General features: G+C 40.7%; 3 protein-coding genes across 5 annotated transcripts in view; 1 reads left to right on the top strand and 2 right to left on the bottom strand.

The window, feature by feature from the left end:
- Window positions 1-43,946, bottom strand: part of LOC139477682 (short transient receptor potential channel 7-like) — a 62,284-nt gene extending 18,338 nt beyond the window's left edge. The window contains exons 1-7 of the mRNA XM_071260060.1: window positions 43,724-43,946; window positions 34,349-35,402; window positions 9,617-9,775; window positions 6,617-6,781; window positions 6,330-6,501; window positions 3,522-3,701; window positions 2,193-2,436 (exon numbers count right to left, since the gene is read on the bottom strand). Coding sequence (XP_071116161.1) covers window positions 2,193-2,436; window positions 3,522-3,701; window positions 6,330-6,501; window positions 6,617-6,781; window positions 9,617-9,775; window positions 34,349-35,146 — 1,718 coding nt within the window. The 5' untranslated portion in view covers window positions 35,147-35,402; window positions 43,724-43,946. The remainder of the gene's footprint in view (window positions 1-2,192; window positions 2,437-3,521; window positions 3,702-6,329; window positions 6,502-6,616; window positions 6,782-9,616; window positions 9,776-34,348; window positions 35,403-43,723) is intronic.
- A 4,409-nt stretch (window positions 43,947-48,355) lies between these two features.
- LOC139477684 (porphobilinogen deaminase-like) lies at window positions 48,356-139,627 on the bottom strand. 3 transcript variants are annotated; one of them, XM_071260062.1, is made up of 13 exons: window positions 139,159-139,627; window positions 98,045-98,209; window positions 85,041-85,107; window positions 72,178-72,250; window positions 72,027-72,076; window positions 71,050-71,183; window positions 70,695-70,772; window positions 63,418-63,493; window positions 62,480-62,599; window positions 61,271-61,429; window positions 54,366-54,419; window positions 51,324-51,422; window positions 48,356-49,422 (listed from the first exon to the last, which is right to left on the bottom strand). In XM_071260062.1, the coding sequence occupies exons 1-13, from the start codon at window positions 139,164-139,166 to the stop codon at window positions 49,237-49,239; spliced, it is 1,269 nt and encodes a 422-aa protein (XP_071116163.1). In that variant the 5' UTR covers window positions 139,167-139,627; the 3' UTR covers window positions 48,356-49,236. The 3 variants fall into 3 exon arrangements, with proteins under 3 accessions (XP_071116163.1, XP_071116164.1, XP_071116165.1); XM_071260063.1 differs by lacking the exon at window positions 98,045-98,209 and having other exon boundaries at window positions 139,159-139,624; XM_071260064.1 differs by lacking the exon at window positions 98,045-98,209 and having other exon boundaries at window positions 139,469-139,622.
- On the top strand, window positions 127,531-143,710 carry LOC139477685 (cysteine and glycine-rich protein 1-like). The gene is made up of 6 exons (XM_071260065.1): window positions 127,531-127,632; window positions 136,970-137,099; window positions 137,436-137,610; window positions 137,904-138,009; window positions 142,052-142,145; window positions 143,046-143,710. The coding sequence occupies exons 2-6, from the start codon at window positions 136,985-136,987 to the stop codon at window positions 143,120-143,122; spliced, it is 567 nt and encodes a 188-aa protein (XP_071116166.1). The 5' UTR covers window positions 127,531-127,632; window positions 136,970-136,984; the 3' UTR covers window positions 143,123-143,710.
- The last annotated feature ends 469 nt before the right edge of the window (window positions 143,711-144,179 follow it).

The following is a 144,179-nucleotide window of genomic DNA, read 5'->3' as shown; positions in this document are numbered from 1 at the left end:
ACACAGATACATACACATATAGACACAAATACACACACATAGACACATATACACACACATACACACAGATACATACACACATAGACACAGATACATACACACATAGACACATATACACACACATAGACACAGATACATACACACATAGACACAGATACACACACATAGACACAGATACACACACATAGACACAGATACACATAGACACAGATACACACACATAGACACATATACACACACATAGACACAGATACATACACAAATAGACACATATACACACACATAGACACAGATACATACACACATAGACACAGATACACACACATAGACACATATACACACACATAGACACATATACACACACATAGACACAGATACATACACACATAGACACAGATACACACACATAGACACAGATACACACACATAGACACAGATACATACACACATAGACACAGATACACACACATAGACACATATACACACACATAGACACAGATACATACACAAAGACACAGATACACACACATAGACACAGATACATACACACAGAGACACAGATACATACACACATAGACACAGATACATACACATAGACACATATACACACACATAGACACAGATACATACACAAAGACACAGAACAACACACATAGACACAGATACACATAGACACAGATACACACACATAGACACATATACACACACATAGACACAGATACATACACAAATAGACACATATACACACACATAGACACAGATACATACACACATAGACACAGATACACACACATAGACACAGATACACACACATAGACACAGATACACACACATAGACACATATACATACACATAGACACATATACATACACAAAGACACAGATACATACACACATAGACACAGATACATACACACAAAGACACAGATACATACACACATAGACACAGATACACACACATAGACACACATACACATACATAGACACAGATACATACACATAGACACAGATACACCCACATAGACACAGAGACATACACACATAGTAACAGCGACATACACAAAGACACAGATACACACACAAAGAAACAGATACACACACACAGACACAGACACAGACACACACAGATACACACACATGGACACAGCGACACACACATAGACGCATAGTTACACACACAGACACAGACACAGACACAGAAACACACGTATAGACACAGAGACACACACATACAGACACAGATACACACACAAAGACACAGAGACACACACATACAGACACAGATACACACACAAAGACACAGAGACAAATACATAGACACAGAGACACACGCATATAAACTGATACACACAGAGTAACAGACATACACATAGACACAGAGACACACGCATAGAAACTGATACACACAGAGTAACAGACATACACATAGACACAGAGACACAAACAGACACAGACAAAGACACAGAGACACACACAGACACAGATACACACATAGACACAGATACACACACATAGACACAGATACAAATACAGACACAGATACACACACATAGACACAGATACACACAGAGACACACACATAGATAGACACAGAGACACACACATAGAAACACATACACACAGTAACAGAGATACACATAGACACAGAGACACACACAAATACACAGAGAAACACACACAGACACAGATAAACATACAAAGACACAGAGACACACAGACACAGACACACACAGATACACACACATAGACACAGAGACACACACATAGAGACAGATACACATATAGACACAAAGACACACTCATAGACACAGACACACACAAAGACACAGGGATACACACATAGACACAGGTACACACACAGACACAGCGACACACAAATAGACATAGATATACACACACACACACACACACACACACATAGACACAGAGAAACACACAAAGACACACACAAAAGACACAGAGACACACACAGACGCAAACGCACGCGCGCGAACAAACACAGGAACGCATACTCACACATACAAAAAGGGTACCGAAACTATCTCATTATATGAAGATTCATTTATGGAACAATCATACTTTGTGTCAAATTCATAAAAAAACAGCTCTTTATTACAAAGCTTCAATGTCACCCACATGATATATTGGACCCATTCTTCCCCGGCGCCTAATCTAAACAGAAGGGAATCTTACTTGGAAAAATGCTCGTTCTGGCTGAGACTGTAAAGGCTGGTTAGCCCGCAGATGAAGGCGATCATGACGGTGAAATAGATGAAGATGAACTTGCCCACATCCTGCAGCATTCTGCCATATGAGATCTGAAGCTGGCCAAACGTCTCGCTGGCCGGGAGGATATAGGCGATTCTGGCGAAGCTCAGTACATTGGCAACGGAAAAGAGGACCTTGGACAGTATCTGTGGGTTTGGGATGCTGTCATCTAAAACATAACGGACCTGATTAAAACAAGTTGTAATATAGCAACCGCAAACGCGTTCAGTTGTTGACTCTTGTATAAGGCTTAATGTCAGAAACCGACACAATCAGGTCGAACATGTTTCGTCCAAATGGAAACATACAATATTTACGCCAACCGCAGAGTGCAGGCTATTAGAGAGGATGAGATGAGCAGACTAACACCTGCACACTGTTATCGATATGCTCTATGCAGCTGCCGACTCCACCGGGCCTCACTAAACCCACTTCAGAAAGGTGCAATATTTCAACATAATAATATCATGTCACAAATAGATGGAGGGGAGAGAGAGACCTTTGAATATGGGGTTGAGGTTCAAGCAGCGAGGGTTTGTCGATGACAAGTACGGGACAGGTTGCCTAGTGAGTGTAGAAGTCGTCGGATGGACAGCAGAGTATGAGGGAAATAACGCTTAATTCAGAACTCGGGTGTACAGTGGATCCCTGTGGACACTGTGGACACAACCAGTTAGACGAGGGAGATGGGTGTACATAGTTTTCGCCACTTTTAGCATTAGATGCAGCTTGGGACACCAGGACTGAGAATCCAACATCGTACACATGTTCGGCGTGACGGGCGAACGCTTCAAAGAATGTACCTTCCCCACTTCTTCTGATCCATGGACTGATTTGGAAGCGTTTGATATACTTGAATTTGTAAAAGTATTATTTTTAAAAAAGTAAGTTAGGGCATTGGTATTGTGTCAGAATATTGTTTTAATGATGTGAAAAAACAACCGATTCTCTAGGTAATTGGCATAAGTTTGTTTGTTTGTCGCGCTCAGCAATATTCCATCTAGATCACGATGCTCTGTAAATAGTCGAGTCTGTTCGTCAATACGTCGCCTCTTACAATATAAAGATGGGTAGCCGAAAATCAATTCTAACGCGGATCTTATATAGCAACACTCGTCGATTATCGCCAAGGAGCTTTGCCACTGTTATCGACTTGAGTTGATATATTTGACACGGAAAGGCACGAGGTGAAATATTTACGTGTTCTAATAGAAAAGGGATTTTGTAAAAAGTTGATAACGTGTGCTCACCTACCCTCGCTTGATATTAGCCCGGTTGTGTGAATGTCTTTGGTCTTAGTGTAGATAACCCCCTCTACTGCATACGATGCTGTGTACAGAGCCAACATCATGATGTCCATGTAGTTCCAGATCTGGGAGAAGTATTCCCTCACACCCTCCTCCCAGAGCTGCTTACACTCCGCCCAGAACATGCCTTGGTGGACAGAAAATATGGTTATTATATCCAGATCTGGGAGAAGTATAATTATCGTATGTGTAAAATGATGGGTAAGGATGCTCCTGACTATTCCACAGTTTGCCGTTGGTCTCTGTAGTTTAAAAGGGGTAGGGAGTCCACAGACGATGACCCAAGGTCAGGCAGGCCTTCAGATGCCACCCAACCGTAAATCTGTAACCTGCTATAGAAAGAAGAATTTTGTCTGACCGACGAGTGAATGTATCTGAACTTTCTAGGGAATTCCAAATATCAGTTGGAACTGTTGGAACCATTATTCATGTCATGTCAAAGGTATCTGCAAGATGGGTACCTAGAAAGCTCAGAGCTCAAGATCGCCATCGGACAACTGAAAGTTGTCGAGACCTCCTGGATCTCTGTACTGCTGATGAAGTGACGGGTGATGAAACGGATTCAGCACTGGGACCCAGAAACTAAAGTGGAATCCATGCAATGGAAGAACCCCAATTCTCCGCCTCCGAAGAAGTTTCGCACTCAACCATCGGCTGACTATGTAATGACCACCATATTTTGGGATGCATAGTGCTGATTGATTATATGCCACCAAAATTACAATCAATGGACAGTATTATGCTAATGTAATGAAAGAATTGCGAAAATCTATTTCAGAAACGCCGTTTGAGGTTAAACACGTGGTATTCTACTTTTGCATGACAACGCTCCGGTTCACAAGTCGAGAATTGCACAGGCCGCCATATGTGATGTGGATCCGAACAGTTGAATCACCCACCCTACAGCCCAGACTTAGCCCCCAATGACTATTTCCTGTTCCGGCGAATGAAATCTGCCCTACGTGGAAGATGCTTCCAGTATGACGAGGACATAAAGGTTGCCACAGAGGCATGGTTAGAGGTCCAATCTGCGGATTTCTGTTTAAGTGGTATTAAAAGCTTGAAGGACAAATGGAATAAGTGTATTGAGGTGAATGGAGATTATATTTAAAAATAAAAGTGCAAAAGATATTCTCCGACTTGGTCTTATATTGAAGTTGCAAAACATATTGAACGCCCCTCGTATATCCAGATCTGAGTGAGTATGCCCTCACACCCTCCTACCAGAGCTGCTAACATTCCCCCCTGAACATGCCCGCAAAGATAATTGAGTCATTTCTGTGGAGTTCCATGATATATATACTAAGTCAAATTAAAAACTTCACATTTTAAAAAGTAATCCCATATATGATATACAAGGGACAAATGTATCAGAGAAGGTAATTTTTAATCATTAATGTCCAAAGAAGGATTTAATTAACGGTGTGCTGCCATAAAAGGCAGAAGTTCTGGTTCCAGTACCTTGTCGCGGTAAGCAGCAGCGTTGAGGTTGCCATGGATGACAAGAAGCCTGGAACGTGCATTGCCACAGAAAGCACCCCACACCATGACACTTCCGCCTCAAAATCTGTCAACTTCCTGAACACAACACTGGGCGTAACGTTCATGACGGCGCCTCCACACCCTCGCCCTACCATCAGCAAATCGAAGATTAAATCGGGATTCATCACTGAAGATGACTTGATTCCAATTCCTCTGAGTCCATCGTAAGTCTCGCTGTGCCCACAATTGACGTTGACGTCTGTGTTATTGAGTCAGAATCGGCCAGCAGTATGGCCGTCGTGCTTGAAGGTGAGCAGTTCTCAGACGGTTTCGAACTGTTTGCGCACTCAGTACACCCCTAAACAGTTCATTTCTGGTTGATGTAGCCGTCAAAAATCGGTTACGGAGGTGACGTAAGACAATCTGACGATCCTCAGCATGTGACGTCACACGTGGTCGACCTGGCCGAGGGCGATCAGCGGTGGTACCCGTTTGCTGTAGACGCGTCTGTAAATCATAAAGAGTCCGTCGACTACAACCCATCGTCCTTGCGACTTCAGCTACGGACGTTCCCGTCTGCAACATGCCGATGGCACGTTCACGTTGTACATTTGAAAGGCGTGGCATGACAAATGGCCGTAAAGACTTTTGTTTTCTTGTGTTTTTCTTTTTTTGTTAATAACTGCTAACAAGTATGTCTGAAAACACGTGCGGTATTATGGCCACGTGACCAGTTGCATGTGAAAAACCACTTTTGCCACTATAGTGCTGTGCACATGATTTTGATCGATTCACCTGCACAAAAACAGGTGTTATCTGAAGACAATACGTGGCCATTACTGTTTAAATACACAATAAGGGCCCACAGTGATAACTGGTGAAAATGTTAAAATTTTAGGATTGTGAAGTTTTTATTTTGGTTCAGTATACATTGACATCTTAGAAACTTTTAATAAAAAAGGGAATATATTCGGAATCTGTTCACCCTGAGGTTACCTTGGTAGGATGAGATGGCATTGCACTTTATGTGCAGCTTGAGTTAAACGCATACACATCCGTTAACTGAGGTAAAATTATATTATTAATCCTTCGCTGACGAGGGGCTTTATCAAGGAACCCAGCTGTTGTTATTGGTAGTAGTAGTAGTAGTTGTAGTAGTAGTAGTAGTAGTAGTGGTAATGACAGTGGAAATGGTAGTAGTAGTATCAGTATCAGTAAAAGTATAAGTAGTCCATGAAAGTAACAAAATTTTGAAGCTTGTGTGACACCGTACCTAATACATAGAACATGATGAGACTGTTGACGGTACCCTTTGTCCCCTCAAACAAGTCCGCATGGTTAGAAGATCCCAGTGTGGTGGCCACAAACAGCAGGACAAGGAACGCCGTGTAGGAACAAATGTAGTTCATGAACTTCATAAAAGGACTTCTCAATACCTCGCCAATCTGAAACACACTATCTAATATAATTTATCATTTTTGGGATCAAAACAGTTGAAGCTAGTAACAAGAGTAACAAGTTACAAGACTATCCTCTGACCAAGGCTGCTAAGCGGGGTACCTTAGAGTAGGGCAGGAATACGTAGACGATGGCCGTGACGGGTATGAACATTATTCCGAGCGGCGCAAGGAAAAGTTTCATCATGACCGGCTGATGTTGGAACCATGGCACGCCGGTGTACCACATGCTCATCAGATGCTCCTGAGAACTGGCGTGGGCAATGAACTACAAATACACAACACGAACAAAATTTACAGAAATCTATTCTGCTTAGATAGCATGTTACCTGTCATTGCAACCATAATGGATGTTTGGTCTGCTCCTCAACCTTTATTTTTGTTTTTAAGAATATTATATAAATTAAAACTGCGTCTTACACTGCAGTAGAACAGAATAGAAATTGTTATGATTCAAAACAGCTTAACTTCCATCGCATTTGTGACGCATGCATTTCCTGGAACCTGCAATACCTTATCGGTATAGCCTTCAATGACTGTCAATATTCTTCAATACAACCTTTGTATCGCTTTCTGTAAAACCTGTGGTGTCTTAAATGTAAGCCGAACACAAGTAGTTTTCGGTGACATCCGTGACCTTCAAACGCTAGTACTCGACCTAATGTTTAACGTGCTCCCTGGTATTGTACATGTGAACAATGTACAAGCAACCTTCAGTACACAACCGGTACCGTGCGTTTAAACTTGCGAACTGCCAATACGTCCATTGTAATTACCTAGTATGTAGTATGAAATACATACCTGCAGGTTTCAACGTAGGTATAGTCCAAGTTTCCCTTTATTATAGTAAATATCCTCCAAGCAGCCTTCAAAAGTAGCATTTAGTACCTTAGGCATACATTTCAACTCTTCATCGTTAACATAAGACCAAAGTCACTCCCTCCAACATCGTTGGCAAAAGTGCATCAATGTGGAAGAGGATTATGTAATAAAATATATACTGAGTCAAATTAAAAACTTCACATTTTAAAAAGTAATCCCATATATGATAAACAAGGGACATATGTATCAGAGAAGGTAATTTTTAATCATTAATGTCCAAAGAAGGATTTTATTAACGGTGTTAACCATAATGTGTTCCAAGCACCTACGGTATTCGGTAATAACATCAACAGTTAAAATCATAAGTCCCAAGCACGAGAATCTGATGGCACACAAGTTCAGTAGCGTGTATGGCCATCATGTGCGTTGAAAACTGCCACACAATGCCTCCGCATGGACCTTGTGATGCTTGTAAACACATGATTGGGAAGACGACGCCATTGTTGCTGCAAAATGGTGCCAAGATCTTGCAAATTCTGTGGTTGGTTCTGGAGAGTGCGCAGACTTCTGCCAAGAGCATCCAAGACGTGTTTGATGGGATTGAGGTCGGGAGACCTTGACGGCCAGTCAATGACGTTGACTCCCGCATTCTGAAGGACATTCCTTGTCAAAATTGCTGTGTGGGGTCTGGCATTGTCGTGTTGAAAAGATCAAACCGGGTCCATGTGCTGCCATAAAAGGCAGAAGTTCTGGTTCCAGTACCTTGTCGCGGTAAGCAGCAGCGTTGAGGTTGCCATGGATGACAAGAAGCCTGGAACGTGCATTGCCACAGAAAGCACCCCACACCATGACACTTCCGCCTCAAAATCTGTCAACTTCCTGTACACAACACTGGGCGTAACGTTCATGACGGCGCCTCCACACCCTCGCCCTACCATCAGCAAATCGAAGATTAAATCGGGATTCATCACTGAAGAGGACATGATTCCAATTCCTCTGAGTCCATCGTAAGTCTCGCTGTGCCCACAATTGACGTTGACGTCTGTGTTATTGAGTCAGAATCGGCCAGCAGTATGGCCGTCGTGCTTGAAGGTGAGCAGTTCTCAGACGGTTTCGAACTGTTTGCGCACTCAGTACACCCCTAAACAGTTCATTTCTGGTTGATGTAGCCGACAACAATCGGTTACGGAAGTGACGTATGACAATCTGGCGATCCTCAGCATGTGACGTCACACGTGGTCGACCTGGCCGAGGGCGATCAGCGGTGGTACCCGTTTGCTGTAGACGCGTCTGTAAATCATAAAGAGTCCGTCGACCCATCGTCCTTGCGACTTCAGCTACGGACGTTCCCGTCTGCAACATGCCGATGGCACGTTCACGTTGTACATTTGAAAGGCGTGGCATGACAAATGGCCGTAAAGACTTTTGTTTTCTTGTGTTTTTCTTTTTTTGTTAATAACTGCTAACAAGTATGTCTCAAAACACGTGCGGTATTATGGCCACGTGACCAGTTGCACGTGAAAAACCACTTTTGCCACTATAGTGCTGTGAACATGATTTTGATCGATTCACCTGCACAAAAACAGGTGTTATCTGAAGACAATACGTGGCCATTACTGTTCAAATACACAATAAGGGCCCACAGTGATAACTGGTGAAAATGTTAAAATTTTAGGATTGTGAAGTTTTTATTTTGGTTCAGTATATAATACCTCAAGTCTTCTCATGTGATGCCCAGAACATATCAATCACCGCTCGAAGTTCAAGTCCTGTAAAGTTATCTTTAGTTTCTGACCTCCTGGTTTCAGTATATCCCTTGTTGTCCTTAATGCAGGTCATACAACTCCCGGTTCTTTCCGTATAACCCCATTAACCTTAAGTAACGCATCCCTACGCAAAAACATTTGCTTTTTGAACCAACCCTATTTCAGAAGGATGCTTTTGACTAGCATGTTGTAATGATAAACTACCATGGCTCAAGGGAAGAATCCTCTGATGCTGGTGGTAGTGGTGATCCCTTCGCCTCAACGCATCAAACATAAAAGATGGGATGAAAAACCTAACTTCCTGACACAACATTAAATCATTGTATGTTTCAACATCTCGAGGTTATTTATGATCTCATATTGCACCCATTAATGGATTGGTTCTTCAGTGAGTAAAAGACTGCAGTATGTTAATGGAAGGCAAACTGCACTGGAAACTAACTACTAACCAGCTGTTGGCGAACTGCATTATAGGCGAAATACAGTCAGTAAGAGATTGTGCGAAATAAATCTACCTTTTTCTGTTCATATTTGATGGCGGTTTTTATCCTTGAGAGATCCCGCACGTTTGATCCCCCATAAAGGGCTGCCATGACCTCCTCATTAGACCTGCACAGATCCAGAAGCTCTACCGCATACCTCTTGCATTGTTCACTCAGTGCCTTGTACTCGTTCTGGGGAAAAAGGCATTGTTAATATTGAAAACGTGAGCGGGCTGTATGTACCACGTGCTCGAATGCATATTCTAGTCATGCTTGATTCTGATTAGTCTTGGAATGTTAAAATCAGATATCCAATATCATTCGATACCTCAAAGTAAAAATGGCCTTAAACACAAAAACCTTGTGTATGAAAACATCGATCTGTCGATTGACTACTCCGTATTCAGTCATACGTCAGACTCATTTCCATAAGTTGCTCATCATGTTAATGGCGAACATAATAAGAGATCAAGATTGTCCTCTGGATCACCCTGGAAAATTATTTTAACAACTAGTGAAGAGTAACGGAAGTAGGTCACGTTCAGCTATGTGTAATTTCGGTATGGAGAGATCGTTCTTCGGAATATGTTACTGGAAGGTTATTCCAAACCAACTGGTACATGAGAAAAATCCACCATTGTGGACAACAACTTCTAGTCTATTGCATATAGCGATGTTTTGGTGCAGATTCTAACGCCATTATCTAGAGTTTCTATATTTAAGGAAAATCCTTATACAGATACATATATCATAACAAAGCTATCCATTAAACATCAAACTTTCATTATTTGAAGCGAACTATATCAACGTGGAGAGTCATCACGTCGTGACGTCATTCGTCCCAAAATTCCATGTGGAGTGACACCCCTTTTACAAACGGCAGAAAATGTCGGCTACGGCAATGTAATTCACTTGAAATGAGCGTCCAGAAAAAGTTAGCGTTGGAAAGAAATCCAGACCCGGCTGATGCTGTAAATGGATTGATATTAACGTTCTGTTAACTTCGGGTGTGTGTTTGAGTCATACTACGTCTGCTGACGACGGGGATTACCGCTTGAGGCGGCGCGATTGGACTTCCCGATGCAATACACGACAGTGTGGAGCTCATATTTCTTTTGGCAAGTCGACCATTCTCTGTTTTAGCTTCGAATGGACGCTTCATTTCGGTGACCCGACATGTACATGATTTATCTGGCCTCAAAGCCTGCATCATTCATAGCCTGAATCCATGTCGTCAGTTTTCCCTAATGATTTTTAATGTTATTTTTAGACATTGGGGAATTCCCGTAAAGTAGTTCTGTATGTTTCCTCTCGTAACAACGTAATCACGTGACACGCTGACGTTCATCGGGAAATAAACTACTGTCAGCTTGGTAGTGTTCATCTAGGCGAGGTCACCCGCTACTGTCAATATTTACTCATTAACTTCAAGAATCCCAATACAACAGTTGACTGGTACATAAGTACAACTTCAAAATAACTAAAAGACTGTGATTTAATAAGTTATTTGAAAAATAAATGAGTTCAGCGTTTAGTGTCACTACTTCTATAATCTGTCCAAGCAGTGCAAAAATGAAAGAGGTTGCGATCAAAATAAATCTATGTCCGTTTCATCAAGTCTTTTTTTGAAAAACTCTCTTTTGTAACCATTATTTTGAACTAGTCAAGAAAAGAAGTGATTAATCTTGAACTTGAATATTATTTAAACGTTTAAACCCATAACTTGGAAGAACAACTGGGTTGTAAATTTACACCTGTAATCCCCACTGTAAACAGTCTTTCAATTACAACCACGATAACACTGGTACTGTTTAATGAGTCATCAGGAATTTCTCTCCAACAGTTGTCTGGGACAACCGAATAACGTGTGCAGTAGATTTTACATTGACTCCTCCTAAATATGCCACGTGTATCATTACATCTTTAAAGTTACTCGAAAACGATATGCAGTGCACAGCGACTACACGGCGAACATAAGAGATGTGCTAATACTTTTTTTCATTCAGTAGAAAGTCAATACAATTTAAACAAAATGCAATATAACAGTTCAATTCGGAGAAAGACCTGTCAGTCCTGACCTCACTTAATTTTATCAGTAAACTCTGATCACATTACCGGACATTTGAATGGCGAAATGAAAGTAATTCGTGAACTGACAAATTCAAAAGAATTTAGTTAACAAGATGCTTGCCAATCTGACATAATGTTGTGTCAATCCGGGAATCTAATGAAGGGAGGGTGGGAATTGCAATAACCCCTGAGGAATGAGTCAGTTTAGAAGGGACCGTTGAATAAAGAAATATGAGGAAATTGCTGGGTACAGCAGTTATATTAATCACTCAACGATGTTGGACTGGTTGAAGAACTAATTGTTACAAACCTTGGAGATTTCTTTAGCAATTTATTCCAGCTTCATTTGCTCACAAGATGTGTGTAGTAATATTAATCACGTGTCAACCCTGGCCTGGTGGAACAATTAATTGTGGAAACCTTGAAGATCCCTTGACCTATTTACGCCAACATATGTTCACAAGACACCCATCTACAAGCACTATGAAACCAAATCTTTCTGGAATATGGCCAGTCAGATGCCCATTCGCACAATTTGTCAGGCATTCTCCAAACAAAGCCATCTCGCAAACACCCTTACGTGAAGGAAGAGAGGAAAGTTAATCACTGAAAGACCACATGAGCAGCGCCCCACACGGTCTGATATTTCAACCATTACTTCCTATCTACACCCGCTGGAGGCATAGTCTGACAAACACACGCTATGGGACGTGATGACCTGCGTGTGGGTTTCTGTTTGAAGGACCGTGTCTTCCACGTAGTGTGGTTGGCACATACTAATGGCAATTATATGCAGTACATGCCACGTTTGTTGGGAATGTATTCTTTTAAAGCACTTAGCATGGTTGTTTCATTTCTCAACAATAACTTATCCTACTCAGACACTGCTTTTGTAATTAAATGGAGAAAGGACATCCCAAATAAGCATATTTTCGTGAGCGTTAATTCAACAGATAGCGGGTATGAATTAACCTTAAATGAAGTCATCAGAAATGTTTATATAAATAATGTTCAATGAACTCCACTCAGTATGGAATACTGTCAGACACATTCTCGCATTCTCGCAATCTCGCGACCTTTGGAAAGAAACCTTTAGTAGCATAATATGCCAAACTGAGAGAAAGCGAAAATACGCGATTTTGGTAAGTCTCGCGTTCTCGCGACATCGTATCTTCGAGGTTTTTTTTACATAGCATTTCTGCAAAAGGCAGAGAATGCGAGAATGCGACATTTAGGCATGATGTAAATCTTGACTTGTGAAATCAAGCCACAAAAAAAACCCACAAAATTGCGAGAGCGCGAGAATGCTGCATTTCATTTTCACGCGTTTTAGTTTTATTTGTCCAGTGGACATACGTCTGTCAAGGTCTTCATGTTCCTGCAAGTAATTATCAAAGTGATGACTTAGCTTGAACATACTATGAAATTTATACCACAAATAGAACCAGCTATTACCTTTCTGTTGTTAGTCTTTGTTATGTAATGAAAAAAATTCCTCTCCAGCTGTAACATTTCGTTAGTAGGTTAAATGTAAACAGGCTCAACATAATTTAACAAATACATTCATGTCCAAAGATAATGTAAGCATTAAGGTGTTCATAATCCTGAGAAACAACCGTCAGTTCAGACATTAAATTGTCAGGAGATATTCACATGGTTTGTAGATATTATACAGAAGTTAACGAGAAGAAATACTATACTATTAATTCACATCACGAAATTGTCTCACTTTGTAAGAGGTTATAAACATTGTGATAACTTCGCATTAGCCCAAAATAGTAGGTATGTGACCTTATTATACGAATATTTGTTTTAACTGAATACCACATGAACCATACATACTGTGCATTACGGCAAGTCCACTTATCATAAATCATCATATGGTATCATACGCTCAAGTTATTGATCAATCACAGGCCAGTGAGTTTCTCTATTTGGCAACATGAGCCACGGCTAGCATTGTCTTCGTTTGTCTGAAGCTAGTTTCTCCGATGTTTTATACGACAATATATTCGGTACTTTAGGCCTTAAAGAATTAATGACTACATTTCCATCCCCGCCCGCCTCACATCATTATAGTGTCTCAAAATACCTACAGACAAGAGATCGCACATATGTGTGTTCCTAATTGTTTTACTTGATGGAATACTCCACATACATTCGTAGCCTTACTGTACGTGCATGTTGCATGTGACTCGCACCGCTCGACAGTAACTGTGCACGTGAATTAAATAGTTATAGTTCATTAAATGTAAAAAATATATAATGCCCCTCCTTTAAACACATGAATGATACTCTAACAATTGACTTCTTGTGGACTTAACATCCACATGTTCCGCATGCTCCTACTCCAAATGTACTCCAATTCACAACCTTGGCAACGTGCATGACTCCCAGTAAGTGAGTGCGTTTTGCTTAACACCGATTTGATCAGCGTTCCAGTTGTATCAAGGCTTGTTGGATTGATGGAACCTGCCATCATATGTTTCTGGGACGCCTAAGGGACGCAACTCTACACAGCGAATTGCGGCTCCTCTGACGTCAGAGCTACCCGTGCCCGCGGGTCTTGATGAGGTCTAAAAAGACGAGAACGCGAGATCGATCAAAAATCGCGATCTCGCGTTCTCGAAATCACAACTCTTCTAATTAGTTAGAAATAGTTGTATGGGCAATAGGCAGAAACATAAGAGATCACGACAATGGTACCCAAGAGACGTTATCTCGCGTTCTCACGGTTTCTTTTGAATATTTACATAAGTGTATAGGCAATTGGCAGAAATATGAGAGAATGCGATATTGGTCTGCCAAATGCCCATACAGTTTTATGTAAATGTTGAAATATAAACGCGAGACACTCGATCAATGTCGCGATCTCAAGTTCTAGCTGGGTTTTTTAAAATATTTACGTGTAACTGTATAATCTATGAGTCGAAACAGCCTGCGTAAAGATCGGGACAGTGTTATACACATTGTTCCGAATACTGTGTAAAAAAGAGAAGTTAATTTTAGGACCATGTACAACCTTGTGCAATTTCTCCTTCCGTTTGAGTGAATGCGACAGGGGATGTTGACGAATAAGGTACCACACCGTTTAAAATGAAACAAAAAAACAAAAAAAAACGTTTGTTTGTTTGTTCACGTGTAGGCTCATTTGCATTGAGTAATAACTCTACTTGTTTCACCCAAACTAAATTTCACTTCAATATCCATGTTGATTATACGCGAAGTGTTGCTGCAAACATATTGACATTATTCACCAGTTGAGACAATGTATGTGTTCCTCTCTCAATATAAATAGTATGCTTATATTTTAGTTCATTTTTGATACTTACAAATTAATTGAATTTCATTCTTATACAAGAGTGGCTATCTGGATCTTTACTTTTCGCCTAAACAATGGATATGGCATTACTGAATAATGATAGTGTAATATTTTGAGTTTCGGTTTGTTTATTTCTGAACAGGCAATAGATCCATAGTACAATAGTTGCATCATGTCACGTCATGGGGTGAATCACAAGCTTTCTCGTTAATAACATATATGGGGTATACATAATTTTTTACCATCTCCATGAAAGGACAAATTCGTAACGAAATAAAAAAAGTATTTGAATTGCCAGTTCAAGCTAAGAAAAAGAACAAAACACAATTCCGATTCTAAACTGAGAATGTTATACTGAAAATCATCTTTGCATTGTCTTTTTTCTTTCTTAACTGTTTGATTGGCATTATAGAGCTTGTTGAATAAAGTGTATGAACCTTTCCGATTAAAAAAGGTCTTAATAAAATTTATATTTTTAACAGGCAAATCAAGTGAATTACTCTCAGGTAGTCATCGAAATAAATAAAAAAAAAACGTGCAACTTTATGGATAACAATTTCTGGTTTACTGCAAGTAGCGAGGTTTCGATGTTGATTCTTACTCCGTATCAAGCTGGAGAGCCCACAACTAGGTAATGAGAGGTAATAATGCATGATATGTTGATAAGCAACACAAAAAAGCACACAGATAATTGGTTGAAGCCAGACGCACAGTGAGAATAACATATGGTACACGGAGTAATGAATCCAGATATATACATAAATAAATTATTACATAAAGAAAACGAAACAATTGCACTTTTCTTTTATTTCAACATGTCATCATATCACAAACAATGTCAATTCAACTTAAGCAAATGTCCACCGGCCTCTAAAAATTGCATCACATTGTTTCTTCCGTCAGCTAATTGGGCCTTGAGTCTCTGAATCCGCACTTCCCGATCTCTGTCCACTCGAACTGTGTGTCGAGGCGCTGCACCATGATGTATCTGCTCCTTCTGTCTTTCGACTCGATCTGCTTTCGTTCAGTGATGAACTGGCATAAGCTCTCGGCATTCTCTTCTTAAATCCCAAATGAAAACCCTCCAAATGGTTGTTGGAGGGAGGTCCAGTGTTGTTGTACTGGTGGCAAAGACCATGTCGTTAAACTGTTCAATTTTCCTTCCATCTGGACCCTGGTCCATGACATCAAGCCATGCATCCTGCGCTTGGTTGATTGGTAGAAGAGGTGTAGTCTACAACTCTCCGGACGTGAGCATGGACATTCGGGTTAGTAGTTCTGAGGCAGTCCAATGTCCACCAATGACACCAAATCGACTGGTTAAAGTGGAATACACACTGATCACGGCAGATTCCTAATCAGTCTGGATCACACCAGGAGATAAGTCACTGCTGCACTTTCGTCTGACGGTGCTCTTCAGCAAAGTGATCAGTCTAACAAGGCGGATTTCTATGCCTTCCGAGAGTTTTCATTAAGTGAAGTCCTGATGTTTAGTCTAGAGGCCGTATGCTTTGGCATATTATTATTATTATTATTATTATTATTATTATTATTATTATTATGTACAGATGAAAAAAATTAAAAAATTCAGCAAAGAGGGTTTGGGTGATATGAGGCTGTTCATTATTATTATTACAGCGAGGCTGTTTATTATTATACTAAAAAAGCAGCAAAGAGGGTTTGGGTAACAGCACACTCAGGCTGGTTAGGCTCATCATCAGCTCAGTGCCCTTGCCCGCTCTGCACACAGCCCAAACAGCGAATGGGACTTCTCACAGGAAGCGCTGCGAGTCAAATCCACACAGAACTTTTCGGAGAATGTGAAGACTCCTCAACACTGCAGCCTTCTGCATTACCCAGATTGTCAGAAGGGCTGTATTCCTGCCAACAAACCCGGTACTCTCCCAATGCCAGTCAACAGATAGGGGGGTACCAAACCTAAGGCACCGATAACAATGGGGAGTCGGACAACTTGGTACTTGGGATGCAAGGGTGACATTTAGAAAGCGAGGTCTGCGTATTTGCCATTTTTTTCCTGAATCGTGGCAATTACATTAGTGTCAAAGGGGACAGAAAATTCAATAACATAAATGGTTTCATTGGATTTATCAAAAAGGACAAGATCATGTTTGTTGGCCATTGATAGGTATTCCAAATAATTTTGAATTTAACATTTTCCATAACGCCCTCTACATATTCCGGGTCGTACCTAGGATGGACCTCTGTGAATACCATGAGCAAGGCGAAGACTCCATCATGTCGCTTAATATACTGAGTGTGCCAAAGCCGGGCATCTACTGACTGACTCGACAGTCTAATTACATTCATTGCATTATTTACAATTCATATTTACATTGACGGTTCCGAGTGTGAAGTTACTGGTCCTGAGCATCAAACAGAAAGCCTTCTTTTTCACTTTTCAGCCAACCGACTCAGCATGGTTGCTGCCCTCAACACACTGCACATAAACTCGATGCAGTGGTCGTTCAGATAGCCTCTCCCTGAAAAAAAACTGAATATGGGCCGATTTGATATGGCACTTCGCTTGGTTGACACTCATTTCTGTACCGCCCAGCAGTACACGGATGCCTAAAGTAGATAATGTGTTCTTTAGAAAAGATCAAACTAACAAGTGTTTTCTGAACATTAAATAATTTTCTGAACTGACATGTTGGCGGGATGTGTATAGTTTCTCATTACCCAATCTAGGAAATCATGCATATGACCAATATATCATGATACCAATGCCATCCTAATTTATGACTTTACTGTTCAATATCACAATTTGTTCCAGAATTAACGGTTTCATATTATGTAAAGAATTATTATGTTTTTTAAAACACATAACGATTGTCCATGTAAAATATGTTGATACTAGCAACGAATTTGTATATAGTTGTTGTCGGTACAATCTATGTATAAAAAGAAAAAGAATAGAAAAAAGTAAACTGACTTTTCTGTAAACAAATACTAATGCTTCTTATGATAACGATGTTAACATTCGTTTGGGTTAACAATGAGTATCATTCAATACTATCTCCATACATATGGGATAAGGGGCGGCATTCATTGTATTTCCGTAGTTTCTGGGTTGATTATGAAATAGTTGCTGGGACACTGAGTCTTACCTTATATATATAGTTTCAATTATGCCAATTTTGTTTGCCCAAGGCAATAGTTGATTATGTTTTTGTTATTGGAAATTGCGCTCTGAAGAAACTTTGAACTGAATATAATATATGTAAGGATTGACATATTTTAAGAAATGGCTAAAGTGAAGAATGGTTTCATGTGTAAGACAATCGGTTCCATAGTATATTATAATCTAATGTTGTCGTTCCTCAGGCGTCACAGAAACCTATGGTCGTCCTGATTATGTTTCAAAGTGATCCAGCATCGTGCCCGTGCTCCTAAGCGAGTGAGTGAGGTGGGTTTAACGCCGCTTTCAACAGTATTCGAGTTATATCGAAACGTCGCTCCTAATAAAGAAGTTTTTCATTCATACTGTATATCTTATCCTTACTTTGCCATAGATTGCACAGTGTGAAATGGGGGCTTGGTGTAAAATCAACGTCAGATAGAATGTATAGCTCCAGACCACTACGTAGTACACTGTAAAATAATCCCGTATGCTTTAACTTTAAAAGTGCTGGCAGCTGGTTGCCAGGAAGGACCGTACATGGAAACGTCCATACCGTATCCATGGTACACCCGTGTCTACGAAAGGGACGTTTTATGTAGGATCTTTTAATGGCAACCAGCTGCCAGGACGTTTACCGTAGGTAAGAGTGATACAATTCTTTTTACCATACAAAACTATTAAAAGTGGATTACAAATAAACACCACATAATTGACCAAATAACAGACTGAGTTTTATTTAGAACTTTTACTAAAGTTGGTGACAATACACACAAACATTCATCGGAATTGAGGAAAATTCACACAATTAATTGTACAACTGACAGGGCCCAAGCATAAACATAATCTGAATATACACGTTATATCGGTCATTGTGAAAATATCGGTGTTTTGAAGGTTGAAAAGTTCTCAAAAGACCTGTTGCAGCTCTCATGACAACAAACAGTTAATGTATCCCCGTCAGTATGCAGTACCTATCAGTTCCGAGTTACCACACAACTATGAGCATCGAGCGTTGTACGAAAATGGCGCCGACTAAACTTGCTCGGATGATATCCCACAGTGTTCTGGTTTCACTACACCACATCGTAGCGCACCACACGATCGCGAGACTGTAAGTATGTTTCACTGGAAATATATCCCGGAAACAAACCGTCATAGTATCCGTAGTGACTGTATATGAGCTTTATGGTGGGTCTAGTTTTTTGTCAGGCAATTGTTTGCAGTGTACACATATATCAACATTCAAATTGTTTTCTGATTAGGTTTTTCGACATACATGTACATGGCCGTATTTACATTAAATTTAGATCCACATCCTCATCACACAAGTTCATATTTGCAGACATATTTACGAAAATGCCTTGGTTAAATATGTGTAACTTTCTAGGCGTTGTCAAACTGCAGATGTCAATGTAACAAACAAAAGTACAGAATGAGGTTCTACATGGAACGAACTAACATTAATCTGGCTATATTTCAATATGCGGTCCTACGTTGCAGTTACATATTTCTCAAAGCTGACTCACGAACTGTAGTGGGTATAAAACTGTGGCCAATTCTTGAACCTTCCTCGGAGCGGTCGTCCTAGGGTCACCACACCTCGACAAGATCGGCAGATTACCCGTCAACACCACCGACATCCGTTCCTAACTGCAAGTGAAAGTGCGCGAGAGACCATAGGAAAACATAATCGACACATTGGTCGGGACACAGTGATCCGACGTCTCCGTTCCAACAACCTCAGATGTCGCTGACCAGCACGTCGTCCTGTTATCCAACCACGGCATCGACAAGCACGACTTCAGTGGGCACAGGGTCATCACAATTGGCGTCATCGTGAGTGGAGGCGTGTCATCTTCTCTGATGAAAGTCGCCTTTGTGTCTCCCACGCAGACGGGAGAGTCAGAATTTGGCGGCGTCGAGGTTATCGTTTCGCTGACAGAAACGTTGTGGAAAGGGATCCATGGGGTGGACCTAGCGTCATGATAAAAATTATGGGCAGGGATTGGACTTAATGCGAGACTAGGATCCATGTGCTTCCTGAATGTTGGTCAAGGTCGGGGACATGGCGTCACTGCTCAGCGGTATATCGACCAAGTGATCAGACCCCGCACAGTTCCATTTTTTGCACATCATCAACAACACATTTTCCAGCAGGACAACGCTCGTCCCCATGTTGCCAGAGCTACCATGGCCTTTCTGCAACAACACGACATCCGTGTTCTACCGTGGCCAGCCCTCAGCCCTGACCTGAACCCCATCGAACACTGATGGGATGAGGTTCAAAGGCGACTGCACAATGTGAGCCCAGTCCCTACAACTGCCTATGAACTACGCACAGCTGCTCTGGATGTGTGCAGGAGGATCCCTAGGGCCTTCACAAATCGTCTGATCAATGTGTGGCAGTGATCAATGCTAATGGTGGTCACACCAGGTATTGACTGACATTTCGGGTATTGACCCGAAACTGTGTAAGCCCTTAACATTTGAAAAAAACAATTATGTCATCTGCCTTTTAATCCATTAAACTGTCTTCAGTCAAATGTTTGTCAATCTTGCCCTATTAGTATTTCTTGTCTTTACTGTTGAAAATAAATAACATGTATACTGCATACTCGACTTGCGTTTCTTTTGCGTCTGAGTCACTCATCTGGCTGTTTATCAGGATGTGGTCCTACAAGTCAGGGAAAGATCTCCAGTATCTGAGTCACTCATCTGGCTGTTTATCAGGATGTGGTCCTACAAGTCAGGGAAAGATCTCCAGTATCTGAGTCACTCATCTGGCTGTTTATCAGGATGTGGTCCTACAAGTCAGGGAAAGATCTCCAGTATCTGAGTCACTCATCTGGCTGGTTATCAGGATGTGGTCCTACAAGTCAGGGAAAGATCTCCAGTATCTGAGTCACTCATCTGGCTGGTTATCAGGATGTGGTCCTACAAGTCAGGGAAAGATCTCCAGTATCTGAATCACTCATCTGGCTGTTTATCAGGATGTGGTCCTACAAGTCAGGGAAAGATCTCCAGTATCTGAGTCACTCATCTGGCTGTTTATCAGGATGTGGTCCTACAAGTCAGGGAAAGATCTCCAGTATCTGAGTCACTCATCTGGCTGGTTATCAGGATGTGGTCCTACAAGTCAGGGAAAGATCTCCAGTATCTGAGTCACTCATCTGGCTGGTTATCAGGATGTGGTCCTACAAGTCAGGGAAAGATCTCCAGTATCTGAGTCACTCATCTGGCTGTTTATCAGGATGTGGTGCTACAAGTCAGGGAAAGATCTCCAGTATCTGAGTCACTCATCTGGCTGTTTATCAGGATGTGGTCCTACAAGTCAGGGAAAGATCTCCAGTATCTGAGTCACTCATCTGGCTGGTTATCAGGATGTGGTCCTACAAGTCAGGTAAAAATCTCTTGTTTCAGAGTCACTCATCTGGCTGGTTATCAGGATGTGGTCCTACAAGTCAGGTAAAAATCTCCTGTTTCAGAGTCACTCATCTGGCTATCATTTAGCCTTTGGTCTTACATGGTAGGTGACAACCTGCTACACTCATCTATCATTCAGCATGTGGTCCAACATGGTAGGTGACAACACACATCGGTATATGTATATGCAAACATCTGAATGAAATTAGCTTAAGTCACCGCAAAGCTGTGACATACTCCTGGTATTGTGGCTGATAATACAATGCCAATTTAACTCCCTTATATTTCATTGACAAAACACAATAAGAGTGGACAAAAGTGATCCCATGACGAGATCCTCTCCTTATTGAGATATCATGACATTGACACCAATGAATTTACACATGTCTGGCTCCATAACAGAACTAACATTGAAAAATTTGTTAGCTAGAATACTGATAATTTAGTTAAAGGCGTGACAATCTCATGTATTCTAGAATAAATATATAGATACATTATCTGTTGAAAAATCATAATAAACATATCAGTGAAAGCAGAACCATGTGGGTTCAACTGTGCAATTACATTATTTGGTGGCTATATTTCATTTTTAACAGACAAAAACTCTTAATGGTGGTATCATATGATGATATAAATTATTTTTCAGATTTGGAAAAGAAATCCTGGTTGGTTTCAACTTTACTTTCACTTAGTAACCAAGATGTTTCCATGGCCAGGAACATAAAGCGTTCATAATAAGCGTTCATGTTTTTATGACGCAAATTATAGTTGGTAACATTGGAAATTTTGGGAGGAAATAAGTCAGAAATACATGATACATACATTGATTGTGGACAATTTTATGTATCAATCGAGGAGGTTTAATTTTATAAGTTTTTGCCATATTAGTTACCATATACCATATTGGTTCAACTTATGTAATAAATCACTTACAATACTCTGTCGAAGGCTTTTGTCACGTACAAAAAAAGCAAGCAAAAATCTTGATCGCCAAACGATTTACACATTTTGATATATATGTAATTTCATGCTTATATGCAACGAACTCTCCTATTTCATTTTTACTGCGCTTATGAAATCGTAGGAGAGACGCCCTTTAGGTGTCTACGTTGGAAACTGGGAAAAGTAATCATTTTTAATCATTCTTGTCCTTCAATATATCTCGGAACCACAATTATGTTGCAAATCTGTAACGCCAAGGTGCCTCAGAAATACTGAACCTTTCACTTCAAAGTACGAAAATATTGTTTTTGAAAAAAATGATAAACTTTTTAATCATTATGTCATGGGCAATTTGATTCCTTTAAGTTCGAATGGAAAGAGTACATTGCACAAAAATGCCCTTGCATGAACATAATGAAAATAATGTTTTGACTTTCTGCTTGATTTTACGTTCACGGTATTCTATTTCCGTAATCGTTCACAACCAAATTTTTGTTTCATATAATTTATTGCAATTCATAGTTTTTAGCTAGATGACATATTATAACATTGTTGTGGTTTGATGCTAATATATCATGCGACCTAACAACTGTAATGAAATCGAAAAAAGGTAACTGAAATGAAAAAGGGTTGTCAAAGTTCGGCAGTGATGCAGGTGTTTCCTGAATTATCTCTCTCAAATGCATTTTCCTTGACAAGATATTTATACAAAAAAGAGCTACACGAATGTCCCCTCGTTAGTAGAGGATGCATATTTGATGTGGAAAAGTATCTCTTGTGATAAAACTGTGTCCAACATTTGCTGCATCCCTCCTAAAGGTATTGTACTGGCAATTGTGTTGTAAAAGTATCCATTCTTGAATAAGAAAGAAACACGTGTCAAGTTCCTGAATTCCAATATGTATAACTAGTCCGGCAGAATGTTGACGTGACCTTGCAATTTAGATCCCACAGTTGTTTTTGCATGATTTCATTTGTTCAGACACTACATATGAATAAACTAATGGATGCCACTTTGGCACCATTGAAGGTTTTGATAAAGTTGGCCCTATTTTGATATTTGGCTGCATTTTTGTAGTCACAAAGAAACACAAAATGGAAATACAGTGTATATCGATGTGAAATACACTTGATGTATAATATATATTATAAAACATTTTACTCGTACATATGGTTTTCTTTTAGGCATTAAATTCTTTAAGTGTTAAAACATGGGAAATTGTTAAATCTCAACTTCCCTTTATCCAGACAAAATGTACTTAATACTATTTTACTATTGAATGAGATATGTAGATAAAAAACAATTATTTGATATTGAAATTTCTGATATTAAGTGAGTAATAATTTCGATGATATATACTGAACAGAAAACGTGAAAACGCACCAGCAATAAATCTTGAAATATTACAAAAACAACTTGAGCAATGACTGATTTTAATTAGAACAGACATGGACGGATTATTAAGAAAGACGACAAAGGAAACAGTAATACACACAGTAATTACATTTACGTCATCAGTGTAAGGAAGACACATAGGTTAAAATGAAAAATCAATATCTGGTATGTCCGCCATTGGCAGCAACACAGGCCATGCAACGTCTTCTCATTGATCGAATAAGTCTGCGAATAGTGTTCTGGGGCATTCAACTCTTGACGTATTGTATCTTCAAGTTCTCTCAGGTTCTGTACTTGCGGACGACGTGAGAGGCGTTGACCCGGGTAATCCAATAGATGTTCAATTGGCGATAGATCGGGTGACAGGGCTGGCCATGGAAGCAGAGGCACATTATTGTTCGCTAGGTACTGTGTTGAAACACGTGCCGTGTGCGCTCTTGCATTATCTTGCTGGAAGGTGTGCATATCCTGGTTCTGATGAAAGAATGGGATGACGTGATTTGCCAATATGTTATTCCTGTAGTAAAGGGCATTAACTCTTCCACGACAAACATGGAGCCCTGTTCGATGGTTATGATTGATGCCGCCCCACACCGTGACGCTCCATCCCCCCCCCCCGCCCCCCCCCCCCATCGATCTGTCTGTACAACGCAGTCATTGTGGTAACGTTCTCCACGTCGACGTCACACTCGCAGTCCACCGTCAGCATTCCGTAAATGAAAACGGGACTCATCAGAGAACAGTACACCATGCCACTGCCGCAATCTCTAATGACGATGCCCTTTTGGCCAAACGCAGACGTTCATTTCGATGTCGATCAGTGAGTATGGGTCCAACATATTGACGTCGAGCACGTAGCCCTGCAGAGTGGAGACGTCGACGTACGGTGTCAGCGCTGATCAACCCCGTCGGCTTTGTACGGTTGCTGCAGTCCTGGTAGCCGGAAATGTATGATCACGAAGATGCCGACGAACAATATGGCGATCCTGACGTGCTGTAGTTACACGACGTTGACACGGACGTGGTCGATCTCTGGTGGTTCTTATCTGTTGGTATCTGCTCAGTAGCCTGAGGACTGTTGAATGATGGCATTGCAACCGTTGTGCAACGACCCTACTTGACGTACCAACTTGAAGCATGCCCAAGGCACGTTCACGTTCCTCTACTGTTAATCATTGCATTTCTTGTGTCAGTACCCTTCACGTCTGCAGCAACAAGTGACGTGGCTTTTAAAAGTCTGTCTTTTATAGCCCTATTCGGAATGCTTCCCGTGAAACAAAACACGTTTTCCATGATGTGCACGCAATTTGTTGCGTTTTGGCGATTTCGCTCACAACAAAATTAGAAATGTGTTTTGACGAGCTGTTCTTCTTCATGCTTCGTCCAGAACGTCGTATATTACTCATTCACTTATATATTTTCATATGACTTTAGCCCAGATAAAAATACATCGATTTTCATGGTTGTGCGTTTTCAATGCTGTTCAGTATATAATAAGAAAACAGGATAAGTAAATATATTTCAGAAAACTTTTCAGATGTTATTTGATTTAGCGAATGATTAAAAGGGTGCTTTAACAATATCCATAAATGTCTTTTCAATTGTTGTTTTACTGAACAAATAAATGAAATGCATGACGTAGAAGTACGTTTTCCCACTTTAAACCCCTGACTGAATGGTTTGATTTATTTATTGTGTATTACTTACAATACTACAAAGATGAAGAATATGCAGCATACATCATTATGCAGGATAACCAGACAGGACGCGATTCTTGAATTAATTTGAGTCACTATAGTTATGAGTGAGAGTCATAGGCAAAGTCTGTTTTACTCTATAGAAACATAGCATCCGAAATGTCAGTGACTTTCATTTAATACTGTCTGTGCAGTTTTTGTGTGCTGGTTATAGCAATCATCACATCCTTCACATTCACATAACATTGCACATTGAAGTCGAGCAACAGTACATCCACACTTTGCTGAGGCGCAGTTTTTACAGCTACATTTCAACATTTTAAGAATGTAGTCGGGAACTAGTGGCAGCATCACTGGAAGCAAGGGTCTGGTTGAGGGTGTCTTTCCTCCAGCCATGCCTGATAGGATCTAGGGTCGGAGGATCTTCATCAGGTTTGCAGATAAGCCCTCATTGCATTCTGTTCACAAGCCTCCTGAGTAGGTGGGAAATGACATGCTATTCATGGATGAGAGAGCATTGTCTTCTTCCAACTTTTATTTCCATACTTGAAGCGTAGCTCATGTATTGTAGATGCAGTGTGACCACAGCATGACAGAAATGACATAGATTCTTGTGTTATTTCTTCAGAGCAGACAAATACCCAACATGATAATCATGTGCACAGCACTATAGTGGCAAAAGTAGTTTTTCACGTGCAACTTGTCACGTGGCCATAATACCGCACGTGTTTTCAGACATACTTGTTAGCAGTCATTAAAACAAAAACCACACACACAAGAAAACAAAAGTCTTTACGGCCATTTGTCATGCCACGCCTTTCAAATGTGCAACGTGAACGTGCCATCGGCATGTTGCAGACGGGAACGTCCGTAGCTGAAGTCGCAAGGACGATGGGTTGTAGTCGACGGACTCTTTATGATTTACAGACGCGTCTACAGCAAACGGGTACCACCGCTGATCGCCCTCGGCCAGGTCGACCACGTGTGACGTCACATGCAGAGGATCGTCAGATTGTCTTACGTCACCTCCGTAACCGATTTTTGTCGGCTACATCAACCAGAAATTAACTGTTTAGGGGTAGACTGAGTGCGCAAACTGTTCGAAACCGTCTGAGAACTGCTCACCTTCAAGCACGACGAGCATACTGCGGGCCGATTCTGACTCAATAACACAGATGTCAAAGTCAATTGTGGGCACAGCGACACTTACGATGGACTCAGAAGAATTGGAATCAAGTCGTCTTCAGTGATGAATCCCGATTTAATTCTCGATTTGCTGATGGTAGGGCGAGGGTATGGAGGCGCCGTCATGAACGTTACGCCCATTGTTGTGTACAGGAAGTTGACATTTGCTTTCTGTGGCAATGCACGTTCCAGGCTTCTTGTCATCCATGGCAACCTCAACGCTGCTGCTTACCGCGACCAGGTACTGGCACCAGAACTTCTGCCTTTTATGGCAGCACATGGACCCGGTTTGATCTTCCCACACGACAATGCCAGACCCCACACAGCAATTTTGACAAGGAATTTCCTTCAAAATGCGGGAGTCACCACAGAATTTGCAAGATTTTGGCACCATTTTGCAGCAACAATGGCGTCGTCTTCCCAATCATGTGTTCACAAGCATCACAAGGTCCATGCGGAGGCGTTGTATGGCAGTTGTCAACGCACATGGTGGCCACACACGCTACTGAACTTGTGTGCCATCAGATTCTCGTGCTTGGGACTTATGATTGAAACTGTTGATGCTATTACCGAATACCGTAGGTGCTTGGAACAAATTATGGTTACCACCGTTAATTAAAATCCTTCTTTGGACATTAATAATTAAAAATTACCTTCTCTGATACATTTGTCCGTTGTATATCATATATGGGATTACTTTTTAAAATGTGAAGTTTATAATTTGACTCAGTATATATCATCTTCTGAACGATGATCTTGTCGATGAATCAGTAAACCATTGTTGACCTCCACAGGAACCTGGGAACATCCAGTTAATACTAGCTTGTGTGAGCAGTCTTTAAATGATTCTCTTATTTCTTGCAGACAGTCTACTACTAGATCTATCAGTTGGACTTTGTTTAAAGTAACTGTGAGTTGAATCTGTTTTGATGGGAGGACAAGACATATTGTGTTGTCGGTTGGCTTCTTTGTGACACCGTTGATGCTGTCATCAAATACCTGTCAAATACAAGGTACACATATGAAACAACTTTGTCCAAGAATTATTTTGCCATCAACGATAATGCTTTTGTGGTCCGAGACTTTCTGAAAATACAACCTGCAATTGATTTTTCAAAGTAGATTCGTTTGTGGCTGTTCTCGTAATACCTGCAGAAACAGAAGCAGACACTGGTGCCAACTCAAACTTTAAGACCTGGGGTATGTTAATGTCTCATCCTGAGGCCTGAAATCCAGTGATTCCGGAGTAGATCAGAGCTGTGTCATATAATAACGTGGAGGATCATATCTGAACATGATTCTTCAAGACAGCCTTTAATCCTGTTTGACAAAAGCCTATGCAATCCATCTGACCATTTCTTTCTGACCTGCTGCCAATGCCTTATCAACATTCACAGAACTAACTGCAAACTGCAGAAGTTAATCAGAAGTTTATCTAGTGGATCACTTGACTCTTGGGGCTTCTGTCGATGTTTTTTTCCGATCATTCACATCTGCAGCAATTCGGGCTTTCATTTCTTCTTTGTGAACTTGACTAGTTGATTTGTCCTGGTTTGTCATGTCATAAATATCATTTGACAAAACACTGTAAATTGGAAGTCTCAAAGCCCAAATCTTCAGTGTGTTTGGCTTTAAGGTGATGCCAATGATGCCATCTGGACATATTTCATGAAAGTAGTTTCAATCATCATGTCTGTTCATATCCCATTCCAAGTACCAGGTGTATGAAGCGTGACATGTTCCCCTTTGAGAAAGTTTTCAAGCAGTTCTGGATTGAGATCTTCTGCTGATCAAAGATAATAGAGACCGTGACGAGCATAGTTCTGATGTCCAGCGGCAAAGAACTATGGCATTATCAGTTTTACTGCAAGCAAATGGGTTGGCCAATCATCCCCTTTTTCAGCTCTGAAAAACTGTAGCATCACCGAAACTGGCTTATTTAGCATATCCAACCATAGTTTGCTCTGTATACCAAGATGTTCGATAAATCATCTGTCTTATCACATTCCTTATTAGCTGTTCAACAAGACTTCCAAGGCTCGTTAGTTTTGAGGGTATCTTTTATCTGACATCATGTTAGCTCCACTTCCAAAGGAACTCTCAAGAATGTCTGACAATCCACTTCTAGCCATCAGTGTGCCACCACTTCCAAAAAAGTTCATAAGGAAATGCATTCCTCCAAGACGCAGAAAGAAATTATGGAATCTTTCGGGGTATGCCAATGAAATGTGTACTGCCACCCTGTGGCCTTGTTGGTCATGCTCACACGTGAAAACAACAATATCTTGTCCAACTTGTTTGGTCGGTTTGTTAGCTTCCGTCATAGCAGTTAGCATGGTGTCAGGGCCAACCGGTTTCATGTGTATCAAATGTGTAATAACTGACGTTGTTTTTTATCTCTTCTGTTCAGTGTGCCCTATTGTATCAATTCGATTCTGAACAGGGTTTGTCTTGAACAACTTCAGACAAGAGGTCAACATCCCTAACAGTTGCGCGTGATGCTGAGACTACCTGCGTGGCTAAAAGATTTCAGTAGTAACGTTGTCTTCGTGATGCTGTCCTTAGGCATGTGTGTCTTTTTCGGACCTGTGTGTCATTCTGTGGTATTTGTTTAGTTTCTTGCCTTACTTGTTGGGGAAGTGTTTTCATCGAATAAGTCAAATCATCATCTCCAGTTTCATCAGGAACCACCTTAAAAGTGTCTGTTGCAGTTTCACGGAAGAGAAAAGAATACTAGCCACTCTCCTTAAAATCAGTTCATCGGCAAAGCACCTTCATATTTCTTCATGAAACTGTCTTTTTGAAAGTATGACCCCACCATTCTCTCGACTGGTTGTATACTCCTGTGGAATTTCTAATTTGCTTTCAATCAGCATTCACTGATCTGATCACATAATGAAATGATGCACCTGAGCTTGACCGAGTTCCTTTGAATGTTGAAGTAGCTTACTGTTCAGATATAGGGTCCATAAAATGTGTTCTACTATTGTTATGATATCTTGCTTCTGCAGCATGAAGATCGCTAATGGCTCCATCTACTCTCAGTCGTTCTTCATCTCCCCACTTATCCTGGCGTACATCACATAAAAAGCTAAAGTTAGCGCCTGAATCTGAACAACGGCTTTTTTTGGATGGTTCTAGGATGCATATTGAGGCGGGACTTTGTTGTGTAAGTAGAAACACTGCTTTTGTGGTAAAATAATCTTTTAACGCCAGAAAAGAAGAATTCTTTTGTTCAATTTCTAAATGTAGGCCATGAAGATGTGATACGTTTGCTAGTTGAATTCCTCAACCCTAGACTGAAAAAAGAAGGGATTCATTATTTCTCTTGAAATATACAAAAATGTAAATAAAATATTGAAAGGTAGTTGAATAACACAAAATCAACAATATAATCTTGATAATGTTTCAAAACGTTTAAAATTCAAATATAAATGAAATTGAATTTATGAAACATTAGCCATTGATATAGACATTCATCAATTATTTAACATATTTACAGTCCAGACTGTACCTATAATGAATATTTCTTTTGATGAAAATTATGTAACATTTCCTTATATTCTCTGTATATTACTTGTGGGGGCTTATATTTGCCAAATACATCTTGTCCTTTGAAGGTTGATGAAAAACATCATAGTTCACATGAATATAGTATCTAGAAACCAAATCACTCTGGTCCATGTTATTTGTCAATTTAGAGAAAAAATAAAATAAAAATCTTTCTTACTTGCACAGACAATAGAGACCCTATGGCAGTATCATTAGTTGTTCAGAGAGTAGTATGTACAGCTTTCATCAAACTATCAATTCATGTGAAAGGCGACATTTTTTCCCATGAAATATGGTTTTCAAGCATATGAATGCATATATAAGTAGTTCAAATAAATATCAACAACAGATATAATACAGCTTTCCATTGCAGTGGTATGCATGTATCAAGCGTAAAGAGATGCCATCTATCTGAATTGCTGCCCCTACTAATGCACGGGTCAGTGGAGAACCATGGTCACCTTTGTCCCCTAGTCACAGAGATAGATGGGCCGACAGCGTGTCGCTTGGCGGACAATCGCAACTCATTATGATGAGGGTTGACCAGGGACTGACCCCATTATGATGAGGGTGACCGGTGGTCATGGGTCGGAGGGATATTAACAAGCTAGTAAGAGCCACCTCCTGATAAGAATTATGACATTAATGACAAAGCACTGACCAGATGCAGGGCATTTGGAAACAAAGGATTTAGCTGTCGGCCCTGGGTATATAAGTGACCAGACAAGAGGTCTTTATAATGATAAACGATCTATTCGAGGGTCTATCCCCTAAAGTAAACACATCAAAATTCGCGGATGATGGAGCCATCTGGATCCGCACTAAAAGCATGAAAATGGCCAAAAATCTACTCCAAAAATCTCTTAATAAAATACAACAATGGGCTGACAAATGGGGCTTCTCCCTTAACTCAGAAAAAACAACAGGAATAGTATTCAAACATAAAAACATGAAACCCGCCTCCCCAATCCTCCAGCTAAACAATCAAACAATCAAATTTCAAAAACAAACCAAATTCTTAGGACTTATTTTCGATGAACATCTCACCTGGGATGCTCACATCCAAAACCTAACAACTAAATGCAGTAAAGACCTAAACACCCTAAGATGCCTAACTGGCTCTAACTGGGGAGCCTCCAAAGATACTCTCCTCTCTCTCTACATATCCCTAATTAGATCGAAACTAGACTACGGCTGCGCCATATACAACACCCTAAACAACTCTCTATCTAAAAAACTTGACTCAATACAATATCAGGCTCTCAAACTCATTACACGCACCCAACATGGCACCTCCTACACCTCACTTCAGGCCTTAACAGGAGAAATGCCACTAAGTCTACGCAGGGAACAGCTAAGCTTAAATTTCTGGGCCGCGTCCCAATCAAACCCTCTCATCCAAAACTTAATAAACCAAAACATCAGCCCTAAAAACCAAGCTCTAGCTCGTAAACACCCCTTACGTACCCCAATATCCCAAAGAATAACAAACTACCTAAATGAACACCAAATTAAAAATCTTAAACAAAACTGCAAACAATCAAATATCTTCACCCCTAAACTTAAAATACCCAAAATAGACACAACACTAGCTAGCCAAATAAATAAACAAACCGACCCAAACATAGCTAAAACTACCACACTAGCATACATACACAAAAATTGGCCAAATTGGTGTCACATTTACACGGACGGATCCTCAGATCCGACCTCCAAACACACGGGTTTCGGAGTCCATACCACACAACCAACTAAAACCACACAATCCTTCCGACTCCCAAATAACCAATCAATATTCACGGCCGAACTAATGGGCATGGCCTCAGCCCTCCACAATCAAGAATCCAAAAACAACCAAAAAATCCTAATACTTACTGACTCCCTAAGTGGACTACAAGCCCTCCAAAACAAAAATACCAAAAACCGACCTAAATTAATAAATCAAATACTTAAAAGCTCCAACGACCTAACAAAAGCAGGCAAACAAATAACCTTCTTGTGGATACCCGCCCACGTAGGAATATACGGTAATGAAAACGCCGATAAAGCAGCTAAACTATCCCTCAAAATCCCAGAAATAAGCTTAAACTTACCCATCTCAAAATCAGAAATTAAAAGTGTAAACAAACAAAAAATCACAAAAAAATGGCATAACCTATATCTAAACTCAAATAGCCAAATCAAAAGAGTGCTCAGCAAACCACTAACCAAACCAAAAATTCTCCATCCATCAAAAAAAATCGACAGAGTAATCACTAAACTCCAAACAGGACACACCAACCTAAATAACCACCTAAAAAAATTTAAAAAACACACTACAGGTAACTGCCCACACTGCAAACAACCAGAAACCCCAGAACACGCACTCATCCACTGCACACACTACCTAACACATCGAACCGCATTACAAACCACCCTCAATCTAAACAAGGCTCTCACTCTAGAAGCAATACTAAACCCACAAAATAAACTAGAAAACTTCAAGGCCTTAGGCGTATTCTTAATAAAAACGGAACTAATAAAACGCATCTAAAACCATAATAACCTACCAAATCAAAATCACAAAAACAAACAATCATCCACCATACCCAGCTCCCTTAGTTCTCCTCCCCAACCCCATCGGCATCTATTCCAAATCTCAAAATTCCCAAATTCTATATAAGCAACCCTTAAAGCCCCCTCTTCGGTTGCACAGACCACCCTCGCCCCTTTCGGAAACACATTAAATGGCCTGGCCGGGCCCGTGTGCGAAATACGCGTCAGTCGGAAAGCGCACGTTAAATCTCCAAAGTAAGTAAGTAAGTAAGTAAGGTCTGGGGGAGAGAGTTTAGACCTGGCCTACGATTGTAGCACGACAGTCATCGACTAAATAAACAGTTGTGGACCCTCAGACGGACTTGTGTTGTTCAGGCCGAAGTCATCACTTAGATCATACAACGCTAAGTGTGATTCTTGGCTCAGCAGGACGAAATTTCACTAGTTTGAAATTTTGTTCTGAATATGTCACCCAACTTTTCTATCATAAAATTACACTTGATTACTGTAGTGTATATGTCATAAATGAGTTGGACAATAAAAATGATCTACCATTGTGCCATATCATTTGTACAGATTAGGTAGAAGACGAGTAACTAATGTCAACTATGAAGGAAGAACTCCATGTTGTACTACTTACCGAACAACTTATTTTGCCTCCACATGGTCCTCTGCTGGCGCTGGAGATTCCAGAGTATATTTTCAAACACATTTTATTCAAAATGCTCAAGGGTGCCAAGTTGGCATCCAGTTTCTTGAAATACATATCTTAAACGTATACAATCGGCAATATCATACTGTGGGACCTAAAATCCAAGGTAAGCATTTAGTTCATTCTGAGTCATTCTGAGTCATATCTGCGTAATCCCTTACCACTGTTGAACGTCTATTTTTTTACCTCTGTTATGGCCAGATGAATGATACAATAATGAATTGCTACATAACTGATTTTGGGGATGGAAACAAGCTGATCAGTTCAGTCAAAGTTGATCAAGTTATTTTGTCTTACTATAGCAATCAAACGCTAAGGATTTTTATTTGGTCATTGCCGTTACCACGTCTTATTGCACTAATCGAACTTCAAAACGTACTTTTCCTCGGTCGTGATTCTTTTACGGGAAGATATGATATTCATACTACTTGATTTCAAACTGTAGTCATGTCATCATCCAATAAAATCTGGTAATATATAATTAACATGGGATATCCCCTTTTCACATAGCATATACAATTAATTTATGTTATGTATGTATTTTGTGTATAATGAATCACATTAAACTATACTATTGCATATCACATATGACTACACACGACCCACCTTGTGCACACCCCAGTAAACCATGCTTGTGGTAAAAGCCGACTAAATTAGGCTTTGCGTGGAGGCAATTTGTAATACTCTGACGGCGTATTGCGGATTATATGTTCTGACTAATCGCCAATATTTACTGTGAAAACTGTGAAATTGCAGAGTGTTTTACACTACAATCACTGACTAACTCACCTTGTACTCCTTCTCCGTCTCCGCCAGTATCTGCAGTGACCGACTAAGTTCAAAGGCTGTCCCTATGGGGTCATCACTGGACAGTGACAAGTAGGCCGAGCTCCCTAGGCCAGTGTAGGCATTCAGTCTCGACCGGGAATGGACAAAACGGTCAAATGTTTTGTGGTTAGTACACTCTGTACACAGACAAAAGTAATGATGGGGTGTTTGAATAGTAAATCCTTTCTGAATCAACATGTGAACAATGTCAAAGTTATTACACTGGGCAGCTAACACAATTGGAGTTATATCTGGCGCGAAGCTGGAACTACTTTCCTCTTGATCATAGAAGCCATGCTGAAATTCCAACTCCATCCGAGCTCGCTTGTCCGAGTAGATTGGATGTGCTAGGAACATGTCACAGACTTTTACATTCTCGGTTTTGATGGCGTGAAGAAGTCCTTCTTCAACCACATCAAGGCTACACCTGTCCAAAAGGAACTGTATGGCTTCATAGTGCTCGCCGAGAACAGCCAACTGTAGACCTGTGCGGCCTAGGTAGTCACGACAGTTCAGGTTCAGGGAACCATTTTCCCGGATACACAGCTGTATCTGCTCTAGGTTCCCTGTCTCAGCTGCTGAGAGGAAACGACGTTCTGTATCAGTGAGAGGGACATCGCCGAAGATGCCCCTAGCGACAAAGTCTTCGCGTGTGGCTTCGCCTTTCGTCTGTTTCTGGTCTTTGGTCTTCTGGTCCCTCTTGTCATTCGACAACTTACGACTGAGCGATGCTTTTCGTGACAATGATTGACGACTCATTGTCGTAACTGTTCTTTATCCGACAGTGTATTACTTCTATGTAGTGGTATGCAGCACCCGACGAAGCAAATGGTCATCTAAATTTATAGTTTCTTTGTATACATCTTCCACAAAACAAAGTTTACACCAGTACACAAATATCATCGTGGATCCAATTACACTACAATCTGCTCAAAATTAAACTTGTTTCACTTTGTAAAGACCTTTTCAAGCTATTTCGTTCCACACGCCGTCCAATATTTTCCATCAACAATACCTGCAAAATAATATTTTAAAAATTGTATATAGATGAAGATACATATAAGCCTTTGGAATAACATTATATATTTACTCTTTAATATATATATACTCTTAAAAAGGTAGAGGATGGTGAAGTATTAGAACAAAGAGAGTGTCCTATCCAATTTGTTTTTGTCTTTAGAAAATAGTAGCGTCTAACTCGTGTTTAGGGTGTCATTCCTGTTTTTTGCACTTTCAGGGAAGGTCGTTTAATCATAAACTATCTTAATGATTATGCTCATCCTACAGTTGTGATTTACTTGATTTCATTCATTTTTTGTATATGAACTAGCGATACGGTGTCTGAGCGTCTATGAGCAATTGGCATGCTGGAAACCGGCAGAAGTCAGCGTGCAGTGGCTAATACGTTCAACGTTTCACAGCCTGTGATTGGCAGGCTATGATCCCATCGGTCATCCGGTCATAAAGGACACATACTATTGCTAAGACCACTCTGGGTAATAGTATGCGTAGCTAATGGACCAGATTACCGATGAGTGGTCTTCGCAATAGTAAATGTGTCTGAAGGACCGTATGACTGATGAGATATTATTAGGCGCACAAATTATTGCTAAGACCACTCGTCGGTCATGCGTTTTTTCTTGACACACATGCTATTGTCCAGAACACCCATCTGTCATATTACTTTTAATTGATACATACCACATGTATTACATAGACATCCTTTAGGTCATACATGCTTTTGCACACAAATCTAAACGGTCATGTGGCTCCTATTTCATACGACCGATTGAGTGTCGATGTGACAGTGTACGCTTGCGACCTTTTTAAAAACCTTAAAACGTTGACGTCGTAAAAACGAAAAAGCGGGAAATATTAATATAAAAGAGATTTGAAATTACTTTCACGTATTGCTAAGCTTGGACAAGTTTGTAGTCAAGACTGGAACTGTATCGGCTGTATCGGCATATTACAAATGCATTTGGTTATAACTACAACCGATAAATTGTCTGCTGAAGATTGCGTATGTCAAATATCTTTAAGGATGCACGTAATTGGACCTGTCGTCTGCGTTTGACACGGTGGATCATGATACACTCTCTGACAGACTGTATGAGAATTTCCATACAGAACAAACCTCTCTGATGTGGATTTCTTCTTATCTTCGAAATAGGTCTCAGCCTGTAATCATTAATTATCATAAATGTTAAGAGATAACCCTTGCGTTCCTCAAGGATCAGTGCTTGGTCCAGTGCTCTTAGACTTCTCTATCAGCTAGCTTGGCAAGATCATTAAACAAAATGACTTTACTCATGATTCTTAAGCTGATGATACAGTTTTGAAGGATAGGTTTACTCCTGATCAACTGGGAGTCCCGTTGCCAAGGACAAATCGTTCTAACAGTTAATAAGCTTAAGCTTAACGACGATAAGACTGAAGCAATGCTTATATAGATGTCAGCATGGTCATGCACTTGATACCTTACTGACCTTCTCTCTACTTACAAAAATGTCTACAGCCTCAGATCTTAAAACAAGAACATTTTGTCTCTCCCAGGTGCCAAGCTGAAACAGCTTGGTAAAAGCTCTTTAAGTGTTGTGGTGCCCACATCCTGGAACAGACTACCAACTCTCAAAAGGAATGCCCCATCCCTGAACTCCTTAAGATCCATGCTCAAAACTCATATCTGTTCCATCGTTTCATCATATTTCTCATCCACAACCATAATCTATCTATTCATCCTTTGACAATAATGTTCACACGCTGTGTGCATGCTTCCACCGATGGACAGCGAATATTATTATTATTGTAAGAATTATTATTATTATTATTATTATTATTATTATTATTAATATATAGATTAATTAAATATATGATCGGGTGATACTGGCCCAGTCAGGCTGGTTAGACTCATCATCAGCTCAGAGCCCGATATACATGCAGCCCAGACAGCGAATAATGCAGTCTCACTGTATTTAGCAGCCCTTGCGTTATTTCCCACGACAAATCCTTAACTATTGCAGGATTAAATTTCAAGGTAATAAAATCGGAAATACACCTACATCTGCAGTACACGGGCATCCTTTGGCAGACCTTTACCATAGATCTATAATTGAACTAATAATTGAAGAAGAAATAACGTACAGAATATAACAAAACAAATATATTTTACTATCATCTGAACATATCCTGTTACACCTGAATTCATTTGTTTTAACTCTGACAATATGTTTTAGAAATATACCTCACATTCCATGTTCTATCCTGCTTCAGCTATATATCCTGATTTTCATTCATCAGTACTTCACTGTAGTATTAAATGTATTTATTAGCTATTATTATGATATTGTATGTTTGATTTTAAAAAGGTTCCAATAAAGTATTTTTATCATGACATAAATGCACATTTCACCCCACAAACATTCCATGTTGATATGTCTAAATATATTTATTTATATGGTATTTTTTAAATTTTGATAACAAATTATACTTATATAAAATGACTGCTAAAATGTCGTGCATGTTATGTAATGTTAGTACACATGCACAATTTTGCAATTTAATCAAATACGATTTTAGCAATGTGCAATGCAGATACCAGTGGATGTAAAGAGAAGAATGAGCATTGACCTGTTTGTGTGGGAATTTGAAACATCTAATGTAGAAACATGTAAATCATTTGAGGTTTATAATACTGTTTAAGCAATAATCATTATAGAGATTGAAAATTAGTTTGAATATAGTGCTTTTAATTTATATGATGAAAAATTGTAGAGGGTCAGTACCCTTGAATATATATTTAAACTATATTTAGGCTCTCTGTGTCTTGAAAAAAATATAATTTTCAAGTAGTCAACATTTTATTGCCATAATAATATATTGTATTTATCATATCTGAAATGTACTCTTGGTGGTAAAGGGCAGTGTCCACCATCCATCCATCCATGCAATCGTTTTATACACCATGCACCAATTAACCCTTACAAATACCAACATGGATTTCAGTGATTTCATTTCTTTTATTTTGAACATTGTATTATGTTATGTTGTTGTTTCTTGAACATTTATCCTCACCTCTATCATTTCTATTATATACCTGCTAGATACTCGTGTTGCTTTCAAAATTCACAAAATTTACAGAGGAACTTTACGTTGCATAAGACCTTCACATTTCGTGTTCCGCATCTTGCACCTTGGCGGTGAGGTGAAGGCTTGTATGTAGCCTCATCGACGATAATACGCCATAGATATGGGTAGTATACAGTGAAAATATGCTTCATGTCAAATAAACATCAAGGGAAAGTATCAATTGCAACATGTCAACAAAGCGACTGAATTGGATTGAACGATCAGTTGATCCCACCGTCTCGCTTCGAACTTACGGCCATCACGTGGTTATATATAATAACAGTCATAGTCATCCCTGATGTATCGTTGAATCACGGAACAAATATTGCAGGTCATGACAATGTATTGTTTAGGCGAAAGGTGTCCATACTCCAGCGTGAACGCTGCCGATAGAGGTGAAGGCTATACTGGTTAACTGTCTATAGGCGTGATAGTAAAACGTACCGCAAGTATTGCGCATACCACGTGCGCTGTAAGTTTAAGGTTGTACCGGTCCGGTCAGCGCACCTAGCGGGTTAGTGAAAGAAAGATCAAATGAACAAGATACTGCATGATGTCATAGATGCAATGATCTAGAGAATGTGGGGATGACCGACAGGCGAATAACAGAGGATTTCTATTTCAGGTATTTTGTGACTAGAACTATGTTTCCTAGGTGTCCAGTTACATCGTGTCCTGTTACATTACACAGCTGACCTTAACATTACACAACAAACCTAATCATAACACAGTATACCTAAACATTACACAGCTGACTTAAACATTACACAGCACACCTAGACATAACACAGCACACCTAAACATTACACAGTTGACATAAACATTACACAGCACATATAGACATAACACAGCTGATATAAACATTACATAGTTGACATAAACATTACACAGCTGATATAAACATTACACAACACACCTAAACATAAGACAGCACACCTAAACATTGCACAGCACACCTAAACACTACACAATACCCCTTAACATTACACTGCTCACCTAAACATTACACAGCACACCTAAACATTACACAGCATACCTAAACATTACACAGCATACCTAAACATTACATAGCACACCTAAACATTACATAGCACACCTAAACATTACATAGCACACCTAAACATTGCACAGCACACCTAAACATTACACAATACCCCTTAACATTACACTGCTCACCTAAACATTACACAGCACACCTAAACATTACACAGCTGACCTAAACATTACACAGCACACCTAAACATTACACAGCTGACCTAAACATTACACAGCATACCTAAACATTACATAACACACCTAAACATTACATAGCACACCTAAACATTACATAACACACCTAAACATTACATAACACACCTAAACATTACATAACACACCTAAACATTACATAGCACACCTAAACATTGCACAGCACACCTAAACATTACACAATACCCCTTAACATTACACTGCTCACCTAAACATTACACAGCATACCTAAACATTACATAACACACCTAAACATTACATAACACACCTAAACATTACATAGCACACTTAAACATTACACAGCACACCTAAACATTACACAATACCCCTTAACATTACACTGCTCACCTAAACATTACACAGCACACCTAAACATTACACAGCTGACCTAAACATTACACAGCATACCTAAACATTACATAACACACCTAAACATTACATAGCACACCTAAACATTACATAACACACCTAAACATTACACAGCATACCTAAACATTACATAACACACCTAAACATTACACAACACACCTCAACATTACACAACACACCTAAACATTACACAACACACCTCAACATTACAAGCTGACCTAAACATTACACAACACACCTAAACATTACACAGCACCCCTACACATTACACGGCACACCTAAACATTACACAGCTGACCTAAACATTACACAACAAACCTAAACATTACACAGCACACCTAAACATTACACAGCTGACCTAAACATTACACAACACACCTAAACATTACACAGCACACCTCAACATTACAAGCTGACCTAAAAAATACACAGCACACCTAAAAATTACACAACATACCTAAACATTACATAACACACCTAAACATTACACAGCACCCCTAAACATTACACAGCACACCTAAACATTACACATCTGACCTAAACAGTACACAGCACAACTAAACATTACACAACACACACGTAAACATTACACAACACACCTAAACGTTACACAACTGACAGAAACATTACAAAGTTGACCTAACAATTGATGTGCAATATTTGCCACGACCACCATCGTTAACCCGCTGGTCCTGAGATAAAACGCAGATGTCATTTAAAAGGTGTGATTAGTATTTCATACTATTTCTTTGATAAATTCTGTATACCAGTCATAAGACGCGGGGTTTACTTTGTAAAACAAATTGAAATAGGAACTGTCTATGAGTATGAATTGTAGTAAACAGAGATGTTGATCATATCTTCTTGTTAAAAAAAAACAAGTTAAGTTTGTCTACATGAATGGCATTTTCAACTGATATCATCACTATAGAAACAGTGTTGTTTACAAAATTCAAAATCATGTTAAAATATACAAATGACATAATCATGAATATTGTCTTGCATTTTTGCCGCGGACATTGATTCCTAACGAGTAGAACCTTGTGAACCAGAAGGCTTATAGAACATAAGCTCCTAGCCTAGGACACTGATTCCTTAGAATAGAAGTCTCTCAAACATGAACAATGCGGTGTAATAAAGTTCCTTACATGTTCCGGTTCACAAGTCGAGAATTGCACAGACCGCGACTTAGCCCCCAGTGACTATTTCCTGTTCCGGCAAATGAAATCTGCCCTACGTGGAAGACGCTTTCAGGATGACGAGGACATAAACGCTGCCACAGAGGCGTGGTCAGAGGGCCTATCTGCGCATTTCTGTAAAAGTGATATTAAAAGCTTGAAGGACAAATGGAATAAGTGTATTGAGGTGAATGGAGATTATATTGAAAAATAAAAGTGCAAAAGATATTCTGCGACTTGGTCTTTTATTGAAGTTGCAAAACTTATTGAACGCCCCTCGTATGAAACGCATTTCGCCGTGATAATGCTGGAATATTGCTAATAGCGGCGTAAAACCACTCACTCGAAGAAGCACACAAAATAGAGCTGTATTAGGTAATGCATGTGAAGTGCCATGATGCGTAATCAAGTAGTTTCAGCAGCATAGTAAGTTTTAATAAAAAAAACACTCTATTTAAAAATCAGTTTCCCCTGGCGCCTGTTTTGCCAAGACTGTTATATTATCAAGAGCCATTACGAACGTATGAGCACAAAGGTACAGACAAGGAACAAATATATCAGTAATTATGTCGTGCAAATATCGAATACATTACCTTCCGATAGATAGACATTGGTGTCCCAAAATCAGTGTCTAGTACTTTCTTTACATCGATAGCATGAACCATAATGAATAGGCTTTCCCTTTGTGTGAGTTCATCGGAGTATGATGGTGCATAGAGTGAGTATCAAACGGAGCTTGCGAACTCACACAAAATGGAAGACAATTCTTATAAATTCTTATACATGTATTACCTTTTTTTCTACCTCTAGGTATGAGTTACACAATTTCATTTAGTTTGTGCAGAGACCATGAAATCTATTTTATGGAATACGTGGAATAAAATGGTTCATCAAAAGGAGCGGTTACTTGCACGTATGTATGCTCCAATTGTTCCACGATAACATCTCATGGAGTTTGGTTACAACAAATACATTCATATAATAGCATCAATAAATGAAAAGGATCTCTTGAGAACTACATCAGTATGTTGGTCACAGCGACGGCGCGTCGTAATACATATACATCAAATACAGGTGTCAAAATGGCCGACTTGAACCTGTGGCGGTGACAAGTGTTAGTTACCGTTGATCAATTGACTGACCATTGAAATTGTTATTTATATAGGTGTGGCAAACAGATACTAAGGTAAATTCATAGTTAGCTGAAGACTGTCACCTATCTGTCTAGACACAGATCGAATCCAAAGTTTAAATAATTATACATTTCTTTGTTCATTAACATGGGTCGTACCGAGGATATTCTTGAACGGGCGTGCAGTTAAATCTCTGACTTATCCCAATGTATGCTAAAACGCTAATTTTAGGATTAAAGGGTCTAAATGTTCAGAAACAGCACTTCTGTATTTATTCATGCCAGGGAATTCAAAGGGGTTTTCCCTGGAATGTGGAAGTAGTCCGTTAGTGTTCACGTTAATTTAAGAATACAGTCTCGGGAAAAACGTAGGAACGTCAAAATATGTCGTTCACATACGTCAGTTTCACGGTCATTTCACCGACCTATCGTCCAATGGAAAAAACACATATCGTTTAAACTTCACATTTAAAAATTTATTGCGTTTGAGGAATCTACGATTAAACTACCCTCTCAGAAAAAACTCAAGATTAATTTTAATCACTTGAATGATGGAACATGGAATAAACTTTCATTGTTCGTATGTTTTTCATTAAGAACATTTCCTTAGTCGTCTGCACATGAGATGGCGGCGCTCTCTAATCCATGACGTGAAGTTAAGGTGATCACAGTCTAGACATTGAACAAAGGAATTCTAACATCCCCCTCACACTCTAACCCTCCACCCCCTAAACGCACCTGTGTTATGCTACTTGAGAGATGTGCCTCTTGAAATGTTATGGTTACACACCTGAAAACTATAAATATAAATGTTCTTTCTCTCTTTTGATTTTGTAACAAGATATCTTCACGATGTAGGTTTCAGGTGGCCTTTGCAAATCAATGTTATGCATTTGCAGTTTACATACTTGCCGCGTTCACATGGGCGTAGTTTGGAAGTACGATAATACATTGAAGTTGTGCAGTATATATTATATTTTATAACGTGTCTTTTCCTTGGCGATTTTTTTCTGAAAACCAACAAAAATGATAACAAATGATATTTTCTATCGACATTTGAGAAAAAGAGGAAATGCAGAGTTTCAGTGATATGTCATATAATGAGAAATGTTTGGGGTGCAGAGTCGCGGAACTAAATGCCACAACCCACTAAATGTCAACCTAAAGGTTAAGCCTATGTTCCGTTTATATATGTAGGTGAAATTAGGCATACCATATCGCATAGTACATCATACATTAAATCTAAGGAGAGTCAAATAAACAGATTCGGGTTTCACTTACTCCTTATGCTCGCATCTTCATGATGAAAGTAACTGTCCTTCCGACGGTCTCCTGTTTATTCCACAATACTCCTTTGTTATTAGAGTGTATCACGCCTTCTTGATACTTCGACAGATTGCTCTGTTAGCGAAGATTTAAGAAAAGCATTTAAAAATACATTTCCAACTGTAGACTGAATACCACGAATGAAAATACAGGACCATACATATTCCAACATGCTACAGAAACCAAGACACCATTGGTGGATCAAATACCCACGTTGCGCAGATATTCATTCCTTACGGATCATAATGATTTCCATTCCTATCTCGAGATACTGAAGACTACCCAACAACCCAAGATGGCATCGTTGCCTAGCAACATGGAACCAATAGGTAGGGTGTAATTCCTGATGGAAGGAAACGTTCCTCTACACGAAGATAGGTAACACAGCAATGTTTCCCCGTCTACAGATCTCAAGCAATGAAGCATTAGGAAAAGTCTAGGTGTTTGTTAACCGGTTACATGCTTCTGGCCCAAGACATGACAGTGTTTGCATGATTCGAGTTTAGTGCAAACATCGGGCAGTTGAGAACACGTATTTGATCGATATGTGCTGACTTGTTCCGAGCAACAGGGAATTATAACTCTCGGCAACAAGGGACTATTTCTTTTAGGCTTTGGGGATCTATCTATCTATCTTTGTTCATCTACAAAATGTACCACGGATCATATCTAAACATATGACGTATACGATAAGGCTGCTCTGGAAATATTACAGGCTAAGGTAACATAATAGTGTGTTTGCAGCATGCGGCATGCATAGAAAATACGCATTTGCAAACATGTGTTCCACGTACAAGACGTGATAAGAGAGTACACACAGGTGTATGCTGACGACACCTGCTTGGGAGTAAAAATATTACTAAACGTTTTCAGTGCAAATGTATACAGTGTAAATATTAGTTATATATAGATCATCGTCTACTACTACTTCTCTTACTACTCTTACTACTACTACTCTTACTACTACTACTACTACTACTACTACTACTACTACTAGTAACAATAATATGCTGTTGTTGCTGTTTCTTCAACCATATTAGTACCACTACTACTACTACTACTACTACTACTACTACTATAATATTACTACCACTACTACTATTACTATTACTACCACCTCCACCACTACTACTACTACCACTATTACTACTACCTCCAACATCACTACTATTACTACGACTACTACTACTATAATATTACTACCACTACTATTACTACTACTACTACTATAATATTACTACTACCACTACTACTATTACTATCACTGCCATTACCATTACCACTACTACTAACACCACTAACACTAGTACCACTACCACTACCAATAGTCCTACCACTACAACTACTACTACTACTACCACTGCTACTACAACTACTACTACTACTACTACTACTACAGTCACTATTACTACTACCACTACTACTACTATTATTACTACTACCACTACTATTGCTACTACTACTACTAATACTACCACTACTACTTCTTCTACTACTACTACTACTACTACCACTACTATTGCTACTACTAATACTAATACTACCACTACTACTACTACTACTACTACTACTACTACTACTACTACTACTACTTCTACTTGCTACAGACGGCTTGGGGCGACACCAGCAGTCATATATTGATGCGTTTACAACACACTGCAGTTGCTGCAAAATGCACAAACTGATGTTACAATAACCCAATTATTCAGTAAAAATAGATAAATTCTACAAGAAAACGTACAACACTCTGTTTGCAGGAGGGGTGTATTTTCGGAAAATAATCGTGCGATTAACACTTTGTTATTCAGAATTAATAATTGAAAACTGTCTCCAGTGCCATTCCCTGCCTAGTTGTTGCAGCAGCCTGTCCTGACCATGGTTACGACTGGTCCGCTATGTGTGTGTGCATGGGAATGTTGACACGCCTCCGTGGAAGTTTTGGCTTTCTTAAAGACTCAAATGGGCATGCTGTTTTCGAAATAACATGAAACGAGTCTTTTCAGATTCAACATGGGGGACACAACTCTACCGTGCAGGACGTCACACATTGATACCAGAGAAACAAGGAGACAAAAGTTGTGCGCCATACTCCGATATCTAACTTCGGTGATCAGTGTAATGTATGTCCTTTTGTTCAACACTTTTCCAAACCATAGGATTACTTGTGAGGCGCTGATTGATTTGTGATCTGGACAAATTTATGTGTTATTTCAGCGTATGTTGTGGTGTTTTTTTCCAATGTGCATTTCATAACAATGGAAGCATTTGATAACATATGAAATATTGTTTTGATATTTCTATTGCAATGAATTATATCTTGTCATGTGCTATCAATTTAGATGGCTGCGTATATAAATAATCAGCTAATTCGAATTTTGAGGAAGGTAGCAGTTTTCGCAAAATGCGAGGTTATTTGGGATTTTATTTACCCGTCTATAGATGCATATGTTTGTATATTTGTTTTTGCTTTAAGTAAGCATCGGTTAGTTTCTTAGTTTCTCTGTATAATGGGTCGCTATAGGGCTGAAATAACGCCGATGCGACGTTAAATTTTAATTCACTCACTCACCGTTTAATGGACACGGCATTTTGACTCGTTCTGTGTCCACGTTTCGAAACGACTGGCCAAAACACCAATGTTGTGTTTTTCTGTTTGCATAATTATTGGCCCTCAACCATTGATCCCTGCTTCTAGTTTGGCTATCCAGGGCACATCGTCCACCACCATTGACCCCTGCTTCTAGTTTGGCTGTCCCGGGCACATCGTCCACAAACATTGATCCCTGCTTCTAGTTTGGCTGTCCCGGGCACATCGTCCACAAACATTGATCCCTGCTTCTAGTTTGGCTGTCCCGGGCACATCGTCCACAAACATTGATCCCTGCTTCTAGTTTGGCTGTCCCGGGCACATCGTCCACAAACATTGATCCCTGCTTCTAGTTTGGCTGACCCGGGCACATCGCCCACAAACATTGATCCCTGCTTCTAGTTTGGCTGTCCCGGGCACATCGTGCCACACTTCATATTAAAACAACATGGCTGCAAGAATGAAACCAATCCCCAAACCCAGTTCTCAGAACAGTTATGAGAACATAGAACTCTAGGACTACGTACAGGCGTTCCCCATAATTTAGTGAAAACAAACACCAATTGAAAATGTATGTGAGTTGTGCGTCTCTCATCACGTGCTATCCAGTCGACGATCTTAACCACATATCATGCTTATGTTGGCTAGAAATCGTCAACAGATGTCAGCACCTATTTCCGTTAGCTGCATATGTGTGCTCTCCAGAGGTGGATGTAAAAACCAGAAAAAGTGCTGTGGTCCAGATTGGTTGGTGGGTGATAGATTACTAAAATCTCTCGCACTGGACACGTGGAGATCTCCCACACGAGTTCCACACATGACACATAAAAATTGCACGTGCATCTCACAAAGGACACATCAATATCATCCACAAATATCTCACACAGTACACGTGGACCATTCACAAGTATTTCACACAGCATACAGAGATCACCCACGCGTATCTCACACACGGAGATCACCCACACTAGACACACGGAGCTCGCCGACACGTGTCACACAAGACACACAAAGATCACCAACACGTGTCAACCTACAAGACACACCGAGATAGCCCACTCGTGTCATACAAAATACACAGAGATCGCCAACACGTGTCACAAATATAACACACGGAGATCGCAAACAGGAGTCGCACGAAAGACACACAGATCGCCAACACTTGTGACACAAGACACAGAAATCGCCCACATGTGTCACACAAGACACACGGGGATCACCCACACGTGTCACATAAGACACACGGTGATCGCCAACATGTGCCTCATAAGACACACAGAGATCGCCAACACGAATCTCACACAAGACACACGGAGATCGCCAACATGTGCCTCATAAGACACACAGAGATCACAAACACGAATCTCACACAAGATACACGGAGAGCGCCAACATGTGTTACACACAAGACAAACGGAGGTCGCCCACACGTGTCATATAAGTGAGTGAGTGAGTATGGTTTTACGCCGCTATTAGCAATATTCCAGCAATATCGCGGTGGGGGACACCAAAAATGGGCTTCACACATTGTACCCGGCGTGACGAGCGAACGCTTTAACAACTAGACTACCCGACCGCCCCCGTCTCGTTGAAGACACACGGAGATCGCCAACACGGATCTCACAAAAGACACACGGAGATCGCCCACACCTATCACAGAAGACACACGGAGATCGCCCCCAGGAATCTCACACAAGACACACGGCGATCGCAAACACGAATCTCACAACACGAATCTCACACAAGACACACGGAGATCGCTCACACGTGTCACACAAAACACACAGAGATCGCACACACGTGTCACACAAGACACACAGAGACCGCCCACACGTGTCACACATACACGGAGAACCTACACAGAACACAATCACATTGAGGCTGCAACCTGCACAGATATCAAGATGTAACAAGCTCGTTTGAGTTACGAGCTGCGATGTTGCTGTTTGTAGAAGCGCAAAAACGACAAGCTTGTAATGGAAATATTTATTTCTGCATTGTCATCATGGACTAATTGTTTACAAATCGTACATATGTTCACAATAAACCCCGGGCCCTCCTGTCGTCACTCTTCATGGTGTAATGCCCCATCCTATTCTACCCTTCATGACATTGTATGGTGTATCGAACAGCAGACTTGAACATCATCTGATTGGATGCATTTGGAATGTGACGAATCAGCCGAAAAGTGGCAGTAATTCGGCGACATCACGGCGGATCTATTCCGGTGTTAGCGTAAAGCCCAACAGGATGTCGGTCGGGGATGTCTGGCCTTCAGCAATTTAACCATGCTTGTCGTAACGGGATTGGGTGGTCAGGACAATTTCCAACACCCATCGGCCTCTGGTCCTAATGACGCTATGATGCCTCCGGCGGCTGCAGACAGACACCCAGACAGATGTACACATGTCATTGGAAGCATAACAACGTCGTTAGGAACAGAGGCCGTGGGGTGTGGGATTAAGATACGTGATGTGACTCAGTCATCAGTAATATTATCGTATCCTCAGTAGCTATTCGGTACCGCCCAAACGGGACGTGGATTTCAAAGTTCTATATGCATTTGCCGAGAGCGTTGAATCCATACTTCCCATAGAGAGAGGCGCTAACCAGCCCGTGGGCTACGAACTCGATGGACTACGTAACCTGTACACAATGATGCAAAACCTTGAACCAAGGCTCACTTTTACCCCCCTCTCATTAAAATAGCATCGTCCAACATCAGTTCGTGCACATGCATCTGCTAAAACTATGGACACGATAGCAATGTAAGTAGGGTCTAACACAAGTTTGTTGTCTTTTCTCTAGATGTTTCTACAGTACACTTCAATGTCGGAATATGCTGCTACAGATAGTGAACTAAGCTTCTAAACAGTCACAACTATTTCCCGCCTGCATTTTCGGCCGCGATCTGTTTCCGGACTGTAATTAGAATATCTTCAGCACCGTTTTTAATCATCCTGTCAGCTAATTCTGTGCCTAACCTCTCGGCAGCCTGAAAGAGGCGGGGGTCGTTGCACCTCCCAGTAACAATGCAAGAGTACTGCTTCAAGTCGGAACTCTGCTCCTGAAACAAACACAATTTTAATTTGAGCATGATGCTTGCTTTCGACGTGGTAAAAGGAATCCCATGGGGTTCACACTATAATGTGACGTTACAGCAGGGGCTGTTCTATCCACAGGTCCATCGGTGTCCGCACAATTCTGTATGGGATCCAAAAGTAAAACGGGTGTGGCACACGTGTCCCAAATGTACTGATATGGAGAATTTTAGATGCCCCAGTGTATTTTACTACAAAAGCGATATTTATGGATACAGATACGGGTAAAAAAACGGTGTAAATGGCCAATTAGGCAACTGGGTCAGCTCTGCTCCCAAATATAAAGAAATAATCAATTAAGTTATAGTTTGCAGTTAAATAAGGATATCAACTTGAACTGGAATACAGAACATAAAGTGGTCAAATTCTGGAATCAATGACGATCGGATATATACTGCGTATGTTTACTAAGTATTTCATATACTAAGACGTCCCATTCTAATTCTGGAAATCTATTCGTCCAGACACTCTCCTTACTTTGGACAGTCTCGGTCAAAGGTAATTCCAAAATTGAACATGCTGTTTTTATGGGTACATACTAAGGAAGAAAAAATGAAAAAAAAAATATTCGAAAACTCAAAATTTAAAAACTATGTTGCCCTTTGGCAAGAATATTTCCCTTTTCTCAAAACTCAAGGTTTTTCTTTTGGAACTATATAAAGGTGTTTCTACAAGTATCATGACAAATAATTCAACTCTTTTTGACTTAATTCAACTAATTTGTGGCGTTATATAAATATATTTCGCACATGGGCGAGAATATTTACCTTTGCTCAAAACTCATGTTTTACTTTTGCAAATGCATAAAGGTGTTTCTACAAGTATCATGACACTTAATTCAACTCAATTTAACTTAGTCCAACTAATTTGTGGCGTTATCAAAATGTTTCACACGTGGGCGAAAAGGTTTATATATTTCCAAAAGAAAAACATGACTTTTGAGCAAAGGGAAATATTCTTGCCCATGGGCCGCTCTTCGCCCATGGGCAGGCCAATTGGCGACATAGTTTAGATTGTGAGTTTTCGAAACATTTTATTTTCATTTTTCTTCCTCAGTATGTACCCATGAAAACAGCATGTTGAATTTTGGAAATTCCTTTGACCGAGACTGTCAAAAGTAAGGATAGTTTCCTCATCAAATAGGTCTCCAGAAGAAAAATGAGACGTGTTTACTCAATAATTTACACAGTGATACTTGACTGCCTCACGTAGCTACATAAGTGCAACAATCTTGAACGCGACTTAATACCCCATTTCACCTCAGCTCACTTAAATTACTATCAAACCATCGTGACAGACACCAATAATTCTTAGTAGAGAAACTGTAGCCACCCATGCAAGGTTTGTTTTTTAAGTACCCCCCAACTACCACGTTCTGATGCAGTAACCATCAAGTCATATGTGAAGTGGTGGTGATGTGATTGAATTCTAAAATTATACATTCTCTCAGCCGTGTAGCTGTTCTCCTGTCCATAGTCACGCTTGCCAGTTATGGAACTGCAAGACGGTGTTTCTTTTGTCTAATTCGCTATTTGCAATTCCCTCTGTTGACTTTGTACCAAATGTTCCCGTGGTTTTTCTCAGGTTTTTATATAGCTGGAATCGTACAAAACCTTTTTCAGAGATGATTTTTCGGGTGATTGTGAAAATGGTTTTGTCGCATTTATTTTAGCAAAATAAGCAAAATCAGTATCGAAATTGTCTAACCCGTCGGGTTAGAGAACCACGTCTTGGAGATTTCAAAGATTCTTTTGTCATCTGCAATGATGTGGCCATTGGTAAAACCATGGTCAAACGCCGATTCCATTCCGGTGGCGGTCCAATCAGAATGCAGGATTCGAAAATATTCAGGTAGAATAGTCCTTACCTCAGTTCCGTCCTTGATTCCATTCGGTAGTCTTATAGTCTCCTCATCAAAGATGGCCTCCTTGCCGTCGGCGGTAAACACTGCCCCTTTTAGTGTTAGCTGAAAACATGTCGAAATCTGTCCGAGCTGAACATCACTTATACTAAACAATACATAACACAGCCATAACCGCTTACTCCCTGCTTCCGGTGGACACCCTACTTTCATTTAGACGAAATATGTGAGACTACAGTCAGAAGGCAATTAGGAACAGGCCACCCAGCAGCTAGCCAGACTGAGTCATGAGATAATTACGATGAATAATTAATATTGTATACTGAACAACAAAAGTTCCTGGGACATTGAATAAGATTTAATGCAAAGTTATGTTTTTTACCAAATCTGAAACAATTTCGGTTTGCAAGTGTTCAAATGGTTTAATTTGCCATACTGACTTCAGAAAATGCGTGATTTGCATGAACATGCCAAAATGTCAATTTACGAATCAATAGCGTGTGTGTCCATATCTTCGTCTCATGGAATGGACCAGGCGTCGCACAAAGTCCTGTGGGATATCTGTCCATATCTGCTGGAGCATGTTTCGAAGTTCCTGGAGTGTCTATGGAACACGTGGTTGACGTTGATTGCGCCGATCCATCCCATCCCACATGTGCTCGATTGGTGAGAGATCAGGGGAGCGAGCTGGCCAGGGGATGACATTCATGTTGTTTTATTGAAGAGAATCCTGAACAAGTCGAGCAATATTGGGCCGGGCGTTGTCATGTTGAAAGGTAATGCCTGGGTCATGACGACGCAAAAACGGTAGAACAAAAGGGCTGATGAACACGTCGCGATAGCGCTGTCAATTGAGATTCCCCTCTACCACTATCAAACGGGTCCTCTGTCTTGCTGTAATCACACCCCATACCATAACGCTGCCGCCCCCGAACCGATCTTCTTGTCACAATGATTGACGTAAAGTTCACCTCGACGTCCGTACACTCGAATCCGTCCATCGCTGTGGCTGAGGTGAAAACGAGACTCGTCAGTGAATATAACTTGTCCCCATTGCTTGGCCGCCCAGCGTAGACGCTGTCTGCACCACTGTAGACATGCTTGACGGTGGTTTCCTGTCAAATGGGACGTCTGGCGGGTCTTCTGGCGACAATCCCTGCACATCTGAGGCGACGACGTACGGTTTGTGAAGATATTCGTCGAAGGCCAGGGATTCTTCTTGCAGTCACTGTTGCTGGCTGGAATCGATTTCGTAGGTGTGTTTCTGTGGACGTTGAATTGTCGATCCTGCTTCAAGCATTCAAATGGCTCGCAGACGCTCATTTTCGGACAGGCGTGGCATTTCGTAATGTTGAATAATTGCGTAATTTGGTTGTTTTACTGAGTGGTTGTTGTCAGCACGATGTTAAACAATGCATATGGAATCCCGTTAACGCACATGTTTTTATACCCATTCTTGGGAAGTGAAATGCATGGGGCTTGCATAACAATCTACTTTTGCATGGAATGCATGCTTTTCTGGAGCAGTTGCTTTTTTGTGACTGACATGTACTTCAATACTGAAAACCAAACTTTGCTTGTTTGAAAAATACACTAAAATATTGGTGTCACAGGAACTTTTGTTGTTGAGTATATTTCAGAATTCTCATCTCTCTCAGATCCTGAACAGATAAAACTATGTTTAATAATTCATTATCTATATGATTGAAAATAGTACAAGCGCGATACAAATATCTATAGGTAGCAGACGTGTAATAATGATAATAATAATTCACTGCTAACCTTGTGTAAATATCATTCTACAGTGAATTTTGAAAATACTCGAGTCTAATAGGTCAATCAGAGATTAATAATCCCACAAACCACCTCTGCTACTATGACGGTCGCATTACTGGGGAATATATTACAGAAAATGTACTCAGTCAAGTCAACAGAAATTCTATTTATATCTCAAGAAGAGTTGAGTGATTTAATCAAAATAATGGTATTGTCAGTTAGGAGATTGGTAGATTTAACCGCTCCAAATTGATTATTTGCGCGTTCAGTTTTAAATATCAAAGTTAGCGCGGTTATATCTACAGGTGACCTAGCTTTACATTTAAAAAACAGTATGCTTATGCTCATTCTACCATGACTAAATAAAAAGCAAATTCTATTGGGTCCAAAGTTTATGAGCAGGTTGTCGATCTGAATTATGTAAACATCGACAGTAGCCGTTAAACAAAGTATGGCCCTGTATTTGCACATCGTACGCGTAATACTTCACTCGCCTATATGACCAGCATTGAAAGTGTGCAGAATAACTACGTGTAAGAAGACCAGGTGAAATTACCCCTGACCCTAACAGCAGCGCCAAATCAATTGCCCCTAAACATGAACTACTGACCTAACTGTCGATTGCATGTTTCCGGCCCAAAACATATTGTCACACATACTACGGTTATTGTAGTAACCGTATCTGTATTTCGCAAGCAACAGTTGTGCCTATGGCTATTTTAAAATGCCTACTGACAATGATTGAGTACCTGTTCTGTAACACTGGCTTCGGCCGTCATATCGGCTCTTCCGATCAGAGGTGGTTGTTATTAGAAACCTCTGACTGACCAATTAGAATCGAGTAATTTTCAAATTCATGGTGGAACAGATATTAATACAGTACCTACTTCTGTGAAGAAATCAATATGTACACGATTTATAGTATATTTCGTCTGACGATAAATCGTTGTCTGAAGGAATTTGAGAAAGCCACTTAACGAGCCGTGGTATGAACAAGTCTAGCTTCACGGAACGACTCAAATCAAACGGCATAGAGCCGCGTTAGCTCCACACCATCAATAGTTGGGCTTTGTTGTTTTCCTCTGCGCTCGCTGTGCTTTGTCATAACAAGGCATCGACTACCGTCGACATGATTGTTCTGTGTGTGCCCGACTCCAATAACTAAACACTAATCACGAAATCCCTTGTTACATTTCCGCCTCACCACATGTCGCTGAGTCAACGGAAAGATAATTCTGATTACGTGTTTTCTCATCTCCGGTTCATACTTACAACACCATCCTTAAGGATCGAATGGGCCCCAACAGGTTCGCTGCAACCGGCTTTCTGTCAAATATAATGAAATAGTTTGTCAGAGGCGTCAGGGAAGTATGCACGTGGTTGTATCTTTGTACAGAATATAAACCAATACTCAGGCTACACAATATTCGTGCTGTACGAGAACAATGAGACAGACTATTTCGTTTTTATGCAATTTAAGATCAATTATGACAGTTCGTTTCCTTTCCTTGTCTGGTCCAGACTCGATTATTTACAGACCGCCGTCATACAGCTGGAATATTGCTGAGTGCGGCGTTAAACAACAAACCAACCAACCAACCAACCTTTCAAGCCAAGCCTTGTTTGTGGCTTACGGAGAGGGGCGGACATGAGTATACATTGTTGGGGATCTTTACAGATGGATGTATTAGACAGCGCAATCTCAATGAAATTATTTTTTTCTCAAATTGTTATTGTTTAAATTTATGTTGTATCATTATAAATACCATGGCTATATTTATGTCCGAATCAAAACCAAACCAATCATGTTAACTTTGTAGATAAAACTCAGTCTTTAATCCTCCATTTCGCAAGTGCAGTATATTCACATGGCACAGGGGTAAATATTATGAAAAGAATCGAGGAAGGTTTGAATCAGTTTGGGGTCTAAAGATGACTACCTTTACATAACTAGAAATAGCAAGTCGATCAGAAATGCTTGCAATATATTGAAAAGCCTTTTCATGCCACCATGCGGGATAAATACGAAGAAGAGAACGTAAAATCACGTACAGAAAGCTGTGGCTTAATGTTAACAAGCATCTTCCCACACACCTCCTTGTACACCCGTACCATCAAACATCTCTATTTTACACACCTGTACCCTCATACACCTCTGTGTTATACACCTGTACCCTCATACACTTCTGTGTTATACACCTGTACCCTCATACACCTCTGTGTTATACACCTGTACCCTCATACACCTCTATTTTACACACCTGTACCCTCATACACCTCTGTGTTATACACCTGTACCCTCATACACTTCTGTGTTATACACCTGTACCCTCATACACCTCTGTGTTATACACCTGTACCCTCATACACCTCTGTGTTATACACCTGTACCCTCATACACCTCTGTGTTATACACCTGTACCCTCATACACCTCTGTGTTATACACCTGTACCCTCATACACCTCTGTGTTATACACCTGTACCCTCATACACCTCTGTGTTATACACCTGTACCCTCATACACCTCTGTGTTATACACCTGTACCCTCATACACCCCTGTGTTATACACCTGTACCCTCATACACCTCTGTGTTATACACCTGTACCCTCATACACCTCTGTGTTATACACCTGTACCCTCATACACCTCTGTGTTATACACCTGTACCCTCATACACCTCTGTGTTATACACCTGTACCCTCATACACCTCTGTGTTATACACCTGTACCCTCATACACCTCTGTGTTATACACCTGTACCCTCATGCGCATCTGTGTTATACACCTGTACCCTCATGCGCATCTGTGTTATACACCTGTACCCTCATACGCATCTGTGTTATACACCTGTACCCTCATACGCATCTGTGTTATACACCTGTACCCTCATACGCATCTGTGTTATACACCTGTACCCTCATACACCTCTGTGTTATACACCTGTACCCTCATACACCTCTGTGTTATACACCTGTACCCTCATACACCTCTGTGTTATACACCTGTACCCTCATACACCTCTGTGTTATACACCTGTACCCTCATGCGCATCTGTGTTATACACCTGTACCCTCATACACCTCTGTGTTATACACCTGTACCCTCATACGCATCTGTGTTATGCACCTGTACCCTCATACACCTCTGTGTTATACACCTGTACCCTCATGCACATCTGTGTTATACACCTGTACCCTCATACACCTCTGTGTTATACACCTGTACCCTCATGCGCATCTGTGTTATACACCTGTACCCTCATACACCTCTGTGTTATACACCTGTACCCTCATACACCTCTGTGTTATACACCTGTACCCTCATACACCTCTGTGTTATACACCTGTACCCTCATACACCTCTGTGTTATACACCTGTACCCTCATGCGCATCTGTGTTATACATCTGTACCCTCATACACCTCTGTGTTATACACCTGTACCCTCATGCGCATCTGTGTTATACACCTGTACCCTCATACGCATCTGTGTTATACACCTGTACCCTCATACGCATCTGTGTTATACACCTGTACCCTCATACACCTCTGTGTTATACACCTGTACCCTCATACACCTCTGTGTTATACACCTGTACCCTCATGCGCATCTGTGTTATACACCTGTACCCTCATACGCATCTGTGTTATACACCTGTACCCTCATACGCATCTGTGTTATACACCTGTACCCTCATACGCATCTGTGTTATACACCTGTACCCTCATACACCTCTGTGTTATACACTTGTACCCTCATGCGCATCTGTGTTATACACCTGTACCCTCATACACCTCTGTGTTATACACCTGTACCCTCATGCGCATCTGTGTTATACACCTGTACCCACATACGCATCTGTGTTATACACCTGTACCCACATACGCATCTATGTTATACACCTGTACCCTCATACGCATCTGTGTTATACACCTGTACCCTCATACGCATCTGTGTTATACACCTGTACCCTCATACGCATCTGTGTTATACACCTGCACCCTCCCACCCCACCCTATGTCATACACCTGCACCCTCCCATACCACCCTATGTTAAACACCTGCACCCTCCCATATCTCTCTATCTTATACACCTGCACCCTCCCATACCACCCTATGTTACACACCTGCAACCTCCCATACCATCCTATGTTATACACCTGCACCCTCCCATACCTCTCTATGTATACACCTGCACCCTCCCATACCACCCTATGTTATACACCTGCATCCTCCCATACCATCCTATGTTATACACCTGCACCCTCCTATACCACTCTATGTATACACCTGCACCCTCCCATACCACCCTGTGTTATACACCTGCACTCTCCCATACCACCCTATGTTATACACCTGCACCCTCCCACACCACCCTATGTTATACACCTGCATCCTCCCATACCATCCTATGTTATACACCTGCACCCTCCTATACCACTCTATGTATACACCTGCACCCTCCCATACCACCCTGTGTTATACACCTGCACTCTCCCATACCACCCTATGTTATACACCTGCACCCTCCCACACCACCCTATGTTATACACCTGCACCCTCCCATACCTCTCTATGTAAACACCTGCACTCTCCCACATCACCCTATATTCTATACCTGCACTTTCCCACACCACCCTATGTTATATACCTGCACTCTCCCACACCACCCTATGTTATACACCTGCACCCTCCCACACCACCCTATGCTATACACCTGCACCCTCCCATATCTCTCTATGTATACACCTGCACCCTCCCATACCACCCTATGAATACAACTGCATCCTCCCATACCTGTCTATGTATACACATGCACCCTCCCATACCACCCTATGTTATACACCTGCACCCTCCCACACCACCCTATGTTATACACCTGCACTCTCCCATACCATCATATATTATACACCTCCAGCTCCCATACCTCTCTATGAATACACCTGCACCCTTCCATACCTCTCTATGAATACAAAAGAGCCTCCCAAACCACTCTATGAATACACCTGCACCTTCCTATACCACTCTATGTTATACAACTGCGCCCTCCCATACCACTCTATGTATTCACCTGCACTCTCCCAACCCACTCTATGTTATACACCTGCACCCTTCCATATCACTCTATATATACACCTGCACCTCCCCATACCACTCTATGTATACACCTGCACCACCCCATAACACTCTATGTATACACCTGCACCTCCCCATGCCACTCTATGTATACACCTGCACCTCCCCATAACACTCTATGTACACACCTGCACCTTCCCATAACGCTCTATGTATACACCCGCACCTCCCCATAACACTCTATGTATGCACCTTCATCTTCCTATACCACTATTTGTATACACCTGCACTCTCCCATACCACTCTATATATTCACCAGGCCACTCCCATACCACTCTATGTATACACCTGTACCCTCCCATACGACCCTATGTATACAGCTTCTATGTAAACTTACGCCCCATCATAACACTGTCTACTCATACTTCAGCCCATCATAAGGCAATCTACGTATATTTGAGCAACATCATTACGCTTTTTCGGGCTCCATCAAACATCCACCTGTCTTCGGTCTCCATCATAACGCCATCTACTTATACTTGAACCCATCTTAACGCCATCTACGTATACTTGAACACATCATAACGCCATCTACGTATACCTGAACACATCATAACGCCATCTACTTATACTTGAACACATCATAACGCCATCTACTTATACCTGAACACATCATTTCGCCATCTACTTATACTTGAACCCATCATAACGCCATCTACGTATACTTGAACACATCATAACGCAATCTACGTATACTTGAACCTACCATAACGCCATCTACTTATTCTTGAACCGATCATAACGCCATCTACTTATACTTGAACACATCATAACGCCATCTACTTATACTTGAACACATCATAACGCCATCTACGTATACTTGAACACATCATAACGCCATCTACTTATACTTGAACCCATCATAACGCCATATTCTTATACTTGAACACATCATAACGCCATCTACTTATACTTGAACCGATCATAACGCCATCTACTTATACTTGAACACATCATAACGCCATCTTCTTATACTTGAACACATCAGAAGGCCATCTACTTATACTTGAACACATCATAACGCCATCTACTTATACTCGAACCCATCATAACGCCATCTACTTATACTTGAACACATCATAACGCCATCTACTTATACTTGAACACATCATAAGGCCATATTCTTATACTTGAACACATCATAACGCCATCTACTTATACTTGAACACATCATAAGGCCATATTCTTATACTTGAATACATCATAACGCCATCTACGTATACTTGAACACATCATAAGGCCATATTCTTATACTTGAATACATCATAACGCCATCTACTTATACTTGAACACATCATAACGCCACCTACTTATACTTGAACCCATCATAACGCCATCTACGTATACTTGAACACATCATAACGCCATCTACTTATACTTGAACACATCATAAGGCCATCTACTTATACTTGAACACATCATAACGCCATCTACTTATACTTGAACCGATCATTAGGCCATATTCTTATACTTGAACACATCATAACGCCATCTACTTATACTTGAACACATCATAACGCCATCTACCTATACTTGAACCCATCATAACGCCATCTACTTATACTTGAACCGATCATTAGGCCATATTCTTATACTTGAACACATCATAACGCCACCTACATATACTTGAACACATCATAACACCACCTACTTATACCATCTACTTAAACTCGAACCCATCATAACGTCATCTACTTATACTTGAACACATCATAACGCCATCTACGTATACTTGAACACATCATAACGCCATCTACTTATACTTGAACCGATCAAAACGCCATCTACTTATACTTGAACCGATCATAACGCCATCTACTTATACTTGAACCGATCATAACGCCATCTACGTATACTTGAACCCATCATAACGTCATCTACTTATACTTGAACACATCATAAGGCCATATTCTTATACGTGAACCCATCATAACGCAATCTACTTATACTTGAACCCATCATAACGCCATCTACGTATACCTGAACACATCATAACGCCATCTACTTATACTTGAACACATAATAACGCCATCTACTTATACCTGAACACATCATAATGCCATCTACTTATACTTGAACACATCATAACGCCATCTACGTATACTTGAACACATCATAACGCCATCTACGTATACCTGAACCCATCATAACGCCATCTACTTATACTTGAACACATAATAACGCCATCTACTTATACCTGAACACATCATAACGCCATCTACTTATACTTGAACACATCATAACGCCATCTACGTATACTTGAACCCATCATAACGCCATCTACGTATACCTGAACACATCATAACGCCATCTACGTATACTCGAACCCATCATAACGCCATCTACGTATACATGAACCCATCATAAGGCCATATTCTTATACGTGAACCCATCATAACGCCACCTAATTATACTCAAACTCATGATAACGCCACCTACTTATACCATCTATTTAAACTCGAACCCATCATAAGGCCATCTACTTATACTTGAACCCGTCATAAAGCCACCAAATTATACTTGAACCCATCATAACGCCATCTACTTATACTTGAACACATCATAATGCCATCTACGTATACTCGAACCCATCATAACGCCATCTACTTATACCATCTACTTAAACTCGAACCCATCATAAGGCCATCTACTTATACTTGAACCCGTCATAAAGCCACCTACTCATACTTGAACCTATCATAAAGCCACCTAATTATACTTGAACCCATCATAACGCCACCTTCTTATACAGTAACCCATCATAACGCCATCTACTTATACTTGAACCCATCATAACGCCATCTACTTATACTTGAACCCATCATAACGCCATCTACTTATACTTGAACCCATCATAACGCCATCTTCTTATACTTGAGCCAATCATAAAGCCACCTAATTATACTTGAACCCATGATAACGCCATCTACGTATACTTGAACCCACTATAACGCCACCTACTTATACTCGAACCCATCATAACGCCATCTGCTCATCTGCTACGATTACTTCTGCCACATCGCCACCAATCAGACGTACCAATCTCTTTTGGTAGGCCCTCTCTGCCACAACCCGGAGCGCCGTGTCTCTGTGATGAAGGTTGTCCAGGAGATTTAGTCCATCTACGTCGTTTGCTCGACATTCTACAGCTAGTGCGGCCTGACTCACAGCGTACATGCACTCTTCAGGGGACAGGATCTGAATATGAAGCAAACACTTAGCGTCTGTTTGAGATACGAACTGGAGCATCCGTTGGTGTGATGGACAAATATATACCAGATGTTGCACGGAGGAAAAATAGGCGTACGTTGGGTTGTTCGCCCAGGAACACGTAGTTCAGTCGGACCAAGAACAGGCAAACCGGTATCAGTATTCGTGGGCCGTCTTCTTCAGCCAGATCACAGCTTACCTGTTCAGCAGGTTACCCGTCCAAGCGCTTTTAACACGCTGCACCTTCTTCTGCGCGATAGGAATAAATCTTCAGTTCATAAAATTGCACTGCCATCTGCGTGAAACTCACTCGCCATCATCCGCATCTGACACACCTATGACGTATCTCCTACCTGTGCAGCGTGACAAAAAGTTATCCTCGATGGATCAACCTATGTCGCATGGACTTCCTATGACGTGTGATCAACCTATGTCGCATGGATTTCCTATGACGTGTGATCAACCTATGAAGCGGGACTCCCTTGTGACGTGCTCAAACTATGATGCATGACTCACCTGTGATGTTTGATCAAACTCTGATGCATGACTCCACCGTGATGTTTGATAAAACTATGATGTATGACTCACTCGTGATGTTTGGTGAAACTCTGATGTATGACTCACCTGTGATGTTTGATCAAACTCTGATGTATGACTCACCCGTGATGTTTGATAAAACTCTGATGCATGACTCCACCGTAATGTTTGATAAAACTATGATGTATGACTCACTCGTGATGTTTGATCAAACTCTGATGCATGACTCACATGTGATGTTTGATCAAACTATGATGCATGACTCACCTGTGATGTTTGATCAAACTATGATGTATGACTCACCTGTAATGTTTGATCAAACTGTGATGCATGACTCACATGTGATGTTTGATCAAACTATGATGCATGACTCACATGTGATGTTTGATCAAACTATGATGCATGACTCATGTGTGACGTTTGATCAACCATTGTGTGATACTGTGGCGAGGTCAAAGGCATCGGCCATCGTCTGACAGATATTACCCCCGCGTGACCCACCTGTGACGTTCGCTTCTCGTACTCCGCGCCCATCCTTTCAAGCGCCGCGGCAGCCAAACACAACCCATCATACTGACCGCTCTCGTCCAGCTTCTGCATACGCCCGTCTATGTTGCCGCGCTGACCGAGGTTAAGGTATTAACTGAGTATGAATCTCGTCTTAACTGAGGAAATATGTATGTATTTAAATGCCCCTAAAAACAAAAGCATATAAATAGTGTTTTAGGGAGACAGGGAGAGAGTTTTAGAGGGATGGAGAGATAGTTTTTATTGTTGAGTCATGTTGATGAAAAGTATACACACTTATGAAGAATTTAATTTGAAAATTAGTTTCATGTGTTTCGTGACACATACCGAAACAAGGTGAAAAAGAAAGAATACATTATCAGCATTATTATTGAAACACAGCGGCCCCGTGAACACTGGCACGGTGACATAGACTGAACCGCAAAAGAAACGTCACCATGGACAGATATAATATCTTGTCAATCTTGGCATGTGGTAGCAATTCAATAACGAATGAATGTTATCCGCTCTGGGTGGATTTTTATAGGGCAAGAAATGGGGGTACGCATGTGTATTTCAATTTGCACGGAACTCACGTGCATCGTGTTACCATGGCCGTTGCCGTGATGCGTTTGGGCGATCGGTTTTATTGTCATCTGCTTTGTTTTTTTATCATCAAATTTCATTTTCCGGACCAGGTAAAGTTAAATTTTAGAAACTTTGACAAAAATTACCAAGATAATCAAATGACAACTTTTCATGCAATGTTACATGGGTGACGTTTCTTTTGCGGTTCAGTACATATTCGTCGATATTGTTTTTATGCGTTTATCATATCGTTACAATTCAATCCCCGAACTCCATGAATACACAATGTGAATGTTGGTTTACATGTGTGTACACTGCATGTGGGTATCTACATTGAAGGATACAATATCATATATCTGTAAATGTGGGTAACTTCTCCTGATCTGGGCTGCACGTCTCAACGAGCTTGTTCCAATTACACTGTAAAGAGAAATATACAATGGAGAGCGGTCAGGTGTTGGTCCGTGCAGTGGTCAGTCGCATGGTAACTACATAACGCGGCTGTCAACGCTTCGCCTTCCAAAGTCAGAATTGGGAGATGCATTTCAGAGCTGGTTCGGACTTTTTATGTTTCAAAACAAACATTAGAAACTGAGATATAGCTGGTATGGGAGAGCGAGGTTTAGCTTTTGTGCTTTTTCTCCTGTGTTGATCTCAGTGCGAAAAGCCGTCCTTGCAAACGGTACACAGGTCCTGGCTCGCACTACTAAGAATTTCTACATAATGGTAGCTAAAGCAAACAACTGGACTTTGTACTTGACAAGTTCCAAAATCAGTTGACACGTGAATCTAGAGGGCTGGGTTAAGGTTTAGCATTTTACATCTTACAACCTGGAACACGTGATCCCTGTTCCGGTACGGATGAGTACCCTGTCAGCTGAGAGGCCGCATTGTGTGCCTTGTATCTGGGGCTGAACAGCGGTCAGGGGCTGACGGCATATGGGGAAGACTCATACCACCGATCGGCACATGTGCCAGTAAAAAGTGCCAGTGAGCTGACCCACATCTCTGTGTTATTGTTTATATCCCCTTTCAGCAGCAGCTGTGTTGTGGCGAGACTGTCCCTCATCTGATAGAACCGGGGGTCAGGGGACATAGACTTACACAGGCTTTTCCCAAAGCATTGATAACATTTGTGTGTCTTATAATAGTACTTATTCACATATATTATTCTTATTCACATGTTACATTATTTGTCTAGTGCATACTAAGTAGTATATAACACCCTGTTCATATAATATTCTTGTTTCGAAAGTAAATACCGTGAGAGGTGTTTCACCAAGAAAGTTTATACTGTGGGGATTTATAGTTAAATTGAACTCTTTTAAAAATATTCTCCAAACGGTTAAGAGTTCCTGAATTATGTTTCCTTTAATTTCCCCACCACCTACCCCTCTAGCCACCTATATTTAGGTCTGTTTCAGCTTGCATGTTCCAGTGTTTTTCTATTGAATTCAATTATGCGTTTTTATTCTATTTCTCCACTCTGGGTCATCCTAAATAAGAACACACACCCCGCCGGCTGCTCAACGCCAGCCTCCCGTCAGCACGTCAAGGCCAAATGATGACAGTACTTTTGTTATCTGATACCACATCTCCAAATAAACTGCAGCGCGGCCCCGGAACAAATCCCTTCAGTGAAGGTCCACATGAACAAATCTCCCACCTCCTAACCGATAAAGACGAGGACGGCTGGATAATTAATCTGCAAGCTGTCTGTAACAGACGACACTTTCTTTATTTCCGGCTGGGAATGCATTTACATTATACAATATCATCTTCAAATAGTTCCACCTATTATATCATCAATCGTGCCAAATGAAGCAGGTAAAGTAGCCATATAGACAGTAAAGATACATATCAGTGTGTTCTTGTGTTATAATGCATTTGTTTCTCAACAAATAATCTTATAAACCAACTGAGCATAACATCGATTTAAGCTACTATATATAATATGATTCATAGGATCAATATTTTGACCTTTGTGTAGTTCTTTTGTATGCCCGTCTTTTACAAATGTTATGTAATGTTACCAATGATTAAAGTTTCATTGGAAACAAAATAAGAAACATGGTTGCAAAATTACCCATAAAATCTAAGTTAGATACAACACATTGGCAAAGAAATATATTTCCAAGGGTAAACACAATTATCTTAGTAGTAAAGTCCAAAAAATTACAGTCACATCATATGCTTCTTCGGCATAACTCTCAACCTATAAAATTGATCTTATGCGTGTTGTTATTCATTTCGCTCTACAACCTGTCTCGGAAACTATATTTCTTCCCTTTAACACGGGTATTCTCTATCCAAACGTCACTATGGAAATAGCCTGAAAACTTAGTGGCACATCTTGGAGCCTCGCATTTTTCGCATGGAAATAGTTTAAAATACGTGTTTGAAATATTATTATCTCATTCCTTAACCATTAAGGCATAACATTACTTAAAAGGAGTCGCTCTATACCCCCTCTTGGAAACTATATAGCTTCCCTCAAACACGGGAGGATATCTATACAAACGTCCGAATGGAAATAGGCTAAAACTTAGTGGCACATCTGGGAGCCTCGCATTTTTCCTATCGAAATTACTTAAAAGACGGGTTTGAAATAGTATTATCTCCTTACTTAACCGTTTAGGCATAACATAAAGTAAAAAGAGTCGCTCTATATTCTGTCTCGGAAACTATATAGCTTCCCTTTACCACAGGGGGTTGTCTATGAAAACGTCCGAATGGAAATAGCCTGAAAACTTAGTGGCACATCTGGGAGCTTCGCATTTTTCGCATGGAAATAGTTTAAAATACGTGTTTGAAATATTATTATCTCTTTACTGTACCGTTTAGGCATAAAATAAAGTAAAAAGAGTCCCTCTAAATCCTGTCTCAGAAACTATATAGCTTCCCTTTACCACAGGGGGTTGTCTATGCAAACGTTCCCATCGAAATAGACTTAAACTTAGCGGCACATCTGGGAGCCTCGCATGTTTCGCATGGAAATAGTTTAAAATACGAGTTTGAAATACTATTTTCTCCTTCCTCAGCTAGTTTTCAGGCTATTTCCACTGGGATGTTTGAATAGATAACCCCCCCGCGTTAAAGGGAAGCTGTATAGTTCTCCAAAGGGGGTATTGAGCGACTCCTTTTACGTTATGTTGTACCTAAATAGTTAAGGAAGGTGAACATAGTATTTCAAACCCGTATTTTAAAGTATTTTGATGCGAAAAATGCGAGGCTCCCAGATGTGCCACTAAGTTTTAAGGCTATTTCAATAGGGACGTTTGTATAGACACAACCCTGTCTTAAAGAGAAGCTATATAGTTTCCATTACGGGGTAAAGTGCGACTGTTTTAAAGTTATTTTATGCCTAAATGGTTCAGGAAAGAAATAATAATATTTCAAACACGTATTTTAAACTATTTCGATACGAAACATGCGAGGCTCCCAGATGTGCCACAAAGTTTTCAGGCTATTTCCGCATGAACGTTTGCATAGATGGCCCCCCGTCTTAAAGGGAAGCTATATTGTTTTCCAAACGGGTTACAGAACGATTCCGTTTACGTTTGTTTATACCTGAATAGCTGAGGAAGGAGGAAATAATATTTCAAACCTGTATTTTTAGTAATTTCGATGCGAAAAATGCGAGGCTCCCACATGTGCCACTAAGTTAATAGACTATTTCAATAGGGGCGTTTGCATAGACAGCCCCCCGTCTTAAAGAGAAGCTTTATACTTATCTAAACGGGTTACAGAACGATTCCGTTTACGTTTGTTTATAATATTTGTAAATGTAATATGTGTGAAGAAAATATGTCCATATTAGCGATTAGGTAGCTCAGTGTCTAAAACTTTGTGGCACATCTGGGAGCCTCGCATTTTTCGCATCAAAATACTTTAAAATACGGGTTTGAAATACTATGTTCACCTTCCTTAACTATTTAGGTACAACATAACGTAAAAGGAGTCGCTCAATACCCCCTTTGGAGAACTATACAGCTTCCCTTTAACACGGGGGATTATCTATACAAACATCCCAGTGGAAATAGCCTGAAAACTTAGTGGCACATCTGGGAGCCTCGCATTTTCCGCATGTGAATAGTTTAAATACGGGTTTGAAATACTATTTCCTCCTTCCTCAGCTATTTAGGTATAAACAAACGTAAACGGAATCGTTCTGTAACCCGTTTGGATAAGTATATAGCTTCTCTTTAAGACGGGGGGCTTTCTATGCAAACGTCCCTATTGAAATAGCCTATAAACTTAGTGGCACATGTGGGAGCCTCGTATTTTTCGCATCGAAATTACTTAAAATACGGGTTTGAAATATTATTTCCTCCTTCCTCAGCTATTCAGGTATAAACAAACGTAAACGGAATCGTTATGTAACCCGTTTAGAAAACTATATAGCTTCCCTTAAACACCGGGGGCTGTCTATGCAAACGTCCCTATTGAAATAGTCTATTAACTTAGTGGCACATCTGGGAGCCTAGACTAAAATCTAGTCTCTGAAATGAACATATCGTACATAAAGAAAACAGTTGTTCAGTTATCTTAATAAAAATATAATAAAAAGGAGCCCAGTGACTCTCTTCATTCCTGATACTGCAGTGATCTAGGCTTGCCAAACATTATAGACTTGCATGGGCTGTATTTGATATATATTTGTATCAGGGTCTGTAAGACAGACTACTGGGAGCCTCGCATTTTTCGCATCAAAATACTTTAAAATCCGGGTTTGAAATACTATTTTCACCTTCCTTAACTAGTTAGGCATAAAATAACGTAAAAGGAATCGCCCTCTGTCCCGTTTTGAAAAACTATATAGCTTCCCTTTAAACGTCCCTATTGAAATAGCCTTAAAACTTAGTGGCACATCTGGGAGCCTCGCATGTTTCGCATGAAAATAGTTTAAATTTACGAGTTTGAAATATATTTTCCCCTTCCTCAGCTATTTAGGTATAAACACCGCGCACACTGGAATCTGTCGAGACAGGACTTTAACTGATCAGAATTTGTAATACAAGTCGATATCAATTGTTCCGAATGTACTATGATTCATAATAATACTTCTTTGAACTTTGTTTCCATTTACATGTGTTATCATCTGTTATAATATTCCTAATACGGACCTCTGTCTAAATCAGACTAACTTTTGACCCCACAACAAGTAAAACGTTCATTTCACCTGGATGTCAAAACAATGACTCAATGAAGTCCAAAGCAGATATTCCACTGCACTGCACAATACACATTGAACGTCAAAAGCCCCTTGCATGAATGCGAATGCGATAGGGTAATTCTCTCAAATGTTGGAGTCAAAAGGAATTTCAAAGCTTTGTACTTATAGATTGCGGTGTTCTCAGCATTTCAGAGAATTCTGCGCTCGTCCTCACGGTAGACTACACCAAATGCATGGTGATAAATGATGATTGGAGATCTCCATTTGTTTGTTGTTTAACGCCACACTCACCAGTATTCTAGCTATATGACGGTGTCTGTAAATAATCGAACCTGCACCAGACAACCCAGTGATTAACATCATGAGCATCGATATACACAATTGGGATACAATGACATACATCAAGTAAGTCAGCGAGCCTGACCACCCGATCCCGTTAGTCGCCTTGCTGACGACCAATTCTAACACGGCGCTTCACGGGTTAATATTGTTAGCAGCGGGTGACCACGCCTGTATGAACACCACCAAGCCGATAGTCCTTCATTTCCTAATGAACGTCCGTATGCCGCGTGATTGCGTTATCAATTCGAATTACGAATTCCCCGATGTCTAACAATAACATCAAAGAGGGTCGGAATTTGTTCACGTGAGAAGGCACTGTCTTCATCTGACAGCCTACCTACCCATAAACCTACAAATGTAGATTTAAAAAAAGCATAACTAAGAAATCATTTTTACGAAATAGGATTGTTAAAAATACTTAAACAAAAATGCCATTAAAATATCCACTTTAAGAACGATTTTGTAAATTCTGTAATTGTGATACTGTTGAAGATGAAGTTCATTTTCAATCTTACTCTGATCTTAGATTTTGGGAAAGATGTAGCTTCCCTAGATCTTATTTTATATACGTAGTAGTTGAAAAGCTTGTACATTAATTTAATGTCAAGTTCTACTTTTCTTAATCCCCCTCGCCGCACTTCGATCTGAAATGCATAATTGGCGTCTCAACGACCACGGGAGGTATTTACAGGTTGTTACAAATAGCAATCCCCGTCATTTGAATCGGCCAGATGATGTATTTTTAGTAATGAATTTGGTATTGTTCGTTATTCATGATGTGACACACTTATGCAATATTTTCGCCTTCGTTAACGGTACCAAAAAAACCAGAGATGTAATGATGATTTCCCCCGATATTGTGCAGTCTGGATCAATTAGAATTGAACTAAAGGGTTTGGCAATGACACTATGGTCATATAATTTCGTCTACCGTAAACAAACCATTTCATCGACTTAGAATTGATTAAGTATGCAACTAACTCTTCTGACAAACACTAAATGTATTTTGATATTAAAAAGTACAGAACATTGAAAAAGTCTCAAGAAGTCGGCGTGAGAGTTCTGGAGACAGATGGTGAACTGGGGGCGTCCCGTATTTCCACAGCCCTGTAATACGGGATCTGGCGAGGGAGACTTGCCGCCAGTCTATGTAACCCAACTCTACCCCGGGTTCACGCTTACTGGCACTTCTTTGTGGCTCCCGGCACACGGCACATATGAGCCTTCCCCCACTCGCTGACGGCCATACAGTTACAATGTACGCCTCACGCGTGGACAACGATGTGTCGTTTTAATGTAATGATGACTCCTACATGTTAAGGAACTACATACCTACAGAAACACACAGCTCCTTGTTTAGCACGGAATAAACACTGTTTTACGTAATACAGGGCATACATATGTGGGACGATCTAACAAGCAGAAAAATACAAACTGAACGGAAGATTTCTTACTGAAATGTAACAACTATAATTATCTAGTTTCGAAATATGTGACCTCTGTAGTATTTCCGCCTGTGACCAATAACCCCAATAAAGTACACGGTTGCGAATGGTTGTAATTCCCCGCTTTTCTATCCCTGACCCACATTACACAAATAACACATTGCTTGCATAAGCAGAGGAAAATTTTGCTCCACATGTGAGTCAGGTATTTGAGTATGTGTACAGGGTATAAATCATCCGATGGTATCAGTGTTATACAACATGAAGGTTATGTATAGCTTGGGCCTGGGTCTGGGCCTGGTCCTCCCTCAGCTCGGGTAGCCACGCCATAATATAACTGCAGGAGATATGAGCTCTTACTATTTCAACGTTTTCGGAGTTGTGTAAAACATTGTATGTAGGATCAAGTAGGTTCAGTGCACACTAGCCCTCGCACCTATTTCAGTGCGTGACTTGGTGGGTGTATTGAGTCAATATGCCAGTGATTAAGTGAGTTGGATTTATCGCCGCTTTCAATAGTATTCCAGTAATATCACGGCGTGTGGGAGGAAAGCCCGAAGTGGTGCAGGTCTCAGAGGTTTACCACTTTGGTGAAACCCACGGGCAAGAAAATGGTGCTGACAAACCTAGAAGCATCATATTCAATTACAAGACGTACCTTCCGTTTGGCAAAGTTGCAAGGCTATGGCCATGATTTTGGGGACTCATCACAATGGCATCACGCGGATTTGCTCTCCTGGTTAACATAACAGACAAGAAAAACATGAAGGTGTTTAAGTCAGCCAGTTGCGGTAAAGGTAATCAGCCGCTGTGTGGGTTGTGTAACTAAACCAATTGCCTTTAGTGTGTTCGGGAGTTAAAATTTAACGTATCATCGGCATTATTTCAGACATATGGCGACGAAAACAACTTTTATTATCTGCAAGCATGCCATATAAATACAAAGTTATATTTAAAAGAAAATGTGTCACACATATTTTAGCATATGGAGAGAAAATGCAGGTTGGACGTACTCCAGTATACTGCCAAGCACGAGGCCACGAGGCAGAGATGTGGACACGTCCTTCAGAGAGTGGACGATCATGTCCACTCTACCGCTCTTCAGAGAGTTCTCTAGCTCCAGTGTCCAGAGTGCGGACTCCCCAATCTGAAGTTATATCATCACTAGAATCAATATGGTCAGCTGAGTGAGTGCATGAAACCAGGCACCCGGGCACACACGTACACTGCTAAAGTGTCTTCAGATCCAAATACAAACCCGAACACGTTCCTTGTTTACCATCTAAGCATGTTTTAGATTTAAAATATGTTCATAATATAAAAGTATTTAGAACCAAACATTCTTCATAATATTTCGATTTAGTATATGCAGTTAATCTGTTGTAAACATACGTACTTCTTTTTGACGAAAGAACGGAGGCTAAATGCCGTATGCCACTATGAAGTATATTCCCCACATTTCTAAAAAATGTTTAAATTGTGGAAATGCTGTAGACGTGGAATGAGATGTTCTTACATGTTTTAGATCTGAAATGTGGTTAAATAAAACATGTAAACCTATCTTCCGTTAAGGGTTCAAACACGTCTCGAGCTATACATGTCTTCATGTTTGATACTGGTCAGCATATTACAGTGTGGTGATGTGTCAGCAGTGATCAGGAGCTAGTCGTGGTACGGTGATCATCCATATGCGATGATCTTAGCTATCGTAAGTCTCATAATGTTGATATGCCTGTGAAAGTCTTAACATCAAGATCGTAATGGGAATCAGCTTTATATTTCAATAACGTTAAGTATGTAGCGGAAACTATTTCTGCATGCATTATTTAAACCTTGAAACCCTCTTTGTAGTTGAATTAAATAAGCTGACATTTATTTATTGATATATGATTTATTAATAAATGATAATTTGAAACAGTAATATACGAAAACTCTATGTGGTGTTCTTCGATAACGTGATGGGTGCCTTAAAATGCCACTGTTTTCTTACCTTAACTATGGACTGGCTCAAATCTCTATCTCCTGGAGTTGACATGGTAACTGAATAACACAAAACAAATCAGATATAAGCATTTTACACAGATTATAAGTTGACTTCTTTGTTTAGATTTAGCAGACTGTGGTGCCCGCCAAATACCTACCTGTTTCAAACTGTATATCTGGGCGGTGCTCCTGAAGTTTCGATACCAAGTAGTTGGACTGAATAAGTGCGAGCTGAAAATGGTAATAAAGGACATGTGTTATGCATTGCATGATGCTCACGGTGTGGAAATAACAAAGAGATAACTCTCCTACCTACAGATGGCCGGCTGCTGCGAGTGTGTCAAGACATTAATAAATACTACAAATGGACACTTTGTTTCCATAATATCCAATACCATAACGTTTGTTTGTTTGTGTGTTAACGCCGCACTCCAGCTATATGACGGCGGTCTGTAAATAATCGAGTCTGGACCAGACAATCCTGTGATTGATATGAGCATCGATCCACGCAGTATGGATACGATGACATGCATCAAACAAGTCAGCGAGCCTGACCACCCGATCCCGTTAGTTGACTTATACGACAAGCACGGGTTGCTGGAGATCTATTCATTGCATGCCAACCAGTCAACACATTCACACTGAGGTACAACCACAAACTCGACCCACTTAGTCGCCTCTACTTGTTTCAGCACCCACCCCACTAGCCACCACCCCCTTTATAAATGTTGTTTTTTTTTTATACGGAATGTAATTATCCACAATGTATGACATAAATAAAACTGTTTCATTTATTAAACGACCCAAGTCGGCATATTTGCTGACCGTTAATAACCGAGAAGGCAGGATTGGATCGGCCCTGGAGATCCATATTGTAATTAAGTCTCAACGTCTACTTTTGGCTTGCAGTAGACACAATGTCTATATGTACATACACAGTCCACATTCCTATCTCAGTTCACATATAGACTCATAAGTATTGAGGTTTCACCAAGTGTGTTACCATGCAGATTGATATATGAAACACAAACTGTCCGTCGGCGTTTACTTCATGTGATTGTGAATGTTATGTACAGAATGTTCTTTTCTTGAAGATGAACATCTTGTTATATTCAAGTGTCCTTTATAAAAAGATGTACGAGATACATATAGCTAAACAGGTCAACTATCTTAGAACATGCATATCCCAAAAGTTGCAATGCAGAAAAAATACAGGATCGATGGTCGTACATATTCGACACGTGAAACATGACTAGACGTATAAAAGTGGGGAGGTGCACGCTAAACGTTGTCGGTCAGCAACTATTTAACTCCGACGTCACGCACGACTATAAAATATAACTGGGGCACAACGGAACATCGTCGACGGATAACTGGAAGTAAAGCAATTGCAGTCAGCTGTTGGTAGGGTATACAATCTCGGTCAATTTGACATAATGCAGCGAGATCCAGCATACGTTGCACTTAATTGCCCATCCGACCTTGTCACAGCTTTCCATATATTTGCTGAAGAGTCCTACAGAAAACATTTTGTTACGTACAGCAACGTTTTCACACGTTAGATCTGACTAGGAGAGCTGGTAAAAGTGTATGTTCAAAATTTTAGACAATATGATCGACTACATGCTTAGCTTGATAGCTGTCCCAGCGAGTGCACAGAGTGACATGAAGACAATAGGGGCTGTATGTCAGGCTATAGAAGAGGACGAAGTGGCAATATTAGGACCCGGCGCACTTCTAGCGAGTGCACAGAGTGACATGAAGACAATAGGGGCTGTATGCCAGGCTAAAGAAGAGGATGAAGTGGCAGTATTAGGACCCGGCGCACTTCTAGCGAGTGCACATAGTGACAATAGAAGACAATAGGGGCTGTATGCCAGGCTATAGAAGAGGTTGAAGTGGCAGTATGAGGACCCGGCGTACTTCTAGCGAGTGCACAGAGTGACATGAAGACAATAGGGTATGTATGCCAGGCTATAGAAGAGGTTGAAGTGGCATTATGAGGACCCGGCGTACTTCTAGCGAGTGCACATAGTGACATGAAGACAATAGGGGCTGTATGCCAGGCTAAAGAAGAGGTTGAAGTGGCAGTATTAGGACCCGGCGTACTTCTAGCGAGTGCACAGAGTGACAATAGAAGACAATAGGGGCTGTATGCCAGGCTATAGAAGAGGTTTAAGTGGCAGTATTAGGACCCGGCGTACTTCAAGCGAGTGCACATAGTGACAATAGAAGACAATAGGGGCTGTATGCCAGGCTATAGAAGAGGATGAAGTGCAGTATGACCGTCAACACAACACCCAACACAATTGTGGGTCCGCCCCTGTGTCAGTAGGTCAGTTAAGCGTTACGTTGTGTAGGCTGAATGATATAAAAAATTCGGCAATACTTTCAGTGTTTTGTAACATAATACCTCATTTCGACACTCCCTATATCAATCCATAAATAATGTTCACATTAATAACATTTTTATTTGAAAAAAAGTAGACCTGTGTTATTTTTTTCATGCGCGTTCACCCCATATTATTGTGATAACGTTTCGCGACCCCATCTCGTTCGCTGTCTCATTTTTTCATATATGTTTTCTTTCACGCCCCCGATGCCTCCCCTACAATAAATTATGTACAAGGCCCAATTACATTTATATGATGAACAATCTAGATATGACAGTACTATCCTTCACGTCTGCAAAACAAATATTGAAAACGGAGTTTGAAGTCTTCTAGTTGTTTTCAAAACGATAAACACAAATTCATGGAATCTACTGATTGACCAGGAGCGAAACTTATACCACAAACTCGTCCACGATAGAGGCATGGAAAGCATACATCATCATCACATAATCCTATCATTTCCATAATAATTTTCGGAGATATCTAATATGTCTTTAGTTCAAAATATTTGATATTCACTTACTTTGCTCTCTCGTGATCCAACTTTAAAGACTCTTTTGGTTGACATATTGGCAGTATAGAGGTGAGGCGCGGAGGGGTTAACGTGCGCGACAGTTGACGGCGACTATGAAGGAGAGTGAGAGGGATAGGGTACCTTATACCCCTGTTGCTGGACCCCTTATCTAACACGGGGCGGGGCCTGTGTTTGAAAACCCGGAAACAAATGCAAATAATCGGGTGAGTCTATGGAGTGGATCATTAAACTGCTGTTATACAAGACAATGCCAGTAGAATATCCGCTGTGCGGGTCGGGGTGTACTAGACACATTTATATGATCACATGCGAGTATGAACCTTGTGCAGTCAGTCGAACGTACATGTAGTTCCCACGCGTCACCCAAGGCTAGTTAACTTACACAGTGGTCGTATCCATGTAAGGATATATCAGCACTTCTAGTGTGTAATTAATATAAAAAAATACTACAACCGCGACGTCTGCGTGAACAAGATGATAAATGTAAATGTGTATTGGTGTCAGGCGAGTGTCTGGGGGTAGGTGGGGTAAGTAGGGGTGGTGGTGTCAGGAGTGTGTCTGGGGGTAGGTGGAGTAAGTAGGGGTGGTGGTGTCAGGCGAGTGTCTGGGGGTAGGTGGAGTAAGTAGGGGTGGTGGTGTCAGGAGTGTGTCTTGGGGTGAGTGGGGGTAGTGTTGTCAGGTGTATCTGGGGTGAGTTGGGGTGGAGGTGTCAGGTGTATCTGGGGTGAGTGGGGTTGTAGTGTCAGGTGTGTGTCAGGGGTGAGAGGGGGTAGTGGTGTCAGGCGTCTATCCGGGAGTGAGAGGGTGTGGTTGCGTCAGGTGAGTGTCTGGGGGTGACTTGGGGTAGAGGTGTCAGGTGTGTCTGGGGTGAGTGTGTGTGTGTGTGTGTGGGGGGGGGGGGGGTGTCAGGTGTGTGTCTGGGGGTAAGTTGGGGTAGTGGTGTCAGGCGTGTATCGTGGGTGAGAGGGGTTCGTGGTGGTGTCAGGTGAGTGTCTGGGGGTGGGGTGTCATGCGATGATGTCAGATGTGTGTCTTGGGTGACAGGAAGTGGTGGTGTCAGGTGTGTGTCTGGGGTGACTGAGCGCCAGGTGTGTGTGTGTGTGTGGGGGGGGGGGGGTTCTTGGGGTGATGTCAGGTGTGTGTCTGGGGTGAAAGGAGTGGTGGTGTCAGGTGTGTGTTTTGGGTGAGAGGGGGTGGTGATGTAAGGTGTGTATCTGGGGGGTGGTGGTGTCTTGGGGTTAATGTCAGGTGTGTGTCTTGTGTGAGAGGAAGTAATGGTGTCAGGTGTGTGTCAGGTGTGTGTCGGTGTGTGTGTCTGTTGTGAGTGGTGTCAGGTGTGTGTCTGGGGTGACTGAGTGCCAGGTGTGTGTCTGGGGTGAGTGGTGTCAGGTGTGTGTCGGTGTGTGTGTCTGGGGTGACTGAGTGCCAGGTGTGTGTCTGGGGTGAGTGGTGTCAGGTGTGTGTCGGTGTGTGTGTCTGGGGTGAGTGGTGTCAGGTGTGTGTCGGTGTGTGTGTCTCGGGTGAGTGGTGTCAGGTGTGTGTCGGTGTGTGTGTCTCGGGTGAGTGGTGTCAGGTGTGTGTCGGTGTGTGTGTCTCGGGTGAGTGGTACTCACTGCTGTAGTAGGCGGCCTGTCACTACCATTGTAGAAGTTGTAGTACCCGCAATAGTACTCACTGCAGCAGTAGACGGCCTGTCACTACCACTGTTTTAGTGCCAGGTGTGTGTCTGGGGTGAGTGGTGTCAGGTGTGTGTCGGTGTGTGTGTCTGGGGTGACTGAGTGCCAGGTGTGTGTCTGGGGTGAGTGGTGTCAGGTGTGTGTCGGTGTGTGTGTCTGGGGTGAGTGGTGTCAGGTGTGTGTCGGTGTGTGTGTCTCGGGTGAGTGGTGTCAGGTGTGTGTCGGTGTGTGTGTCTCGGGTGAGTGGTACTCACTGCTGTAGTAGGCGGCCTGTCACTACCATTGTAGAAGTTGTAGTACCCGCAATAGTACTCGCTGCTGTAGTAGACGGCGTGTCACCACCATTCTAGAAATTGTAGTACCCGCAATAGTACTCACTGCTGTAGTAGACGGCCCGTCACCACAATTATAGAAGTTGTAGTACCCGCAATAGCACTCACTGCAGCAGTAGACGGCGAGTCACTACCATTGTAGTAGTTGTAGTACCCGCAATAGCACTCACTGCAGCAGTAGACGGCGAGTCACTACCATTGTAGTAGTTGTAGTACCCGCAATAGTACTCACTGCTGTAGTAGGCGGCCTCTCACTACCATTGTAGAAGTTGTAGTACCCGCAATAGTAATCCCTGCTGTAGTAGACGGCCTGTCACTACCACTGTTTTAGTTGTGGTAGCCGAAATAGTACTCACTGCTGTAGTAGACGGCGCGTCACTACCATTGTAGTAGTTGTCGTAGCCGCAATAGTAGTTGTAGTACCCGCAATAGTACTCAATGGGGTATTCACGATAGTAATATTATTGACCACAATCATGTAGTCACACCACTATCAGTTTAATGGAGTTACAATAGAGTGAGTAAATATGGTTTTACGCCACGTTTCATTCTATTGCAGGAAGATCAATAACGGGGGACACCAGAAATGGGGTTCACAAATTGTACCCATGTCTGGAATCGAACCCAGGTCTTCAAGTCTTTAAATAGAGGTCGTACCACTAAGATTGTACTGGTTGTAGCACTGGTAATTTTAAAGAAGTCGTACAACCATCATGTGTAAGTAGTTCTCTTCTATCTTTCTGATTTGATGATAGCGGCGTTATAACCGGGTCGTAATACAAGTATGATCTGTTCGTGGAACACTGATGTAATCCTGAGACTCAATTTGTTGGCGAGGTTCGTCAAGCCCGTGAAGTCCAGTGCCTTAACACATCACATTGTGATTAAATGGCCGAACTGGGATCTCAAAATACGATCTTCAATGCACTTGTCGTGGGGACTATATTGAACCCTGGCTCGGAATTACTGAGCAAGGGTTCACAGATTGCTTTAGTGTTTCACAAATTGCTTTAGTGTTTCACAGATTGCTTTAGTGGTTCACAAATTGCTTTAGTGTTTCACAAATGGCTTTAGTGGTTCACTGATTGCTTAAGTGTTTCACAGATGCTTTAGTGTTTCACAAATTGCTTTAGTGGTTCACAGGTTGCTTTAGTGGTTCACAAATTGCTTTAGTGTTTTACAAATTGCTTAAGTGGTTCACAGATTGCTTTAGTGTTTCACAAATTGCTTCAGTGGTTCACAGGCTGCTTTAGTGTTTCACAAATTGCTTAAGTGGTTCACAGATTGCTTTAGTGGTTCACAGATTGCTTTAGTGGTTCACAAATTGCTTTAGTGTTTCACAGATTGCTTTAGTGTTTCACAAATTGCTTAAGGGGTTCACAAATTGCTTAAGTGGTTCACAGGTTGCTTTAGTGGTTCACAATTTGCTTTAGTGTTTCACAAATTGCTTAAGTGGTTCACAGATTGCTTTAGTGGTTCACAGATTGCTTTAGTGGTTCACATGTCATTGTTTTAATGGTTCACAAATCGGCTTAGTAACGTACATGTTCATATCCCAGAGGGACATATATTGAAGCACTTCTCTTCAGAACAGTTTTTCATAAGTTGTCACCAAACATTTGTTTGCAGTTATGTAAGTATGTCGTAATGATGTTTCATTGTGGTGAAACACGAGCTTCGTACGTACCCTTATATAAGGAGGTGATTTTATAGTCACGGTTTAATGAATCGCTGTTTTTTGGACACTTTGAAAAAGCCTGCTTATGTAAAGTTTCATCCCACATTGCTATCTATAACCCAGTTTTACGTACTGGAACACTCAGATGTGTTTACATAACCTGTGTGAGTTTTGAGCTTTTGGCGGGTGCTATGGCGGAGTTTAGTGAAGGATGCAGGCTTGGTAACTACACATTTAGATCACGAGCTTCACGTTGCCCTGCTCGATATGCTTCTGTGTATGCTGTGTCAGCCAAACGTACACGAGAACCGCAAACATAATTTAATTATATTTCAACTTGGCATCGAGCTTTAACCAATGCCTTGTATATTGCGGTTCATTGTTGTGATACGTATACCATTGCTCGGTAAGTTACACGCAAAGCTGCCGTGTACCAATGTACAGTAGTGAGCTATGCAATGATACTATTGTATCTTAAAGCAATATCTTAAGTCTTATATAATGGTACTAGGTTGTCTCAGTAGTAGTCGTGGTAGTGGTAGTAGTAGTGTTCGTAGTGTTAGTGGCAGTGGTAGTAGTCGTGATAAATACAGGCCTTCTCCCGCACGTTCCCATATCTTACAGGATATCTGCATGCAGTGTGGTTCAGGTAATAGTGACACAGGCAGATACAGTAATCTTGGAGCTAACGGGGGTCATTTGCTTCAGCCTTGATAATATGCGTTACTGGGTAATTATTCAATTTGTGCATTTAGGCATGTGTGAAATGATGAGGCGAAAAGGTCTGAAAGAGTTCAATCAGCTTTTGCTGGCCATAATACAAGCAAAGTATCTGTCGTCTGGATGTCGTGCCACGTCAGACACCCCCCGCTGTTACTTGCGCAGACATGCTATATGTGGACAGATACTAGACAGTATAGCTACACAGAACACTGGGGCTTTGTTGTCTCTTCTTCCCGTGGTATTTATATGCCTTTTCCATGCGGTTTGAGTCTTCACAGAGAGAAGAAGAACTCTATGAAACCCAATGTCGATTCATAGCCAACGTACTGTTAGCTCACAGGTATAACTTCAGTAACCCATGCTTGCCGTAAAAGGCGACTATGCTTTGTAAGAGGCGACCAACGGGATCGGGTGGTCAGTCTCGCTGACTTGGTAGATGCATGTCATCGCATCCAAACTGCGTAGATCGCTGCTCATGATGTCAATCAACAGACTCTCTTATTTACAGACCGCCGTAATGCAGCTGGACTATTGCTGAGTGCGGCGTTAAACAATAAACAAACACATCTAACATAAGGGCCTCTCTCCGGGAAGTATTAGTGGCAAGACAGGTGACTGAGCTCCGACCTAGAAATACTTTGGGAGAGAGCGTGATATTAAGTTGCCGCCCCAAACTGATTGAGTGTCTTTTTAAGAGTGAGCATGTCCGAATATGTCTGTGCTGACTCCAATTAACATTACAGATATGTATAGATATACGTTGTTTTTTCACCTGTTCTGATGTGATATCAGTTTGATGAGTTGTCTCGACTACTGTTCAGTGCCAGTGCAATCTGAGACTGATTTTTTTCAGTTATGTATATATACCACGGCTAACTCAAAGTGGGAGTAGTAGTCTCTCTTAAAGGTTAACATTGATTGTACTGGTTGTTCGTTAAGATGGTGGTCTTCGTGAGGTTTTATAAAGATGTTATAGTTTTCCAAATGTCCAAATAAAGAATATTTTTAAATCTGCATGCCGACTGAACAAAACATGTAGGTGTTTTTTTCTCAGCTATCATTGTGTTACCATTCTGGGTATCCATCTTGGGGACTGCACACGTGTTGGGTAAGATGGGCTGTACTGACTGACCCAGTAACACACACAGATGTAACCATGGGTTGCTGTCTGTGTGATTCACTGTGTCAGGTTCCACTCACAATGTGCTGGATACTTATCAATACGATGCAAACTGTATGTGTATTGCGTCTTTGTTTGTAATTTGTGTGACTATTTCTATTTAAAGTGTGTACATATTCCATAGTTTGGGAACATTCTTCTGGTTTTCTTTGGTAGGCCTTCTTGCGGTGGCTTATGAAGGAAAGTGTAAAAGATTGCGAAGTATGAAGCGTCATTAAAATCTACTGACCCGTAGTTAACAGTGACGTTAAAGTTTGGTGCTCATGTACTCGGGGCCCGTTCCACGGAGCGACCGTAGCGCCAAGGCGATCAGAACTCCGATCCTTTAACAACATAGATTTACGACTGTCGTTTAGCTACGATCGCCTTTTAGCTAAAGCTACTTGCTGTAATACTAAATACGGCTACATTTCGGCGCACCATGGGAGACATTCTCACCAGAATAGGTTTCGTTTATATGAACTGAACTGAACAGTGTTTCTGTCATTCATGTTATTCATGATATATCTTGTTAACACGTTGCAGATATTTACTGTTTTAACCACTATCAAAGCTGAAACAGCTGTATATTTATTTTTCCGTTGGAACAAAATATAAAGTTGACGTCCCCCTGCACTGTTGTTGAGCACTGGCTTCCTTCGAGGGCGAACCGTCAGAGTGAAGGCCAAACCTGTATGAACGTCGCAGCAGAGAAATTATAGTAGATCGTATAGAGAATCCATGATCGGAGATTTTGACATAACCTTAAAAGCGAGAGGTATCATTAGCGCGTGCAGAAAAACTCCAACATCCTATTATTTGGTTAATATGAATATGATTTAATAAAAGTAATGGTACGAAGTGCCTTAAAAGTTGAAACGCGAAGGTTAACCTATTTATCGGAGACCAAACTGAATAAGAAATCAGTAAACAACCACACAAGATCTATGAATAATAAACACATTATATTGAAAGACACAGTATTAAGTTTACAATGCAAGTATGTAGCAGCAGCAATAGATAATAGCCCCTGGACTAAATGTGCCCTCACGCCTGTTCAGAATGTATCACTGTCAATTGTCTTAACAGAATGACGTGCTCTGGAATTCGGAAATAGTGTTGGAGGCTGTGGCAGGAAGCCGATGTTTTCAGATAAATATTCTGACCGCAAGGGGAACGTAGAAAAGACGCAAGTCAGTTCGTAGAAACTCCCTCGTCTCTCTTTGTGGAGGTACATCCAGCCCTTTAGAGACCGTCGCCTCACGAAACTTATCGACAGTCTGTCCCGAAAGTGCATCAACAACAGCATAGCCCGTTTGCGAAGCTCTCTGTACCGAGGTGTCAATCCCTTGCTACCACAATAACTGGCGGAGGTCACACTAGTTAAATATTTTACGAGAGCCTCAATCAGTTTGTTGCCACCAACAATAAACACAATAAACTTATATTTTCTTCTGTCACATAACAGTGATCTAGATAAGCCTAACTTCTCCAAACAAGACAAGACATTTACCATCACAGGTCACTGCAAATCGATCACATCTATTTTCAGTATAGGCGCGGAATCGATTGGTTGTATTTACACTTCTTCGCTGTATTTACTGGGATGAGCGCAGCGAAGGTATTCCACTGTGGGTAAGCAGTTAAACACACGGCCTTTGTCCCGAAGTACAAAAACGTTGATATCAAGAGTAAAATGTTTAAGTGATCTTTACACATGAACGTGGCCGAATCGTTATGGCTTTACAGTGATAGCACAAGTTTATTACGAGTGCTTAGGAACGTCTGTTTTGTGGTCATGTCTTTCGCCCAATGAAGAATATGAATATATAAATATGTATGAAAAACGTTAAATCCAATCCTCCCTAACTCATAAATTAGAAACAGATATATGCCCGAGAAACACTTATCTTCCCGAGGCTTACAATGTAACCCGTTTACCAGTTGAACACAAACACAACTTGTCATTTGGACATCATACTGTTGACTAAGACAGTGTGACAGTGGGTACTGCTGGATGTAGACACAGTGATCATATCTGAATTATCACTGCTCGCTGCTCACGGTATAAACAGAGTAGCCAATGTTTATAACAAAAAATAACATGATTATTGAGTGGCGTCATCTTGCAATCCACAAGATAGGAAAGCAATACTCGACCATTTGTGCAGAGTGCATCAAACCAAGTCAGCGAGCCTGACCAACTGATCCCGTTAGTCGCCTTTTACGCCGAGCATAGTCGCCTCTTACGACAAACATGGGTTGCTGAAGACCTATTCTACCCCGGATCTTCACGGGTTTACAACTACTACTACTACTACTACTACTACCTAAAACTATTACTACTACCTACTACTATTATTACTACCATTGCTACAACTACTTCTACCTAAAACTGTTACCACCATTACTATAGAAAGCCAGTTGGTCAAGCAAAGAGGACATTATAAAAAAGTGTGATTGACATTCAAGTTGAATAAGTAAACATAATCTCTGCTATACTGAACTCAAATAGAACGCTGTGGGACATTGATTAATACAATCTCGAATACTGTATGTGAGTGACTGAGTGAGTTAATGTTGAATGTCACATCGTCAATAGTTCAGCCATATCGTGACTATCGATGGTTAAACATAAGAAATACATTTAATCTATATACAAAAACTGCAAACGAAGGACAGTAAAATAACTAGACTTATCGCAGAAACAAATCTATTAGTAGTATGTAAATATAAAAAGGATAGTACAATACACAACAATAAAGATAAAAACGGGCTATAGATCGCTAGCAAGTGAAGGTAGATCACCATACTAGGGACCATGGGGACTTACAGTGCCTTTGCTACCTGCATGGACCCCAGCAGGATCAACATCATCCCTTCAGGTGTTGGCGATTATTGACACATTTAGTCAAGATATCAAACATCATATATTCTATTATTGAAAACGTGGCAGAAATAAAACTTACAATTTTGAATGAAGTAGTCTTACATACCCTCTCAGGGCGACAGTAATTTTACACTAATTTTACCTCCTTCGAGGATACAGCCACTAACAATCTCAGTTATCAAATTTATTCCACCAATTATAAAAAGATCCTTCATTACATACAAAACATGTCAATCAGAATTTATGAAATAACTCAATTTCTTTAAAAACCGACGATTAAGTGATAACTTATACTAAAAAGATCCTTAATGAAGTGTGGCGATTGACTGTACACAGCCAGATACTGGTAGTTTAGACGACATGTACAACTAGCCACACGGTGCGGACTCAAATCAAAATGTTGGTGTTTTATTGAATGTAAATTCAGTATTATGATGAATGATGCGCCGTCGGTACTCTAGTTTGTGTTGCCTTCCATTTATGTCAGTCTATCACACAAATGCACTTTCATGTTGGTGTGGCACCAGCATTGACTCAACATCCTCGACACATTCTTACTGCCATTGCTCGGGATGCGCGCAGCACATAGAAGTAGGTCACACATGTCAAACTTTCACTTGAAGCAAGTACGAAATCTAAATGCAATGGACACCACATAATCTGGTGACCATGTGACATGTCCTCCGGCGACTGGAACAGATATACATGTGCGGTGATGGGTGACGATGGTACCTGGGCCTCAGTGAGGTACAAACTACACACGAGATATCCGACCTCGGTTGTTTGCAGAAAAGAAAAGGTCAATGGAGACAAATCTGACTTATCTTCTGTTGATATCACTCATCGGGCATTCGTGCCCTCTAGGTAAGTCATAAAATGTATTTACTTCATAGATGTATTATCTGAGGTCCGAGAGGACTTAAACGTTTTATGTTTTAATATAAATTTCATGTAAGATCGATTATTCTAATTAGCTACCCTTTGCTCATGCTTCAAGACTGTAGGCCATTTCCTAATACATGCAGGATAGTGAGTGCCCGGATCGTAGATATCAGGGAAATACAGACTGAGACGTTGATGATGTCCCCCCATTCATGTTCAGCCCAGAAAGAAGGCGATGTGATACACGTGGAGCTGTGCAGGTGGAATTATCACGATATACAACCACAGTTATTCTCATGACATTTAACATCATGTGGGTGATACTTTTATAATTCAAATGTATCCGTATTAATGTAGCACTATAAAATGATGACTGTGTGTGGTACCAGCCCTAATACACCCAGATGACCCCACTCCGTCTCACACCCACCCCATCCACCCCGCCTGCAAATGGGCTACAGGGACCGTGTATTGTAGTATCTCGAGTATCTAACAGATGGGTCCATGCAAGGTAGGCACAGCATGCTTCCGAATTCAGCACACGTCGGAATCATGTGTAGGAAGTTCACACAGAAGTGACCAGCTGCAGCCAGATACGGTCAGCGAGGGAACAGGTTCACAAGTCACTTAAATGTGTCAGTAATGAGACCCTGGCATGCCTGCTATGCACATCATCAGTTTCAATCAATCACCTGTCAGTTGTACACTTGTAGTATGAACATTCACGACAGAGGTAATTGCTGTCTACCGTACCTGTTTAGCCCCGGCCTTGGCTGGGCACATAATGGTCAGCAGGGAGTTGGCCTTCCCAGAGGCGGCCCTGTAAGGAGGTCAAACAAAAGCCAGGGCTACTTAGTGGACGAATATATCCAGGGGTCAATAACAACATACACGACAAAGAAATAGCATACACGAATAGTGTATTGTAGTATTCAGGCTTTATCTCTCATATTATTTAAAAGTACACCCTTTATAGGCTTTGTATGATTATGCATGTATGTGTCTTCTTTGTCAATTTTCGAATATGTTATGTCAGTCAGGAAAACATATATTGTTAAAATAAAGAGTGATCAAATGCAATTACATTATAAGTTGTCAACCGATGTCGAGGGCTATATGGTGCCATGTCCCCTGTGTGAGAGCCTATGTACACCGAGCCGTTAGGTTCACACGCAGTGCACATCACACCACATACCTTACGTATTTACACCACCGACATTCATTCATACAGACCCTAAATTCATGTCCGACGTTTCACAGAGTAAAACTCTTTACGAGGTATTTCCCTTTACCATTCGAATAACCATCGGATCGTTTCAGCCCAACGATACGTATGCGAGATAAGCAAGTTATCAAGAGGGTGTTCCGATTAATTTCTCAGCGGGTTACATGAGCGGGCTACATGGAAAATAATTGCCCGCACCATAACCAATCAGAAACTAGTATTTTAATGTAAGGTGAGATAAATACTTATGTTCTTACCTTACTAACGCAACGCCCCCCTGACCGAAATTTGAAGACATTCATATAATCACTGGTTTCCTTTATTTGATCATATTTCAATACAAAAAGGCAAAATAACCAAAGCGAAACGACGACAAACACGTCAGACCCACGATCACCAGTGTGTGTTTGACACAAGAAGGGGCACTATCTAAATATATATATAAACATAGCCACAAAATGAAAACTAATACAAAAAAATGAAAAAAATATCAATCGCCTATATTTATCTTTCAAACATCAATACGATTGATAATAGATATAGTGACTACCAAGCCGTAGATATTGTCTGATTACAGTGTATGAATAACTGTTCTCATCGTCGACCTTTATCATGTCATTGAAACGCTGCAGAAATAAGACACGATAGAGAGACAACTAGCCGTCCCGCAACACGGTGTAGAGCAAGTATCACTAACCAAATCTTGAGGCTCGATACAATGACATATTGCTCTCCTTACATGCTGCTTACACGTCATGGTCTGACATTGCGTAGCGTATTTACTTTAAAGGCCCGTAGGGTGGTAGAGTGAGAGAGTGAGTATGTTTTTACACACTGTTCAGCAATATTTCAGCAATATCACGGCGGGGACACCAGAAATGTGCATGACACATTGTACACATGTGGAGACTCGAACCCAAGCCTTCGGCGTGACGAGCGAACACTTTGACCACCAGGCTACCCAACCGCTCCAGACTGCTAGATCTCACTTACATAAGAACATTTGTAACGTATTAACTATGGAGGCCAGTAGACTGCTTGATGTGAGTAACGCAATGCCACATTGTGTAGCGTATTTTCTACGAAGGCCAGTAGGCTGCTTGATGTTACTTACATAAGGGCACATTATGTAGCGTATTTTCTATAGAGGCAAGTAGGATGCGTGTTGTTACTTACATAAGAACACGTTGTGTAGCGTATTTTCTATGGAGGCCAGTAGGCTGCTTGATGCTTATTACATAAGGGCACATTATGTAGTGTAATTTCTATGGAGACCAGTAGACTGGTTGATATTACTTGAATAAGGACACATTGTGTAGCGTATGCATTTATGGAGGCCAGTAGGCTGTTTGATGTTACTTGCATAAGGGCGCATTATGTAGCGTAATTTCTATGGAGGTCAGTAGGCTGCTTGATATTACTTGCATAAGAACACCTTGTGTAGCGTACTTTCTATGGAGGCCAGTAGGCTACTTGATATTACTTGAATAAGGACATATTGTGTAGCGTATTCTTTATGGAGGCCAGTAGGCTGCTTGATGTTACTTGCTTAAGGGCACAATATGTAGCGTATTTTCTATAAAGGCAAGTAGGCGTGTTGTTACTTACATAAGGACATGTTGTGTAGCGTATTTACTATGGAGGCCAGTAGGCTGCTTGATGCTTATTACATAAGGGCACATTATGTAGTGTAATTTCTATGGAGGCCAGTAGGCTACTTGATATTACTTGAATAAGGACGTATTGTGTAGCGTATGTATTTATGGAGGCCATTAGGCTGCTTGATGTTACTTGCATAAGGGCGCATTATGTAGCGTAATTTCTATGGAGGTCAGTAGGCTGCTTGATATTACTTGCATAAGAACACATTGTGTTGAATACTTTCTATGGAGGCCAGTAGGCTACTTGATATAACTTGAATAAGGACATATTGTGTAGCATATGTATTTATGAAGGCCAGTAGGCTGCTTGATGTTACTTGCATAAGGGCGCATTATGTAGCGTAATTTCTATGGAGGCCAGTAGGCTGCTTGATGCTTATTACATAAGGGCACATTATGTAGTGTAATTTCTATGGAGGCCAGTAGACTGGTTGATATTACTTGAATAAGGACACATTGTGTAGCGTATGCATTTATGGAGGCCAGTAGGCTGTTTGATGTTACTTGCATAAGGGCGCATTATGTAGCGTAATTTCTATGGAGGTCAGTAGGCTGCTTGATATTACTTGCATAAGAACACCTTGTGTAGCGTACTTTCTATGGAGGCCAGTAGGCTACTTGATATTACTTGAATAAGGACATATTGTGTAGCGTATTCTTTATGGAGGCCAGTAGGCTGCTTGATGTTACTGACATAAGAACATATTATGTAGCGTATTTTCTATAGAAGCCTACAGGCTGCTTGATGTTACTGACATAAGGACATATTATATAGCGTATTTTCTATAGAGGCCAGTAGGCTGTTTGATGTTACTGAAATAAGGACACATTGTGTAGCGTATTGTCTATGGAGGCCAGTAGGCTGCTTGATGTTACTTACATAAGGGCACATTATGTAGTGTTATTTCCATGGAGGCCAGTAGACTGGTTGATATTACTTGAATAAGGACACAGTGTGTAGCGTATTTATTTATGGAGGCCAGTAGGTTGTTTGATGTTACTTGCATAAGGGCACATTATGTAGCGTAATTTCTAGAGAGGCCAATAGGCTGCTTGTTGTTACTTACATAAGAACACGTTGTGTAGCGTATTTTCTATGGAGGCCAGTAGGCTGCTTGATGTTACTAGCATAAGGACACATTATGTAGCGTATTTTCTATGGAGGCAAGTAGGCTACGTGTTGTTACTTACATAAGGACACATTTTGTAGCGTACTTTGTATAGAGGTCAGTAGGCTGCTTGATGTTACTGACATAAGGACACATTATGTATCGTATTTTCTATGGAGGCCAATAGGCTGCGTTATTCCTTACATAAGGACACAATGTATAGCGTATTTATTTATGGAGGCCAGTAGGCTGCTTGATATTACTTGCATAAGGGCACACATTGTGTAGAGTACTTTCTATGGAGGCCAGTAGGCTGCTTGATGTTACTAGCAAAAAGGCGCATTATGTAGCGTACTTTGTATAGAGGCCTATAGGCTGCTTGATGTTACTGACAAAAGGACACATTATGTAGGGTATTGTCTATGAAGGCCAATATGCTGTGTTATTCCTTACATAAGGACACATTGTGTAGCGTAATTTCTATAGAGGCCTATAGGCTGCTTGATGTTACTGACATAAGGGCACATTATGTAGTGTAATTTCTATGGAGGCCAGTAGACTGGTTGATATTACTTGCATAAGGACATATTGTGTAGCGTATTTTTATGGAGGCCAGTAGACTGCTTGATGTTACCTGCATAAGGGTGCATTATGTAGCGTATTTTCTGTGGAGGCAAGTAGGCTACGTGTTGTTACTTACATAAGGACACATTATGTATCGTATTTTCTATAGAGGCCAGTAGGTTGCTTGATGTTACTGACATAAGGACACATTATGTAGCGTTTTTTCTATAGAGGTCTATAGGCTGCTTGGTGTTACTGACCTAAGGACACAGTGTGTGGCGTATTTTCCATAGAGGCCTAAAGGCTGATTGATGTTACTGACCTAAGGACACAGTGTGTGGCGTATTTTCGGTAAAGACCAGTAGACAAGTGAGTGAGTGAGTGAGTATGGTTTTACGCCGCTTTTAGCAATATTCCAGCAATATCACGGCGGGGGACACCAGAAATGGGCTTCACACATTGTACCCATGTCGGGAATCGAACCCGGGTCTTCGGCGTGACGAGCGAACGCTTTAACCACTAGGCTACCCGACCGCCCCACCAGTAGACAAGGACACACTGTGACATTGTGCATGATAACAACAGGGAGTCATTTATTGATTCAATTTCCAACCATGTCTTCTGGCTTTTTCAAAAATCATGTCAATGACTGTGCACACATTTGCAAGAAGTAGCTGCACTTGTGTAGATTATGGTGCGCAATGTTTGTTTATTTCTCCAGAACCGCTTCATAGAGGTATACAGGTCAACTTTTCCACGTTTGAAAAAACACAGGCGCATTGAAGCTGATTTTTATATTTTCCTAAAATATGTTATAAAACATTCAATCAAGAATATTGTTTGCTTTCAATGGCAACCATATTAACATAAACTAACATATAATTTGATGACATTTGCCTCAGTATTGCCTAACACAATTATTATTGTGATCTGTTATTAATCACCACATCGAGACTTTGGCCACGCCTCCGTGTGTGTGAATTATGTTTTACTAGCTACGTTGTGAGCTACATAGAGAGTTATGTTATAGAGTTGTTGCGACTGTGTCTAACCAGGTTTCCGACTCTGCACATTGAACTGTATATGTGATCTAATTGCGTATTGTTCAAGGTGACAGGTACGCATCGTTATTTATAGCCACTCTGCAGGCTGTTCATGGGGTGACGGTAGACGCCCGTTACAGTCAATCCCGTGTTAAATACAGGGATCAAAGAAAAAACTAAATCTTGTTTATCCCTCACGTTGTTACGGAAACATCGTTGTCCATGTCGACGCTGTTATTAAAAATTGTATATGTGTAGATTTGTTCGTGCGTTTGTTTCACAAAGATTCATAATGAATGCATCGTATCACCCGTTAACGTGTTGTTTTACCATTCCTGTTGTGATTTGATTTCAGTTTATTTCTCAGATATAATACCGACATGGCAAGATGTGGAAATCTAGGTTTACCTGCACTAATACATCAGGTATATGATTACAGTAAGGGTTCGGCGTCAATGACAGCAACATAGCCATGCACGTTCCTTATTATCACGTGACTTGATGAGGTATATTCCAAACACATATTGGATATATACACCAGGAAAACGCCAAGGACCCTTTTATGTTACTTAACTCCGATATTAAATTATCTTTTTTTTTAAAAATTGCACAATAACTCCTGTTTCCCAGTCAGTTATAGCATATGATGCAAAGAAAATAGTAGTTACAAAACTACTCGTCAAGGAAAGGTTATAACACATGTAATTAGATAATCAATTTCAGTTTCTATGTTTCAATATGAGTATGAAACTTTTGTAAATCAATCCAACAATTATTAAAATTCTTTTTGTGTGAAGTAATTAGTAATCAGTGCTAACGTTTTAGGTATCTTGTGGGATCAAGGTTAATGTTCGAGATTGATCAATCATCATACATCATGTGCACTGCACCTCCTTGCATGACGTGTTGACTCGTTCTACATAAAGTAAATTCGATGACTAAGTGAGAGATGTGTTATATGTAGCGAACGCTGATTTGTCTATTTAGAAAATGGTGTCCTGATGCAAGTATACGAAGATGACTTTGAAGTACAAGATCACTGGGAAGCAATCCTGCATTGTGCCGTTAGTTATCATGAAGTCAGGCAGGAACCGTGTTCCAACATATGGTGGTCGCACGAGGCTGACCGTCACCTGGAGACGAACCCGGCACACGACCACACTACCTACCGAGTGACCACAGAGCTCATCAAGTATGAATCCCATCTTGAGATTTTGTCCTTTAGTGACAAAGTCAAAGGTGTTTACACATGCAAGGCTAATTGTGGGAACAGCATCTATGGTATCAGTTGCTTGGTTGAAGGATTCCCACATGCAAGTAGGTATTGCTGATACACTCAGTGGAATTTCAGTTTTAAATAATTACATGTTTGACTGTGAGTATTCGTCATCTGGGAATGAGTACAAGTCATATGACTTCCACTCCCAGGGTTGGTGCGTATTGATAAGAGTTGTTTCCCTCTTGAGGTACTGCCTTGACTGACTTTGAGCAGCCTAAATAACTTTTTGCCCGGACGGATCTGTATGTGCGATACGCTTTGATCAGTGTACTGTTTCTACCGTCCATGTGAGTTGCCGTACGCATCACACCCTGTTGCTTAATACAAGATTTCGTATACTGTAGCTAAAGTCATAGACTTCTATACTGTTAAGACAATCAGTATTTGTTATAATACATACGAGTGACAGGTTATGTGCAGCAGTTTCAGGCAGTCGCCAAAAGTTACCTGGAAGCCACTTGGCCCAGAACTTCTATACAAATATTGGCCCAAAACAAGGACGTGTGTGAAAACTATGTTTTACTGCTGAACATTCATTATATTTGCAGTTATGTCGTCTTTATTACTGTGAACAATTGTTAATTAGCCTTTGCTAACCAAGGTGTCATTGGTGGTTTCAGATCGCAGTTCTCTATGTTCCGAAAAGAAATTTAACCTGAATAGCATTGCTTCCACGACTGGTTCTGGGGTGGACAGCCACACTGGTGTGTATTTCGTGACAGCTATCGGCGCCATAGTCTCCTGTGCCGTGGTCATCACGGGTCTACTGCGGTGGCTTCACAAGCGGCGCCAGGCTGGCAAACACTACAGACAGATTGTCCGGAACATGTCCCGATCGTCGCCACCCAACCAGGCTACTAATACATCCACGTCAGATCATCAACGACGTGAATTCCCGTTTCGGAACGTACTTCTACCCCCGCTGCCTCAGTCAATATTTGGGCACATGCCCGATCAGGTTGTGTATCAGCATATGCCAGATGGTTCACAGATTGTATTCATACCTGCAACGAAGCTTCCAAGTTATGAAGAATCATTATCACCTCAAAGAAGACCATCACCAAGCCCTGAAAATGTTGCGACGCCAATTGGAACATCGACATTACGTGTTCAATCTAAGTCTGAACCACGTGAAACGTCTTCAGCGAGGATGTCTGGAAGTGAGACGTCAGCTGCAAGTCTGCCTCCAAGCTATACAAGTACATTTGAAGGCCTGAAAGATCAAGAGACAAACAGTGACCTCAGTATGTCTTCAGATGAGGATGATGAGAATCAGGGACTAACTCAACCTACGACAACACATACTGGAGTGCATAATCACATGACCCCTTACAACCCTTTCCTATGAGGACTGGAATCCCAAACTGGATGACTGGCCATACTCCCCCTGCATACAGCGATGATGCACTAAGGCTAAACTTTCAACATCTTTGGAGCTATTTACATGTCAGTTTATGTAAGAAAGGTATCTTAAAAAGTAGATAAAGACAGGGGTGGAATACGGTAGAAGTGCAATTGAATTTACCTGTGCATATTACCAGAGCTGCCTTAACACGACATCAAGAAGTGCAATAAATAATTGGTGAATGTGACTGTGTATGCAATAATCTGGATTTATGAGTTAATCATGGTATAAAATGTACTTTTACACTCTCACATCTCTTCAGAAAGTGTTTTGTTGACCATACCGTATTACATTTAAAACTTCAACTCTTCGCGTGTTCAACTTACATTAATAAATGGAACATTCCAAATGCTGTATAAGAGAAACCTCAATAATAATGTGATTATTAACACTAAGGTAAGCAATGAAACACTCGTTACATTTAGCTATAAGACAATTAAAGTATAAAACATGTGAAGTTATGAAATCGCCAGTAGAAAAGTAATGATAATAATTTAAGCTATACATCTGGGTTGCAATCGAACATTGAATTTGGAAGTGTCTTTGTATGCTTTTGTTGATTAAAACATCTTTGGAGAAATCAGTTAATGTTCATCTAGTGCCTTAATAGAGGCTACCATCTGCTGAACGATTTTCATTTTAAAAAGAAGAAGATGCAAATGTTCATCAAAGCAAACTATTCATTTGCAATACATAGTATTACTATCCGAAAAGCAATCAAGTTTTAACAACTGAACAGAAAGTCAAATACATACGCACGAACAAAAAAACGAAGCGTACAACAGCAATTCAAATGAGTGCTATCACTATATTCAAATGAGTGCTAGGTCTATCATGAGGCCCTCAGCTCTACTTCACTGAAGGTAAATTGCACTCAAGGGTACTTTATAAGATGAGATGAGGTATAACAGGTAATAACGTCGCGTTAAAGATAATCACACTTTTATTGCGACGTGTGTGTGTTTACTAGTTCGGACTAACGAGATCACGAATAGTACGAGATCACGTATATAAGTTTTATCCGATACAAATTATACAAGAGTGAGTAAGTGAGTGAATATTGCTTAAGGCTGCATCAGCAATGTTACAGCTTTTCGCGGCGAGAATAAAATGACTATAAACTGTTATAGATGTAAACAATCTATCAAAAACGAGACGTCGCTAAAATATCAGCCAAGTACCACAAACCAGAGTACAAATTGACTACTCCTGATTTTGTCATATAAGTGAAATACGTTCATAAAGGCAAAGATAAAATGTTTGAGAACCTTGTTAAATGCAGGTGCAAAGACGTAACATGAACAAAGGAGTCGCTGACGAGTGCAGTATCTCTACAATCCAGTAAAAGGCTCTTTATAGTAGATGGACAATTACACCCTTTAAAAGGTATGAATGAGTACAATATGAATGTCCAATACGCTATCTGATAAAAACAACTTCATCTCTGAAAAAAATCACAACATGTTTACATTTATTCCCAGCTTCTGGTTGTATGGTATGAGTTCATTTCCTGTCAGTAGATTCCGTCTATTCTGCCACTGAGTAACCGACTGGTTAATAGTATTCCGAAAATCAGGGCTTTATACGTTCTGGAAGTTTAAGTATGTCAAAAGTCAAGAGGTAAGTGTTTGCAGGAAAAATGTTCCAATCTGTCTAGAACGTGACACGTTCAGCTTCTAAAACGGATTGGTCCCTGAGCACAGATACCATTTCATCACTTGAATGGTAATTAAGACTACGGTCACGAATGATCACTTTGCTGAAGTTAAGGTATCTATGGGCATACATCTGGATCTTGACATCTGCCAGATTGACTGATTCAAGAAGACTAGCAGCTTGTTTACGAGTTTGCATTCCACCAGAAGAAGGCCAAACATCGGTTTTAATAACATCAGACATACCCTGTTTTAGCTTGCATTGTATGCTCTGGGAGAAAGGGTGAAAGAGATGTCTTATCAATGTATAGCCTTCATTTACAATGAACTTGGGTCAAGTGTCTCTCTCAGAATAACACAGGCATCCAACTAATGCATCATCAGCAGAGTCAAGTTCACTTTCTAAAATAGAAAGCTGTTTTCGGTTTTTTAATTTTTTTGAGTTTTTATCATTCATGATTCCCGCCCTCAATGCAGCGCCAATACAGGCAATGTTACATTCAGTGCAACACCAAGAAGTTACAGGATAGATATACTCCAGTAGTGTAACGTACCAGATTGGTCCATGAGCCACCACTTTCTTGGCATTAGACTCTAGACAATGATACAGTTTGTTAAATCTAAAAATTCAAGTAACGGTGAAGATGAAGTACCGGTCAACGAGGTGTATTGGGCACAGCAACAGTTCCTGGAACTTGTGCCCTCAACCATCTGACTCCCCACTTCCACAAGGACGCAACCCACGGTCAACAGGTTTCCCAATTTTGTCGCCTCTTACGACGAGCAGTAGGGTGCTAGGGGTGCATGCTACCCCGAAACCAACCAACCGTCCATGGTCTGGACATTGTGGAGACCATCTCATGTGGACGTCCACTTCATATAGAGTTACCTTGACCTTCCACAATCACATTCGAGAAAACTGCTTGAGTGAATGACCTTCAAAGCGGCGATCACTTATGTCACAGCCATGACATTTAACAAATATTGAGCTTAAGTACTGTCGGAAATGCTAGAAAACTGGTTTTCCGGCTTCATTTCATAAATACGAGTCATAGGACTATAAAAAGAGCATATATCAAAATAACGCAAATCGCCCTAATCTAGGCTGTCCTACCTGACACTGTGATTACCCTTAAAATGTACTTTTACAGGTAAAATGATGATCAACTTAGAAAATATTCGTGTGTTGTCATGCATGTATGAAATGGCCTATAACCTGAGGTAATTACCTAACACCTGTCCCGAGGTGATGACCTCACACCGCCACGTGCATTCTCACAGGTCCAAATGTCACCGAGTTGGGGGTGGTCTCAAAACATTGCTGTTATTGTACTTAATTGACATGTGCGTTGATCGGATAGCAATTAAGGATATGTACTGCATAAAATTTGCTTGGAAACATGATGGAATAGTTAAGAGCTATGAAACGGGATGAGTATTGGAAGGTTGCGGTTTTGCGAATCCAGGAGTAATTGGTACTCTTCAGATGATTTCTTGAGGTAGCATTTATCTCCGCCGATGACGTATATGAATCTGTACTTTTGAATGTTGTGTTAAGTCTTGACACGAACCCTTTACACTTAGCCAAGATGGGCACAATAGGATTGAGCTCACAATGTCTGACTGGCGCACGTAAGGCAACGTAACCGTGTTGTGCCGCCAGCACATATGTCCTGTACTGTACAGGGTTCTTATTCAGCCGAATTTTCTCCATGGGTTAAAGTTTCTTTTGAATTTTCAGACAACTCATGGCGACAGTATCTGATTCCCGGACGTTATATTAACTGGCGTTATCAATGACAATGACACTGACGTTGTTTAAAATGGGCAATAGCTGAAGTTCAAACCAGTCTATGAACACATCACCTCCTATAATTTCTTTATGAAAATCACCAGTTTTCTTTCTCGTCTCGAAAACTAGCACATATCCATCAATAAGCTCCATATCAGGGGTTGCAGCGTGCAAAACAATGACACGATTACCTTTACCTGATGGTCAATGGGAGATTTTGGTCCATCTGCCGGTAGCCACATGTAGTCAGTGGAGAGATTCGTCAAGGTAAATTATCTGGATGCCCTGAATGTGATAGTTATGAATGGTTCGGAGATAATGTGACCTCATAGACAGGATGGAATATTTCCCTCTGAAAAGTGCTCGGTCATCGCCAAGCGCAGTGTATCGAAATCCCATCTCTTGGAGAGCAATAGTCAGTGCAGTTAACATTAATTGTATCTTTAATTCCTCCCAAATTCTACTACAAGTCATGCTTACCTAAAGCTTGTACACTATACGCCTAATCATCCTGTATCAAAGCTGTCTAATATACGTTTACGTTCCAGTTTTGTTTTTGAGACCATCCCTATACCTGTTTTGTTTTATTTATCATACTGTAGACTTGATGGTATGAATTGAAAACCCAATAACTTGGGCAGTTCGGTTATTCACCCTATCTAAAATAATAAATGTTTTCCCTCTATCTCTCTAAAGTGTAAAGAACTTGTACACATTTCCCAATACAGACTCCATATCGTATACCATGGTTATGGCTATGCAAGTGTAATGTAACATGCATCATGGGAGCAATGTTAACAAAACAAACGCAGCGTCACTTTGTCATTTTAGAAGATGCACATCTAGAATTTTCTCAAAATGATTTTTGTGTGTGGACTAGATGTTTTATGAAGACTACATTATTATCATTATTATAACGGAGTCACGTGCGCATATTTCTATAGTCCGTTTCAGACTGCCATCATTGGACATAATAAATGTAAACTTCCTGTTTTCGTTCGAATTTGTCTCCTGTAAACTTGTCGATATGACTCCTTGTTACTGAAGTACTTCAAAGCTCAGGTAGTTACTCGATATTTCAATAACAACAGTCTGTGAAAAAATATATCTTTTTTTAACAAAAAGCAGTTTTCTAGCATTTCCGACAGTACTTTAATTATGACTTCCATCTTAAATGAATGGAAAAGTACCTCTGGCGTCCTTGCCCTGTTATAGAGGCCACCAAACGTTAATGCTACATTGCCTAAGACATCATGAATACTAAGAGTATCTAGGTAACATCTGGACAGGGAAACTGTTACCACATAGTAACAAATTATGTCTCTGACCTTTAACACACGTTTAATATTGTAATTGATACTGTATGAAATGAACTTATCAGTAAACAGAATTGTTATATTCATGACAGTAAACATCAATTACTGATGAATTTAATCTGCTTCTATGAAGTATCTAGAGCCGAGTAAGACCATAAAACATCGGTAACATGGCCTGTCTCTGTGAAGAATTCATAATATAAAGATATTACATCTAATTATTCCCTGACATGTCATACACTTACCACATCTGCTATACCGTTACATATTTAGGATATTTTCATATTTCATATTTGCTTTGCTTATGAAACCACAACTTATAGGTGAACGTGTGTAGACTATATAAACATAGCGCGTCTAAGGAGACCCACGTGAGATACAATCAAAGCGTGGTATTCTTGCATTTCAAGCTATGTACAGAACCTCCGAGTGGTATATTTCATGTACCTATAAACTGATACAACCAGGGTCCAGTGCCTTCTGGTCATGTATATACACCACTGTAACTGTAACCATCAGTCCTGTGAAAAGCAAAATCATTGATAAAAAACAAAGGAGTTATATATAGCCCTTGACTTTAAGAATGGTTAAAAATCTCATTTTGAATTACATGTTTTCATTGAAAAATTACATTCCGAGCTGATCAGTCCTTATTTTGCTCCTTAATGCCGAGCGCCAGGCAAGGTAACAACAAGTACAATCTTTTACCGTTGGGTATGACGCGGCCGGTCATCGAGCCACCGACCTTCCGCTCTCTTTGCAGGCGCTCCATCCACAAGACCACGGCGCGCCAGAGCGCACGCGTGCGTGCGTGTACCAGTATACTGGGAAGATTGAGACGATTTAAGCTGAGGGATCTTTTGCAAACAGATACTGTGAATTGAAAAGAAAACAAGCATTGAAGCTGTACTAGATGAGTGTGGGAGATTACCTGCAGCAGTACCCTATATGAGTGAGTGAGTGAGTGAGTGCGTTGTGTGTCAGCTTAATGTGGGAGGAAAGTGATGCAGGTCTCAGACGTTTACCACTTCGGTTAAACCCACGAGCACGGGTATGTTGCTAGACCTATCTATGAGAAATTACATTAATTATTGTCGTCAAACAACAGAGTTATAAAAAAAAACTTGCCTTGTTTCTCAAAAAAATGTTTACCAATTTTACTATGAAACAACGCAAAATCTCATCTGTCGGGCGCAAATCATTTTATTGCAAATGCTTTTGGCCATGAGGCTATACACAAACAACCTTGTCTCTCTTGTCTCTCTCACCGGGGAAATGTAAAGTATTATTTGTTCACATGCCCGTTATACAACAAGAGGAACACATATTTTCGAGGAGATCATTTATGTATAAATAATAACAGTGAAGTTGAAGCGTGAGAATTAGGGGAATATCTATATTTTAGCTTTATATTCGAAAGATTGGATAGAAACAACATGAGAAGTAACTGAGCACTAATCCTTTGTATCCTTATATTAAAAACATCCAAAATGTGGATGTTGGTAATGTTTTATTTTAATAAATTATCCTTTTTCTGTATTCGTACCAGTACATGATGGACGCGTTATGGAGTGTGTGTCTTGATATGTATGTTTGATATTATTTATAGGGACATAGTTGTGCCCAATACTTGATTTGTTATGTAATAACACAGTGTATTATGTGAACTATTCCTTGGGTGGCCTACATTCTGAATCAACATTGATTTATTGGACAAGTGATTGATGCATACAGGACATGTGGATAACGCATGTTATGCTCAGTGGAATGCGTTCACTGACTTTTGCGAGTAAACTACTCATTGTGAGTTTCGTTCAATTCTCGGATATATGTGGTGGAAACATTGTACCCGTGCAAAATGGCAAAAGCAGAGTTAGATGTCAAGCTAAAACCAGTATACAGATTAGGTCGCGTCCTTTGTCTTCATGGTTTCATGTATAGCTGTTTGATCGGCATTCTAGAAGTTGGTGAGTAAATATGAAGACATGCAACTTAATAGACATGCAACTTAATAGATGACAAGTACTGTTTTACTGCATTGAGCCACGTTTCGATGTGGATTCTTACATCGCTCTCTGTCCAGCTTGAGGACGGTTAAAGAATCTAAATCAAAACACCGCTAATAAAGTATAACAGAGGTTGTCATCCATAAAGCTTCAGGGCTTCTTGTTTCAATATTTAAATGCAATAGGAAGAGTCCGGGGAAGATGACCAGCTCGTGTGTCGGCAAAGGATGACACCCTTGCCAATTTTGGCAAAGAACGCAACCATGATCCAGTCCGACTTGGCATGAAGGTCAAGGAGGCTTTGGATAGAATCAAGAAGAAGGCAGCTGAGGCGGCATTACTGTACCAGGAGAAGGTTAACAGACTGAGGGTAGGACCTAGGGCAGAAGGAATGAAGACGCTTGTATCCACCATCCCCATCTTCGAAGCCCCCAAGGACTCTTTACATCGCCAGAGAAAGTAAACCTGATCACAGGCACCACTAAAAGCGATGTCAACATCCCAGACACGTTCAAGACCACCATGACACCATGACTGGTAAATATACCGTCCAAACTTGGATAGGAGTGGTGCCATATTTAAACTTAGCCAAAGCGCTTCTGTACGCATAGGACGGGTGACAAGCTCATCAACAATATAGTCGCCCGTGAAGATCCGGATTAGAATTGGTCATCAACCTATGCTTGTCGTAAAAGGCGACTAACGAGATCGGGTGGTCAGGCTCGCTCACTCGGTTGATGCATTTCATCATATCCCAAATGCGTAGATCATGTTCATGATGTCAATGACTATCTTGTCGGGTCCAGATACGACTATTTACAGACATATAACTGAATTATTACTGAGTGCAGCGTTAAACAACAAACAACAACAAAAAGCAACGTTTCCCTGTGCCGATCGGACTGGTAACATAGACAGTCTATTACTTTTAAGTTTTCTCTCAACTGACCCGAATTCAAAATTAAAAACAAATTATCGTGTAAAAGTATACTGGTAAATTCCATCTCAGTGTACCATGGTAAAACCTTGAAGGCTATTTTGAACCATCCCTTGCAAGCCGACATTCTTGTTGTCCGTCACACATATGAGCAATGCTGTGATACTATACATGCAGTGCAGATCTCTGACAGCATGTTTCCAGACATGTAAATACATGCCATCCTGATCCCATGCGTGTATTTATGTATATTTTGTATATGTGTCTGACACGTTCTTCAGTTCACACCAAAACAAAATACAGCTAAAAAAAATTACATTAAAAGACATTAGAGATTTTCTTATATATTAATTCGCTCCAAATATTATTTGACTTAAAATATTCATAAAGGTTTCAAAACATAGCAGACTATGGCGACGTAAGATGGCCGCGTTATTAAAATCTATCGCACTCGGGTGATTTCTATTGTCCAGTGGCCACAGTTGTATAGCCACATAAGTTATAATTATGTAATACTACAGTATCGTTACCATGTGATGTATCGTCGCTCGCGATTTATGTCAAGACACTGTACAGTTCGCTACCAAAGGAATTGCCAAAGGTCAAATCACAGGAGGGCGATTACTACGAAAGTGAAGCATCGTGGTCAGTACACAACACGATTGAAAGTACACGACTTGACTGCAATAGTTCCTCTTTTTCTTGTGGTATAGTCAGGTTCCAAAACATGGGTCAAAAGCTTGATTAAAATTAACAGACTGTGCTAGATTAAGTTTTCCAAGTATACGCCATTTCTGACACAGTGTGGGTAACTGTATCTCTTTAATGTCATTCTAACATCATCAAATTTAAGACAAATGATTTGCAGCCATGTTTGCTCCCAGGAGCACCCACACATCGGCAATCGCAATCACGATCTATCGGAAACCTTAGACAATTTATCGATCAAGGGGGCATTGCATAGATGGTGCTAATTATAAATAGTTCCCGTGGAACCAGGCTGAACCGTCAACGCGTCAAAACAGATCCGGCGACAAATGGTACCTGATTGTGTTGGCGATATTGTTATGTGTAGGATAAAACAAGGTCGATGGGTTCAAAACCTGAAAACTTAATTAAATCTCATAAACACCCTGGGGTAAGTGTTTTATCAAACTTACCAAACAGAGAATAAAATTGAAACATTATCAACAATGTTTCAAACATACTCTTCATTTTACCTCTGGAAACGGGCGTAAAATATCTCTTTCATTCGGGGGGGGGGGGGGGGGAGAAAGCATTTGTGATTTATCATCGCCTTTGTTACCCAGTGGTTCCAAAGTGGGTGGGTGGACGGGGCAAGGCCATTACATACAACCATTAATGATGATAAATATCACTTTGCAACTCTACAATATCATGTCTTTCCAAGAATAATGCAGGTGACTCGATATACATATATATACGCCTGCAGTGTGAGGATCCACTGGTATATATATATATATATATATATATATATATATATATATATACCGTACAAACTAATATGTAGTGTAACTTGGATGATCAAGTGACATGGGTTCATATGCGATATAAGCGCAATGACGTGTTATGAGGTGATTTCCAAACAGTCAACCCAAAAATCGATTCGCATAAAACTAAATTGTGAAATCATTAAATGACCATTCAGTGCCACTTTATAATCAACATATATGTTACACCCAATGCGTGCAATTGACAGTGACGTGTATGAGTTTAAAAATCTTATTCACAGAAGTCAAAAGGACAAAGGTCGTTCTGACGTGACCTGTAATGGGATGTTCTCAGTAGTAGCGAGAACTTGTATCCGATTTTAATGAGATTGCGGTGATCTAAGCATGTGATTAATCCTGTTTTGTTTATTGCAATGCACATTGCATGCATTGGGCAGTTGCACAGATTGGGTGTAACTCATATACTAAAACACACCGATTCAGGTTTACAATAAAAAGGGCAACCCAGTCGGTCAAGTAAGTAGCAGCATTGGTGACAGGCCCTATAGTTAATGTTAGTGCACTCATTACTGTAACCCATGTAAAACAGGGGTCATGCAGGGGAAAATTACTTTTCCTGTTAGTATATATAAGCTGTTAGCTTATGTATATCTCGAAAGTCGCAATTGTGACAGTATCCATTATTCTACATGTCACCTGATGATAATCTAGATTTACATAGTCAAATGGTTATCCTGTATCGCTGAGTATTTATAAATTTAGTTTTTATCTGTTTGATAATAAATTTGTCAGTGTTTCAAGAAAGGTGAGTGCTTTCTGTTCAGTTTTCTTGAAAACCTATAAATCCTCTGTTAAAATCCTAACTCTGTTTTTGTTCTATTAATTCATTCAGTCATGTAAACTTCTTATCCCGTTATGCCGCGGCCTGAAACGCAATAATATTCTGTTCTTTTCCGCGAATCATATAAAAATGTCGCCCATTGACTTCCTACGGATGTCACTGGACTCAAGGGCTAACTTCGTACAGAGACATTACATGAAGCTGGACATTTGATACAGTTTACACAACATTAACACATACCGGGATATTGCAATTACTCATTCAACAGAAGATGGTGGATGGGGTTAAGCACATGACAATGAGGTGAGCCCTATTGTTGGGTAACAATGGACTGATTGGCGAGGAAGCACAGTCATATAACATGGTATAGTCGACACGAACCTTATTACTAGTATATAAATAAATAGTTAAACAAAAAAGACGTAAGTGTCACACAAATTAGTCGGTTTACATGCATTTGACAGTGTAGAAATCAACTCAAATGATGTTCTTAACTACTTGTCAGTTTCCGGGAAAACGTGTGCTGACAGAAATATGTTGTGAAGTCTACCAACTTAGTTAATTTCATTGTCCACCCCGACACTAACATATTAGAACACTTTACTAATCAGTTATTATTTTTTGTTCAAACAATATTATATTTTATTCAAAATGTATTTTCAACAGGCGCAATGCCTATTTAATGACCTTTCCGATACAAACATATTCTATAAGGACGCGCAAGATGGCCGACAATTAAGACCTGCACTGAGAGCTCCGGAAAGAAAATCAAGTTTTGAACTATTTCCTTAAAGATGGCACACCTTCCTGAACAAGGTATCAATATTCTAAACGTCTTTACATGTTATTAACTCAAAATCGCAATATGAACTAACAGTTGGTATATTTTCTTCAATGACCCAACACAACGAACAACACGGCGTCGGAGACCACTGACTGATCATCACAAGTCTGCCTACACCTTGACTAAAGAGAGTTTATCGCAACCCAGCTACAACAAATACAAGGTACCAACACTCCAAATATCGCCTTCAACATTAATTACTCAAAGTCACTTTAAGTAACTATTTTCTCTCTTTCTTTGCCCTGATCTTCTACAATCAACACGAGAAGCAACATGGCGGCAAACACCCCAATCACTCCGCCATTACCCTCGACTGGAGAAAAGCGTGGTAAAGACAGTCCAGCTGATGATCAACCTCCAGCACAACGACAAAGAAGACCTATTCAATCCAGTGGGGGTGAGTCTCTCACTGAGGATGAAGCCTCAGATGCTCTAACTCAGGCAGTTGCCCACGAACTTTTTATGGCAAAGTTGTTACCCGTCTTAGTGCCAAAATTGACTATGGAGTTAGGCAAACACCTTGAACAAGTCGTCGAGCAGGCTGTTAAATCGGCAACACGTACCTTAGTAGATTGTGTCGAAAATCAAAATTCAGTTATTAAAGCACAATCAGACCTCATCCAGCAACTTCAAAACAAAGTTCACAGGGTTGAGGATAATCTGACTAAGGCTCAAGCTCACATCGAGGAACTAGAACAATACACACGACGCAATTCGTTACGTTTTATGTATTGTGACCTCAAGGCCTGTACCTGTTTAGGTATCATGCCAATGTCATCTATATTCTGAAAGTGACCATCATATCATTTCAGAGCTACCTACTTCTTTCTGCAGATGTCATTAATCAGATGCATCTTGGTCACAGCTATTGCTGTACTTGCACAGTCCCAACCAAGCCAACAAAATCAATTTGTGGCAACACACCCTACTTGTCGCCATCATTATGATTCACACTGTACGCTTTTGTATCATATTCCCTCTATTCATTTTGCACAGGACCCAGCTTTTTCCTGGATCTTTTCTATATTACTTGTACATACTTCATGTGTTTGTCCTTTGTCCACAAAGAGACTACAGTTCAACACTTTTGAACATTTTGTACTGCACAATCAAGAAGAACTTATATATTCATTATGCCTCTTCAGCGCGCTTAACATACGCTTAGTCATATTCAACTAATTATCAAACACTTTGAGAATACGTTCATCGTCGCCCTCCCCTGGTTCATTATTCTCTCTAAATTAGGCAATGATTGACATCATGACGTACAGGGCGACGATCGGATTATTTTATAATAAATGTATGCCAACTTACCTCAGGCGTCACGCTTTTACCAGTAAAGTATATATCCATTTCAAAATGCTGTCCACGATGTACATACTGCACCTTTGTTTTGTCATGACATATGGCCTGTGCGTAAATATGAAATTAATCTCCCTCCTTCTATTGTTCATTGCTGGTGATATTCATCCAAATCGCGGCCCAAAAGAATATAACACAACCAATGATATAGGCATATTCCACTTGAATATTAGAAGTATCCGGCATAAATTGACTAAAATCTATGATGATATCTGCGATTTCGATGTGTTATGCTTCACTGAATCTCACCTGGACGCCAACATCCAGTCAGCCGACCTGCTCCTTGATCTCTTCCATCAACCTCACAGGAGGGACAGGGATTGTTTCGGAGGTGGTATAATTGTATATTTTTCTAATTCACTTAGTGTCAAGCATAGAACAGACTTGGAAGTAATTAATTCTGAATCTATGTGGTTTCAAGTTTATTCACCACAGCACAGTTTTCAACTTTGTGTCACCTATCGCGCACCCAACACCCCTACCGCATATTGGACTGTTCTTGAGCACATGATATGCACTTGATGTTCCCGTGAGATCGTCCTTGTTGGTGACCTAAATGAAGATCTTTTCAATACGAATATCCACCATTTACGTGACATAATAACACGCAAGAACTTACGCAGTATTATAAATGAAGCAACACGAATTACAACACATTCGGCTAAACTTATCGACCCTATTTTAGTAGGTAATGATTGTAATTCTTCCTTATCCGGAGTACTAGATTTTAGTTACTATGTATCGGATCACAGGGGAGTTTTCGTGTCTATTAATGTATATCTTAATATTAAAAAGTCATATAGAAGAAACGTATGGCTCTACAAACAAGCTAACTTTGCAAAAATGAATATACAAATTAAGAATAAAAATTGGAACGAGTTTTTTAAAGAATGCCTGGACGTTAATGAAATGTGTGACAAATTCCACTCCCATCTAAAAAATTACATGCACGACTATATACCCTCTAAGTGTGTAACTATTCGCCCAACGGACAAACCATGGTTCGATAATGACCTCAGAAGGGAGCGTCGCTCCAGAGACCGCTATCGAAAAAAGGCATTACGAACTGGTAAACTAAGCGATCTTGTCAATTACAAAAAGCAAAGAAACAAATTTAATAATATGAAAAAGATAGCCAAAGAAAAATACTATAGCAACATTAACGGCTTGTTGGAAACACATCTGAACTCAAACAGTACCAACTACTGGAAATTATTGAGATTCATCATCAAAAATGCTAATTCACCAGCATGTATCCCCCCCTCTGTGTACCGACCTTAATAAACCCACAGCATTTACCGATGTCAAAAAGGCTGATGTACTCAATAATTATTTTGTTTCTATTTGTGATGTTGATGACGGAAATCAACCGCTTCCGGATTTCAGTCAACGTTGTGAAACCTCTCTCTCGGATATCACAGTTACTGAATTAGAAATAAGCGATCTCATAAAGTCACTACCATGCAATAAATCAAGCGGACCAGATAATATAAACCCTAGACTCTTAAAACCATTGGCTGACAGTATTGCCATCCCATTATGTATCATTTTCAATCGATCTTTAAAAGAAGCAATCTTTCCAGAAAACAGGAAACTTGCTCACGTCATGCCATTATACAAGAAAGGTGACAAAGCATTACCCTCAAACTACAGACCAATTAGCTTATTATCTATTCTTGGAAAACTACAGGAGAGATTAGTTTTTAAACGCTTATACAACTATTTCAATATGAATAGTCTACTGTACAAATATCAATCCGGCTTTGTACCAGGACATTCTACTACCTCACAATTGATAGAAATTTATAATGATATTGTCTCATCTGTTGACATGCACGAATACTATTGTATGGTATTCTGTTATATATCGAAAGCATTTGACAGAGTTTGGCATAAAGGATTACTTCATAAATTACAAAAATACGGTGTAGCGGGCAAGCTATTACTATGGTTAGAAGACTATATTAGTCAGAGGAGACAAAAGGTTTTTGTAAATGGCAGCTTTTCATCTTTGAAATTCACCAGAGCCGGTGTCCCCCAGGGCTCGGTATTAGGCCCCTTTTTGTTTCTGGTCTACATCAACGATCTAGTGAATTCTACTCGCCCTTTTGCAGACGATACTTCCATTGGTACATCATCTCTTCACTTACAAATGATAGAACACAGATTAAACAGTGATCTAGAGCTTCTCAATACCTGGGCCAATAGATGGCTAGTTAAGTTTAACCCGGACAAAACAACATTTATTCTGTTCACTCATTGTAAAAACCGCACTGCAGATATTATTTATAACAATACCGCACTTAGCGCATCTATCTCGCACAAACATCTGGGCGTTACTCTCTCCCATGATATGAAGTGGACAACTCACGTTGAAAACATTTGCCGCTCAGCTTCCAAAATGATTTGTTCGTTAAGAACCGTTAAATACTTACTTGATAGACAAACCCTGTCCAAAGTCTATCTTGTTTTCATAAGGCCTATATTAGAATATGCTTCAGAGGTGTGGGACAACTGCAGTCATGAAAATTCCGAAAAACTTGAAATGATTCAACTCGAAGCCGCTCGCATAGTAACAGGTCTCCCTAAATTCTCCTCAAGATCGAGTTTATATTTTGAGAAAGGATTTGAATCACTATCTTATAGAAGGTCAAATGAAAAACTTTGTACAATCTACAGTATTGTTAATAACCTATGCCCATCGTATTTACATGACATGTTACCACCCAAAGTATCAACTTTTAGTAGATATGAGTTACGAAATCAGAATAATCTGAATTTGCCGCAAGCACGAACAGTTACATACCAACAATCATTTATACCTTCTTCAATCAAATTATGGAATGAGTTACCCCCTGAATACAGAAGTGCAACATCATTATCAAATTTTAAACATATGATTAAAACAACCATTACAGCTCCACCTCCATACTTCTCAATCGGCAACCGTAGAGCTAATATTTTACATACACGCCTAAGGCATTCTTGCAGTTCCCTAAATGCAGACCTCTTTAAAGTAAATTTATCTGATACTTTGTCCTGCTGTTGTGGAAACCCATGTGAAAACAACATACACTATTTTCTTGAATGTCCCAATTACACTATTCCCAGAAATATCATGTTCGCTAACATTATAAAAGCCGGAACTACATGTACAATACAAAATATTCTCTACGGTGATGTATCCCTATCTGACAGTCAAAATAACCTCATCTTCAACAGCGTTCAAAAATATATACTGTCGACTAATAGATTCGAGTAACCCTTTATCATTAATACAGAATATCGCTCTTCGACCATTTATTATTAATTACGCCATCAGTGAATAAACTGCATGCATGTATATGAATACATGTGTATCTCTACCTCCTTCTGTAAACATAATGTTTACGGGTATATATATCCATGGTGCATGTGTGTAAATATGTGTATGTGTATGTATATATATGTATGCATGCGTATTCAAGGGTATATGTGTATGTATATACATGTAGTGTGTGTATGTAAGCATATGTGTAAATGTACATAAGTGTATGTATGATTGTGTAATTATATATGTAGTCTTGCATGTATTTTGGATTAATGTGTATAGTACAAGTAAACTGTGTCTATAGGCAATTCTTATGCATGTCTATGTTATTCTTGCAAACATTATGTTTATGTTCTTGTGAAAATATATTTCTCTTTGTTACTATAAATGTAATATGTGCATTTGTATTTGAGTATGTGTATGTATGTATGAGTATGTATGATTGTGTGTATATATGATTATGTGTATATGTTTGTATTTCTGTATACGTATGTATATGTATGTGTGTGTATGTATATGTGTATATATGTGTATAATCAATGTCTGTACATATAGAGTAGGGAAAGGGCCACCTAAGTTGGATAACTTTTGCCCAATCCCGTTGACCATATATGTCAATAAAATATGTTTAAAACAAACAACAACAAAACGATCAAACCTATGTCCATTCAGGTCACTGCAATTGAGTCTCATTCTACTGTGGATGATTTGGGTTTTTTCTAGTACCATAACATTGAAATAAAGGATGTACATTGCTAATAATATATTTTTGGTAATTCTTTTTAAATTGAATTAGAGATTCGGTACATCTTAAAGTATCAGCAAACATATTCCAATCTAAATACTAATGGTGGCAAAAATGATTTTCTATATGTTTCCGTGCGACATGAGGGTACTTGCAGTGTGTTGGATGATCTCGTTTAAAGGAATTAAACTAGACAGGTATTCGGGCGTTTTATTATAGAACATTTTGTGAAATACACCTATTTTGTGGTTTGACCGGCGATCACTTAGTGAAATATAGCCCGTTTCATTATATATTATACTCCACTAACATATCCACATATGGTTCTAAAGGCATCTAATTGTAGTTCTTCTAATACAATTCTTGACCCTTGGTACAATTGTTCCAGAAAAGTGGTCCCAGCACTGAACCTTGAAAAACGCCAGCATGTACATATTTAGTATTGGATTTATATCCGTTAACTACAGTTTCTGCTTTCTGTTGGTTAGATAACTTTCAAGCCAATCTAAGAGTGGTCCTCGTATTCCATTTGAATATAACTGTGCCTAATGTAAGACTCTATCAAAGGCTTTGCTAATATCACAAAATACTGCTCAAATCTCCTTGCCATTGTCCAATGTTTTTGCAATAATATCATGAAAATCGGTTTACTGGTACACGGTAGAATCTCCTGCCTTAAATCCTGATTGTAATGATGATATTAAGTAATTATCGAGAAACAAATTGAAAACATGTTTGTAAAACATTTGTCCAATACCTTGGATAAACAGCTCGTAAGACAACTGGTCTAACGTGAGCAGTCATGGGCATCGTTTTGCTTATGTATTGGAACGATAGAAGAACATTTCCATATATGAGGAAATTTCGAAAGGAAAAGTGGAACGTGAAAGTAAATAAAAGTTCACATAATATTTTGGATAATTGCGTAGCTAAGAACCCGGTGGGATTCGAAACTGCAACTTCTTGATTTGTAGTCCGTCACGCTACCACCTGTGCTGCGTAAAACTGTTGTCACAAGTGTCAGTTTTCCTAGTTACCATTAGCTTGAATTATTTTGTACATTTATATGTAAATATTGTAGTGAGTCCACATTGTGTATATGTTATGTAGTTGATCTGATTTGCACATCTAATTTCAATACTGGTGTATATTATACATCTCATCCATATTTGACTTATAGCCTGATGATACGCACTTTATTAAACATGTTTCAAGGTATTTAAATTCTAAACTTGCATAAAGATTTTGAAATTCTAAACCGTTTAAAGGTGTTCAAATTCTAAGCATGTTTGGATGATGGGGGTGTTGCGTTTAGGTGTTTTTTAGGCTAAACGTGTTAAGGTAGAACACACCAAATGTGCATACTGTTAAGGATTGAAACACATTCCTAAACATGTCTCGTGTGTTTACATTCTTAACAGTTTTTTTAAATTGTGGTTTAAGTTATGAACAATACTTATATAATACTTGACATTTACAGATCTTCAGCATCTTCGTGCAATCTACCAGGCAGGATACTAAATTCGTTGTTTACTAACCTTCTGGCCGCTGTGTCTAAGTAAGTAAGTAGAATTCACAAGATTTTTTTTCTCAGTGTGTACCCAATGTAAAATGTGTTATGTATCGTATATACACGTTATATATGAGTAAGGAAGCAATTATTTTCAATGTGCTATCGATATGCTTCTTGGATGGGCACATGCAGGTATGGTATAAATGATATGTTATATCTAGACTTATGATACATGGTATTCTCAAAATGGCCACTTGCTTGGCCACAAAGGCATGAACTTAACCCGGTCTGTTTACAACACAGATTATGTACGAATTATATGCATGTATTCTATGTGATACTCTAGAAGGCTACACGGCTACACGTCAATTTGCCAGTTGCATCATCCCCGTCCGTGATACATACATGCGCGATGCCTTTCCGTATGCCCTGACAACGCCCACCACAAAGTGTCTTAAAATACTTGCTGGGAATCTCTGATAACAGGTGCGAACAACTGGCTTTACATACTCTACCCAGGTCTGCGGTGACTTCAAACTCCGACTGTTTAGGTGGCCAGCGAACGCAAAGAACTACCCTAAATACGGAAATGGCCTGTGTTGAGGCACACTTGCTTCAAAGCGGCGATAAAACAGCTCTTTTCATATCAGAAAGTATCAGATGATAAAACATGCAACTGAAAACACAAAAGTATGCCATTGCGCACACACTGGCTGAAAGCACAAAACACGAGTTGGCATCTATCCATGGATGAACCTTTCGATTCGACTTGCATGCAAGTAGAGTCGTGTACTGTTCCGATGTAGGAGCCCTCATAGTTGATATATGAGCAACTCTATATTCCAAGACATGTCATTTTGTCCGAAAGTAAGATTTTGTGTGACACTTGACATGATTCTTTGTCTGATATAGCTGATGGGATGTCACTTTGTCTGATACTGCGTATGGCAGGTGAGATGCCACTTAGTCTGACACTACGTATGACAGGTGGGATGTCACTTTGAAACTACGTATGGCAGTTGGGATGTCACTTTGTCTGATACTACGTACGGCAGGTGTGTTGTCACTTTGTCTGACACTACGTATGGCAGTTGAGATGTCACTTTGTCTGATACTACGTATGGCAGGTGGAATGACACTTGACACTACGTATGGCAGGTGGAATGTCACTTTGTCTGATACTACGTATGGCAGGTGAGATGCCACTTAGTCTGATACTACGTATGGCAGTTGCGTTGTCACTTTGTCTGATACTACGTATGGCATTTGCAATGTCACAGTGTTTGATACTACGTATGGCAGTTGAGATGTCACTTTGTCTAAAACCACGTATGGCAGGTCAGATGTCACTGTGACACTACGTATGGCAGGAGGGATATCACTTTTTCTGATACTACGTATGGCAGTTGGGATGTCACTTTGTCCGATACAACGTATGGCAGTCGGATGTCATTTTGTCCGACACAACGTATGGCAGTTGGGATATCATTTTGTCTGGCACTACGTATGGCAGTTGGGATGTAATTTTGTCTAACTCTACGTATGGCAGTTAGGGTGTCACTTTGTCTGATACTACGTATGGCAGTTTGGATGTCACTTTATCTGATACTACGTATGGCATTTGGGATGTCACTTTGTCTGATAATACGTATGGCAGGTGGGATGTCACATTGTCTGATACTACGTATGGCAGTTGGGATGTAATTTTGTCTAACACTACGTATGGTAGTTGAGATGTCACTTTGTCTGATACTACGTATGGCAGTTGGGATGTCACTGTGTCTGATAATACGTATGGCAGGTGGGGTGTCACTTTGTCTGATTCTAAGTATGGCAGATGGGATGTCACTTTGATGCTACGTATGGCAGTCGGGATGTCACCTTGACATTACGTATGGCAGTTGGGATGTCACTTAGGGATTGATACAGACAGGGTGCACACCTGAGGCAGAACCCATCACGATGTAGCATATGACGGCTGTCAGCTCATTTTAATTAATTCCCTCATATCTCTCACAGCGATGACAAAACACAAAAGCAATGTATGTGGTAACAAGTGCCTTGGTAGAGTGGAGATCACGCACACTACAGTCACCACATAAACACTTATACTATGCTGCCCAGCATCAGGCAGATAAAAACCGTCCTTGGTGCTTTCAGCGTATATGTCTGTGTAGTTGGCAGACTCACAGCTATTTCTGCGCCTGGATGTTGGGATCTAGTTGTGTTTGTGGCACCTCAATATTCCATAGATTACACTGCATCAATGTATCAGTGTGGAGGCGTGGTCCATCCTGGGTATCTCCACGTTTCCACGCTGACACACATAGCACTACTCCATGTGTAATGCTTCAAGGGACAGATCAGTTTGTTGTATCTCTCAACTTGACATGATCATGAGCGTTCATTTTCATTTCCTACGGAGCACACTGCTGATAGCCAATGTCGTAATACCAGACTTCGTACTATCAAGCTATTAATAGTTATCACATAGCTGAGACACGGACGAACCAATCCCCCTATAAACACATTTGATTAACCTGGAATGTCAATGAATCGAACTGTTTCCCCGCAGAGCAAGTGATGTATGGCGGTAGCCGCCACAGACTGTAACCATAAATGTTGGTGATCGCAGTACAAGGGGTCGACAGGAACAATAGGTAGATTCCAGGGCATGTATCACTGAAGAGAAACTCATCTCATTCCGTGTACATCTTACATCGCTTACACGAGATTGAGGAGTGAGTTGGAGGTAGGGTTGGTGGGTTGGGCTGTGGTTGGTTGCAGCGCTCTACGATACCGCACGTCGTTGTGTAAAAGTTGATGTCAGAATCCACACGATGCGTGGGTTTTGAGTTTCGTGAGCATAATATTTCTGATGGATATCATGTTGTGCTTTTAATTCGAAGTACAAACGGAAGTAGCAAACCTGGTATGTTGGTCGATGGGTGTATCCATATAAATTGTTAAGTGCAAATCATTTCAAGATGTTCACTCGCTGGAGGAATTCCTACACAGTTTACGCAAATGTCAGTCATAAATACATTGATCAGTGCAGGAAGGTAAACTACCAAACAGAGCCTTATGAACAAGAAACCATATGTTGTAGCAACAGTGCCAGTGAATATTTGTATAAACTGGAATAACTGAAAGTGTTCACTGTATGTTCTGTTGAAACGTGCCCCCACTGGATGCGTGTATAGGGAAGTGTTGTCATATATACTCGTGCTGCATCCTACAGGGCTCGGCCAGAAACTGGCAAATGCGCAAAACACATTTACGCACGCAACATCTCCAATTATATCATGACCATACGTGCGCTCATAAACATCCATGGATTTTTGCAGAATTATTTGTAGCAGAGGAGCCAAGAATGTCCGTCAGTTGACAGTATTAAGGATCAGTTCTATCTACCATAGTTATCCCATGTACAGATCTCTTCATAGGCTAACACTTAACGTTTGGAGTTGCTTACTCCAATTCTGAACAGCTCGCCGCCCCGATCGAGGTTGACACATAATGTAGTTGCCTATTGTGAGAGTTATATGAAGTAGGAAACTAATAACATGTTCGTATGCGCTATAGATTCTTAATGTTAAAAAATTATTTTACATCCCTCAAATATTCATTATACAATACATTTTCAAACCTGTTAAATATTAGACAGGTCAGAACAACAGTCATTTTTCGCAATAATAATTAAATGCTTTGGTCCCGATGAAAACATTTTGTCAAATACATGTATTTCTCATTTGTACAAATATCATATTTGCCACTGTTGTTATGCATAGATTATATATCAATTTCCTCTTCCCGAGAGGTCAGAACCGTGATAACCGATTGCTGTTATTACCCGTCATGGGTACTGCTTACAATGGAGCGGTTTGTGATTACCCGTCATGGGTACTGCTTACATTGGAGTGGGTTGTGATTACCCGTCATGGATACTGCTTACATTGGAGCGGGTGGTTATTACCCGTTATGTTTACTGCTTACATTGGAGTGGGTTGTTATTACCCGTTATGTTTACTGCTTACATTGGAGCGGGTGGTTATTACCCGTTATGTTTACTGCTTACATTGGAGTGGGTTGTTATTACCCGTTATGTTTACTGCTTACATTGGAGTGGGTTGTGATTACCCGTCATGGATACTGCTTACATTGGAGCGGGTGGTTATTACCCGTTATGTTTACTACTTACATTGGAGTGGGTTGTGATTACCCGTCATGGATACTGCTTACATTGGAGCGGGTGGTTATTACCCGTTATGTTTACTGCTTACATTGGAGTGGGTTGTGATTACCCGTCATGGGTACTGCTTACATTCGAACGGGTTCTGATTACCCGTCATGGTTCCTGCTTACACTGAAGCGGGTTGTGATTACCTCTCATGGTTTCTACTTACAGAGGAGCGGGGCGAGCGAGTATGGTTTTACGCCGCTTTTAGCAACATTCCAGCAATATCACGGCGGGGGACACCAGAAATGGGCTTCACACATTGTACCCATGTCGGGAATCGAACCCGGGTCTTCAGCGTGACGAGCGAACGCTTTAACCACTAGGCTACCCGACCGCCCCGCTTACATTGGAGCGGGTTGTAATTACCCGTCATAGCTCCTGCTGCATCGGAGCGGGTTGTCATTAACCGTCCACTTTATTCATGGAGTAAGTATTTATTATATCCAATATAAGAAGATTATGTGCTATAATTATGTGTGCAGTCCACGTTTAGACTTGTACAGTCAGTCAAACTGATAACTAGACACAACAAGCAACACACGATGACACAGAACAAGAACAAACGCGCACGCCAGAGAGTAATCAGTCTCGATTAGCAACTGCACTGCATTGCAATGCCCCATGAACGAGTGCCACCTCTGCGTACGTCATCATCTGCCGTTCATAGCTGCATGAAGGAAAACCTTCTTTGTCTTGTGTTCGTCTTCACCTTCTGTTTATATGTAAATGAACGAGTACCACATGCTTGTACTTCAGCACCTCCTGTATATAGCTGCATGGACAAATACCATCTATTAGAACTCCAACACGTCTTATGTAAACCTGCATGGACGAGTAACATCTCTTAGAACTTCAACAGCTCCTGTGTATAGCTGCATGGACGAGGAACATCTATTAGTACTTCAGCACCTCCTGTGTATATCTGAGTGGACGAGTAATATCTATCAGTACTTCAGCACCTCCAGTATATAGCTGCATGGACGAATGCCATCTATTAGTACTTCAACAGCTCCTGTGTGTAGCTGCATGGACGTGTACCACCTATTAGTACTTCAACACGTCCTGTGTAGAGCTGCATGGACGAATACCATCTAATAGTACTGCAGTGGCTCCTGTGTATAGCTGCATAGACGAGTAAAATCTATTTGTACTTCAGCACCTCCTGTTTATAGCTGCATTGACAAGTGGCATCTGTTAGTACTTCAACAGCTTTTGTGTGTAGCTGCATGGACGAGTACCATCTATCAGTACTTCGGTACCTCCTGTGTATAGCTGCATGGACGAGTACCATCTATTAGTACTTCAGCAGCTCCTGTGTATACATGTAGCTGCATAGACGAGTAACATCTAATAGTACTTCAGCAGCTCTTGTTTATAGCTGCATGGACGAGTACCATCTATTAGTACTTCAGCAGCCCTTGTTTATAGCTGCATGGACGAGTACCATCTATTAGTACTTCAGCAGCTCCTGTTTATAGCTGCATGGACGAGTACCATCTATTAGTACTTCGGCACTTCCTGTATATAGCTGCATGAACACTAACATCTATATGTACTTCAACACCTCCTGTATATAGCTGTATCAACAAGTACCATTTATATGTACTTCAACACCTCCTGTATATAGCTGTATGAACACTAACATCTATATGTACTTCAACACCTCTTGTATATAGCTGTATGAACAAGTACAATTTATATGTACTTCAACACCTCTTGTATATAGCTGTATGAACAAGTATCACGTATATGTACTTCAATACCTCCTGTATATAGCTGTATGAACAAGTACAATTTATATGTACTTCAACACCTCTTGTATATAGCTGTATGAACAAGTACCACGTATATGTACTTCAATACCTCCTGTATATAGCTGTATGAACAAGTACCATTTGTATGTACTTCAACACCGCCTGCATATAGCTGTATGAACACTACCATCTATATGTACTTCAACACCTCCTGTATATAGCTGCATGAACAAGTACCATATATATGTACATCAACACCTCCTGTGTATAGCTGTATGAACAAGTACAATTTATATGTACTTCAACACCTCCTGTATATAGCTGTATCAACAAGTACCACGTATATGTACTTCAATACCTCCTGTATATAGCTGCATGAACAAGTACCATATATATGTACTTCAATACCTCCTGCATATAGCTGTATGAACACTACCATTTATATGTACTTCAACACCTCCTGTGTATAGCTGTATCAACAAGTACCACATATGTGTACTTCAACACCTCCTGTATATAGCTGTATCAACAAGTACCACGTATGTGTACTTCAACACCTCCTGTATATAGCTGTATGAACAAGTACCACGTATATGTACTTCAACACCTCCTGTATATAGCTTCATGAACAAGTACCATCTATTTGTACTTCAACACCGCCTGTTTGTAGCTGCATGAACAAGTACCATCTATATGTACTTCAGCACCTCCTGTATATAGCTGCATGAACAAGTACCATCTATTTGTACTTCAGCACCTCCTGTATATAGCTGTATGAACAAGTACCATCTATATGTACTTCAGCACCTCCTGTGTGTAGCTGCATGGACGAATACCATCTATTAGTACTTCGGCACCTCCTGTGTATAGTTGCATGGACGAGTACCATCGATATGTACTTCAACACCTCCTGTATATAGCTGTATGAACAAGTACCATCGATATGTACTTCAATACCTCCTGTATATAGCTGCATGAACAAGTACCATCTATATGTACTTCAGCACCTCCTGTGTGTAGCTGCATGGACGAATACCATCTATTAGTACTTCGGCACCTCCTGTATATAGCTGTATGAACAAGTACCATCGATATGTACTTCAACACCTCCTGTATATAGCTGTATGAACAAGTATCACCTATATGTACTTCAATACCTCCTGTATATAGCTGTATGAACAAGTACCATCGATATGTACTTCAACACCTCCTGTATATAGCTGCATGAACAAGTACCATTTATATGTACTTCAACACCGCCTGTATATAGCTGTATGAACACTACCATTTATATGTACTTCAACACCTCCTGTATATAGCTGTATGAACAAGTGCAACGTATATGTACTTCAACACCTCCTGTATATAGCTGCATGGACAAGTACCATTTATATGTACTTCAATACCGCCTGTATATAGCTGTATGAACACTACCATTTATATGTACTTCAACACCTCCTGTATATAGCTGTATGAACAAGTGCAACGTATATGTACTTCAACACCTCCTGTATATAGAGGCATGGACAAGTAACATCTATTTGTACTTCAGCACATCCTGTTTATAGCTGCATTGACAAGTAACATCTGTAAGTATTTCAACAGCTCCTGTGTGTAGCTGCATGGACGAATACCACCTATTAGTACTTCGGCACATCCTGTGTATAGCTGCATGGACGAGTACCATCTATTACTACTTCAGCAGCTCCTGTTTATAGCTGTATGAACAAGTTCAATCTATATGTACTCAAACACCTCCCGTATATAGCTGTATGAACAAGTACCATCGATATGTACTTCAACACCTCCTGTATATAGCTGCATGAACAAGTACCATTCATATGTACTTCAACACCTCCTGTATATAGCTGTATGAACAAGTACAACGTATATGTACTTCAACACCTCCTGTATATAGCTGCATGAACAAGTACCATTTATATGTACTTCAACACCTCCTGTATATAGCTGCCTAACCGGGTACCACGTAAATGAACTTCAACGCCTCCTGTATATAGCTGCCTAACCGGGTACCACGTATATGAACTTCAACGCCTCCTGTATATAGCTGCATGAACAAGTATCATCTATATGTATACTCACACGCAAAAGAAACACAAGTCGAGTATGCTGTATACATGTTATAATGAATGAATGAATGATCTTTATTTCCTCCTTTAATTTCGGAGAGTGATATACATTTGGAATCATCTTAACACAGCATATTTACAAGAACATTTTGCAGAGAAATTGGTAATACTGAATATTTACATGTCGTGGTCCTGGTATGATATATACTATCTATAGATAGAGCATTGATCGCAGGTTCCTGGGGCTTATATCTCGTGATACAGAAGATATGAATTCAGCCCAGCTATCAAGGCTCATATCCTCTACAATAGGGGTTATACCACCTAGCAATGTCACAAGTTTTACTTCTTTATCTGCACAGTCCTCAATACACATGTATTGTTCGAGGTTTAAAGTGTCAAATAGATGTTCATAGGGGGTGTCCCTTGCATCAAACATAGCAGTTGGTGCTTTATTATGTCATCGCACTCCTCATCACACATTAAACACTGTCCAGGTGTTATTGATAGTGTTCCTAGCTTCACAAGTGCATACATTGGTCTAGTTGGTATATTGTACAGAATACACATATTCCACAGTCTATGAGGTACAAGCTTACTGTGAATTTTAATAAATCTGTTTAATTCAGGGTGATCTCGCAGACTAGTGTGCCAGTGAGCAGTTTCATGTTCTGTTATTTTCGTCTGTACGGTTTTGTTCCACACATCCTTGGATGGAAACTGGTTAGTTTTCATAAAGTGAACTATCATGGTCCATAATTCATACTTCTTTGCCTTTGTCACTCCCTGCTATATATTGAGCACACTTGAAATAGAACACCTTTTTCGTGGCATATCTGTGGCTGCTTCTACACATCCTCCCAAGGAACATCAGCTTCATTTTGTCAATCACAGATGTCATTGTCCACAATCCCAGCGTCTGAATAGTTGCAACGGTCGGAGATCTTACATGAAAATTTTGTACATTACGTGCAAAGTAGCGCTGGAGTTTTACAATTTCTTTGTGATCTGTCTTGGACATATTTGACCACAGTTCACACGCGTAGAAGGCACATGGAATTATTATTCTACGCCATATGTTCATACAGCAGACTGGGTTCAGACCACCTGCTCTTAGTCCAATATCTCTCAGGGAATTCAAATTCTTCCTCGGCTTGGCGCAAGCTCTCCTGGTCCTGTCGGATTCTAAATGAGTACTGATAAAGGAACCTGCATATATTGTGTTCGATTTCATTTCCAGTATATGGTTACATAGTCTAAAAGAACATGGCTGGTTGATTTTGTTTCCACCTTTAAACACCAGAACACAGCTTTTGCTTGCATTATATGTCAGTCTCCATTGGCAAGCATATTGATGTACAGTCTGTAAGGACATGCATAGGCCACTACTTGTTGAGCTTATGAGGGTTGTGTCATCTGCCAGTAGGACAACTGGGAAGTGATCACGTCCGAGCATAAAACCTTGTTTCAAATGGTCAAGGCGGATTATAAGCTCGTTAATATACACAAGGAACATCCAAGCTGATAAGACACGTCCTTGTCCTACACCCTGTCCGATTGGGAACGTTCGACTTGTCTCGCCGGCATGTCTGACACATGCAGTAGATTCGTGATACGACTGACGTATGATATGCCAGGCTTTCCCTTGCAAACCAAGGATGAATAGTTTTAGGAGTAGTCCGTTGTGATAAATGCGATCAAACGCTTTCTCATTATCAAGAAACACGGTGTATACATTGGAAGACATTTCCGTGTAGAAAGATATGACTTCTTTGAGTATATAAGTAGCTATGTTTGCACCATGTTCTCGCCTGAAGCCACATTGTAATCTATGTGGGAAGTCGGGCTCCATATATTTGACATATCTCTCAATTCTCTCTAGTAGGATCTTTTCGAACAGTTTTCCCACCACGGACGTCAGTTATACCTCTGTAATTTGCAGGATCCGATCTGTCCTTATTGTTTCCTTTATATATTGGAATAATTGTTCCAGATCTCAACAGTGCAGGACTGTAGCATGTTCGTATCATCAGAAGCAAATCTCCAGCGAAATAGATATGTTCATTTGTGATTTGGTCCGGTCCTGGTGATTTTCTCATTTTTAAGCTTTGTTTCAGTCGTTTTAGTTCGTGGATTTCTATGTCTGTCTTCAGTAAAGGATCATCGTCCAGTGGTATCTTTGAGATGTTGTTCATTCTAGAGTCTGTCTCAACAAGAAAGTCGCTGTCAAACTCCGGCCGGTCAAGAGGTGATAATAAATCTGCTTAGTGGTCTGCCCACAAGTTGCACACCTCTGATGGTGTATTGCAACAGCGTTCTTTGTACCTGGGGTGTGTAATTACAGTCTTAGATTGTCTTTGTTTCTTTACAATCCTGTAGAATTCAGCAATATCTACTGCACATGCTGAGTTTATTTTAACATATTTTTCTTTATTCCTTATTGTCTCTCAGCCTGTCTTTTGCAACGTCGGAAGTTACATTTAGCCTGTTTGTATAGGGTATACGAGTGGGTTACCGGCACCCCGAGGCCTGTCTTCTGCTGACCACAATCTTTTCGCCTGGCGCATCTTGTAGTGATAGAGGTCAAGATTTGAACTCTTCCAGTACGGTTTCAGGTGAGCTCTATAGTGTCCACGTGGTATGAACTTAGCAGCAGACATCTTTAGTGCGCTGACAATTGAGTCAATATAACTCTCTATTACATCAGCTCCTATATTCCCAGTGTCAAGCATTACATCACCAAGCAATCTGTGAACCTCGGCTTCATACATACTTAGGTCTAGGTGACTAGCTTTTGTCCATTTGTATGGAGTAGACGGCATGTCCGCTTTACATGAAGTGTTGTTTAGCTTGTTATCATGTATGGACACTACAACAGTGAAATATCAGACACATCGAAAGGAGTTGAATCATATATACGTGTCTTGTTGACAGATAGTTGTAGATGTTGAAGTACAAATACATAGTCAATTGCGGAAGATTGTGTGTAACTCTTGTTCCTCCATGTCATTAGTTGTCCTGCTACTTTTCCGCTGTTATAGGAAGATACCATATTCCGCACAGACAGATACTCTCTGAGTAGGCGCGATCGATGCGAGTTTTGATTATTGGTTATGTCAGTGTTGAAGTCGCCGCACAGGATAGTACGACTGGTTTGTGAGAGTTCATTAACAATGTCGAATGTTTCCTTTAATCGTTCTTGATAGGCACACACATTCTTATTGGTAGATGGAAGGAGTGTACAGACCACAGATAGGTCAACATAGTTGGGTCTTGATAGCCTTACAGCAACTACTCCGTTATACTCAGGGACGTAAGTCTGCATATCACTGAAAGAGTCCTTTTTAACTTAAATAGCAACTCCACTTTCGCCTCTGTATCCTCTCTGGTCTTCTTTGATTTTTACCACGGCGTCATATGACGAACTCAGCGAGTCGAAAAATGTCTCAGTTCTGTTGGTCAACCAGTGTTCAGAAACAGTTAACACATCACATTTGTTAGCTATGTTTTCAAGGTACTGGCGACTGTACAGTGCACCTCTGGTATTCCAAGTGCCGATGTTCAGTATGAACAGTATTAGGAACCTAAGCATGTTTATGGTTACTTATTTCCACCAGCCCACCGCGGGTAGGACACCCATTCGCGGCATTTTACATTCTTTGGCCAAAAGTGTTCATTTTCAAGAACTTTATGCGCTGATCCAGTGTCAATGTTGATCCGCAGTGTATATGTTGGGTACGCACCTGTCCAATGTTTCAAGAGTCTGACCATGCTCACATGGACATCTTGTTTCTTGGCGTATGCTACAATAGCATCGCGAACTACGTCAAAGGGCATATCAGCCTTTTAAATCGAGGTGAAGCCCCCTTGAAAGCCTTCTCCCATTCACCGTCAAAGTTAATGTTTCTTTGTGAGTGAGATATATCGTTGCTGGAACGTTGCCCGTACTCTTGTATTGTCTCGCGAAGTTTACTTTGCCTATCCCTGTACTCAGGATTACGTCAGCGATTTCATCGTAACATAATCCATCACCACTGGCGGGAGTATGGGAATTATACTCCATCTCTTTGGAATATGTTGCCTGTGTATCTATGGATGCTCCAGGCTGCATACTACCGTTTTCATTAGTTTGGGGGGATTTACGCATTGGAGGACTTGTTAGCGTTTCAAAGTACAATAGTCTATCTCTGTTGTTCAATGAATTCAGTTTTCCATCAATATCACTTGTCTTGCGAGAGATTGTGTCAATGCTCGTTTTAAGTTGATCTTTGAGGAGGCTGATCTGTGAGTCTTTATCTTTCATCCGATATACTAAGACCCTTATGTCACTGCGTAGTTTTAGTTCAGTGGTATGGAGTCTTTCTATTTCTCCAGTAGCAGTTATCAGCTCTTTATTTTTCTCCTCCAATGATCGGCTAATGGCTTTGATGTTTAAGTCAAATTTCTCACACAGATGCTTAATTTTGCGATCAACGGACTGAGAATGTTTCATTAAACAATCATGCATTTCTAAAACTTTGGCAAACATGAGTGATGTGCATAGTCTTCTGTGATTGTTTTTCTTGTTGGCTAGAAGGAGAATCAATGACAGTGTCCTCAGGGTTTCGGATCTTTTGCTTATTCAAAACCTCCTTCTGGAGGACGTCAGGGTGGACAGATCCTGTTATAAATCCGTATAGATAAGTCGAGTATGCTGTATACATGTTATACATTTTCAACAGTAAAGACAAGAAATACTAATAGGGCAAGATTGACAAAAATTTGACTGAAGACAGTTTAATGGATTAAAAGATGACATAATTGTTTGTTTTTTCAAATGTTAAGGGCTTACACAGTTTCGGGTCAATACCCAAAATGACAGTCAATACCTGGTGTGACCACCATTAGCATTGATCACTGCCACACATCTCCTGTACATTGAGTGGATCAGACGAAGGCCCTAGGGATCCTCCTGCACACATCCAGAGCAGCTGTGTGTAGTTCATCGGCAGTTGTAGGGAATGGGTGCACATTGTGCAGACGCCTTTGAACGTCATCCCACAAGTATTCGATGGGGAAAAGGCCATGGTAGCTCTTGCAACATGGGGACGAGAGTTGTCCTGCTGGAAAATGTGTTGTTGATGTTGTGACAAAAAATGGAACAACGTGGGGTCTGATCACTTGGTCGATTTACCGCTGTGCAGTGACGCCGTGTCCCCGACCTTGACCAACATTCAGAAAGCACATGAGTCCAAGTCTCGCATTAAGTCCAATCCCTGCCCATATCATGACGCTAGGTCCACCCCATGGATCCCTTTCCACAACGTTTCTGTCAGCGAAACGATCACCTCGACGCCGCCAAATTCTGACTCTTCCGTCTGCATGGGAGACACAAAAGCGACTTTCATCAGAGAAGATTACAGGCCTCCACTCACGATGACGCCAGTTGTGATGACCCTGTGCCCACTGAAGTCATGCTTCTCGATGCCGTTGTACGTGAACAGGACGACGTGCTGGTCGGCGACATCTGAGGTTGTTGGAACGGAGACGTCGGATCACAGTGTTCCGGCTAATGTGTCGATTATGTGTTCTTACGGTCTGTCGAGCACTTTCACTTGCAGTTAGGAACGAATGTCGCTGGTGTTGACGGGTAATCTGCCGATCTTGTCGAGGTGTGGTGACCCTAGGACGACCGATCCGAGGAAGGTCATCTGTGGTCTGTGTAGCATTGTATCGATGCGATGCAGGAGATGTTAAATTGTGGTTATGTTAACGTTGAAATGACGGGCAACATCTTGGACAGACTCTCCAGCTTCAAACGTCCGATAGCCTGGTTTCTCTGAATTTCAGGAGCAGATGTGCAGCGGCCAGAAAATGGAAGTATCAGTAACCGGAAGTTTCTGGGCGCTGCACATGGCAAACACGTACGCCAGTTGATATTCTCACGATCTTACCAAACAGAGAAAGACATGTTTTATTTACTGCACTGTATTTGTAAACTCCCGGACGTCTGATGAAACCTCCTGGGCTTTTCCGGACACTCCCGGGCGTCCTCGGGCGTTAAATAGTAGGACCCACGAACACGGGTTATAATATCCCGAAACGATATATATGTTTTTAGATATTTGATTGTTACAGAGACACGTGACATCGAATAAGTTTCTTTAAATTTGTACAGCTGCAGGCGTGTTGGATATTGTTCCTTTGTGAGGATATTCACGGATACATTCCTCGACCAAGGAAGCTGCCTAAAGTTATACACATAAATTTTGTAGGTTGTAATTATGATATTTCATTTTGTTTTCCTTCATTTGCTGTAGCATTGGACAGATTCATTCCTGTTCCTCTACGTCTTGGTTGGGAAATTCTTCGATGCGCGATAGACGTCTTTTTCTTTGTAAGTGTGTATATATTACAGTCAATTTGTAAAATGTGATTCTCTCAGGCAGTTTATCAAATGTGTAAATATTTCAGTCATTTTGACTGAAAAATCTGTCCATTTCTTTAACAGATTGACTAAAACTGATCAAGACGATCAAAAGGGCCTGTAAACATCACAATAGATTATTATGTAGGATTAGAAGCCAAACAATATAGAAATGTTCTTTTCATCGTAACATTTTCAGTCTCTTGGTGATGATATTAAACATAAAAATGTTTGGAATTCGTTATCATAAAAATACAGATGGACATATTTTCAATTTGTAAAATAACTGAATATTCAGGCTTTTAATAGATTTCCTAAGTGAAAATTTTGCACATTTTGACTACTAAAAATATAAACACGATAAAATAAGCAATGCTCAGGAGAAATATTTATTTTGTGTTGCAAGTCAAAATAGTGTAAACGAAAATCGCACAATTACCAAGCAAGTGACTTCCCACAAAGATACCTACATTTCCTTATAATTTCCAAAACTGTATTTCATTTTGTTGATAGATGTGACCATATGCCCTTATACTATCAATAAAAGTGACAAATGCGCTTACGAATGGCGCAGCACAGGTCGTCGAAATAGTCTAGGTTTCTGCTATATCATCCGGGTACTCAAGGGGAAAGACAATAACAAAGGCAACAACCAGTCCCGGGGAATTGCTTTTAGATCAGTGCCCCTTTAAGAAGCACATATCTTGAAGCTTTCGGGGTGTAAAAGGTGAAATAAATGTTCATAGAATTACTGAAGAATTGTTATCTATTAAAAGTGAAATAATATTACAGTTTTGCCTCGCACCTTTTGTGTTCTTGAAACACGGTAAAAGTCGCAATCAAGCAAGTCACGAAATCAGAACACCAAATCCAATTACTCGCCTCAGTGTTCGAGCATTAAGCCTCGGACCTTGGCTAAAACCGACGGGCAGTACATTTATGTCACAGTTTCACAGTAGAATAATGGATATATTATTAATTATGTGTTGTATGTTTCAGTTCGGCGTGCATTGTGATAAACACTATTTAAAAAACTATGTTCCACTGTGTACGACGCAGTGGGAAGGAGGGTTATTTCTAGGGGTTAGTGAGAGAGCGTCCGAGGACAGTTAACGGAGACAACGTCCAATTAATTACAAATCTCGTAATAACATAGTTATGCCTTTTCGGAGTCAGTGCATGTTGTTTAGACAATATACATAGATACTATATGTCGTTGTGCACATATATGTACAGTATTACGACGTTATTACACTAATTACCTGGAACGTGTCAGGTGCAAATACACACGCAATGTATCCTGACAATGTCAACATATGCAACACCGCAACGATGAAAGAAACACTGCTACATGACTGCTAGCGACAGTTTGTCGGTTTGTTGTTTAACGCCGCACTCAGCAATATTTCAGCTATATGAAGGCGGACTGTAAATAATAGTCTGGACCAGACAACCCAGTGACTGGCATCATGAGCATCGATCTGAGACACAATGACATGCATCAACCAAGACAATGGGGCCTGACCAACCGATCCCGTTAGTCGCCTCTTGAGACAAGCACAGTCGCCTCTTCCGGCAAGCATGGGTTGCTGAAGACCTATTCTATCCCAGATCTTAAGGGTCGCTCGCGACAGTAAACAAGTACATGGAAGGTAGATCAATGTACATTTTAAACAATATGTCCATTGCCATCAATCATGTTGTCCATTTCAAGCAAGAATATGCTTGCTCCACTACTTTTAGAAACTATTTCTCCTTTACGCACTCAGTCATCACGGACAGACAAGAGAGGGTTTAGAACAGCGCATTACTCACTTCCGTGAGATCGGGTTACGCTTTCCATGTATAGCTGGTTGGTGTCGGGTGCAACAATTCCATACCGCCAGAGTAAGTCAAACGATCAGCCAACTTCGAACACGTTGTGCTGTTAACCCGTATCGGCGGTGCCTTGCAGATACTGACCACGAGATACACCTCACACACGATGCGTGTAAAACGTGTAAGAAAAGGCCGGAAAATGAATGACAATTTGATGAGATGTCTTTTTATACACAACAATTATGGCTGTTAAAACGTAGAGCGAATATCTGAAAGGTACAAGGACATATATATCCTAAATACATCAGTCCGTCTTGGTAGTGGTTTACATGAATGTCGATGTGCAATACAAGGTATTCGCCATTAGGATAAAAAAAAACCATCGTTTTCGTCGTGCGATTCATTTAAAACATCTACATATTTCAAAAGGGGTTTACAAAGGGAGTTAAGCGCAGTAGATGTAAATCGTACACGGAAGCGATGTTACGATATGTGTCGAGTTGAGTCTCCAACATGCGCTTGTGTGTGTCTGCGTGTGTGGGCGCAGTGTGTCACAATCATATATGTTACACGTGATAACGCTTGACCAGACACAGCACAGGTGGACTCAATGACAACACAGCTGCAAATTAGTTCATAATATAATCACCCCGAAAACTCCTGGCATACCAAACGTGCAGAGTAAGATTTCTATCGTACATCAAAGACTATGTGAAAGCGCACGACAACACATTCAGCCAATGTTTAGGGCGTGTGCAAAGTGTCCATTCCGTCCCTATATGTCTACCGGGCAGTAGGAAAATTAAAGAGAGGTGTGCAAAACTACAGGAATATACACAGTTAAGTTGGTATCGTGTGCAAAATAAGCACATAGGCAAATTTCCATCACTATCTGCAACGGTTTGGTGCAGTTCACACCTGAAATCAGGCAGGTTTCCTTTAGTCGTTTCAAGAAAAGGTAAGGCACCTCACCTCCAATTTGTATTATTGCCAGGACCTTTGCTTATAATGGTTATGTAATAATATTTGTATGATTTTAGTAGTTTCTTCCTGATATGTAGTTTGGTGATTTGTCCTTGAGCAAACTCATCATAGTATAAATATATCTACTATGCAAGCTGTCATTTTGATAAAGTCATAACAGTTTGTTCAATTCCGCCTGTGCTATACACGTATAATCAGGTGCCTAACACAAATGTCAACAGTATCTTAAATCTAAAGACACAAATTAAATATAAAGTTGAGAATGATACCCCTATATACTGTATATTATATATTATCATTATATTTTAAAATTATTACTTATGCAGTGCTATATGTTTATGAATAGTTTTACCAACCAAGGTTCATATACTTGTAAGTATATGTTTTGCAAAGTCTTCATTACCTGATAAAAACGGGTTAATGTGAATAATCTCGTCTCTATAATAATAAGAACTCAAAAACGGGGATGAAAAGAACGCCTAACCACAACACGGCCGGGTAAACAAAGGGTATATCGGAACTAGGAACTACCTCATACAGGAAGTGCGGCTTGACCGTCTTGTCAGCTGGGGAAATGTACATAACAGGTCGCGTTTCCATTGGCATTTCTGCAAGCGGCACAGGAATTGGTAATATTGCGTGCAACACGAGACAGGAAGACGAATACCTTGTCTATTTCAGGCTCGAGAGAAACACCTTGTGATGCCAAGGTCGAGCAGTCTTCGCCCGCTGTGCTCAATAATACTGCCGTGAGACTCCAAATATAGCCCAACTTATCATATATAGGAAGTACGTGCCACAGAAAAAAACACTTGTGTTACTGTTAGAACTGAAAACACGTGTTTATATTGTGTGATCTATGCGCTAAGAATAGTTGATACGGTTTATTGATGAGATATGGGAATCTCAGCTCGTTTGAGTAACAAAATACACTATCACTTGAAACATTAGAGTTATATATTTTTCTGTGTCCATCTGAACAGAGTTTGTGAAAAAAGGTTACTGTCGGAATGAATGGCGACCGCATGTATTGCCCCCAACCCCCTCCCCCTCCTATTGGAGCCAGGGGCACGGATGGCCCAATCGTCTAAGGCGCCGCGATTCGCTGTGCAGAGTTGCGTCCCATGGGCACGCCTGAAACTTATGATTGTCGGTTCGAATCCCGGTTCGCCCCGATTATGTTTTGTCAGCACCATACCCGTGTTCGTGGGTTTCATCGAAGTGGTAAACGTCTGAGACCTGCATCACTTCGGGCTTTCCTCCCACATTAAGCTGACACGCCGCGATATAACTGGAATACTGATAAAAGCGGTGTTAAACCCAACTCACTCACTCACTCCCATTAGGGCCTTGACACCCTACATCCTGTATCCTCACTGTGTTTCTCCTGAGACTGAATATCAGTACACGTCGCCGCTCTCTGTATCCAGAGAATGCTTTTGCACAGTCCTGTCGGATATATCTGTACGTCACCTGGAGGCATCAGATTGATGTTCTATTGGGTGTCTCACACACAGACACCACTGTGCATGGCAGAAAGATGGGAATATACAACGGGAAACGGAATTGCAAGGTCACAGTGCCCTCACACGTCCGTGGTTTCACAAGTCTATTTCGAAATCTCGAAGTGATGAGTCGTCAATTTCTCTTTCATGAGAAACGGGTGCCATCATTCCCCAGCCCCAACTATTCAGTAAAGAACAAGTATCAGTTTCAAACGATTCACACTAATGACATATGTGGCAAGTCTGCTGTATCAATCACCACATGAATACATAGTGAATTTCTGGCTTTCTGTTACCCCCAACGTAATATACGCCAGCTGCAGGAGTTATTATGTTTACTTCATCAGTGAGTTCCCCAACGTTGGCGAAGCATTTGGTTTAGTGACAAAGACCGTTTCCATCTTCAGAGGAGAGATAGTCGGTTCCGTGTGCATCGAGGATTGACTGGGCGTTACGCCGGAAGAAACGGACAGATTAGGTATAGGGGTGAATTAGTGGATTGGCTGTAACGCCATAGTCACAGATGGATCTCCTGAAAACCACATATGCCTTTTCTTTTGGGGGAGTATATATTTCATACACCAGAATGTTGCCACTTTGGATACCTAAGCATTTAAAGTGACGCAAGTGTTTCATGCGACAGAATGTGACGTCAAATTGTTATTCACTCAGTTAAACTGACACAAGCTAATCAATGGGGGTATTAGGCAAGGACAATTAAAATGCTATTACTCGTGTCAACGTGCATGTTGACGGGGAATTAGCTCTTGGGGGAATAAAGGACAAAATCGAAATCACTGTCCCGGAACGCTTTATGCACAACATGTAAACAATAAACAATAATTGCACAATGAGCGGAATACCTGCTCTGACAACACAAACACAGCAATGAGCAGACTTTCCAGCTCAGGCGTACAAGAGGTGAGCGGAGCTCCAGCTCACCTCAGGGCGTTTCCTACGAGCAGCATATCCTGCTCGAGGTCGTCCCTATGCCAGCACTCGGAATACCAAGCCTGACTAACACCCCAGTAACTGTGTAATGGTAGCACATATATAGTAATGAACAACAATGGACAGACAAAGAGACAACGACGTTGCTTTGGACATATGGGCGTGATTAACAAACACAGTTCATGGGATGATCAATTAGGGCAATAAATGCCATACTATAAAAAGCAGTAGTTAAAGGGAAGTGATATGGTAGTCCAGGCTGACTGACAGTCAAAATACAATGAAATGTTGGTGAGGATTAACAACGGGGATTAGCGCCTAAAACGTAATGACAATTAAGTTATGGAGACATGGCAACAGGGTAAATTGCCCTTGAAGTCAAATGTACTGCAGACAATGGTAGTCATAAATCAGTCGCTATGACACTCGAAGCAAATGTATTACTATTTCGCTGATTTGATACTAAGAAAGTTCAGTGCCCTGCTGTGGAGGAATGCCACATCTTCAATCAGATATGTACCGTATTGGAGAAAAGGGTCGGACTTAATAATGACCGCCTTTTACGCTCAGTGTCGTGTATTTTATATGCCAAGTGCAAGTGTCTGATATGCCGGACTTTCTCTGCAGAGGTGCTAAGTGTGCTCGTTGCGGTGTACTATTAGAATATTTACCGTGACACCTGGCGGGCGGCCATGCTTCGATTACATTGAGTGCTTGCCAAAGGAGACTAAATGCAAGTAGTGTATGATCACTGAAACTTTTTCAAATGGTCATCATCATAATTAAATGCTGTACAATACATTGATCATGCAGATAAAACAAATAGCAAATACAACAGAATAACGAACATTGTGTCACAAATATATTTTATTCAACACAAACTGAGACTGTTTTACACATCCAGTTTATTACTCACATAGTATTTGAAACCAGCTTCAAAATCACCACCATGTATTGTCATGAAGGCTGTTGTTCTGTGGGTGTACAACCATTCCCTGACACAGTTCCCATACAACTGCTTTTTCCCCATGTGTCGCGTGAGTGAAATCGGACGCTAAAATATTCACACGTCTCCCCTTTCACTAGATATCTCAAATGTTACGGCAGACCATCTAATATTTGAAACGAATGATGACAGTTGTGCTGACAAATTTATGTCAACCTGGACCTAACACTGACAGGCACATTTGCGTTTCGTACTGACAGGCAAACCTTATGATCCCTCAGTTCATGACAGCGACATGCTGCGTAGGTGCGGAATGGCCGTATGCAGTTTTCTTGACAGCAAGGGTATTACATCATATACATTACACCAACCTCTGACACCATTAAGCGACATATCATAAGTACTTACATGTACCATCTAAGGAAATACGACAGTATCATTACACCGAGAATGTCAGGTGCCGGAACATGATTGAAGCAATACACTAATGAGAGAAAAGTATTTGGTATGAAGACATCAATGAAAGTCAGGGTCTCAGAATACTTTGTTACACGTGCGTAAAAACCCTTACTCAAACATTCCATGTCTGTTGTTTACGAGATGTCTTTAATAATTCTATCTATGACTTACCTTTGAACACACTGAGGGTGAATGAGCTAGTGAGTGAGTTGGGTTTCACTCCGCTTTTAACATTATTCCAGTTATATCACTGCGTGTCAGCTTGATGTGGGAGGAGGGCCAACCCAACGAGCACGGGTAAGGTGCTGACAAAATATAGAAACGTAATCGGGGCGAACCGGGATTCGAACCCACAATCAGAAGTTTCGGACGCAAGTCTGCACAGCTAAATTAGGCGCATTAGACAACTGGATCAGCCGTTCCCCTGAACACATTCAGTATATGTACTGAACAACAAACGTTCCTGTGACATTGAATAAGATTTAATGCAAAGTTATGTTTTTTAACAAATCTGAAACAATTTCGGTTTGCCTCAGATAAAAGACTCATGTAAATGTTCAAATGGTTTAATTTGCCATACAGACTTCAGAAAATGCGTGATTTCATTAAAAAAAAACATGAACATGCCAAAATGTCAATTCACAAATCAATAGCGTGTATGTCCACCTCTGGTTGCGATGCAAGCAACACATCTCTTCGTCTCATGGAATGGACCAGGCGTCGCACAAAGTCCTGTGGGATATCTGTCCATATCTGCTGGAGCATGTTTCGAAGTTCCTGGAGTGTCTGTGGAACACGTGGTTGACGTCGAAGAAGCCGATCCATCTCATCCCACATGTGCTCGATTGGTGAGAGATCAGGAGATGACATTCATGTTGTTGTGTTGAAGAGATCCTGAACAAGTCGAGCAATATGACGCCGGGCGTTGTCATGTTGAAAGGTAATGCCTGGGCCATAGCGCTGTCCATTGAGATTTCCCTCTACCACTATCAAACGGGTCCTCTGTCTTGCTGTAATCCCACCCCATACCATAACGCTGCCGACCCCGAACCGATCTTCTTCCATGACACAATGATTGACGTAACGTTCACCTCGACGTCGGTACACTCGAATCCGTCCATCGTTGTGGCTGAGGTGAAAACGAGACTCGTCAGTGAATAGAACTTGTCCCCACTGCATGGCCGTCCAGCGTAGACGTTGTCTGCACCACTGTAGACGTGCTTGACGGTGGTTACCCGTCACAATGGGACGTCTGGCGGGTCTTCTGGCGACAATCCATGCACATCTGAGGCGACGACGTATGGTTTGTGAAGATATTCGTCGAAGGCCAAGGATGCTTCTTGCAGTCACTGTTGCTGGCTGGAATCGATTTCTTTGGTTTGTTGTTCGAATCCAGTTGTTTTGTCGGTTATTGGTTACGCTTGGCCTGCCACTCCGACGATGGTCTCTGACTGCATTCGTCTGTTGCCAACGTTGCCATAAACACCAAATGGTATTTCTGTGGACGTTAAATTGTCTTGCAACATCACGTTGACACGATCCTGCTTCAAGCATACCAATGGCTCGCAGACGCTCATTTTTGGACAGGCGTGGCATTTCGTAATGTTGAATAATTGCGTAATTTTGTTGTTTTTTTGGGTGGTTGTTGTCAGCACGATGCTAAACAATGCATACGGAATCCCGTTAACGCACACGTTTTTATACCCATTCTTGGGAAGTGAAATGCATGGGGCTTGCATAAAAGTCTACTTTTGCATGGAATGCATGCTTTTCTGTAGAAGTTGCGTTTTTGTGACTTGATTCCATACATGTACTACAATATTGAAAACCAAACTTTACTTGTTTGAAAAATACACTTAAATATTGGTGTCACAGGAACTTTTGTTGTTGAGTATATATGCACTGGTAGTCTGGTCTGTCGGCGCAATCAAAGCAATGCCTGCCCATACAAGGACACGCTGTACACCATGGTATAACAAGGCGGGAGTTTAGGCCAGATTAACGTGACCATTAGATCAGCCTGTACGCTTAGGTCTTGTACCCACACAAGGACACGCTGTATACCATGGTATAACAAGGCGGGAGTTTAGGCCAGAATAACGTGACCATTAGATCAGCCTGTACGCTTAGGTCTTGTACCCACACAAGGACACGCTGTATACCATGGTATAACAAGGCGGGAGTTTAGGCCAGAATAACGTGACCATTAGATCAGCCTGTACGCTTAGGTCTTGTACCCACACAAGGACACGCTGTATACCATGGTATAACAAGGCGGGAGTTTAGGCCAGAATAACGTGACCATTAGATCAGCCTGTACGCTTAGGTCTTGTACCCACACAAGGACACGCTGTATACCATGGTATAACAAGGCGGGAGTTTAGGCCAGAATAACGTGACCATTAGATCAGCCTGTACGCTTAGGTCTTGTACCCACACAAGGACACGCTGTATACCATGGTATAACAAGGCGGGAGTTTAGGCCAGAATAACGTGACCATTAGATCAGCCTGTACGCTTAGGTCTTGTACCCATACAAGGACACGCTGTACACCATGGTATAACAAGGCGGGAGTTTAGGCCAGATTAACGTGACCATTAGATCAGCCTGTACGCTTAGGTCTTGTACCCACACAAGGACACGCTGTACACCATGGTATAACAAGGCGGGAGTTTAGGCCAGATTAACGTGACCATTAGATCAGCCTGTACGCTGCACCGCTTCTTCTACTCATGTTTCTGTGATTTCATTATGACAAACTCAGTTTGCGGTACATGCATGTGTGCCAAAACCTGACCGTCATGTCCCTTCGCTAAAGAGGTAAAATGTCCCCGTTCTGATATAGTATGTAGAGGTTGAAACGCTACTCAATGAATATTTGCAAAGGAATGCACCAAACTTGGTAGACATCGAGTCCTGCTAATAGGCTAGAAGACACAGTACACAACACAGAACACAATCTAGATTAAAGGTCTCATTCAAAAGAAACCAGTAATCGTTGTACAGTACCAAGCTGTTTTATAAATGGCATTTATCTTCAAGAAACAAGTTCTGCTTGCTGGAACACGGAAGAGATCGGGGGTCGAAGGTAACACATCTTCCTCTTCCCAGTCCAGCTGTAGCATCCGACAAGAGCTTAGATTAACTGTAGAGGGATAAACAAGGAACCGTCTATTTCTGGCTCGTCTTGTCTATTTGGTGAATTGGCACACTTCCAGGAACTTTCACTACGCGTTGCGTGTTTGCCGATCCGTTTATTTGGCAAATATCCCAGTCAGTTGGTAGACGGGGAGTCTAACTGAAACCCAGGGGTAGATGACTGATCAGGGGCTAACATTGACTTGAACTCAATACGCAGGGGTAGATGGTAATAATGTACTGATCAGGGGCTTACATAGACTTGAACTCAATACCCAGGGGTAGATGACTGATCAGGGGCTAACATTGACTTGAACTCAATACGCAGGGGTAGATGGTAATAATGTACTGATCAGGGGCTTACATGGACTTGAACTCAATACGCAAGGGTAGATGGTAATAATGTACTGATCAGGGGCTTACATGGACTTGAACTCAATACGCAGGGGTAGATGGTAATAATGTACTGATCAGGGGCTTACATGGACTTGAACTCAATACGCAGGGGTAGATGGTAATAATGTACTGATCAGGGGCTTACATGGACTTGAACTCAATACGCAGGGGTAGATGGTAATAATGTACTGATCAGGGGCTAACATTGACTTGAACTCAATACCCAGGGGTAGATGGTAATAATGTACTGATCAGGGGCTTACATGGACTTGAACTCAATACCCAGGGGTAGATGGTGATAATGTACTGATCAGGGGCTAACACTGACTTGAACTCAATACCCAGGGGTAGATGGTAATAATGTACTGATCAGGGGCTAACATTGACTTGAACTCAATACCCAGGGGTAGATGGTAATAATGTACTGATCAGGGGCTTACATTGACTTGAACTCAATACGCAAGGGTAGATGGTAATAATGTACTGATCAGGGGCTAACACTGACTTGAACTCAATACCCAGGGGTAGATGGTAATAATGTACTGATCAGGGGCTTACATGGACTTGAACTCAATACTCAGGGGTAGATGGTAATAATGTACTGATCAGGGGCTAACACTGACTTGAACTCAATACCCAGGGGTAGATGGTAATAATGTACTGATCAGGGGCTAACACTGACTTGAACTCAATACGCAGGGGTAGATGGTAATAATGTACTGATCAGGGGCTAACACTGACTTGAACTCAATACGCAGGGGTAGATGGTAATAATGTACTGATCAGGGGCTTACATGGACTTGAACTCAATACGCAGGGGTAGATGGTAATAATGTACTGATCAGGGGCTTACATGGACTTGAACTCAATACGCAGGGGTAGATGGTAATAATGTACTGATCAGGGGCTAACATTGACTTGAACTCAATACCCAGGGGTAGATGGTAATAATGTACTGATCAGGGGCTTACATGGACTTGAACTCAATACCCAGGGGTAGATGGTGATAATGTACTGATCAGGGGCTAACATTGACTTGAACTCAATACCCAGGGGTAGATGGTAATAATGTACTGATCAGGGGCTAACATTGACTTGAACTCAATACCCAGGGGTAGATGGTAATAATGTACTGATCAGGGGCTTACATTGACTTGAACTCAATACGCAAGGGTAGATGGTAATAATGTACTGATCAGGGGCTAACACTGACTTGAACTCAATACCCAGGGGTAGATGGTAATAATGTACTGATCAGGGGCTTACATGGACTTGAACTCAATACTCAGGGGTAGATGGTAATAATGTACTGATCAGGGGCTAACACTGACTTGAACTCAATACCCAGGGGTAGATGGTAATAATGTACTGATCAGGGGCTAACACTGACTTGAACTCAATACGCAGGGGTAGATGGTAATAATGTACTGATCAGGGGCTAACACTGACTTGAACTCAATACGCAGGGGTAGATGGTAATAATGTACTGATCAGGGGCTAACACTGACTTGAACTCAATACCCAGGGGTAGATGGTAATAATGTACTGATCAGGGGCGTACCTTGACATCAGTCATATTGTCTCAATAAAAGCTGTGGGCCCACAGACGAGTGTTTATACTTAACAACCACTACAGCTCCCATTCAGGTGAATGAAGGAGTAAGGATATACAATTAACGTTATGATCCTCATAATAAAGAAGTTACCACTTCTGAATGCCATTCAAAGATATTAAAACGGTTTGGTGACAGAAAAAAACAAAAAGAGTACTATTGATTCCTTCACATTTTCATCCATATTCTATAATGTGATTGGGGACATTTAAAAGCAAATATTAAGAAAATGTAGATTTTAGGTCACGCAAACATATCCTTTGAATGAGGCCACCTACAGTATTGTTTTCCTTTGCTTTCAGAGATAAACAACAAACATGCCTTTCGTACCAAAGGAAATGGCTAAGTGTCCAAAATGCGACAAGTCTGTTTATGCGGCAGAGGAGAGACTTGCCGGAGGTTTCAAGTGGCATAAAGTGTGCTTTAAATGCGGTAAGGGACACCTGGCACATATACCAATGTTATAGAGAGTATACATATGTCATCTTAAGTAATCATTAACTCTCATAACATTATTTAAAACATATGCAAACATTGACAAAACTGAAATGATAATACTAACATCTAACGTGTATGAATATACAAAAGTAATAAACGTATATAAATCAAATAATGGTTTGCATTTAGACAGCAAACAACCACGAACACCCTGTAGGACGATGGCTGTTAAACGATGGGCGATGCCGTGTGTATGGGTAGTAAGAAAACATATTGTATAGATAGTGAATAGCTGTATCCTGGTGTATTTTATGACTGCTGTGTTTCTAGATACTTGCAACAAGGCCCTCGACAGCACAAATGCCAACTGCCATGAGGCTCATCTCTACTGCAGGTCATGCCACGGCAAACAGTTTGGACCCAAGGGATACGGTTTCGGCGGTGGCGCAGGCGCTCTGAGCACAGAGACAGGTGCCCAGTTTGGAGTTAAAACAGGCGAAATGAGGTAAAGACGTCGATAATCTAGACGTCCTGTTCCGAGTTCGTATCTTGTCTGTTGGTGTATTATGATAACATATTTTTAACAGTTTGGAAATAGTGATTTGCAAAATTTACCAATTTCAACCAACCACCTACATGTATCCTCTGATTTTAGAGCAATAACTTGGACCCGCGTTAAGGTAACGACCACCTATCTCTGCACTATGTATCTGCCACCCAACTTCACATTCTCCAGTGGAATACAGTTAACCATGTTCGTGTTATAACCGTAGTTTACTTAAATGACGACTATTTCAGCAATAAACCAACCCAAGCAGTTGTTGGAAGTACAGGCACGGGGCCCAAATGCCCACGTTGTGGCAAATCTGTCTACGATGCCGAGAGAGCCATCGGTGTCAACATCGTAAGTAGTTTTTGCAACAGGTTTCAAAAAGTCTTCTGCTTTCGTAGCTTCTTTTGATAAATCATTCGAAAAAGCAATAGTGTTATACTTTCTCTCACATACAACAAAGGCAATGACTAATCTGTTGATTAAATCAGGTACTTTAGGAGCTAAAGCACATCACATACATATGATATTGTTTCCATATTCCTATTCGTGACTAATTTCGACCAATAATAATCATAAACAAGCTATCACATCATGGTTCAAGACGAACACAGGCAGCCCAGGCTTATACTGCCTAATAAGACTTCTGACGGCTTATACGACCGAGAGTTATTAACGCAGTTGCTTACATACATAAGATGATCACTAGGTATGATCTTGCATACATTGCATCGTCATTCACAAAAATAACTTCTTGTTGCCCGACACGTAAAACAAGAGAGAAACAACTCCATTTAGAGAAAATACCATGGGGCCATGTTCCTTCAACATCTGCAAACAACAACTACCGGAGGGATTACAGTACACATGTGACCTATCACAGACATACAGTATGCACGTCCACAAGATTCAAGTAGTATTATGATGCTGCCTCTGTAGTCAACACATACACAGTGATACACATTATCATGGACGAAAATATACCTAAACAAGTGTACATACAGCTGTACTACAACGTAATCCATTCATAATCAGGAGATAAGCATACTGTGTTTTAAATGTAGAGTTTCGTTACCTGAAGAATTAACCGCGCAAACTTGAATTTGGAACCGAACGAGCAGCGTGTGGTTTCAAATGTTAAATTTAGCGCGAAAGTAAATATCCGCTCACTGCCCCAAGGCATCTTGTGTTGGTCTGTAATGGCAGAAACTAGTTGGCGGTTTTGTCTGATTGTAATAAACACGATACTGATACATCCTGAGACTGTCAACCCCGAAACACCAAATATACTAATTTATTTAAACATTACACGTTATGATTCCATCCTGGCTCTACAGCCAACACCCCCGCGGGTGTGCACACATATACCTTGAACACGTGCAAACATTATACATAACCTACTGGTCATGCATATATAAACACTATATAGGTGTAAGAAATATAAAGAAACTCATGATAGTACAAATCCACAATTCTTCCCAACTCAACAGTCCATGTACATACCTGCGCATGCTCACATCAGATGACCATCACACGACCATACCATGAGCTAACCAACAGGAGGCGCTGCTCACTACAAGACACTTGAACTCCACTGCTCTGTGGCGACTCGCGTATTCTCATAGCTCCCCAGGCATATTAGTTGACAAATTATCCATTCCCTTACTTGTGGTATGAACTATTATTATGACACAACAGGGGTCACAAATCACTAAATACCAAACAGAAATACCACTGTGCCTCGAGCACTGCATTCCTCCATGTGTTTCAAGTCTCCAGCAATGCTAACAGACGGAACTATCAGGTTACTCACTTCTCCCCATCCCACAGATAATGCGCCTCCCCTTCAGCGCCAGGGTTGCAAACTCTTAGAGTAAAAGCGCTCACTTTTTGGCATTGTAACAAGAAGCCAAAGAATCCCCCTCATGAGGCCCCCATTAGCATGGAGAGGTTGGAACAAGTACTCCTCGAGTAAACTGCTCCCTCGCTCGTCAGTCTACGAATCCGCTCCAACACCTGTAATACTACTCGAGAGAGAGCCGCGATGGGGTCAGACAATCAAGCCCCACAAGACCCTACGTCACCTTCATAAATCCTTTTCAGACCGAGGTGGCCTATTACCCCTCGTGCAAATTTCAGATGGATGTGTGACAGAAAGGTTGATGTCACTCTACTGTCTGATCCTTTCCCTACCTGTACGCGTGCCTGTAATAATTTTATACCAACAACTTGAGGTAATAACAGGCCGGTAACCCATTCGCTTCCTGTTTCGACAGTGAAGAGCTGACATGTTGGCATGGTGTGCGCATGCGCTGGATTGCTATAGTCTGCTTTTGCAGGTGTTTTCTACCAGCTGTGTGCAGTACTCTCTCTGCCACTACTGACTTCGGAAGTCCATAGCGGAGAACACACACGCAGTTTTGCGAACTTGCACTATGTAAGCTTTTTAATTTCATTGAAAACTGTTCTTCCATCGACACAAACACATATGACGTACGAATAATGCTATATTTGTTTTTCTTGTTATTGTAATGTTTTTCTTGTTATTGTAAATAAGTATCAACATCAAGATTATCCATCGCCCAAACCCAAACGAACTATTGCCGTGGACACAGAAACGGAGAGTAGCTCAACTACAGTTCAATATCTCTTTATGAAACGTTCACACACACACAAAGAATGCTCTGTATTGGTGCCTTTGGTAATTAAGAAAGTGTTCTCAATATATATTTTATGCGTTTCGAGGGCAACGAGATGGACGAATGATTCAATATTTCAAAATGAACTTTGTAAGATAGATTATCAGTAGTAAAGTTTTAAAATTATCCTTGATCGTAAACATTACTTTCCAATGGCCACCCCGTTGAAAAACTTAAATATAAATAGAAAGAGCTTATTCAAAATACTTTCAAGGAAATATGGGTCAGTTTTAACTAACAATCTGTTGGAAGCACAACTTCCTGTCACAACCTTGTAAAGGTCAAGCTGACATATTACCCAAGATATAACAGATGGTGTATTTTGCCATCTTCCCGTTCGATTATGATTGCATGATCTCATTCTCAGTACATCACGGTCTTTCAAGGATAAACAGTCATGTTCTAGAGCTAAATTACCTTGGATAAGTGTATTTTTTAACCTTCAGATGACTCAGTTTTATCAAATATTATAACCCCATTTTAAAAATACTGCGACATTGGTGATCCGAGTATGCTTGAAATGCGTAACCTATTTATACACAGATCCAGCTCAAAACATTAAATATTCTCTGTGTTTCCCGAAAACGTTATTGTGCACATATTGCACATGCAAAGGAGACACTGCTATACATTCAGTACCTCAGTATAATACTGCTTCAGCTGTCAATCCATTGAAAAGTACGACCCGAAGAGTGCTTAAGAGACTGTGTCAATGAAACTAGGAAATAGTCTATGTTAACTCACAGCTGGGTGCATCTACATTGCAAGCAAACAAAACTGCGTGTTTGTTTTCCACTATGGACTTCCGATGTCAGGAGTGGCAGAGAGAGCACTGCACACAGCTGGTAGAAAACACCTGCAGCAACAGACTAACAGAAATCTAGAGCATGCGCACACCATTATATCAAACACAAAGTCAATCGCCCTATATCTCTTCTAAAACGATAGATGCAATCGCAATCAACCTTTCACTGCAATGTCAACTTCCCTTGCTCTTATCTGTACAATATCTACGTTTATAAAAACTTATATGACCAATATCATGCTATCATACCTTGCTTTAGCGTCCAAACTCTCAGTTGTCTGCTGACAGTAAATCCCTCGATCTGGTTTGTTGTGGCATAGTGTCGCCTTCCGTGTGAAGTCGGACCTCTCTGTCAGTGGACACGAAATTACGAGACTGGATCAAAGGAGATATATATATATATATATATATATATATATATATATATATATATATATATATATATATATACTAGTATATATATCAAAAAGCGATTTTAACTGCAGTAATAGGCTATCACTTCCTCGGACTACAGCTATAAAGAGTGTTTTACTCACCAGAACATGATTACGTGTTTTGCCTTATGCAGTCACGTTACAGGAAATAACACTCACGGACAGATGTGGATGAATCAAAATGTGTCATGTTATGATGTCCCTGGCTCTTCTAAATGTTGCTTATTTAACATTTGATCAGTCGACGGCACAAGACGATACATTATATGTTCCATACATAGATCGTTTTATACAATCCATAATCATGTTATAAGTAAACCTAATTCCCTAATGTGCCTCATGTCAATGCGCTTCTAAGAAAAGAAAAGAAAATATATACATTTAGACACCTAACAGAGTTTTATAAGGAACACCTTTGATATTGTCATGGAAAGGTCATGTAATGTGTTGTATATCAGCCATGGCACAAGTCCTGTTTCCGCTGCCAAGACTGCAAGAAAGCCGTGGACTCTACCACTATGGCCATGCACGAGATGGACCTCTTTTGTAAAGGTATGTGTTGAAGTGTAGAGAAATAAAATTACTTGAAAATAATGATATAGCTATACTGGAAGAATACATAATTCCCCGAAGGCAAACAAGACTTCTTCCGCAATACCATCGGGATGCAGTGCCTCATATTCAACTGACCTCAATAAACTGAGTTGCTTTTATTCGTGATTATGATTATGAGCCTGAGGTGTACACTTTAAAAACGGTTCTGGCCCTTTGGTCTGTCATTAAAGCATAGACACCCAATACATTGTGTAACAACTGTATCATATCTCCGTTGTTGACTTCACACCGACATGACCACTTGCACACAAAGGATGAACGGATAGATGTCTTAAGCTTACTGTCGTAACACCGTGTACACATATACAATTCCTTGACGCCTGGGTAATTGATATATTATTGTAGGTTTAGTCAGGGCATGGTATTAATGACGCTGGAGACTACATTACTGGGGATTGTTTCCAATAAGATTTGTTCCATAGAAGACCTTCATATGTCGAATGTTGGAAAGTATAGAAGAACATGTTCATGTACTCCTGTAATGTGCTAGGTATCCCTGGAACACACCCGGCAATAGCAATAGCCAGCATGCTCTTATTTTTCACATTATCATGTATCAGAAGCACACAAGTGCAACTCATACTCCAACATTTTCTTTAGGAATTGAAAATGTCGTGATGTTTACGTTGGCTAAAGATGTTCTCTACGAGCTTTCTTAAGAATGTGTTTCAATATGGTATGCATGTTAACAGATACGGGATCGGTGGTCAGGCTCGCTGACTTGGTTGATGCATGTCATCGTAGAGTAGTGAGTTGCCGAAACGTGACTTTTAGGTAAGTAGATACAGATTCTTCTCCCAAGTCGTTGTAACAATTAATGTTGACTTCATTTTTCAGGATGCTACGGAAAGCGTCATGGTCCGAAGGGTTTCGGATTCGGAGGGGGCGCCGGTGCCCTGAGCATGGGTCAGTAACTTGGCAGTGGGGGCGACATAAGGGAGCTTCTATCTCCATGCTGCAGACAGGGCGATTTCCCATCGGGAATACAGTCTTCTAAGACCTGTCACCTGATCATCGGAAACAGTTCGATTCCACCATGTTGCTTTTCTACATGTTTCAAATGAGACTCATTATTGTTGGAGATATTCAAATCAAATCATGGCAGCGTTTTGGGACTCGGTAAGGAACACCAGACAGTCTTTTAAGGCAGTAGATATCGGCATAAGATCAGACGTTGACATATAACAAAAATGCTATTTTAATCGGAGGACGGATGAAGTTTCAATAATGCTATTCTCTCCGTCACATACCGTTCCTAATAATTCACTAATTATTAGACTGGTCAGAGAATTATTCCATTGATACAACCCACGACCTGCCACACTGTTGACCACCCGTGCCAGACTAGCATCCCGATTCGCACAACTGTTATAGACTAATCTTATGGTCCTGGTAAGGAAATCCGATTCCATTCTGACCCTTTTATGTAGTTCAACAATGTTCGGCTACAGTAGCTATCTTCATGCGTGTACATATTGCCGTTTATTAAACTGTTTAAAGTATATGTGTGTCGTTTTATTCCCGACATACATTGTGTATGACGTGGACAGCGCCGAGGAGCAGACTGCTAGAAACCGTTCGTGCCCCATGGACCTCATGACCATAAAGAGCCGAGGAATAGTAAATAGTAACTTGGAAGTAACATACGGAATACAATTGCAAGATGCAGCCGATCGTGAACGCCGATGTTCTGTCATTATGGGTTTTACGAAGAATCAGTTCCGGTTTCAACACAGCGTGAATTGCATGCCACAAATTTGTCATCGTTATGTGCCTTTAGTTCGAACAACTTTAAAGTAATGAGAATATCATTACTTTATATCTCTGACGCCGTGGCAAATCCAGGGAATCCAGGTACACCGACACGCTCAGTCAGATCATCTGACGAGAGAGAGAGAGAGAGAGAGAGAGAGAGAGAGAGAGAGAGAGAGAGAGAGAGAGAGATGGGCTTTTTTTATGTGCGCTTTCATG

Source organism: Haliotis cracherodii, unplaced genomic scaffold, assembly GCF_022045235.1.
Source record: "Haliotis cracherodii isolate W230 unplaced genomic scaffold, xgHalCrac1.p SCAF_34, whole genome shotgun sequence".
Classification (NCBI taxonomy): domain Eukaryota; kingdom Metazoa; phylum Mollusca; class Gastropoda; order Lepetellida; family Haliotidae; genus Haliotis; species Haliotis cracherodii.
This window is presented reverse-complemented; position numbering and strand designations above follow the sequence as displayed.

What these genes read in the sequence shown, in the direction of transcription:
- LOC139477685 (XM_071260065.1), top strand. Translation starts at nt 136,985, where the DNA reads ATGCCTTTCGTACCAAAGGAAATGGCTAAGTGTCCAAAATGCGACAAG. An exon ending in TAAAGTGTGCTTTAAATGCG is followed by an intron (nt 137,100 to 137,435) that starts GTAAGGGACACC and finishes CTGTGTTTCTAG; the next exon opens with ATACTTGCAACAAGGCCCTC. An exon ending in GTTAAAACAGGCGAAATGAG is followed by an intron (nt 137,611 to 137,903) that starts GTAAAGACGTCG and finishes CGACTATTTCAG; the next exon opens with CAATAAACCAACCCAAGCAG.
- LOC139477684 (XM_071260062.1), bottom strand. An exon ending in TGAGCCAGTCCATAGTTAAG is followed by an intron (nt 71,184 to 72,026) that starts GTAAGAAAACAG and finishes ATATAACTTCAG; the next exon opens with ATTGGGGAGTCCGCACTCTG. An exon ending in ATTTACAGATATATGATATT is followed by an intron (nt 62,600 to 63,417) that starts GTATCCTTCAAT and finishes AACCTCGGTCAG; the next exon opens with CGCGGCAACATAGACGGGCG.